Source organism: Lissotriton vulgaris, chromosome 10 (genome assembly GCF_964263255.1).
Source record: "Lissotriton vulgaris chromosome 10, aLisVul1.2, whole genome shotgun sequence".
Taxonomy (NCBI): Eukaryota; Metazoa; Chordata; class Amphibia; order Caudata; family Salamandridae; genus Lissotriton; species Lissotriton vulgaris.
This window is the reverse complement of record NC_141698.1, coordinates 643,658,533-643,802,711: the sequence shown is the minus strand read 5'-3', so window position 1 is coordinate 643,802,711 and position 144,179 is coordinate 643,658,533.

The window sequence follows — 144,179 nt, the reverse complement described above, 5'->3', positions numbered from 1 at the left end:
AGACGCAACCCTGCCTTACCCCCCTAGGACAGGGAACCTCTTTGACAAAACTCCACCCATCCCACACCTAACCTGAGCAAAATTACCTTCATGGAGTCTAATTATAGCCTGTAAGAGATGGGTAGGAACTCCCATCTCATTTAGAACCTCCCAGAGTTTTTTTCGGGGTACCAGGTCAAATGCTGTCTTCAGGTCCACGAACACCATATACAACCTCCCACCCTCAATCCTCACAGATTTCCAGTAGAGGAGTACAAGGCGGAAGATCTGGTCCATGGTGGATGTGTTTTTCCTGAAGCCAGCCTGAAGGGGGCTTAGAATGTCTTTATCCTCCATCCAGTCCAGGAGATGGTCCAGTATGAGGCGGGAAAAATGTTTTTGAGGCACATCTATAAGGCTGATCGGCCTATAGTTGGCTGGGAGGAGAGGACAGCCCTTCTTGAAGATGGGAACTATCTCTGCCCCCAACCAAGTACAGGGGATCTCCATGCCTCGTGCAATAGAATTGAAAAGAATGTGAAGGTATGGGGCCCAGATCTCAGGATGGGACCTAAAAAGGTCACCAGGCAGTTTGTCGAGTCCCGTTACTTTACCCAGCGCCAGTCTATCTATAGCACTGACCACCTCCCCGAGACTAAACTCGAATCTGCCACCAGAAAGGTATAAAAGAGCAGCGGCCACATCATTGGTATCATCAAAACTGTCTTTATAGAGTTTACCAAAGTGGGCTTCCCACAGGGAAGCTGCAATATTAGGCTTTACTGCAGCTTTTGGTTCTCCTGAGCCAATATTTACTAATGACCAGAATCTCCTAGAGTCCTTAGTTCCAAGGGCAGAAGAGAGTTCCTGCCATCTGTCCCAGTCCCAGTCTGACCTAGCCTGGGCCATTACACCCTTATACTGACGCCTAAGCTCGGCCACCCTAGTCCTATCTATGCCTGCTTTTACTGCTGCAATTAATTCAGACTTAGCCTTTTTACAGGCTGAGTTGTACCAGGAGGAGGTTTGGATCTTTTGCTTGCACTTCACTACCTCCGGTTAGAGGACCTCACCCAGAACTCCCACTAGCTCTTTGTGTATTAGGGCTAAAATCTTATTAAAGTCTTGAGGTCTGGGTTGATTAATTAGATTGTCCAGATCCTCAAATTTGGGCAGTACTAGCTCATACATTTTCCTGGTGCTTTCTTTCGAGTTTGACAGTTTCTCCCATCTTACCCTACGCCTGTTAGAAGTAAGTACCAGATTGCCTGAATCATCCCTAGTCTCAGAAGGCTGAGGGCCAGGTACTAATGCAGAATGCACCAGATGAAGTAAAAGTGCATTATGGTCGCTATCTGTGCGCACGACTACTTTGAAATCCTGGACCTTAGGCCACAAACTAATATCTACAAAAATGTAGTCTAAACGCGACTCGTGGTCCTTCCTATTGAAAGTGCATTGTGAGGGGGTATCTGAGATAGTTCGTCCATTGCATGCCCTTAACGCAAAATTGAGGGTCAGGGACATGATTTGTACCACGAGTGGGGACCAAGATTTGGGGTGGGGCGATTGACACACCGGAACACCCCAGAAATCATCTTCGGCAGTGAGTGCCCCTTCCCTTAGCCCCTCCAATGGTTTGAAATGACAATTGAAGTCCCCACCCATCACTATCTTGCAGTCATTCGGTAACTGACCCAAGAAGGATGAAAGATCTTCAGTGTAGGTGACTCCATGGTTGGGCCAACAGGACGGGAATAGACATTTATGATTGCTAACTTGGGAGCGTTAGGCCACTTCAGTATAACACACTGTATGTCCTGGGAGAGCGTGGCTATGTTCTACGCGGTGCATCCAATGTGGCTAGCTACCCACACCGCCAAACCCCCCAAAGGCCTCCCCTTACCACTCCAACTGGCCTTAATTTCGAAAATTGCGTATCCCGTTCTTGACAGGGGTTCCCTAGCCCAAGTCTCTTGGAAGAGAAAGACATCGCTATTTGTTACTATGGAGTCCCAGTCATCTGTATATAGTTTGTTGACTATACCTGCAACGTTCCATGATATGACCTTCAAGGCTTCGGGTGGAGCTTTAGATTTAAAGCCCGATGTCCCAGTTTTAACGTGAGCAGTGCCCGTATGCGGAGCAGGGGACCCGAGTAAATATGATGGATCCTGGTTAAGTAGGACTAAGAAAGTTGAGGACATGTCAGGCAGATCATGGGAAGTCTGTGCATAAAGATATGCGCTATCAGGGAGGATATTATCTTGGGCCCGCATGCTACACAGAATTGGATTATCTATCTGCAGCATGTTATTTTCACCAGTGGTACTAGCTACATTATCTCCCGCATTCCCTTTACCTCCCTGCACATTAATAGCTGGACAGGTCTGTTTGCAACAACTGAGCTTGTTAATAATGCCCCTCGGAGAAGGCGGAGGGTTACAGCAAGTACCCAACCGTCAGTCGCAATTATCCAGGCCTGAAAAGGCTTCAAATCTATTTTTAACTTCCAGAGGAGTAAAGGGGAGCAGATGTTCCATCCCCCTTGTTTCAAATGTATGATCCAGCCTCCCAGAGTTGCTGCCATAGCCCCTTTGGGGAACAGTTTTCCACCCAAATACGTTCTTTGGGGCCGTGGAGCCAGACAACGAGGCCAAGTATTGATTGTTAAATTTAGAACCTAGATTGCTCAACTGGGCAGGGTGTGGCCATGGACGTGACATGGGAGCCACTAGGGCTCTTGGATAAAAGTAAGTAAGGTCACAGGGCATGATTGATTTGCCTAAGTTCCCAGGCATCCAACACAGAATGTGTCTAACCGCTTCAGGGTCTCTAAAGTTATCCACAATGAGATCACCCTCGATGTCTTTTTCTCGGCCCCCCAGCCATGGGAGTCGACGTACATGCACAATCTCCCCATTGATATTACCGGGGAGCGGTCTATTCCGAGTCAGCCAGTGCATGGTTTTATTTTTGAGCTGTAGGGGTCCTTCTCTCTTATCAGGCTCAAGAGTAGGAACACCCGTAAGCACCACCACATAGGGATCTGCTTCCGGGGGAAGTTCAACCTGGCGGCCCCTTCGATGTTCAGCTCTATTTGGGGACGCCCTCCCTCTCACCGGCCGCAAACTTCTTGCAGCCGAGCTATTTCTCCCCTTCGGGATGGCACCTGTAGTATGCATGGCTAGTCGGGGTGCAGTGGTGAGGGATTTGGCCCCTTGTGGATTTCGACTCGGTATTTTGCTAGGTGTATTTGGCTCTTTAATTGTATCAGATGTATTAGTAGAAGATGCAACTACAGCGGCCGGAGCTGGAGTTGGATTAACAGGAGCTTTCTGTTGATCCACTTTATTGGAAATTGCCGTTTCCAGTTTCCCCAGTCACTGCTCTATACTCAGTAATCTTTCTAAAATTGGAAAGGTATACGTCCTAAATAGATGCTCAAGAAAGTCATGAGTGGGGACTGACGACTGAGGGTCCGTCAATCTGCCGCTCAAGGATTCTATGCCAATTGTTGGGGCAGACGACAAGGGGGATGGTATTATTTCTTGAGGGATCGTTAGAATTATTTCAGATCTTGAATCCTCCTTTGGTTTGGGAACAGAAACTGAATTCCCCCCTTTCCCCTTGCCAAAATCAGAATGACTGATCCTACCTTTTTGAAGTGAGCCCACTCTCCTCCTTCTTTTGTTAGGGGGAGGACCATGAACTTTTGGGACCTCCGTTTTTCTAGGTTTATTTCTTGCTGTCAATTTGGCTGTACGCAGGGCAGCTGATGAAACTTCCAGCCCTGCGCCGGGATTACGTGAAGGTGTGGTAGTGATTATGGGGGTGCTATTTAAGGCCACTATTAAGGAGGGTGAAGGTGAGGTATCCCGTAAGAGTATCGGAATACCCTGAGTAGCAAAAGGATCCTCACTTAAAGGAGCCACCCCTGGGCCGGGGGTTAAGGTATGCGGAGCTGATGTTAAAGAAAGTCTGGCTTTGTAACCTTCAATGGAGCGACGACGCTCCACCCTTCTTTCAGGCAGTGCCTCTTCCCTATCTATTTCAGAAGTGGACTTTTTAAAGTAATTGTCTAAGGTGCCCTTACTAGAGTTTCCCCCTGCGCTGCTTAACAGAGATGAGTCCATGGTAGTGACTCTAACGCAAGTAATCAAATACCAGAACAGGTAAAATCCTAATAAAATGTGTCTAAAAAAAACTATAATAAATTAACACATTAACCCTAGCATGAAGAGTAATAAACTGATAAAAACACAAAAAGAAAATAAATCCTAGTTTAGCAGCACTACTTCATAGGGGTATAAGTATGAGAAAGGGTTCTATAGCCAAGCAGTATGAGGGTCCAGCAGCGATGTAGCCGCAACAGTCAATAACAGCTAAATGAGGTAGAAGAAAAAGAAAAGGGGAGGGCCCCAGCCCAGCCTCCCACAGCCACCTAACGGCCACACAACGGCCCGCTCTTTGCCCGGGCTTCGCCCCGTGCTCCGTCCCGCGTGCGTCCCGCGTTCGCGGGAAGGAGGGGGGTAAAGTACAGAAGGGCTGTGATGTCAGAGGGAGGAGTGGGGCGGGAAGAGACGCAGGTGCGCTGGTGCCTGTGGCGCGATTCCTGCTGGTACTCGCAGTCCCACCCTCACAATCCAAGATGTTCAAAGGCTCTGCCCAAGGTCCACGCTGTGGAATTCGATCTCCGGCAAGGGCTTTAAACAGCAAACAAATATCCGGCACTACGGCTGCGAGCGGCACCCCATAGCGCGAATATCTCCAAAAGTTGGTAATAGGAGATAGCGATGTTAGCGACTGTTTTCAGTCGCTAACATCTTGGCACGCCCACTTTGCATGTCATTAGTGATAACTATCACTGACATGCAAAGTGGGGTCCAAGATGGTCGCTATCTCCTACTAGCTGTCGCTAAAGCAAAGTCACCAATGATTAGACAACCCAGAACATGCGACTTAGGATACCTCAGGTAAGGTGGGAAACATGAGCACTCTTTCATTATACTCTCATACCAGTCCAGAACAGGGAGTAAAGGGAGACACGAGAAAGTTTAAAATGTTTATTTTAACACCGTGATCTCAGGTGCAGCATCTTCGCTAAAACAAGCAGACATATGATAAGAAATAAGATTGTCAGCATAGTTACTATTCCCTAAAATACAAAGGGAGTAAGCATGTTATAATGCTAAATGGAAACAGGTCAAATATATACCTATATTTCACCCTCCCTTGCTAGTAGGTTATTTTATAACTAAAGAAGGTCTCTTAGGCTTGCATAGGTGACCCCATACCTCAGAGTTTAGCAGGAGTGAATCACATTGAGTTCAGCACAAGCTCTCAGCATACGAATATTCTCCAAGTGTGTTCAATCATGCCTACACAGTGTATTATTAGAGGCGCCAGTATCTGAGCTGTCCACAGCTGTATATATGTCTAGAACCTACGCTGATCAGTTCGAACAAAAGCAACAGTGTTGATATAACCTTGAAGGCCTCTGCACTCACTGTTCAGACTAAGCTTAGAAAGCAAGCCTAGCAATGTGGAAAAACAAGTTATTCTCATGTGAAGCAAAACTCCCAGCCTAACGAAAACAATAACTAACGTGTGCCGTGTGCAAAAGAAAGCAAAAGGAAAAATGGCGTTTAAACTTCCAATAAGCTCATGCTAACTTAACACTGTAGAAATGCAAGACTCAGCCCCATTACAGAACAGACCACATGTCGAACCATGCCACTCTGAATGGTCTAGGGTTTGAACTCCTTTAGACTTACTGTAGCTCAGGATGCCTGTTGATTATGGTGTGACTGAGAGAGTGCTGTGTACATTATTGGTTGGGTCTGCCCATATAATTTACACACATTACCACTCATAATGCACATTATTCCATGTAGTAATATCAGTGCTCAATATATGAAACAAGGCATTGGGGTGAGGTAAAGGAAGGGAATGGGGCATCTTTGTGAGTGCATATTGTGTAAAAGTGCTCCGCGATATATTTCATGCGTTGTGGTTTGACGTTTATTGCCGCAGGGGCATCCTTGTCTCTGGCACAATGTACAGATTTATAATTCTAAATTCTATATCCATATACCTTAAAGAATATATATATAACCACTTGATTAACTACTAACCTTCGATTCCGGAGTAGCATACTATTCACCATAAAGCACTTCAATGTCTTGTCAGGGGTGGTAAGCACGATATAAATGCATTTCTATCTATCTATCTATCTATCTATCTATCTATCTATCTATCTATCTATCTATCTATCTATCTATCTATCTCTCTAACAAATATCTATGTATGTATCTATCTATCTATCTATCTATCTATCTATCTATCTATCTATCTATCTATCTATCTATCTATCTATCTATCTATCTATCTATCTATCTATCTATCTGTCTGTCTGTATGTCTGTCTGTCTGTCTGTCTTTCTGTTTGTCTATCTATCTATCCATCTATCCCTCTGTCTGTCCGTCTGACTCTCCGTCCATCTGTCTGTCTTGCCTGTCTGTCTATGTGTAATACTTAACAATGTACTTTTCTGAAATAAGTCTGAAAAACATGTATTAGTGAATGGAAGTTACTGCTGATGTATGAAAAGGACAATTTATATTCTTAATTATACTCCTAGGACACATTATATTAATGGTGCCTTAAACTAAAAGTTAAAGTTTTTTTTCATAAGATCCTGCTCAGCACGATTTTACAACCTTGTGCATTTGCATGTTTATCAGCTGAATTATATGTATGAGCAGGAACAGCCTAATGGCACAAATGTGTCAATTTCTGCTCGCAAACCAAGGAAGAGTGACACTGGCGTCCTTTAAAAACATATGAAAATGGAACCTGAAAGAAATGATTATGTCAGAGCTCGAGAGTGGAACATTCAAGACGGCAAATATTAGCTGCAATTTTGGAGACAGTGGGAGGGAATTTGATGTGAATACGATAAGAGGTAAACCATCAAATGAAATATTTTTTACACATTTTGTACCTAATAAAAAAGTGGTCGATTTTTATGTCTTACTAGAGACATCTTTAGCTGTGTTTAAGAGCAACCGTATATATATTTTAAAAAAAGGAGAATAACATGCAGGGCTTTTGTTCTACCTGTATGTTGACTTGCATATCTGTATGGTAGTTCAGGAATTGGTCAGGCAACAGTTGAATTACTCCACCTAAAGACTACTTTGTTTGTAGCATATGGACATGTGAACTGTGCTTACACTACAACGAAGGTGTCATATCTCCCCATTAACATATATGTTTCCTCCAGAAGAAGAGTTGCCCCTAGGAGAACCCCTTTCTGTTTCCAATGTCCTAGTTTTGAAATACAAATGTGTGTGTCCCAGTAGGAGCAGGGTAGCATGCTGACAGAACAGGACATTAGGGATTTCCTTCACTGAAAATGGCCATGGAGATCCCAGTGAGGTGCGTGAGCTTTGGATTATTTACCACCCCATACCCTCTAGAAGTATCAAATGAAGATTCTAAAAAGCACCTTGGAGCTCTGTTCTTACAAAGGCACTAACCATGCGGCCTCCTTGTCTCTGCGGCACAAATGTTCTCCACATATTTTTATATGCCCATGCTAAAGCAGGAATGGTTCAAAACAGGGTCTCTTTTTTCTCTATCATCAGCTAACCCCCGCTCATCTTAATTTGCTCTCATCTCAGGTTAATGGATCTTTGCTGTTGTTTTAGAGAAGATCAAGAGCTGAGCATCACATTAAATTATGACCATTTCTATCTATATTCAGGCAATAAGGAGAGTTGTTTACAATTTAAAGGGAGTTATTATTCAAAGAAAGTTTTTAGTAAGTCATTTTTATTTTGCCACAAGTTAAATCCATCAACCTCAGTCATTAAAATCTTATTAGATGTCAATTATTCAATAAGTAATCGATAAATTGCAAAAACATGCATTAAGCGTGTTCCATAAAGGAAAATACATCCCTATTAAGTATGAGAAGGAAAAGGTTGTCAGCCTCGAGATCAATAGAGATCTGATATCGAGAGAAATCATAAAGCCAAAAACTTCAGCACTAAAATCAGCTCAATAAATGAATAATCAATCAAAGCAGAACGTCTCATAAAGATAGGTTCAAGAAACTCAGTAGAGTCTCAGAGCAGTGCAGCTCGAGGTATGAAGGGATATAGGGAGAGCCCTGGGGTCAGTGATCAGCAGCAGTTCGGACACCAGATTAGCTGCAAACCAGCAATAGGTGTCCTACTCTAGGAAAGTTCACTGCATTATAGACAAACCAAATATGTTTTCAATCCTCATGTAGCTTCTTCTTTTTCTCTTCTGTTGACCAATCAAGTCAAGTCAAGTCAGAATTTATATAGCGCACTACATACCCAGAGGGTCTCAAGGCGCTTGAGGAAGGGGGGGGAGGAGGTTTACTTATCGAATATCCAGGTTTTAAGCTGTTTTCTGAAGGCTAGGTGGTTTTGACTAAGGCGGAGGTGGATGGGAAGGGAATTCCAGGTTTTGGCCGCTAAGTAGGAGAAGGATCTTCTCAGCTTCCGATACGTGCATGTCATGTGTTCACTCCCCATCTTTTCACAGGAGCACAGTATTCTAGACCGTAATTGCTAAAACTGCAACTTTGTATTATTGTGTCTACATTTCTAATTATTTATTTTGCCATTCAAGTCTACATTCCATTTAGTTAAACTTAATTTCAAATTTTCTAAATAACAAGTTTATTCACTAGCTAACAATGGTGTTTTTGAAAGTTGCAACATCTAGATAAGTCTAAGGAAATCATTTTTAACAACAAGCATTTACTGGAACAAAGTCTGTTTAAAATCTCAAGCTCAATTTTAAATACTGAATTAACAATTGCTTATTTCTGTTAACTTTAATATGGCTGTGGCTCGGCGTGTTTAGGTCTAGATTTGTATTAGTATGATTGCCTAGTGCAATTTTGCATTAAAGTTGTGTTTTAAGTTTCAATAGTTTTGCACATTATTTTACATTATTTCTCAATATTTTTAAAATGTTTCTACATCCACAAATCACCTAAGTGTATGCTATTCTTAATAGGATGCATACATTTGAATGCAAAATACATGTTTCAAATGCATTTAGCAAGTTCCTCACCACGAACCGGAGCATAAGCACTCAGTTACAATATGTGACATACTGTGTACTAAAAGTCCTCACTGGCAAAATGAGCTTCTTAGCACGTAAAAAGCATAGCAAAGGCTACACTAAATGTATGGGTTAACCCCTAAATTGAGTGCTTGCTTTTTAATAAATGCTGCATGTCAAATATACGTATAGAAATGTTTTCTGCTTCATAATTATTCAGACAGCAGTCAATTATTTAAAGCTGGTGGCTCCATTTTTCAATTTGATGTCACATAATCAGTGGTAAATAGAGATGCAGGTCCCATTTATTTGCATAATAAAACCAGAGATGAGAAAGTGAGGCTGAACCATAAAATATTATAGGCTAAAGAAAATGTGTGAAGCAGTAATCAATCTCGACAGTGCATCTGGAAATCCGTTTTTTCTCCACTAGTTAGCTGGAAAAACATTTGCATTATAAATAGGAAAAGCTTTCTTTTAAGCACAGCAAATATCACTTAGGAGATGAAATGCAGAATCTCAGATGTACTTGTCATGGGATCAGCCTATCAAGTATTCAAGTCTGAAGGGGATATGTTACGAGATACTTTAAGCGAACAATATCATTTGTTCTGCAGCCCATGTGGAACCAAAAGGAGCCGTAAATAATTTACATGATTAAGTGACAAAAGTTCCTATTTACAAAGGTTATAAAGTACGATAATTTTCCATAAAGTATTATGTGGTAACCAGATGGCTCCATGTATCCTGAGACACCAATTTTCCACCAAACCTCAAAACATCTGCTCACAGGCAGCATTCGTTTGTAAAGCCCAAGACTGAAAACCTGGGGCCACATTTATCATTATTCTACCCAATACACCAATCACCTTGCTGTGCTGCTCTGCGTGAAAGGAAGAAGGCAGGAATGTGGCATTTCTATTAAGATACCATGGTGCAAGGGTGCCTGCATTACAACAAAATTGTTTTGAGTGGGAAAGGACACCTCCTGCAAAGATAATCCTTTAAGGCTTTTCCCTCTTTCTATGTGTGCTGCAGAATACTGCACATCTAGATAGAGATGTAAACAAAGATATTTCCCCTTGTTACGCCTCCCCTGAGAAGGTGTAGCAATCTGAAAAATTCCCATGTGTACCACTAATGGTAAATCTGGGAATTCTTCAGAACCCATTGGTTGATATGTGGGAACACTCATGAAACGCTTTCCTTGGGCACAATAATGCAAGGCAGCGACTTGCACTGCCTTACATTACTCCAGATTTACCAAGCCATGCAGGGCCAATCAAGGTGGCCTTGCATGGCTTGATAAATCATATCCAGGTTTTTTGTCACCCTTGTATTACCTTGCGTGGGGCAAGGGTGATGCAAAACTTTGATAAATATGGCCCCTCGAGTCCCTTTTATTTTATATGGAGAAGCTTCAGGGCAGAATATTCTCTTTGCTCTGCAGGTTCACATTATTTTAGAGTTGGGCAAGCCAACAAACTAACTGGGAAAGCCAAGCCAGAGCCGTGCCAAGAGGCGGCTCTAAGAGTCTGTGCACAAGCCACAACTTGAAAATATTTGGCACATAAATCATGCCTCTGTTAGAATAGAACATGATGCCTGCAAAATTCAAAAGCCCATATGTCCTTAATAAGCAAACGCATTTTACCTTAGTACATCAGATTGTATCCCTGCATTAAGAAATATTTATTAAACGTGACAATTACTTTAAAACATTCCCTCTTCCACCATAATGCCAATGCTATTTAGTGAACTAAGAGACAAGTAAGTTATCATTTGTACTCTATATGTGTCCTAGGTTCGTATTGTACACAGAACAACATTATATTTAATTGAATCAGCCACAAGGGACGTTTTTGTATACTTTACATCATGAATTCTCATATTTGAAGGTTCTCTGAGATGTGATAACGAACAAAAAGGTTGCTCAGTGACAAAGTAGGTACCTCCAGAAGCAGCAGCTGTGAGCAATGCATTTAAAATACTTTGCAGGCTGCTGAGGGTTCTTGGTAAGTCAGGAAGCATCAATTTGCCCTTTCATATGGTCATTTTCGGCCCAAGATACTCTGTCCTCGGGACCCTCCTCATTTTTTAGAGAGCTATCATCAGACACAGTTGTGGCCCATGCCTCAGTTACAGGAGTATTGCCACTTTAATCAGAGAGATCTCAAGTTGTCCTGTGCTATCTGATAGTCACCGATCCATCCATTGTTTTTGTTGATTCTGGCATTTGTAGTCCCAAATGTATAATCGGATACACAGGACTGCAAGTACCAGAATGCACAGGAAAAACATGGGGCCTGATTCACAAAGGTAAACTTTCTTTTTTGTGTAAGTTTATTATTGTTTGGTATTGCCAAATGTATTTTCTAGTAGTATTGTTAAAGCTGCGGAGTCTCCACACATAAAAAGATAGGACTCTCCTATCTTTTTATGAGCGGAAACTCAGCAGTCATAAAGATACTACTACTAAAATACATTTGTGGGTGACAAACAATCGTACACTTACACAACATTGTAAGTTTATCGTTGTGAATCAGGCCATGGACCGGATCTGCTACTCATGCATGACAATGGAAATGTAAGTATCAAGGAGACCCCCCCCCCCACACTGATCATGGGAAAAGGTCATTTTCTTCAGGAACTGGTACTTGTAGATGGTTATGTTTGTAAGGCTCATGCCACCGTAGACACATCTGTTACTCACAGAGCTTGATTCTTTTAGAGGTGGCTTTTCAATAGCGCCCACATGCATGAATGACTGTTCTGCCCGGCGTTTAACAAGGGCCATATTGTGGGGTTTGTCACCCTCGAAATACATGCATTCTTGTCTTGATAGATGGGTCTGGCACTCTTGAGTCCGTTCTGATTCTCGTCGTCCTGATTCCTCTAAGCCGTTTTCACTTGTTGATTTTTGGAATCAGGAACTTAAATACATATAGTGATGGGTTTACCAAAAATGTAAGTAATACATCTTCACCATTTGAAAAACGGAGTGGATGGATGCAAATTCACCAGTTTTTGGAATTCACAAGCATTTCAAATAGAAGGCTTGGAAAGCTGCGCTAGGCTCATATTTTCAAACCTGCTCCTGGCATTCAAACACAGAAGGTGATTAGACTAATGCTTGTGACTCACTGGCAATCACTTGGCTTAGCTTTCCAAGCGAGCGATTTTTTCGCCCACTCTGACATTCTAAGCAGAAGGCCTGATTTAGGGTTATTCGGACAGAATAAAAGCAAACTGGGTGATGCAGGACTTTACCACCCTGCCTTTACTGCACCCACCAACTCCATAGATGTCAATCAGCTCTGTGGACATCTCTCTATACGTTGAGAGAAACATCCATTCCTGCAATTCCTGTCAGTCTTGGAAACATTTCCGTCGAACATGATGTCTGGCTGGTTGTCAAACTTTTCAACCATAAACTCCTACCATGGGAGTTTCAAGTTGAAAATAAGGGACTAATGACCCCACATGTTCAGGGTTTTCCACACGGCATGGTGGCCGCTTTTCATAGGCACTTTTTAAAAAGCCATCGACCGCCTACTATAAATGGGGTAGATAGTCAGATGGCTTACCTCAGATGGCCTCAACTCGACCTGCTCGTCGAAGGTAGTTTCACACTGACAACCAATGGGAAGGGAAGGGAGTGATCTGCCAATATGTGACTCAGAGTGACCTGTCCAGATATGATTAGGCCGCTTTAAAGTCTTCTACAGTACACATGCCAAATTAAATACAATATGATCAATATTTCTTCAATGGTTTCCTCTGGTTTACTTGCCCTCATGCTTAACATTCAAATTATAATCCTTCATGTTGAGGCACAGTATTATAACTTTCTTTTTTTGCTGGCCGGGTTTCTAGGCAGTGCTAGATGTTTCTCCTGATCCACCCTGTAATGCCGAATGTTTTCAGAGAGGTTGGGACGCTAAACAATAAAATAACATATTTCCATCTGATTCTTGCTCCTCGCCAGTGGAATGAAGATATAAAAGTACACATAAAGATGAGGTTTATGTAAACTTCATTTATTCTTCATTAAAGGGTCTCATTCATCTTTTGTCTCCATGAGCTTCTAGTTAGTACTGATTTTTACGGTGATGGATTAAACCCAGATCTGTTGACTGGGTGTGAGTGTTTGATTGGTTCAGATGCTCCGTTCATCATCACCCCTTTTGTACTGATTTTTACGGTGATGGATTAAACCCAGATCTGTTGACTGGGTGTGAGTGTTTGATTGGTTCAGATGCTCCGTTCATCACCACCCCTTTTGTACTGATTTTTTTTTACAGCTGCATCAGTTGAAAGCCGTCCAAACGTGTTATATTCCACTTTACTAGCAATCTTTTGCTACACCACAGACATTTAAACATTCCAAACAATGTATATGAAGTGCCCGTTTCAACTCTTGTCAGATTAGTATATTTAAAGATACCATTACATAGAATGGCAATTGTTAGATGTTATTCTAATCATGAGCTTAAAAATATTCATGCCCCCATCACCACTGACCTGACAGCAATGTTAACAGAGAATCAAGAGGAAAGAGAGTTCTCTTTTGTCCACATGTGCCTGCTTACGAGTGGGTTAGGTAATTCCAACCCATGCGTAAACCCTGTTTTGCATGAGTCATATTTACAAATTTAAAGGTATTTAATACACCTGATGATCGAATGCGTAAACACTTGCCAAAATGTAATGGGGAAAGCATAAAGGGGCATATTATCAAGGACCGGTGTTAAAATTATCGCCATAATGGGCTTGATAATACACCCTTGTTAATTCCCATAGAAGCCCATGTTCTGATGTTAACATGGGCTTCTATGGGAATTAACAAGGGCGTATTATCAAGCCCATTATCGCCGTTTTATCGGCAGTTTCCTGCCGATAAACCGGCGATCATGTTAACACCGGCCCTCGATAATATGCCCCATAGTATTTACCGTATCATGTGGATTTTGGTGCCTTAAATACCAAAATCGACATGTTATTCCCCACAAACTCGTAATATTTTTTATTTATTGCACCTGATAAATGACATACGACGTGGTATCATTATTTGTCAGGGTTGTTAAATAAATAGAATTTTTGATGTTTTTAACCTTGGGGTTCTGAGTGATATCAAATCGGCAACAAGAGCAAAGCTCGAGCTGTATATGATATCACTCATAACCCGGAGGTGGAACGCATCCAGTAATTCACTTTCCAGTCATCCATAATTTTCTGTTATGTATGGCCCCAAAAATCACCTGCCCCTGCTTTCAACTACTTCTCAGAAACAGAGTAAGAAGGGAACAATAGATGTTGACCTTTCCTCCCTGATCCTATGGTTGAAAAATAAACACCTCACCTTCCATCCTTAGTCCACGCCCACAACCTTCCCTGCTTTTTCCACCTCCTGCAGCTGTGCTTTCTGCTTTATATCAAAGCAGACAAGCAGCGCTAGGCTGACAGGCTCTCAGAGGCCTCTGTTAGCCTGACCTGGAGGGCCTTTATGGCGTAGCAGCTGTGGGTAACAAGTTTTGTTATAATCCATTGCTGCATCATAGCAGTGAGTTGTGAGCTATAGAAAACACAATAAATGATAGACTCTCTATGAGAGCCATACATAACATCACTTAAACTCAGATGAAGTAACATTACAGTTATACAGAGCGCTCCCCAAACTGATTTAAAGTTGTTGTCATGTGATGATGTAACAAAAAGGCACTGTAAAATATGAAAATGCCTAGGATCACAACAATCACACAATGCTGCCAAGTGGAAGCTGAGATTGACGCAGGCTTTCCTGGTTTCAGGATGTACAATTTGGTTGCCACATGGGTATTTATTTCTGTCTTCTACTTTAGATCAAATCTCAATGCTTTGTGATTGTCATCCATTCTTAATGAATACTCCCATCCAACTCTTCACTTACTCACTGAGCCATGCAGCCCTCTCTTTAAAATCCATACATCCATTAAATAAGAGGACAAGGTCGTAGAATAAAAGATGTTTTGTAAAATGCCCTAAAGTTCCAAATTGTTTTGAAAAACAGTTGGTGGAGACCACCCCCCAGCACAGAAATACTTCCTTTGGCATGTCCAGGCTTGCTTGCTATGTGCAGGATGAGGACTGGTTTGACAAACTTTGCCAGGAATGCCTTTTGTTCCGAAATGGGGGAAGGGGTAATAATGGAATGGAGCAATCAGACTGTGACAACGTTGTGACTGGTTTCCTTCTAAAAGGATACCAACTTGAGACTATGAATTACTTTGTTACAGATGAAAGAGGTCTGACACTGGTAGCCACAATGTACAGAGAGAGAAAAAAGCAGTGTACGAAGCGACAGGGGGACATTTGTCCATTTACTGGGGTTAGTAGCACCTCCCAGAGGCACAGTGATGATATATTTCCCACCCCACCAAGAGTGTGAAGTGAAGCCAGTGCCCGCTGCTAGAGTACAGCCAACTGTCCATAATTAGGGAACTAGGGGCACGTCAACAGAGCAGCAGGGTGAAGCGAAAGGCGAGCAGTTGGTGGGGGAGATCAGTTGGCTGTAGTAAAGGGATGGACAACAACTAGTAGTAATTTGAAGTAAAGGGATATGCGCATGATGACAGAGCAGCATAATGGACTAGTGGGATGAGAACATGGTGAAAAGAAGAGGGAGTGGACACTTGGTGCCAGCATCAGAAGGAAGTACAGGGATGAGCACAGGCTGAAAGTAGCAATAAGAATATAAGAATGAACACAAGGTGACAGAAGCAGGGAATATAAGCAGGATGAGAGTGGTTGTGACAGAGAGCAGCTGAAAGGAGTAGAGGGGTAGCTACCTACTGACAGCGGCTGAAGGAGCATAGTATAAGTGGAGGAACTAAAGACATGAGCACATGATGGCAATAACATGGGATAGATACATGGTGACAGAGCACAGGGTTACAGCAGCAGGACAAGACAGCATGAGGGGGAAACAGACGTGAATATGCTGAGAACTGCAGGGTTGAGTGAAGGGACAGTTGCATAGTGACAGAGCAGCTGATGGGGGAAGAGGGGTGGATGTTTGGTGACACATTAGCTGAATGGAGTAAGAGGATGAGCACATCCTGATAGACAATAGCAAAAGGGAGCACAGGGAGAAGCCCACAGTGGCAGCACAGTCACATGCCAAACCCTCTTTCTAAGATGGAACAGCAATAGTGGAATGACAGATATCTCATCTGTGAAGGAAGTGCAGTTTGTCTACAAGCTGGTGCTCAAGCAATGCAGCACCTACAGCTATGTCCTACAGGAACATTCTTTAGTTCTGCCCATGCTCTCTGTGCTGCAGCTTGCATAGGCCAGTCTGTCTGCAGACCAGCTCTCTGTAGCAGGAAGTTCAGAGGTGACCAAAAGGAAGTGTGTGGGAAAGCCACAGCCATGATGTCATCTTGTGTAGTGTTACTAGATCCTGCGATGTCATGTCTTGTGTTACTCACTGTTAAAGTCCACATACCATCACTTCATGTGATGTTAATCAAGTTAGCAGTCACGTGATTTCACTTTTTCAGATGTCATCTGTGGCTAAAAGGCAAGGGATTTCATGTCCGCTTCCCCAGGCAATTTGTTAAATCAACCTCCATGTCTATGGCAATCCCAAAAAGAACACCTTTCTTATTTAAGTTGATATAACTGTGGAAGGAAAAAGAAGTGCATCTACATAATAAAGAATATTTGTGAGGCACATGTTCACTCTTTGGTGAAGTTTGACAATAAATAGGAGATTTTTATTATTATTATGCAACAAAACATAGTCAACATTAGAAGGATGAAACACTGAGTGGACCGCCCTTTTTCAACCTGTGACCACGAGATGAAACATAGATCCACCAGACCCAGGTAAGTATGAAGTACTTGCTTGCAGGACTGTACACATATATTAAGGGGAGAGAATGTAGCCTAACGGCTAGGGCGGTCGACCTCCGAACTGGGGAACCGATTCGAGTCTCGGCAGGGATGCTCAACATTCTGTGATTCTAGGCAAATAATTTAATCTTCCAGGGTGGCGACACTCTAGTTGTTTTAGAGAGCGTGCGCTAAGGACGCTGGGAGCGTGAGGCGGCCATTTTGTGGTGCCTTGAGCGCTAATGAGAAACGGAGCTTTCCCGGCGCTCAGAATAAATAAAGTTGATTAACTTAAGCACCTGTGTCGTGCAAGTTTGGGATGCTGCATGACTAATTGATCAGGGATCGGATCATAATGCACACCTCCAACACAGCAATCCAAGAGAAATTGTGGGTCAACGGAGATGCTCCCCTCAAGGAAGTAGTGGCACTAGCAAAGAAGGCGGAACTGTCTAAGAGGTGGGCGGAAGAAGCGGGAAAGGAAACAATCAGCAAAACAGCAGTATGCAAGGTGACAGACAGAAACAGACAAGCAACAACCCAACAATCAACACCGTCCCACGCAAGGTATCAGAAGAAAACCCTGCAGAGAACCACAGGAACACAAAGACCTCAAGGGGACAACAAGTATAATTGTTACCGGTGTGGAAGCCAAACTCATGCCAGCAGAAACAGGATCTGCCCAGCCGTCAGAGCCAAGTGCTCTTACTGCGGGATAATGGGACACTACGAAAAGGTGTGCAAGCGCAAGCTCAGGAGGATGGAAGTAAAATATGTAGCTCAAGACGGCAAGCTGTACATTGCTGAGAAGGGACCTTCTGTTCTGGGATGGATAGATCAAGGCGCCTTGGGAATCCAACTTAACCCAGCAGGGATTAACCAAGTCCTACTAACGAATACGGAACAAGAGTACAAAGAAGAAACGTGGAGAAGAGAATACCCAGAGGTCTTCAAAGTAACCATAGGGCGGATGACCAAATTCACATGCAAAATACGATTAAAGGAGGGCGCACATTTGGTAAGCCACAAAGTTCGCAACATTCCCTTCAGAAGCAGGGAAGCGGTGCAGGAAGAACTACTACGTCTAGAAAGGGATGGAATTATAGAAGCAATCAAGAGTGCCGAATGGCTTGTGCCCCTCGTCGTCGCTCAAAAACCCAATGGGAAGGTACGTCTGTGTGTAGACCTAAGGGAACTTAACAAGAACATATATGTGGACAAGTTCCCACTACCCCGCATAAATGAAATGCTATCCAAGACGAAAGGGATAAAGTGGTTCTCCACAGTGGATCTCTCATCTGAATACCACCAAATTGCCCTACATCCTTTGTGCAATCACCTGACATCATTCATAACACCGTTCAGGTGTTACAAATTCCTTAGAATGCCATTTGGATTAGCATCCACTGCAGCGGTGTTTCAAAAACTCATGCATAGACTGTTTCAAAAAGTGGAAGAGGTGCAATACTTCCAAGACGATATTCTCCTAATGGGAAAGTCAAAAAGCGACCATGACACAAAGCTACACACCGTATTAACCATTCTGGCGCAAAACGGGCTCACTGCGGAATGGACTAAGTAGAAGTTCGGTATAAGGTCTGTGACATACCTGGGTCATGAGATCAGTGAAAGGGGAATAGAACCGAAGAGAGCAATTGTGTCAGCCATCGGAGACGCACCCACACCTACGAAGAAAAAAGATATTCGCTCGTTTTTAGCCATGGCAGAATTCTACAGTAAATTAGTCCCGCACTTTGCGTCCAAGACCTATCACCTGAGACAACTATTGAAGGAAAGGAACACATTCAAATGGTACAGCGAGGAGCAAACAGCGTTTGAGACACTGAAACAAGACATTTGCAATATCATACCCCTGAAAGGATTTGACCAAGCCGCTTTGTCCATACTGACCACCGATGCCAGCGACAAAGGACTGGGCGCAGTGTTGATGCAGAGGTCACAGGAGGGAGAAGTCACCACTGTCAGCTTTGCTTCAAGATCATTGGCGCCCACCGAAGAAAAGTTCAGTGTGATATAAAAGGAAATGCTAGCAACGGTATTGGCTATGGAGCGGTTCAGACAGTTTTTATGGGGTTCCAGCTTCCTGCTTCGCACAGATCACAAACCACTAGTGAAAGTCCTCAACTCCAGTGGACAAGCCCACGCGACCCCCTGGATAACAAAAATGACCCTGAGGTTGTTGGATTATGTATATGAAGTGGAGTACATTCCCTGAAACAGAAACAAGGTGGCAGATTTTTTAAGCAGAGCGGCAGCCATGAAGCCGGCGGCAGATCAAGAGCCCGCCGGATGGTAGGAATACATGGTGGCGTCCACACAAGAACATGAAACAGTAATCAGTGCAAGAGAATGGCAGGAAGTGTACAACCAAGACGAGACCTTGAAGGCGAAGAAGAGCTACGTGACACACGGTTGGCTGGACAAGAAACACCTAGATAGCCAACTGAGGAAGGAAGTTCTGGGAAGTTCGAGAGGAACTGTCGATTGGAGACAATCCAATGTTCTTACTAAGAGGAGACAAAGTGATACCTCCACAAGCCTTAGTTGAACACCTCCTAACCATTTTACATGAGGGACACCTCGGAATAATGAAGACCAAAGCCAGAGCAAAGCAGGCATATTGGTGGCCTGCCATCGACAGTCAAGTGGAGAGACATGTCCGGATGTGTGAACCATGCAGTAGGGCGGACAAAACACAGGTCTTGCTGCGGCCACCGCCGGGAAAGTTTGTGTGTCCCTCTAGTCCTTGGGAGATGCTATAGGTGGACATATTGGGCCCCATTCTGGATGCCAACGGAGTGCCCAAGCACGTTATAGTTCTGGTGGACAGATATTCCAAATGGCCGGAAGTGAAAGTATGTGAAGCTGCAGACACGGAAGCCGTGCTTTCATTCCTCACACCCGCTTTTGTGAGAGAAGGGATCCCTAATGTGATCACCTGCGACAATGGACCACAGTTCGTGTCCGCTAAATGGGATGCCTTCATGGTCCGCAATGGGATTGAAGTAAAACACACCCCAGTCTACCACCCAGCGGTGAACGGATTGGCAGGGAGGTTTATTAGATTGATAATGAGGTCAGTGCAAGCAGCGATAAGTGTGGGGCAAGATTGGGAGAAAGAGCTCCAAAAGATGGTATGGGTGTACCGCATCACCCCTGCCAGCACTGGATATAGCCCTTTCAGAATACTGCATGGACGAGACCCGTTTACGAAGGACAATCTGACGTGGAAACATCTAATAGTCCAAAGCAAGTGGTCAAAAGCAGTCGTGAGGTGGAATATTGAGAAGGCACAGGCCTTGTACACAGAACATTACAACAAACAACGGAATGTCAGGGAAGTAACCCTAGAAAAAGGCGAGTGGGTGAGAGTGAAACAGGCGGTATTAAAGAAGAAGGGAGACAGCAAGTTCACACCCCCTCTAAAAGTGATAGAGCCGTATGCCAGATCGGCTATACTCAGTGATGGGAAGGTGTGGTCGCAAGACAGGATGGCGAAGTGTAGCAAAATCATGAAGTGGGAAGTTCCAGACGAATGGAGTCCGCTCTCTCTCTCTCAAGGGATGTGAAGAAACATAACCAATAAAACCAACAGAGGAGGACACGCCCGGGAACCAACCCCAACGTTGAAGCAACGAGGACCAGTAGACTCAGGAGGAAGGTGAAGAAGGGGAAAGATCCAATCTGCCAATGCCACGGAGCCCCGGAGGCGAGGGACTAGGCAGAGGACTTCGTACTAAAGCGAGAACGGGAGAGGGTAATACAGACTGTGGTCATGGCGCAATCTCCAGTCCGGTACAAGTGAGAACAAAGTCGGGCAGAGTGATTAAAGCGCCTAAGAAATTCGAGGACTTTAGCATGGAAACCAAGTAAGAGTGTTCCATTCAGTACCCAGATTATATGTTTACCTATTGGGACTTTGTGTATTGTAAACCATGTTCCACCTTTGCGAGAGTGTTAAAGGGGGAAGATATGTGGCGACGCTCTAGTTGTTTTAGAGAGCATGCGCTAAGGACGCTGGAAGCGTGAGGCGGCCATTTTGTGGTACTGCGAGCGCTAACGAGAAACTGAGCTTTCCCGGCACTCCGGATAAATAAAGTTAAATAACTTAAGCACCTGTGTCGGTACTTGTTTTAAGGCATAAGCAGCCTCTTACACCCCGTGCCTAACAAAAATGAATGTGTCATTCTGTAACGTAACTATTGCTCATGTAAAGTGCTCTGATAACTCAGGATCTAGTTCGTGCTGTAAAAAACTCCACAAAAATTAAAAGTATACATGCCTATATGTAGGGTGGCTTTATACCTTCATCGTCAGTATTTTAATGTTCCTGCTGATAATTTTATTTTGTATTCACTAGAGCCATATTTTCCACTTATCAGTACATACTTTAAACAGTAAACGTAAGAATACAGGTGCCTCAAATGCCACTGACTAATAATTAAAGTAATAAAATGCAGAAAGGCCAAGCTAATAATCAATACAAACGATTTCATATACACTTCTACCTTTGAAAAGTTTTAAAACATGAATAGATGGCTAGACATTTTCTCCAGGAAATGTGGCAACCCTGAGAAAGCACTTGAATGTCAAACATATTAGGATATCAAATTAAAATTCCCGGTTTAGATTTTTTGTTACACCCGGGTAAGCCTTCTCTTAGAACAGTAAGACTTATACCTGCAGAAGCGATAATGTTTTTTCAGGAAACGGGTGCACTGCAATAATGAAATCTTGCGCAAGACAAACACCCTAGTCTGTGACCTCGGTGTTTATTTTCTGACCCGATGAAATTACAATTATCTTGTACGCCTTTCCAACAGCTTATCGTCGCTATAGCAACGATTCAGAGGGCTGTAAAGTTTAGCATGAATCGCGTTTGTACGAGATGAAGCCAGATCACGAAGAAGGGTTCCTTGGCAGCTGAGGAAAGGATGTCATTGTCAAAGCCCTTCTAATGTCATAATCATTATTTGCCGCATCCAAAATGGTGGCGCTTGGGCTAACAAAAGCAAGCCAAAAAGAGGAAATAGGCTGTTGAAAGACTACATGCCTGTTGTTAAAAATCACTAGTTCCTCGTATACCTTAATATTTTCCCCTCTTTGCAGACAACAGTTGAGGAATACAATTCCAGCTGCTAAGTAGATATTTGTGAATTTGAGATATGACAGCAAAGAAGAGCGCATAAGACTATTATCTTCAGAGAACCCACAAATAAGTACGATGTCATGCAGTGGAAAAGGCCACGTGTAATGCTAGAATCATGTGTAGAATTGAAGCGTATACAATGAGAGCTCGCATTTTCTTTCTAGATACATTCCTTTTCATAACCTTGATTGGCAGGCTAACAGGCAGCTAAGTGGCCGAATCACCTAAGCGAGCACTTGAAATACTAATTCATATTGTCTGCCACAGATTTGAGCAGACTACTGTCTTAAATGGTTGAATAGCTAAAGTTGTAATATTTTACCATTTTAGCCAATGGCATTTTTTACTGGAACTTTAAAGGAATGTGCTACAATTGCATGGAAAAATAGATGTTTTTGTCAAAATATCTACAGAGCTCAATACAAAGCAACACTGTAATGTGAACAACGAAACATAACAACACAACAAAGGACAACCTGATCATAGCTCTCAAGAACACCAAACTACAATAACTGAATACAAAAATGCTATGCAATTGTAAATGTGTGCTTTGTGTTGCTTTTTATTTTTGGGTTGTTGTGTTGCTCTGTGTATGTGTTATGTTCGTATGCGGTTTTAAATTGGTGTAATGTATTGTTTTTGTGGTCATCGTGTTGTTGTCTTGTTGATCATTTGTTGGGTTATGTTTATGTACTGTATTATCTTGTGCTGTCTGCTATTTTTTCTTTATTGTGTTTTATTGTTTTGCTGTTTTAATATAATTGTGATGTGTGTATTATTCTAATATGTTCCTGTGTTCCCACATCTTTAGTCTGTTCAAAAGTGCACAAATATTCTTTCACACTTTTCCTCCTCCAGATATCTGCTTTCACACTATTGCACCTCACATTTCCCTGCTTATTATTATTATTATTATTATTAATATTATTATTATTATTATTATAGGGACTTATAAAGCGCATGGCTACCTGGAGGCTTCCCAGCGCAAGCGGTCGAATGCTAAGTACAGGCAAGCCAGGCCTTAAAGATATTGCTTATACAGCCAGGTCTTAATCTCTTTGCGGAACTGAAGTTCCCTGTCAATCCTTCTGTATTCCAGAGGTAGCCCGTTCCACAATTTAAGGGGCCAGATGAGAAAAAGATCGTCCTCCCCATTTTTCTCTTTTTCCCTTTGTCTGTTTTAAACGGTCTTCCGTGCTGGACCGCAGCTGCCTTTTAGGGATATAGGGTGAGAGTAAGTTCTTAATTCTTTTAGGGCCTTTAATATGCTGAGCTCTGTGAGTAATGACCAGTGTCTTAAATTTTATTCTGGTCTCTTTTGGGAGCCAGTGTAATTTAAGTAAATACTTTCCAACTGATTCCCGTACCAGAATGTTTCACAGCAGTCTTGCAGCTGCATTCTGGGGCACCTGGAGTTTTTTAATGACATATTTGGGTGCTCCCAAGAACAATGAGTTCCCATAATCCAGACGAAGTAATGATAGAGTGCACCACTGTCTTCCTTAATTGTATGAAAATTCTGTCTAGGTTTTTACGTAGAATTTTAAGAAGTCTGAAACACATTTCAGAGATCTTTTTGGCTTGAGTTGCCATAGAAAGATCTGTTTCAAGCCAGAAGCCTAGATTCTTTACTGTTTCTGCAGGAATAGGTGATTTCCCTAGACATGCAGGCCAGTGTATGATTGGTCTGGGTATTGCTTTATTCCCAAGGAGTAATTGCTCTGCTTTTTCGCCATTTAACTTTAAACAGCTTGCTGTCATCCAGTCTTTCACTTTTACCAGACAAGAGGAAAATCTGTCCCCATCTTTACAGTTATTTGGATCAAGGGACATAATCAGCTGTGTATCATTAGCATATGAAGTCATGGATATATCAACTTCCAATCCGATTTTAGCAAGTGGCTCCACATAGACATTAAAAAGTGTAGGGCTTAATGACGAGCCCTGTGGGGCGCCACATTTCAGGGACAGGGTTTTGGAAAATATATTATTTTCGTGTACCTGAAATGTTCGATAACTGAGAAATGGTGTCACCCACTTAAGTGCCGTCCCCCTAATCCCAATGTCTGCGAGCCTTTTGCACAGTATCCGATGATCCACTGTATCCAAAGCCGCGCTCAGATCTAGTAAGAGCAATGCGGCTGGTTTCCCCTGATCCAATGATTGCCTTAACTCCTCTACCACTACTAGCAGGGCAGTTTCTGTGCTTTGCTGTGCCCTGAATCCCATCTGTGAGTGGTGTAAGCATTGATTAAGCTCTAAAAATTCTGACAGATGTCTGTTAACGTGTTTCTCCAACAGCTTACCAGCAAGTGGTAGTAGGGAGATGGGGCGGAAGTTCCCTGGTTGTGATGGATCCGCATTGACTTTTTTCAATAGGGGTTTTATCACTGCATGCTTCCATGCTGTTGGGACTATGCCTGTTTCCAATGACAGATTCATAGCCTCCATTAAGGTGGGTCCAATGATGGGCACTACTTTTTTAAGAATATGCGGAGGTGCTGGATCCAACGGCGATCTAGACTTCACTGTCTCTAATAAGGTGTCTAACTCCTTCTGTTCCATACACGGGATGTCAGTGACTACCTGTTGCAAGGGGGCTGGATCAAGGATAATTTCCCGTTCTATTGGATAGTCTCCCTCCGTTTTGAAACAGCCATAAATATCTGTGGCTTTTGAAAGAAAATATGAGGCCAACTCATTGCATCTTTCCTCTGAAGTATCGGAGGGGCTGCTCTGAATGTGTGAATTGTTCAGGGTCTTGATAACTGTGTACAATTCCCTTGCAAAATTCTGTGCCCCCTTAATCTTTTGTTCAAACAATGTTGCCTGACTCAATTTAATACTGTTATGATAATTTTTGATAGCTAATTTATACTTCAGGTTGAGTGCAGAATCATACTTTTTCCACCATTCCCTTTCAATTTTTTAAAAATATTTCATTTAGCCCTAATAATTGAGGATTAAACCATCATTCTGCTCGTGTTCTGGTCTTAGGTTTACGGGCAACTTTAGTAGCCACTATATCTAGGGATTGCATAATCCAAGATTCCTGTTGTGAATAACATTTATCCACCAGATTCACCTTCTTTGAGTTTGAGCCTTCCGATTTTTTAAGATCTCTTCCCAAACTTCCAGATTGATCTTATCCCACCACCTTTTCATTATTATAGTTTTAGAGGTGGTGTCTCTATATCCATTCTCTGATTTTCGTATATTGAAAGGGATAAAGTAATGATCTGACCATGGTACCGGTATGGGAGTGGCTACTACCAGGTCAGGGTCATTAGAGATTACCACATCCAACGTGTGACCTTTAGCATGTGTGGCTGTTACTACAATCTGAGTCAGTTGTAAGCTTTCTAAGTCTGTTAGAAGTCTTTTTACGCCTGGGTGATTTTTGTCTTCCATATGAAGATTTAGGTCTCCCAGTACCATAATATACGACTTCTTGAGTAACAGACTGGCCATCAGTTCGGGTAATTCTTCTAAAAACTCCCTGTATGGACCTGGCGGTCGATAGATTGAAAGGCCTGAAAGAGTACATGTAGGGTATAGTTGTAATGAAAAGAGAAGACATTCGCAGACTTTCAAAACTAGTGGTTCCGTAGTAAATTTATACTCTTTTTTTAGAAGAATGGCTAGTCCACCTCCCGCCTGGCCGATCTATCCAACCTGTATATTTCATAGTCTGGTGGTAATACAATGGCTATATCAGGGGACGAGTGTTCCTTAAGCCAACTTTCCGTTAGGAACAGGACATCTAATTCAGATTTCTCTATCAATAGACCGAGTTCCGTTGTGTGTTTTGGTAATGATCTACTATTGATCAATCCCAAATTCCAATTCTGAGAGGATTCCAGGCTATTACCCTCCTTGTTTGTCCTCCCTGTAGCGAGTGGAATAATCAATTTTTCTTTGCAATGATCGCGTTCAGTTATGCTCGGTATTCCCTTCATAAAATCCCAACCTATTTCACAAGTCCCTCTTTTAAATAGGTTAAGTGCAAGCAATTCCTCCTTAGTATACTTAAGTCTAAAGATTTGTGCAGGGTTCCTGACCCCTGGACACGGATGGGCGTGGACGGGCGCTCACCCACTGTGTGTCCTGGTCATCATTGCCTTTATATCCGGTATCACCAGAAGTACAGATCAACTAAAGCGCTAACCCTTCTACCAGCAAAATGGTGTCCGCGCTAGTAAGTCGTGAATGTAGCCCAGCTCTCCCTCTGCACAATCGGGAACCCCCACGGCGGACCGGGGAGAAAGGGACAGGTAAGATACTAGAATAATACAGGCGAGTGAGTAGATATGTTTTAAAAAAGATTTAAGAACCATTAAAAGTAGTTCAATCAGCACCAAAGAGGAGTAATAGCGGCAGCCAAAACGGTGTAGTGATCTATGCCCTCTCAGTGCTACCTCTTAAATACTGAGAATGACAGAAATGTTTCCCAGTTTTTGTGCTAACTTTAGGAATATGCAAGATCCCTCATCTTTTAGTTTTACTCAACTGCACATCCAATTTGAACTTTGAGACCTTGCTACCCACGTCTGTATGAGCCCCGCCCTCAATCCTCTACAAGATTGAGGCCTTGCTATTACCCATGAAGTACTAGTGATAATGTCTTGCATTGGCTGCTTAAAGGGTCAAGACATTGACTCACTCAATTCCTCAATAAAAAACTTTGTAAAGCCACATCTATATGATGATCATTATATATGTATGTAATTTCTGTAATTTTTGTAATAACATTTCTCTCCTTCTCAGCTCTTATAATAAATACATTATTTTCTGTATTGCGATAATGGTAGTTCAAAACTAAAGAACAGTGCCTTATTGGCTGAAACCAAATTAGACTTCATGACAACTTTATGTGAAATTTAGATTAAACAGTTCAAGCAAAAAATATGCTTGCGAATCATTTGCACTATAGAATATTGCACAACATAGAAATGCGTGGGTTGAGGACGAGGAGGAAAAAGGTGAGAGCCCTAAAATGGAACATGTGCATGATGGTGATGAAGGCATAGAGGGATGTACCTGGAGAAATTAAATCACACAAAACTATTTAAGAGGCAAGTAAAGCACAAGTTAACGATGACGATTATATATGATATTTACAGGGTCTGCCTAATTTCTAGTGGAAGTGCTGTACAAATGAAATGATGAGAACAAATGAAAAGCAATCAAATTAGATGTGTCAAGCAGAAGTATTAAACAGAAATAACAGATTCATCAAAAAATTAAAGTGTGCGACGAATGAGAAAATAAACATAGCAAACATTAACAATATGAATACATGGTCAATGCCATGATCGTTTTCTATAACGTTAGCTTGGCCTCAAGTAACTCTCTTGTCTTTGCTGTGCCCCGGGCAGTGCATACTGGTTGTTCAGCGACTGGATGTCAGCACAGGTATTACACCAGATGAATCCCTGTCGATGGCTGTATGGATGTGCACATAGCAAGTTGTGAGCCATTTGACAAAGGCATAAATGCTATGTAGATACATTCGGTGTTCTGTTGATTTACATTTATGTTGAACTACATGCACCAGAATGTATTTCAGATATTGCAATACGTAAGTCTCACTTAATTTGAATATTTCATCGAGTTGTAGACACTATGGGGCTGATTACGATGTCGGTGGAAAACCTCCGACCGCTAGTCGGAAGCTTTTCAGACCGTGGTCGGAGGCTTTCGGACCAATATGGTTGTTTTACGGTCCTACAGCCGAATTGATGTCAGAGGTCGGAGCAGAACCGGCCGGTCATTCCAAAGTGGTTCCAATCGGCTCTCGGAGTCTTCCAGCCGGTTGGAACCGCACCGTAATCCCCTATAGATGACGTTTCCACCGTCGGGATTATGATGTCAGTTTTCCACAGCCTTTCTGTGCCAGCCTTTCTGAAACGGAAAGTCTGTTGGAAAGCAACTTTGGAGGCCCTGACCTCTAGCAAGATCCCCTTGCCTCCGTGGTCTACGGTTGTTGGCCGAGGGGGTACCTAGGGTGCCACCCTGTAAATCCATGCACTGTGTGGCAGGCACCATAGGGTGCCTGCCACAGGGTGTGAGTTTTTACACACACACCCATTTCTTTATGGGAGCCTGCATTATGGATGTTTTATGGTTGTAACACAGGCTCCCATAGAGAAATGTAAGTATCCGACTGAACGTGCTCGGTCGCATCATAAACAGGTGGTCGGAATAGGCGACTGAAGGTCAGTCGGTCCCGAGAGGGTGTCGGTCGGAAGCAATGCAGACCGACATCGTAATTAGCCCCATTGAGTTCATTTTACCTAATATATTTGTGGATTTCTGTCTGTCCAATGCTATGACATTGATAGTGACATTGGTTCCATACTCATCTCTCAAAAAAGCTATACCCTCAACAAATTTAGTGTAGTGGTGGGCAGAATGTTTCATTCTGCCCGAAGAATTGGTGGAATTTTGGTTACTTCATGTTACTTTTTAACGCAGAGTTCAGGCCAAATTCCACCAATTACTGTGTGGCATATGTTTCACCTGCGAGGCTTCAGAAAATGTAAGCTAGTGTGTGACAGGATGATTTAGTGTCCCCAGGGCAATTTTCTAATGCAGGAGGTCATGAGCGGTCTTGGTCAGAGCGCTGCCTCCTGAGTAGATTGCTGCAGCTCAAGTAGATTTTCTATTTAAGTGACTGCAATATCACCTCGAATGCCCATGCACTCTTACGCAATGCATGGTGCCAGTTGCACTGCTTTTTCAGAACTGCTCGTGCTGCATGTGCGAAATTGCAGCCCAAGCGGCATACTTTCTGCCCAGAATCTCGCATAGTTTTTAGGTAACTCTGTGGAATTGCACGGAGTAAAACTCCATGAGTTCTCCCCACCCCTAGTTCAGAGATAGATGTGCTGATGCCAAGCAGACCAAGTACTGTCTCTAGAATCAGGGATTCCTCCGTTACCGTCCCTGTAGGTGTTAGAGAGCCTTCCAGCTTCACTGACTTAACTCACATTACTGAGAACATCTATTTTTGGTGAAGCGTTTGAGGTCGGGCCAGCTTTTGTGGAATTCCTCAACCTTGTGGTGTGTCATACTGAAGGCAATAGCTGTTGACTATATCCTGGAGAAATAATGTTCGTACTCTGTTGCACCTTTTACCCCAAAAACTATTTTGCTGACTTTCTCTTCAAAAATATTTAATTCTACCTCTGTAAAACATCGTTTTGCTCTTGCTGAGCTCTCCTTAAGTTATTATAGTGGAAGAGTGGTGTGGATTATTAATACACAGCACTTTCTGGCTTATTTTCCTCTTTTCTTTCAGTCCACAAAGGTGCTGCAATATCGTCATTGCCCAGTGTGCGACTTTTCTAAATAGCAATTTGTACCGATTTCTTTAGTGGGGATATCTCGTGCCATTCGCTCATCACCCCTGGCTCACCCCTCCCCAGTAAAAGACTTAGAAATGATTGATGTCGCAATCTAAGAAACAAAGGGTTGGAGCAAGATGCCTGCACCTGTCATAGTCAGTGACACTTGAATAATGTGATGGTGCTTGAGAAACCTAGGAACACAACCCTATAAGTTCCTTTTAAGGACAAAGTCCAAAACATACAACAAAAGCTGTGGAATCAGCACCCATCTACAAAGTGTAATTTCAAATAAAATTCACATTCGCTACTTTGAATCCGTGCTGTTCGATCCAGCGGGTCACCATGCCGTCTCTAAGTCATTTCTGAATACTCGTGTAACATGACAGATTTCCCACAAGTTTTCAAGTATACTAAGAACTCGCCAGCTCATATTGCATACCATAAGACAGATATTTGAGCCCTGAAGAAGTCTCATTTGTAAGAGACGAAACGCGTTGGCTAGAAAAAAAGAAAAAAAGAAAATCCATTGTGACTTGGATCAATTTTTCTACTGTGAAATCAAAATAAAGGATTGAAAATATACGATTGCCAAGTTCGGACCTGTTCATTTGAAACGGATGCTTACTACTGTTCTAAAGGACATTATTTGAAATTACACTTTGTAGATGGGTGCTGATTCCACAGCTTTTGTTAAAGGATTGATGTCCTCTGCGTAGCTTTATTATTATACCAAACACCATTTTCCGTTGTGGGTAAAACTTCCCACATTGACCATTTATTAATTCACACATAAATGCTGCGTCCATACATATGCGCCACAGTTTACCATATATATATCCGAATTGGCATCTCTAGAGGCGTGTTGTACCAGCAGGACACAACACCACCCCTTTTTCCAAGCCACCAGCTACTAGGGTAGAGCCAGAGAGTCCAGGACCACCAGCAGGACGGCCCCCTCTCCCGCCTGCCTAGAGCCGCCATAATTGCCTTCCCTGCTCCAGGGTTGACCGTTTTTCCATCCAAAAGGAGTCCCCCAGCCTTTCTCTTAGAAGGGACCCCGCCACAGGGCAAAGGCGCCCCACTGGCGCCCTTGCCCTCCCCCCATGCTAACGCCCTGCCACTCTTCCAAGGTGTAAGGCAATGGCCCCCAGGGTTGCACCAAACTTCCAAACCCGACCCTGGTCATGTGCACACCCCCCGTCTGATATATATCTGAAGTCAACCTCTGCAGCAAGCTATGTCCAGTAACCAGGATCTGTGAACCCCCCCTCAGCTTCTCCACCTCTCTATTCATTTTTCTCACTGATATATTCATGGCTGCTGCCGGCACATCACCCCCCGTCTCTCCGGGTGGGAACCTCTGACCAAATAATGGTTGTGCCTGGTAATACTCTTCTGATCCAAGTAAGGAGAGAGATTAATGCCTCCTTGGGACCAGGTTTTTGGCCCCCACATGAATAACCAGCACGTCTGAGATAGGCATACCTGTATTGAGCGCACTCCGCAAATGAGCTGAAACGACCTCAGCCCGCAGACCTTTTAACCTAACCCATTGTGTATAACCCCCAAAGCCCTTCGCGTCTTGTCCACCCCGGACCATGATGGACTGTCACCCCCCCGGACTCTCCGAGTGACCACCTCCGACCAAATTATAGTAGCATCCGGTAATACTCTCCTGATCCATGTAAGTAATTCCTCTACCTCTCTATTCATCTTCTTCTTTTATTCATTTATTTATTTTTATTTTTACCAACATGTTCACTCTGCTGCTGATGGAATGTCATGTTCACTCTGCTGCTGATGGAATGTCACCACTCCAGACTCTCCGAGTTACTACCTCCGACCAAAATGTAGTAGCGTCCTGTAATACTCTCCTAATCAATGGAAGTAGACAGAATAAGCCCTCCTTCATTTCTCTTTCTGTCCTCCAGGATCATGTTTTGTGCCCCAGAGTTAATCACCAGCACGTCTGTCCTAGCCAATGTGACCAGAGCCCAACACAACACCGGAAGAACATCCACTGAGCACCACTAGCACGACCTGCGCCCAGCCAGCTCTAAAGTGTCCCTTCTGCAGGGATTCCTCACTCACACCCTGCCATTCCTTTGATGTACAGCTTCCTCCTGCTGATGGAGGCTGCTCCCTATGTGGAAGTTGATGCTTTTCTATACACAGATAAGATCAAATGGCTAGATGTTCACGCGATGGTATCCCAGGCTGGCTTAATTATGATAATATTACACTTGATATGCAATTACCCGTACCAGAAATGAAGCCTATGACTACGGTACCTTAACGGCACCCCCGTCAAACCGCCTCTAGATAGGCTGACGAGTTGTCTAATCCAACTGATACCCCTCCTTCCGCTACTTTGTCCCCATGTAAGAGAGTCAGCATAGGTCTCGCTAAATACTTCCCTCTGCCTGCTAATACCACTGTATTACATTGGACTGGTGACACTAATCCAGTCTCTTAAGCTTAGTACTACCATTTAACCCAAGTACTTATTACTGTTATCGAACCTAAGGGCTCGGCAAGAAGAACATTGCGCTGCCTTTGTCCCTGGCAAGCAGTAGCTGTAGCAATTATTATTATTATTATTATTATTTTACCTGACGACTGACCTTATCATGTACCCACTAAAAATAGTAATCACTGGTGCAACCAAACAATATACTACCAGATGTTTCTCATGTCACCAATTCTGCTCCGCATGGTCCCGGACTGATTATCCCAACTTCGGGTGGAAGGAAGACCTCTTGCGCAAATCGCCTTTGAAAAGGATCCTGCGCTGGCTATTTAGACTCAGTAATAGGACTATGAGAACCCAATGAGAAACGACCTATTTAAAATTCAGGAATTACTTAACCCCTTTTGCTATCACCTCGGCCATGTTGTTAGATGTAAGCATAGGTATGTAGGCTGGTTCCAAACTGACCCATACGACACTGGCGTGACCTACTACCCTGTAACAATTTAACCACCATTGCCACTGGCAGCAGCTTTAGGACCGAATACCTGAAAACGTCAGTGACCAACGGCTGATCTTATTACCACCAGGGGGCACGCAACCATGCAAGCCATATCTACCTCCCCAGCCTTGTCTGATGGTGTCACTGAAAGTGGCAAACCAACCATCCCAGTCCTTTTTGTCCATGGGGACCCGAACTTTGATATACTAGAATGAACACCTTTGTTTTGACCCCTCATTAGTGTACCTGGAAAGAGACTGCATGGCTCAGCACAGGCCAGGCTATAACTAGCCCCGTTTTATTTATTTATTTACTTATTTATTTATTTATTTATTTATTAATTTTTATTTTATTTTATTTTTTTATTTATTTTTTATCCCAATTTTCTATACCATACGAACCAGATACCCCACTGGGGAAGGAATCCTTCCTATCTCTGCTGGTAGCAATGTCTCGGCCATCCTGAAGTTCCCGCTAGGCTCCATCTTGAAAGCATGTTGCCGCCATGCGCGCGTGTTGCGCTTCCCAAGTTCATATAGGGGAATAGGGGAAGAGAATAACAAGACATTAATGTTCGGTGCAGCGCTGCCTTAGTTACACAACATAAGATGCATTCATTCACCCCCAATGAGGAGGCTAGGCCTTATGACTGCACACATACAATATGTACACTAAGCCTCCTAAATGTAGCTCTGTTCCCGATCTGAGACTGAAAACCTTGTACTCCCATATGCTAACTCAGCAGGTCTGGCTGTAATGCCACTTATAGTTACTTGTTTGCAAATCATTTCCTTACTGAGTTCAAGTCTCCTAAGCCCCCCGAGCTGTTATGCCCCCTTCTGCATGCATACATTTGCACTGCCTGAATCTACGTAATTCTCTGCCTAATCTCAGGCTACGACCTCACGGTCGCGAATACAACCTACCTAAAAATGCTAACTAGCATTACCACAGGAATCACCAACCTCAATGCACCTTCATTTTAATTTGTTATTTGTAATGTCATACATTCAACTTAGTGTGCCAGAATTGTAATATTTCTTATAACGAATTATTGCACTTAAGCCCACATTCCACTTTAAAAATGGGCCATAATGTAGAAGCTCCATACACATCAAACAAGGCTCCCTAATTAACTTATTATAAAACTACCTTTGCTATCTCACAGTGAATTATTTACCTCTGTGGCCTAGACCACTGCATTACTCTATATCACCCTTCTTAAAGTGTGCCGCAGTGCCGTTGCGCAGTTCCGCTCTCCGTGGAAATAGCCCAAAACCATAAATACAAAGAAACACTAATTTTGTAGGACTACCACTTCCAATACATGTTTACGTCGAGCATTTCTATGCTCGCTTCCAGAAATGTCCAATGAATGTGTAACCCACTGTGCTGTTTCACGTGCCTCCAGAGAGACCTAAATAGGCTTTTTTGCACTTAACCCATACCACCGAATTTATTCAAATGGCCTGTACAGTTGTAAAATAGTAGCCTAACACAGCATTGACATTGGTAAATATTACCAAAGGTTAGTACAAAGAAATTATATTAAGTATTTTACACGGCCGCCAAGCCCCTACAGGAAGGGGACATTGCCTTGGACAGTAGAAATTTCATTTCTTTTATTCAACTTAACTGCGGAAAACTGCTTCGTGTAAATAGAGGGCCAAGACAGACGACCTCAATAGTTAATTGTATTGTTACTATGGTAGACGGGTTTGGATAACCTTTGCCAGCTGCATAACTGCCGAGAAGACCAAATGGATGTTACCCCCTGGCCCCACGTAAGATGTCGTTACTTCTGGCAATTGGGAGAGCATCGCCAAAGCGAGTTTCAGCTGCTGACTTTTATTGTATCTAAAACACGCACCTTTAATATCGAATCTTGCCCAAGACGACTGAAAGATAGGCTATTACATGTGTCACTTAATTGTTACGTGTAAATAACAGAGCATTTTACCAGCACATTGTACAGCTATTTTATGTGTCCCCCTATGTATAAGAAATATATTCAATTGTCTTTGTATACACGTAACTGAATAAACCAGCATAAATAATCGCTGTACCCTTCGCCTTCCTGGAAAATCTTTTAATGCATGTTTTGAACTGTTTACTTCTTGCTAACATGACATAAATGCTTACATTATTAACAATAAAACCAACCCTGGGGAGTTCTGTTGCATCTAATGCACTGCATTAAATTATCCTGGTTGATGTGTGCATATGAGTTCAATGAAGAACATGCGCTGCCGTGGCTATACCTGTATCTGATACAGTCTGTAATGCATCACCACACCCCCGCTGTACACCTCTGCACACAGCTCCTAATCCATTCTAAACCTTTACAAACAACCACAGATCCATCTGTCAGGCGCACCATCATGGCGAGCGCCCGACGTGCCAAAATATGCCCTATTACCGGACTTGTTGTGACCGACACTGCCCCATTGCAGACAAAGTCTAAAACGAAAAACATCCCCAGAGCAGTAGATCCTGAGCATTCAGGCCGGGCTCCGTGACTCTCTGCCCCCAATTGCTTCTGACATGCCTTCCTCGGCTTGGGCCAGTGTTACAAGAACTAGTGCTATTAACTGAGCTGTGTTCCTGATAACGTGCCACTCGCCGTAAAGAAAGCGCTTTGACGCCTGGCCAGCGGCAGCAAGCGCTACATTATTCCAATTACAATATATATATATATATTTTTTTTTTATTTTTTATTTACATCGGTATGACTTGCTCGTGAATTTACCACGCTGTCCGGCCCAGGTCACGGGTTGTCTGGGGCTGTATACGTTATGTCCTTTCAGTTTTAGCAAGTAGGAGCCCCGGGTCGTTAATGTAAAACCTGCCAGGCCGAAGTGACCCTCGCGACCTCTAGGAGCTGGCACCGGCAGTGTAGCACGCTTAATATCCTCTGTTGCTAAATTACACAATGAACATAGTTTGCCCGTTTTAGAATAAAAGTATAGTAGTGCTTTCTCTCATTTACTCAAAGTCTAATTTTAAGCATAATCCTTTCGGAATCTGGGGAAATATATACACGTGTTGCGCTGCCCTTTGGCGTGAACCCAGGTCTCCCAGCCCACAGTCAACCGCTCGGCCAACTACGCTGATTCATCTAATGCAAACTCGACCCAGTGTCCCAGAGCGCTTTACCGAGTGCCAGTTACATTACGCCCGAACACAATAATTTCGGTAGAGGAGATTAAGGTAATTGCCCAGAATCACGAGATATTGCCGAGGATCGATCCTTCTTCCCCTAGTCTGGCGGTATCATACCCCGGGCTTCTCGCTACCGCGCATCCTCTTTTTTTTTTTTATATCGCTAAATACTCGAACACCGCTTTCTTATTGCCCGTAGGCCAGCTCGCACCCCATCCCGCCACGCGGGTCGGAACAAAAAGCCCCTCCCTCCACCTACCGAATGACGCTGCCCTCGCTCTGCCCGCGATATCGCTGCTCATTTTTTCACCCATGACTCAGAAAACAGCAAGCGCCTATCATCTTCTTACTCTGGATAATTAACCTTGCTTTTGCATATATTTTGATTCTTGCTGAAAATAGGCAAAATATCTCTAACAATTATAAAGCGCTTCAGATTCTTGCTGAAAATAGGCAAAATATCTCTACAATTATAAAGCGCTTCACCGGGGCCCGAACCCGAGGCTCCCGGCACCATAAACATATGCTCCAAACGCTACGCTACGGCCTCCCACCCATTTGCACTCCAAAGCCGCCAGGCCTAATTCCACCGCACAATAACTATTTCCCAGCTAGCCTTCTCGTACAAAAGGCAAGAGACAAAGAGGGCTACTCCCAGAGGTGCTGCCCTCTTATTGCCTTGGGAGGAGGGTCCGCAGACGCCCACCAAACATCTCACATTACGGTGAGACCCTCCCCATGACATCTGGCTGCAGAATCGAAACTCAACTTCTGAGCTGGGCATGGAATGCCCACTAGAGGCCCCCCCTCCCCTAGTCGTGGGGGTGGCCTCTCAAAATAGTGATTTGTGGCCAGTATTTGCATAGTTTAGTGAACACCATGTCTCTGTTCATACGTTGCAAAACTACCATGTTTGCAAATTGCAAAGAGAGCACCAATATTGTATTTTTACAATATTATTTCTGCATGAGGACCCTGATATCCCTTTAGAGATGTGAAACTTTGTGGTATGCTGCACTATCATTACACATACTGGGGTGTTCGCTTTCCTACAGACAACCCATTGCTGCAACTGCAGCACAAGTATTACACAAACTCCCAATATTCCTAGGAACATTTGCCAATAATGTGGTGGGATTTCGTAATCATGGCCTGAAAGTAAAGTTCCAGAATCATCCAACTACTGTTGTTATCATGCAATCACCAGTCCCTATTAAAGAAAGAGGATGGGCATTAGTTGTTCGTCTTAATAGTACCAATAACAATTCTGGAAATGTATTTGGGCTCAGGAATCTGGTGACTTTAATACAGTATATATTCACTGAAACAATCGTAGTTGAAACTGAGTTATGGTTCTGGCTCAAATGTGCAAATTACTGAAATTCAACAGTTACATTTAGAAAAACACACAACGCACACTAATCATGTTATTCTCATGATGTAGCTCCTTTGTTTGTTCGAGCCTGGGCAGGGCATGATCTGCTCTACCAGGCATGCTGCATTCAGCTACGGACTTGAAGCTCTCCCACTCTACGCCCATACTTTTCATTGGCTTGTGTCATTGTCCACTGTAAACTGTGGCTGTTCATTGGTCAATAGGCTTAGTAGTTCTCCTTAGTACCGCCTTGTCTCATTTTGTAACCTTTTATGGCGACACCCCCTGTTACATGTGCTGTTACACAGTAGGCTTTAATTAGAGCCTGCAAAAGCAGGCAGGACACGCTCTTTCCTAATGCTGTTTTACATTTTGTATAGCACGGACACAAAACGCATTTGCAATGCAATAGGTCTTGCATTTGCAAGAGTTTAAGCTATTGACATTATAAATGATAATGCCTTTTACTTATCTGTTTTAAAAACAACACATAAATAAAAGGTATTGCCATGTACAATGCCAATATCTCAAGCTCTAGTAAATACGAGACCTATAACATTGCAAATGCTTGTTTGTTTCTGTTGGAAAATTCGCGTTTTTGAGCATGGCAGTAAGCATGAGGTATGGCAGATGCTGTCTTCTTTGCTAAACATAACTGTCAAATGGTTTTAGGACTTTCAAGACGGAGCCATAACTCTGTTTTTAAGTGTGGCTTTTTCTGTGACTTTCATGTTTTGTAATGATGTTCTTAAATTTCCAAAGGCCACTGCATTTGGCCTGCCACCAAGCCCTGAGCTCAATCCACCAGTGGCTGCCAACCCCTTATGTACACAGCCTTTGTGCATACACAGCAGGGGTTGGCTGCAAGATGTGGTCTTTGGCCAGGCATCACTCTGAACCTGCAATGGGCAGCCGGCACCCACTGGGCACAGCTTTTGACCATGTGCAGCAGGTGTTGACTGTAGGGTCCCCTGCATTTCACCAACCCCTGCAGAACTAAGGGGTTGGTCCATTATCTCTAGGCTTTGATTGATTTATTTTTTAATTGGAATCGCATATGATGCCCTGGGGGCTAAGTTCTTGATGCCCTTGGGGGCTAAGTTCTTTTTGCGCGATATACATATTCCATTCATTCATTCATTCATTCATATGGTGATTTGGGATTTCAAACCCCGAGCAAGAGTCTCTGACCCATGCTTCTCCCTCAGAGGAATTGCAGTTTCAAATCCATGACTGCGAATCCCCAAATTTAGATGCATGGATTGGTGAAGATTGTTCTGAGTTTGTGGTACTCTTCTTGGACATAAAGTATTCCCTGTTTGCAAACCCTTTTTGGGATTCTAGGTACCCTAACACCTAAAATGGTGGCTAGGATCTATGTTGCCTGTCTCCATGCCCCTAGCCCTGACTGCCATTTTATGTCAGTGTTAGAAATGGGGATTCTGGTTGGCTAGGGTTGACGCCTAAGCCAAGTAGAACCCACCAGTCAAGTTAGGGTAAGGGAGTTACAAACCCAAACCAACGCGTTCTCTCCCTTGGTGGCTTGGCAGAACAGTCAGGCTTAACCCAGAGGCAATGTGTAAAGCGTTTATGCAACACACAACACACCAGTGACACACTAGGCACACCACAAAAAGAGACTTCACTCAAGGTTATATAAAAATTTCCTTTGTATTGTACATAAAACACATTAAACCATAATCACATAAATCACTGTGCCACTAGACACTTGTCATGACATCCCGTAGATCGTATAAATCACCTTGCAAACCAGGCAATTGTCATAACATTACAAGCTAGTGCAATCCAGTGAATACTTGTAGGTTGCACCCATTATAAAAATAACACAGTCACTGCACATATAATGTATACGCTGAAATAATACTCATTGTCATTTCATGATAAGGTATAAAGCAACCTATACGTGGAAACTTGAAATGTAGCATAAAAGGGAACATGAACATGAAGCATCCCTACAATATGCAATATTACATCAGGGCTTGTAGTGAAGTGGATGCAAACATAGGCGTCGCCAAAGGATTAGGGCCCAACCCTCCTGGGCTCCTATTACCTATTTTCTGGTAATTATGCACAGCACATAGGTTGCAGGCTCACCTGCACACCTACTGCCTGAGTTATGGAAATTATTGAGTGCTTTACAAGGGAAGAGGGGGCCTCCGTTGAGGTCTTGCCCCATCCCTGTGGCCAACTTCAGTACTCCCAAAGGAAGGTGTCTAGCCCCGGTTGTAGTCCCGACTGTGCGAAGCAGCTGCCGAACCCAAAGCAGCGTTTTTTTCCAAATGCTACGCAGGGTAATAGACCTTCCAACAGTTCTTCCCCTCAGGGCCAGCACCTTGCTAGCCAATCACCAAGGAAGTGCTGGGCCGCTGTGCACTCCCAAACAAAATTTGGCTTCATCAGGGAATGTCTCTGCTCATTAGGAGGTCTTGGGAGCCAGGTACAGTACCACGCTTGGTCCCTCCTAGTCCGTAAACACGAGTCCACACTGGTCTCCTCCTCTCAAATGGAGAAGTGGGCCCTATCAGTGGGATCCCTGAAGTACAGTGTTATTGCTCCTGGTATCTAGGTGATGCTGCGGGACAGCACCAATACCTCACCTGTGTGTAGGTCGCAGCCCCCTTTGCCAAGGAGGGTGCATATGGGGAAATCAAGCCAATGCCCTCTAGTTGTGGTCACGGAGCACCCACCACGTGCCCCCTTCGACCAGGCAGAGCGCTCCTCTCGGGCTGTTCATGGCACAGCAGCACCTTGGACACAAAGAGTGGGTTGGTTCCTGCTCTTCAGCTTGCAACATGAATTCTGCTGAAATGGGACTGCTCTCTGCACCCAAGAGAACTCTGCCTAAAAATGTGCAGTGAAGGGAATTCCCCATGCGCTCAGTGCCACAAAGGAAGCACTCACAAGCCCAGATGCACCTGAGCTGGAGAACACACGCACACTGTCTCCAACAGTCATAAGCGCTACACACACTTAGGTACAGGGACAAGTGGCCACAGGAATCAAGTGCTCTCCAGGCACTAAGCTGGCAAGGACAAAGGTCATAATAGCACTCCTTGGAGACCACTGGGGGGCACCAAAACAGGAGTGCAGGCAGTAGTCCAGCACACAGGTTCCCTCATAGCAGGTCAGCATAACACAGCAAAGTCCCATGGAGGTTCCTTCTGGCAACCTGACAGATACCTCCTGGCAATGTTTAGCATGTAGAGCCAACACAGTGTGTCTAGAAACATGGGGTCACAGCTCCTTTACTTATAGTCCAAAACTCTTTGTTCTGGGGGCACTTCAACCAACTTTCAGATGTGCACACACCCCCATTCTATCCCAAGCCCTGGCTCCAGACACACTACAGGGGGGCAGAGACATCATTGTGAAAGTCAGGCGCAGCCCTATTCAGGTGCAGGCGCAACTCCTCCCACCACTCTAAATGCAGACCAGGCCAAATCAGGTGCAAGGGAAACACCTTCCACCATTCTAAATGTGACCAAGGTCTATTCAGTCCAGCACTGAGTCACCAGGAAAGGAAGGACACATCGCAAATCCCCTTTTGACTGTCTAGAGTGAATGCACATTCCCTTCTCCTGTCTGTCTAAACCAGACGGTAAATACACAACCAGGCTGGGGACAAAGAGTCATAAGAACACAGAAATGCCAACTTCTAAAAGTGATATTTCTAAAATTGCAGGATTTATTACTTCTATTCAAAAAATACCAAACATGGCCACGCTACCCCTTTCATAGCGGAAATTACCCATGAAGCACATATGAGAGAATTCCCCATGTAAACCAATGAAAGGGCAGCCTCACAGCAGTGAGGAACCAAATAGGCTGTTTTTCACTACCAGGACATGCCACAAAACTAAGGCACATGTCCTACCTTTTACCTACAGAGAGCCCTGCCCATGGGCTACCTAGGGACTACCTTAAGGGTGAAATATATGTAGTAAAAGGGGAGTTTCAGATATGGCAAACACAATAAATGCCATCTCACTGCAGTAGAAAATTGCGCAGGCAGTCCTTGCAGTGGCCTGAGACAGGTTTAAAAGGCTACTTCTGCAAGTGGCACAAGCACTACTTCAGGCCCAGTAGCATCATTTAATTTACAGGCCCTGGTTATTTGGGTATGTAGGATACCCTTGTACAAGGGACTTACAGGTAAACTAAATATGTCAAACAGGTGTAGACCAAACTTACCAAGTCTTCAACAGAGGGAACTTGCACTTTAGCACTCCTTAGCAGTGGTAAAGTGCCCAGAATCATAAAACCAACACAAATTAGTCAGAAAAAATACAGAAGGAAGGGAAAATGTTTGGGGATAACCCTACAAAAAGGCCTGTTTCAACAGTCCGGGTACTACAAGTACCAAAAATCTTCAGCGGACCTCACAACTCTTTTTAATTTTGTTTAATTAAGGCATAGGGGAAGCCTTTATAAGGTGGACCCACTTTGGCCTAATGTTCAGGGTGTGCTCTGCCTTCCCTTGAATCCTTGCTTGAATCCTATATGATTTAAATGGGCAAGAGTTGCATACATGTTAAACTGTTTAAAGCCTGTTCAGCAACATTTTTAAAGGATTATGTATTTCAAACAACTGAATGAATTCATGCAAAACCAATAAATAACACTTGAGTAAAGTGTACTTAAATGGCAAGTTTGGTAAAGACCTGTTCAGCAGTTTTGGATGTAAGTGCAAGCAAAATTTCCCATAAGAGCTTAAGTGGTAGAACACCTTTTTTTTCACCCCCCCCCTTAACTTTTCCCGTTGTTTGTATCTAAAAGAAAATTGCAATGCTGGAGCTTAGCTGACTGCTCCAAGCAACTGCTTAATTTAGTACAGATCTGTCCATGAAGTTTAAAGGGATTGGCATATCAAGAAATGTATTTTCCAATTTAAATTGCAGTGTTTATGAGATATATCTACACAGCAACAGAGCACACTAAAACTACTGGTTGCGATAGTCAGTCTAACTCTCATTACTAAAAAGTAGGCCTCCGTGTAGCTGAGAAAATTGCATTGCTAGTAAACGGCTATATATTAGAGCAGCATATACTTGATTGGAACTTCTGATGAATTATTCATAAGCTGGATAGAGGATGCTCCAATCTAAAAATACTCTGACTTCATTTGTTGACAAGATACACAAAGCAACACATGATTTGCAGAGGCAAATCGGTGCGAATTGACGTATGCTTAGATGCACAGATGCCCTACAGTTTATCTGAAATTAGTGGCAGGAAAGATATATCCAGTAATTACTGAGACTTGCCACATTTCTTTAGGGAATTGGACTTTCCCCTGAAGGTGGGAAAAGGCATTAATTAGACTATTGTTTGAAAAACATGACTGCAGACCCCTTAGTATTATCCAGTTATACACCTATTTACTTGTTTCCCTTAATTGCAAAAATCTTGGGCGGAAAAGTTAACCTTTAGGTCCCCAATTACCTAGAAGTTAATGCACTGCTACATTCCTCAGAGTCAAGCTTCAGAGTTTATTAAAGTATTGAGACTGCCTTGGTGGCAGTAGTCAGTGAGCCAAGAGAGATCTTGGACTAGGGAGTAAAGGTCTCCCTGGAAAGTTCTTATTTGAGAAGTATCAAGACTGATTTGCATATAGCTGGGTCCAAACTGAGGTGGCATGGTGAGTGAGAAAATGAACAATGGATTGGGATGCAGCCCCAAGTAATTACCAGTGGCTGAGATTAATTCAAGCTTTTCATCCATCAAGTTTTTTGTATACTTTAGTGTATCAGCCTAAGTAGGATAGGTATGCCTATATTTGGGTCCCCTGCATACTGTGTCACTGAAATCTTTCTGTTCTTGGCTAATGAGCTAATAGGTAGAGCAAAACTAGTCTTGGGTTGCTTGTGTTCTAGTTCAGGGAGGACCTGACTTGTCTGTTGGGGCTGGGCTGTTCCGATTAGAGCAGGGTCAAGAATGATTTGCCTATAACTTGTCCAAACTGAGGTGACTTGGTGGGCAAAAACTCACAATGGGGTGGAATGCGGCCCAAGTAATTATCAGTGGCTGAGATTAATGCAAACCTTCTTTCCATCACTTTTTTAATACTTTATTGTGTCGCCCTAAGTGGGACAGGTATGCCTAGACATGGGTCCCATGAATGCTGTGTCACTGGAACCAAGCTATACCCGGCTGATGAACCCATAAGTAGGGCAAAACCGATCCTGGATTCCTTGTGATCTGGTTTAGGGAATACTTGGCTTGGCAGTTTGGGCTGGACTGTTCCCATGAGGGGCAGCATCAAGACTGATTTACCTAGGGCTGGGTCCAAAGGGAGGTGACATGGTGTGTAAAATAATCATGGATTGAGATGCGGCCTGAGCAATTGCCAGTGGGTGACAATAATTCATGCATTCCATCCATTACATTTTTGTATACTAAACAAGGAGGTAGAGCATTTTCTTGCATGGTACCCTTTCTATGAATGAGCTTCTGCTGTTGTTGAAACTTATGGCCAAGCTCCTATCCATTAGGAAATCTTTAAAGACATGGGGCCATATGTATCAAGATACGACTTAGCGATTCTGTAATAGCGATTTTTAAGAAATCGCTATTTCAGAATTGCTAAATGGTATGTATGAAAACAATGGCAAAAAAAATAGCGATTACTTAAAAATCGCAAAAATATGTGCGATTTCTAAAAGTGCAATTTTTTTCCATAATTTTCGCAATGTAGCGATACCTTAACGGAAAAAATCGCAATATTGCGATTTTTTAACGCAAAAAAACGCAAAATTGCGAATTTTAGAATCGGCGAATCAGAAACACAGGTGCAGTTTGATGGCATCACAACCAGGAAGTGAGTCTACCCATGCTGCACCTGTGTTACTGTTTGCCAGAGTGAAGGAGTGTTGGAGACAGGAGACTGCAGTGCACTGTGAACATGCAGGACACAGGAGACATGTCCAGCCAGGACACCCCCCAGCAGCAGCAGCAGGAACAGCAGAGAAGGAGAAAACAAAAATTCTCTGAGGCAGAGCTTGAAGTCCTCATAGAACAAATGGCAACAAGCCATGAACTTCTTTTTAGGAAGAAGTCACTGAGGGTCCCTGAAACAAGAAAACGCCCACTATGGGCAGACATTCAGGATAAGGTGAATGCAGTAGCAGTCACACATTGGAGTGTGGAAGACATCCGCAAAAGATGGTATGACATGCGGCAGCGCTCCAAAGAAAAGGTGGCTACCAGAATGGAGGAAGCAAGGAGGACCGGTGCAAGGACTTTGACTGCCACAGATTCAACACCATTGGAGGAACTTGTGGAGGCAACACTGCTGCCAGAGAGCATCATAGGAGTGTCAGACCTGGACAGCTCAGACTCCCGAGGAGCAGGACAAGGTAAGAGGCATGCCTTCACACCACTGATCCATCCCCCCATCCCCAAATACCCCCACACACACAGCAGCGACCCTTGGGCAGTGAGAAAGTAGTAATCCAGTGCAGGTATACAAACACACACTGCAAAGCATTATGGGAGATGTAGTCACGTGCACATTATATAGGTAGTCTGACACCCAGCCACACCCCAAAAGCAGATGTGCATCATGAAACTGAGACTCAACAATAGTGTAATACTCAAAAGGTGAATTTATTTATTTACAAGGGCAAAACAAAACAGAAATTAATTTTATGCCTTTATGTCCACAGCATCTAATACTAATCAGGCAACAGGCAGTGGGAGACAGGGCAAGTCCCCTACCAGAACTGCAGCAGCGCAGGACCAAGAAAGTGAGGACGGGGCTAGTTCAGTCAACACCCTCAAGCGCCGCAGGAGGATTAAAGTGAGACTTCTAACCCCTTTGGAGGACGAGGGCCAGGACACTGATGGGGATGGCCAAGCAATGACACACAGCCTGCAACACAACAGCACCCCAATGCAGAGCCAATGCAGGAAGTCAGGAACAGGCGCAGGTCCCGTGCTGCAACAAGTGCTGTAGATCCTGGTGATGGGTCGGTGTTTGCCGATCTTGAGCTCAATATGTTGCAGGTCCAGCGCCTGCAAGCCAAAAACATAAAGTTACACCAAAGGGAAGTCAGGGCAGGCTTCAGGAGCTTTACATGTGCCATGGAGGAACTCTGTGGTGAACTCAGGGCTGACCGTGCAGCCAGGAGTAGGGAGATGCAGCATCTGGACCTCTACACATGTGCTGTGAACCGCCTGGCCTCCTCAAACAACATACTAGCTAAACGCTGCATCAGTATGCAGCGCGAGTTTACGCACAATAATCAGGACGTTGGAAGGGCCCTGCTACAAATATCTACGGCTGTAGATGAACTGCGCGCAATCTGCACTACAGTGCCAGGAGTCCTACCTCCAATTGATGATGATGCCCTATCAGTAAGGAGCAGCGCAACCCCACCACCAACCATGGATAGGCGCCGTAGTGGACGCAACTGTAGAGCAACTGATATGAGTGAAGTCAAGTCAAGTCAAGTCAAGGAATTTGTATAGCGCACTACATACCCAGAGGGTTTCAAGGCGCTTAGGAAGGGGAGGAGGATTACTTGTCAAATATCCATGTTTTAAGTTGCTTTCTGAATGCTAGGTGGTTCTGGGTAAGGCGAAGGTACGCGGGGAGTGAGTTCCATGTTTTAGCAGCCAGGTATGAAAAGGATCTGCCTCCCATGGTGGTCTTGTTGATGCGAGGTACAGTGGCGAGGGCTTGGCTGGAAGAACGTAGTTGGCGGGAGGGGGTGTAGAAGGACAGTCGTGAGTTGAGGCAATCAGGTCCGATGTTGTAGAGTGATTTGTGTGCGTGGGTAAGCAGACGGAAAGTGATCCTCTTATTGACGGGTAGCCAGTGGAGGTCTTTAAGGTGACCAGAGATGTGTTTGTTGCGTGGGATGTCTAATATGAGCCTGGCTGAGGCGTTTTGGATTCGTTGGAGCTTCTTCTGGAGTTTTGCGGTAGTACCTGCGTAGAGGGTGTTTCCGTAGTCCAGTCGGCTCGTGACCAGAGCGTGGGTGACTGTTTTCTTTGTTTCGGGGGGGATCCAGCGAAATGTTTTTCTGAGCATGCGAAGAATGTTGAAGCAGGAAGAGGATACGGCGCTGACTTGTCTGTTCATTGAGAGTGAAGAATCCAGGATGACGCCTAGGTTCCGTGCGTGGTCTGTCGGGATGGGTGCTTTTCCAAGGGCTTCTGGCCACCAGGAGTCGTCCCATGCAGAGGGGGATGTACCTAAGATGAGGACTTCTGTTTTGTCCGAGTTCAGTTTCAGACGGCTTTGTTTCATCCATTCGGCAACTTCTTTCATTCCTTCGTGTAGGTTAGTTTTGGCGGTGCTGGGGTCATTGGTGAGGGAGAGGATCAGTTGAGTGTCGTCCGCGTAAGAGATGATGTTGAGGTTGTGTTGGCGTGCGATGGCCGCGAGGGGGCTCATGTATACGTTGAAGAGGGTGGGACTGAGTGAGGATCCTTGTGGTACGCCGCAGATGACTTCAGAGGCCTCGGACTTGAATAGAGGAAGGCGGACTCTCTGGGTTCTTCCGGTGAGGAACGAGGTGATCCATTCAAGTGCTTTTCCTTGGATTCCGATGTTATTGAGGCGTTGTAAAAGGGTGCTGTGGCAGACTGTGTCGAATGCTGCAGAGAGGTCAAGGAGGATGAGGGCGACTGTGTCTCCATTGTCCAGTAGAGTTCGAATGTCGTCTGTTGCTGCGATGAGGGCGGTCTCAGTGCTGTGTTTTGCTCGGAAGCCAGATTGTGAGGGGTCGAGGGATTTGTTGGCTTCGAGGAAGGCGGCGAGCTGGTTGTTGACAGCCTTCTCGATGACTTTGGCCGGGAATGGAAGAAGCGAGATGGGGCGGTAATTTTTGAGTTCGGTGGGGGCTGCTGTTGGTTTTTTCAGGAGGGCGGTGAGTTCAGCGTGTTTCCAGTCTTCCGGGAAGGTGGCGGAGTTGAGGGAGCAGTTGATGACGTCTCGGAGGTGTGGTGCTATGACGGAGTCAGCTTTGTTGAATATGTGGTGAGGACATGGGTCTGTGGGGGATCCTGAGTGGATGGAATTCATCAGCCGGATGGTGTCCTCAGTGGAGATTGGGTTCCAGTTGTTAAGGGTGTTCACGGGGGGAAGATGATCAGCAAATGGAAGGGTGGGTTGGTTTCCGGGTTGGTTGTCAAAGCTGTTGTGGATGTCTGCAATCTTGTTGTGGAAAAATGAGGCTAGGGAGTCGCAGAGGGCTTGAGATGGGGTGATGTCGTTGGAGTTGGCCGAGGGATTGGAAAATTCCTTGACGATGTTGAAAAGTTCCTTGTTGTAGTGAAGGAGGCAATGTGCATCCCCAGACACGAGCTTCCTCCCGCACCCGCCACTAATAAGGACACTTCAATGTGGACACTGCATTGGTGCAGTTAACCAGTGTGCAGGGACACTTCACCATGAATGGATACATGCACTGTGCATCAACATGTGCTGGACATAATAAAGAACATTTTTCCCAGTCAGCCTGTGTGTCTTTTACATTCCTGATGTTAAGGAATAAACACAGTATGTCAATTGGAAATTTGCATTGTGTCATTCTTCTTACCTAAAAATAGTTGCGCGTAATCTCATCCTGCCTCTGACGGCCAGCAGCTGCACCTGCTACTCCGGCAGGCATGCGTCCTTGAGCTGGGCCCTCCACATCAGATTTGTCAGATTCACTGACCTCCACCGGTGTGCCTTTCCTGCTTGCAATGTTGTGCAGGATGGCACATGCGACGAATATTTTGCAGCACGTTTCTGGGCTGTATTGCAATGCCCCTCCACTTTTGTGGATGTGCCTCAATCTGCTTTTGAGAATACCAAAGGTCCTCTCTAAGGTGCCTCTTGTTGCAATGTGTGCCCTGTTGTACCGTCGCTCTGCTTCATTTCCAGATTGAGGTAGGGCGTCAGAATTAAGTCACATACTGCATATGCACTGTCACCTGAGGGCGGGAAAGGTATATGGTTAGCCACTGTCCAGCTCATGCAATCCTTGACAAGTGTGTATACAGTGCAAATGCTTTCACCTAGCAAATAGCCATCGCCAAAGTCCCCATTGAGAAGCCTACGGTGTATCCCACTGTGGCGGAAGATGTAGGAGTCCTGCGTGCTGCCAGGGTATTTTGCAACAATGTATGTTATGATGTGTTTTGCATCACACACCACCTGTATGTTCAGAGAATGGTAGGATTTACGATTCCTAAACCTTACTCATTTTGGGAACGGGGGATATTGCAATGTGCGTACCATCTATGCACCCGATGACATGGGGAAATTGGGCCATTTGGTAAAAATCCTGTTTGGTCTGATGCAGTTCCTGTGGGGTTCTGGGAAGGTAAATGTGGTGTGGCATCCTCTGTACCATGGTGTCAAGGAATGCATGGAAAAAACGCGAAAGGGCACTTTGTGACACCCCTCCTGCTGTGGCTATCACCCCCTGAAAACTACCTGAGGCCAATAGGTGTAGTGAACAAAGGACCTGGATGTGAGTGGGGATGGCTTGTGTCCTGCGTGTGAGGTGTTCTAGATAGGGTCTGAGTTCCTCTATTAAGTCATCAATACTGTCTTCATCCAGTCTGTAATGGGTAAAGATATCCTCATCAGTGCGCTGGTCCATGGTGACGTGCAAACGGAATGTCCTCTCCTGGCGTCTCCTCCTCTGGCTAGCAGCTCTCAGTCGCATCCTCCTGGCTATCAGGTAAAGCCCCGCCATTGTGGTAAGAAGTCTGTTGCATTCTGTTGCTGCTTAAATAGGTTGCACCTGGTTACCACCTGCTCCTACTTGGTGGTAATTGTAATTCTTTCAATTGCGAAATTTCATCAAATCGCAAAATGCGATTTTTTCATACAAACCATTGCGATTTCTAGTTTAGTGATTTTTTAATTGTGATTTTCGCTAAGTAAGGAATCGCAAATCTCGGTATTTTTTAGGTAAATCGCAGATTTTTCATTTTCGCACTATAAGGAATCACATTTTTTGCGATTCCTTATTTTAGTACGGTTTTTCCTTCATACATCCCTTTTTGCTACTTCGCATTCGCAAAGGCCGAAATTCTGCGATTTTCGGCCTTTGCGATTGCGAATTTCAATGATACATATGGCCCATGGCTCTTCCCTAAATGATATGGGCAAGCAACCTTAAATGTGCTACAAATGTATTAACGTTTCCTTTTAATTCATGGTTTCCCGAACTGTTTCCTGGAAAATATTAGAGGTTGATGGATATAAGCAAAACGACAATGTTCTCTGATGTGTTTGAAAGTTGTAAACACTTTTAAGAAATCTCAGGAACCTTGAATACAGATCCACTCCTTATTGCCATTTCAAAGGAACACTCTATTAAAATCACCTGCCCAAAGTCGCTTTGATTTAAGACAATTGATTTCAAAACATTAATCATGCAACTGTAAATAAAGCACACAGTCCTATTTTAAAGATTTTCAATTAATCCTTTAAGACCTGATATGCATTGGTGTAAACTTGTCACTGGACTGAGACAGGGAACTGTTCAACCCTCACAAAGGACATGACTGCATGTCACCATGATCCACTCTCACAATTTAGTCATTGGCATCAGTAAGATGAAGCAGTGTACTGACATACACCTTGAGTGAAAGGGCCATTTTTAGATATTCTTAAGATGTATACTGTGATTTAGGAATGTTTACGATTGTGAGCATTGTTCAACAATATCTTTTTGGTTAGGGATTGGGTCATGTAGTTTGTAGACAGTTGAAAGGTGGACGTGTCTATTACGAGTCATATCTGTTTGTTAGGAGGACAAGACAACCAGTGTACTGCGATTTATTACTGAGCCAAATGCTGCATTTTCAGTGAAGGGATGGCAACCCTATACATTATGTCTAGTCACAAGGCTGTCTCGGATGTCTCCCACAGCTCTGAGGGTTACTGCAGACACCATCTAAATTAGAAATTGCAGTGGATTGCTTTCTACTTGCTTTCATCCGCAACTACTGGCTACTATGTAACTTGCTAAAAAAAAAGTGCAGAGGCCTCAAGTTTTAAGGGCATATTTAGAAACCCTGTGCCCCGCCGGAAAGTTTCTTTTTGTGATGTTCCGGAGGCGCACATGGCTTAGCCATATCTACAGAGCCACATAAAGCCAAGCTGTGTGGCTTTTCATGGCCTTGCAGATATGGAGTGAGGCAAAGCAGTGCAAGTCGCTGCCTTGTCTTACTCTGCATCAAAGAGGTTTTCCATCTGTGTTGTTGTGGTGGTATACAACGGTTACCACGCATATTTTACAACGCGGTACCATTACCACGCTACTTTTAGCACGCAGGTCGTTACAACCAAATGCGCTGGGGGGCGCTCCAGGATAGTAAATACTTTAATTTACTATCCAACTCCTTTCCCTAGAGTCCACGGGGACTGGAGTTGGAATAGTAAATTAAATAGTTTACTATCCAGCGCCCCTCACAACGACTTGCGTGGTAAAAGTAGCGTGGTAACGGTACGCGTTGTAAAAGTACGCGTGGTACCGTCATACATCCGTTGTGGTTGTTCCAATGCAACACCCATGGACTTTGATGCTGCCCCAGATTTACAATATCTCCTCATCCTGGGGCAGTGCCAAAATCTTGCGACTCCCTGGAGCAGGTGTAATGAGGAGAAATGTTTTCATTTCACTTCATTTTTTCCATGTGTGCTGCATTCTGCAGTACACATCAAACATGAAAAATGCCTCTTGTGACTGTTTTTGTGCAGGAAGGTGTCCCTTCCTGCAAAGAAACAATCATGCCAACAAATCAGACACCCTTGTACCAAGGTGCAAGGGTGCCTGCGTTGGCACACGGCTACAAATTGTGCACCAGCCCAGGTAGAAAAGACTGGAATGCACCGTATCTTGTAAATACAGTGCATTCCTGCAAGTTCAAATTGGTGTAGGGCAGCACAGCACCCCGGTATTTCATAAAGCACTGGCTTTATGAAATACCGGGGTGGCCGAAAATCACATAAGTATAGATTGATTCAACCAAAACCTCTTTCTTCCACAACCCAACACTTCCTGTTGCTTTATCACTCTTCTAGTTTTATATCATTCCTGATTTCTTCATTTGCCACTCCTATCTCTCTCTTTCTTTCTCCCTTTTCTGGCTTTCTCTGCCATGGGTTAAATCCTAAATATGAAAATTAAGATAATGGCAGGAACAGTGACTAAACAGGACTTTGGCAGCAGTTCAGCTGAAAAAAGGCTGTTAAGTTGCTCAGGATGGTATAAAATCTCAATCCAACATTATTATTGGGTGTCAAATGGACAAATATTGCAATTTATTTTATTGGGTGTTTTATTTGCAATACGCAATACAATGATATTTGTACTGTCTGAAATGCACCGTTAGTTAGAACAATCACAATCTTTTGAACCTGACACAGTAGTGATGAATAACAGCAGCCTGAACCAAATAGGCATTTCAAAAGCCTTATATGTTAAAAGCCTACAGCTTCCTAAGTAGTGACTATGGGCCTGATTCACAAAGGGCCTCCACACTCATGACGGAGGTTCCGCAGTCGTGGAGGGGGGCCACACTCATGACAGGACCTTCGCAATTGGTAATGCTTTACCTATGTCCAGTAATGAGTGCTGGACCCCACCACTTCTGTGGGGCCTCCAGCTTAAGTGCTGAGGTCCTTTGTGAATCAGGCCCTATGTTAGTAATCATTTGACAAACATCTGCCCAAAATGGGTGAACCTGGGGTCAATGCCAGGCCAAATGGATAAACTCTGCTGGGTCAGTGGAGTAGTGGGCACAACTGGAAGGGCAAGTATGGTCAATGGCATGTAAAAATGTGGGCTTGATTGAACCCTCCGACAGTTACTGGGCTAACCTAGTAGTACTGGTCATCACACCTCACTTAAAAGGTGGAAAACCAGAGAAGAGATTTTGTGTGGATTATATGGGTTTAAATGAAATCACCTAAACTGATGCACACCCCATTCCAAGAGCAGATGTGATCAGTGACAAGCTGGGTGCATCCAAATTCATGAGTACTTTTGATTTAACATCAGGGTACTGGCAGATTGAACTCATCTGGGGAGCAAAGGAAAGGTCAGCATTTTCAACCCCAAAAGGCCACTTTCAATATAAGGTGATGACTTTTGGTCTGGAAAATGCACCTGCCACTTTCCAAAGGTTGATAAATCGGGGTATTTCAGGCCTGGCCGATTGTAATGTGATAATTTATCTGTCTGTGGTTCCACCTGAGAGGATCTCCTTGTACACCTGTGAGAGGTTTTACAGACCCTGCAGCTGGCAGGCCTAACTATCAAGGCCAGTAAGAGCTAAATAGTGCAGAGTTCTGTTCTGTGTTTAGGCCTCCTATTAGGTGAAGGCCATTTCCAACCCAACATCCAAATCATTATGGGGTGGGAGGCTCCTACAACCCACTTCAGGAACTTTCCTTGGGTTTACTGGGTGGTACAGGAGGTTTGTGAAGGGGGATGGGACCATTGTGACCCCACTCACTGAACATAACTCCAGAATGCAGCCTAAGAAAGTTATCAGGATGACAGGACACCAACAGGACTTTGACACCCTGAAGGAGCACCTGTCCTGAAAGCACAAGACTATGGGAAGGAGTTAATGGTCCAAACAGGCACTTCTGAGCATGAGATTGGGGCAGTGTTGTCACAAACAAATGATGAGGACCAAGATAAACCAGTGCCTATAACAGCAGGCGACACTTCCTCCCTAGAAAGCAGCACCGGAGTGCCATTGAGAGGGAAGCCTTTGCTGTTGTTTGGCCCCTGAATATGCTAAGACCATACTTGTTTGGGACACACTTCAATGCTCAAATTGACCACAGACCTCTCAGGTGCCTGATGGAGATGAGATGAGAGAAGATAACCAAAAATTGTTGACGTGGTCCATTTCCCTACAGGGTATGGGCATTTCAGTGGAACACAGACCAGAGTTTGACCATGCCAATGCAGATGGCCTTTACATGTTTTTCTGTTTAGACAATCGCAACTACAGGGGGATAGGTTAGTTTCTCATCACCTTTCATCTGGGGGGTGGGGGGGCATAAAAGAACGTGCCCTTTTTGTGTGGTCATCCCTCCCCTGCACTTTTTCCTCCAATGCTGATGGTTTTGACTCTAAAGGAGCACTGGGGTCTTCTGCTCAAGCCCCAGTGCCAGTGTTCTCTCCCTAAAACTGATACATTTGAATTGGTAAACCAAATTAGAAAGTACTTTAGCCCTCATATAAGTCCCTATTATGAGGTACCATTGGTATGCAGGGCATGGGTGTTAATAGGATCATCAGGGCCTAAAGCACTGTTTGTACCACCTTGAGTGACCCAAGCAAAATGATAACAGCAGTCCTGTGACTGCAGACTGCAGGAGCACTGCAAACCTCTTGAATGTGACTTTGCCCCCACCATGTGTGGAAAAGTCAATGCACTATTTTTAACATATGTCAGTCACTCCTAAGTAAGGCCGCCTGAGCCCAGGTGGTAGGGTGCATTATTTTAAAGGTGTGGACATATATGCAGTTTTATATGTCTATATAGTGGCATTTACCATTCAAGGTGACTATTTGTAATAAGCGGTTTCTAGAAATGGGGTTCTCTAGTTGGCAGTTTGTTACCCTGTCCAAGTAGGGGTCCTTCTTCCTAGTCAGATGAAGGGGGGTTCATTAATGTAATAACCCCTGCTCACCCCGTTGGTAGCTTGGCATAAGGAGTCAGGGATACCTGAGAGGCAGTGTGTTAAGCATTTGCACATAACATACAGTAATAGAGTGAAAACACTACAAAAAGAATTCACACCAGTTTAGAAAAATATCCAATATTTATCTGTGAAAAATAAGACCAAAACAATAAAAATCCTACTTACAATCGTCAAAATATGCACTTTGCAAGAAAAACCTTTAAAATGCAGTTCCTTGAAGTCGGTAGCTCCGTCTGGTGCTACTGCGATGCTGAAAACAACCAAATACAACACTTTCAGTCCACAGCGTAGGTACATACTAGCGTCGGTGTCAGCAGACTTGTAAACAGTACCTTTTGTTCCAGACAACCACGGCTGTGTTACCCAGTAGCGGTGGTCGTCAAGGCTGCGGTGTGAAGCAAAGCCGTGCAGCGTGCTGTGCCGTCAGGTCAAAGTGCAGGCAGTGGCGGTCATCCAGCGGTGTTGGTGAGCCCTGGGCTTTGGTGTGAAGAGAGGCGGTGCTTGTCGCGGTGCTGAGGGTCATGGTGCAAGCTGCAGCGGCCGTCAAAGATCGGCGATCGATAGGGCTAGTGTCGGTGGGCCGTGGCTTCTGTGTGGGATGAGGCAGCACTTCATGTAGCTTATGAGCGGTGTCCACAGACCACAGTGCAGACCACAGCGGTGATGTCAGCTGGCAATGCCATTGTTGGTGAGACCAGGGTAGTGGAGTGACGAAAGCAGCGACTCAGTGGCAGTGGTGGTGGTGGTTGTCGGTGAGACCAGGGCTGTAGTGCGAAGTGCGGGGCGCCCTGTGCGGTGCCTTCAGGTCACAGAACTGCTGGCTGCCTTAGTAGTGGCATCAGGTTGCAGTTTCCTCTGTGGTCACTGAGACACACAGTCCCAGAGTGGGTACACAGAGGAAGGTGAAGTATTTGCTGGTCCAGAGATTTCTTGAAAAGGGGGCAAGCTCTAACTCAAGCCCTTGGAGAAACTCAAACAAAGCCGTTGTAGAAATTTCAGTCCAGCCCTTTCTGTGCCCAAAACAGAAGCAGTGATGGCAGGGCAACACAGCAAAGCACACAACAACTGGGTTGTTCCTCCGGACAGCTTCTCAAGCTCTTCTTCTTGGCAGGTTTCTGAGTCCAAAAGACTTCTATAATTCTGGGTCGGGCACCAATATTTATATCACATTTCCCTTTGTTCTCTTGTGGCAGATAGTGTCTGCGCAGAGTCCAAAACAGTTCTGTCCTCTCTGGCCCAGCTTCCTGGCAGTGTGTGGAAGCTGCATTGTCCAAAGGCCGGCAAGGCCTATTCAGGTGCAAGAGGTGCAAGGAAATCTCCTCCCACTAGTCTAAACGCAGCCCAAGTCTATTCTGCACAGCACAGATTCATCCAGGAGAGGCAGGACACACCTCAACCCCCCCTCCCAGTGGCTGTCTGAAGAGAATACATATCCTCAACCCCTGTCCCTCCAAAGCCAGACAGTCATCCTATAACTCTTCAGAGGCACATAGGATGACAAAGCAAGAAAATACCCACTTTCTAAAAGTGGTATTTTCAAATGCACAACATCCAAATCATCTTTACTAAAAGATGCATTTTTACATTCTGAATTCAGGCATACTTAACTCCATTTCTGTAGCTTGTCTCAATGGGAGGTTATACTTGTAAGATGTTACAAAGTATCTCCCATTCTATCCTACAGGACAGATAACCTTTCAATAGTGAAAAAATGCACTGTATTTCACTATCAGAACATGTCACACACGCCAGTGCATGTCTTACCTTTCACTTACACTGCAACCTGCCCATAGGAGTACCTTGGGCCTACCTTAGGAGTACCTTGGGCCTACCTTAGGAGTACCTTGGGCCTACCTTAGGGGTGACTTTCATGTAATAAAAAAGGAAAGGTTAGGGCTTGGCAAGTGGGCCAAATCAACATGGCAGTAAAAACTGAGTGCAGACACGGAAGTGGCAGGTCTTATATACCTTTAAATGGCTACTTCTGTGGATGGCTGTTAGACTTGGCATCTTTTGGGGTGTTTCCCCTGAGTTTTAGCATTCTGACCTCCCAGTTTTGACTCGGTTTGTGCTGGCTTAGTGTTTCTGTGCACTGTTCCCATTGCTTATCAGTAGTAAAGTGCAAGTGCTCCTGTGTAAAATGTGTTATGGATTGGTGTTTCCATGATTGTCCTGTTTGATTTATGTGTCAGTCCCTAGTAAAGTGCACTGAGTGTGCCAGGGCCTGTAAATCAAACACTATTAGTGGTCTGCAGCACTGGATTGTGCCACCCACACAAACCGCCCCCAAATGTGATTCTGGCCTGCCATTGCAGAGTCTGTGTGCAGTCTCGTACTGCCATGTCACATTGGCAAGTGCACCCTTTTGCCAGGCCCTAACCTTCCCTTTTCTTACGTCAGTCACCCTTAAGGTGAGCCCAAGGTACCCCTGTGGGCAGGAGGTAGTGTATGTGAAAGGTAGTCCTTCCCCTGGTGTGTGTGGCATGTCCTGATAGTGAATTACTGCTAATTTTGTTTTTTACTATCTCAAGACTACCTGTTCTCCATAGGACAGAATTGGGGGTATTGTTCAGAACATCTTATACATATAACTGGCCCTGGGAACTAGCTAGGAAAATAAAGTTTAGTATGCCTGAACTCAGAATCTAAAGATGCATCTTTTAGTGAAGGTGATTTTTACACGCTTGGGTTTGAAAATACCACTTTTAGAAAGTAGGTATTTTCTTGCTCAGCCATCCAGCAGGCCTCTGCTGAGTTTGTGGATTGACTGTCTAGGTTTTGGATGACAGTGGCTGGGGAGCAGCAGTTGCTCCTGGTAGTCTAGGTGGGTCAGGAAAGGGCTGGAAAGACCTTGGCTGCATTCAGAGTAGGGGGTGGAGATTTCTTTGCACCTGAATGGGCCTGGTCTGCCTCTGACAATACCATCTCCACCTCCTGCCAGCAAGCCACACCAGAGAAGGCAGAACTGGTTCTGGCTGGGCACAGACACTCTCTGCCTGGGAGGACAAAGGATTTTGGACTATAAAAAGTGGAGCACAAACCCATCAACTTTAGAACTCTTTTGGAACTTGAAGACTGCCAAGAAGAAGAGCTTTGCTGAGTGCTTTGCTGTGTTGGCATGCAGTTGCTGCTTCTGTCTTGAGCAGAGAAAGGACTGGACCGAATTTTCTGCAATCTACTTTTGTGACTTTCTCCAAGGGCTTGAGGTATAGCTTGCTCCCTGTTCAAAAAGTCCCAGGAACAGCAATGACTTCAAGTTCTTCTGCCCTCAGCACTGGGGACTGTGTGTTTTGTGCTGCAACAGAAGAAAAAGCAACCCGACGCCATCTACGACGCCGCTGCCGACTCTGTGTCCTGAAGGCAGAGGGCACTGCCATAATGCCGCACTACGACCCTCGTCTCACCGATGCTGTCTGCTGATGCTGCCACCTAGCCGCTGCTAGCACCGCACATGTGGGCACCGCACTCCGCATTGCCTTCCTTCACGATGCCTCCTTGGTATCCCTGATGACGACGCTCCACGCCGAAAACAACGCCGCTGCTTACACCATGGTTCGAGGGCACCGCTCGTAAAGCTACACGGCACACCACCCTCATCCCGCACCGCAGCCTTGGCCTACCGACACCGGGGCCATTGACTCCAGTTCGTCAGCCGATGACAGCACTTCAGCAATGACGCTGCCTGCACCGTGACCTGTCAGCATCGCAACAAGCACCGCATCACTTTGCACCGCGACCCTGGTCTCACCGACAATGCCATCTGATGCCACCACTGAGCCGCTAGTCGCACAGCGACCTAGGGCTTCATACCCCGCACCGCTGCACTTCGCACCTGACAATGCCAGCGCTCCTGACTTAAACCGCGAGGAGTTTAATCTGCAACTCGTGTGACTTAGAGGGCCCGACAACTTCTGCACTGACCTCCGGAAGCGATGTCTGTGAACGCCGTGCTTTCGGAAATTCAACAAGAGGTCGCTGATGCTTTGCATGCCCAAAGGTACTGTTTTGCGGATCTTCCAGACACCGTAGATGGCTCGCAACACTGCAGTCAGCCAGAACTGTTTGGATTTGTTTGTTCACGACACCATGATAGCCCCAGGGAGAGCTGTTGACTTCAAGGAACTGTTTTTCCAGATTATTTTGATGACTGAAGATTTCTAAGTACTGTATTGTGGATTTGTATAGTTTTTAGTCTTGTCTTGAGTATATAAAAATATTGGATATTTTTACAAACTGGTGTGGTGTCCTTTTGTAGTGCTTACACTGTATTGCTGTTGGTTATGTGCAAATGATTTACACACTGCCTTTAGAATAAGCCTGACTGCTCGTGCCAAGCTACCAAGGGAGTGAGCAGGGGATTTTTTAGGAGTGTAAATCCCTTATCCTGACTAGGAAGAAGGGTCCCAATTTGTACAAAGGTACCTACCTGGGCCAACTAGAGACCCCCATTTCTAACAGTGGCACAAACAATGCTGCATGCCCACTAGTGGCATTTGATCTACAGGCCCTGGCACTCTCCGTCCACCTTACAAGGGACTAACTAGTAAATCAAACATGCCAATCGTAGAAACACCAACCCATTACATAATTTACAGTGGGAGCGCTTGCACTTTAATGCTGATCAACATTGAATAAGTGCACAGAGACACTAAACCAGAAAAAACTGAGCCAAAACCAGGAGGTAAGAAAGCAAAAAAGCCAGCGAAAACATGCTAAAAGATGCCAGGTCTAACAGCAGTCTAGAGGATAACATGGGCTGGCACGCTGGCAAGCTCAGGGTCGACAGCTCTATTATTGTACCTCCATAATATATCATATTTGTTATCAAACAACGTACCTCATCACCCCGGACACAAATCTTGTATTGAGGACGATGTAGCATGCACCCAGGTAGCTACCTTAGAGGTTGCCCACTTGTTTGCCCCAGACTTTCCTGTGCTCTTGCTGCCAACCAGCAGCTGCTGCCTCCAAAACAGGAATCTGACTCCCTGCCAGGAGCTGTGAACACTCCCAATAGTCAGAAACACCTTTGCTCCTGGACAGGTGGGAAATTCAGGAGGTGTACACCCCAAATGCTAAGTACAACTTTAGGGTGGGCTACCAGTCTGTACAGCTAAGGAAGGTTTCTTCCATTTGTAAAGGTGGCTGAATAGAGGATTCTTGGTAGAAAGTGTGACCCACACCCCCCGGATATGGTCACCACAGGGGTGGATTAGCGACTGGGGTTAGCCCATTGGCCACTTGCACCTACATCCGTAACACCCCTAAAATCTAGGATTCAGTTCTGAAATGTTTTGCAACAAAGGACACAGAAGAGACCTGAGTCTGCGACAACAGGATCTGCCCAAACCAAAGATGTTATACTCTGCACCTGTGGGTGACTCGTCTGGAACCAAAGACTGGTTCCCCAGACAGAAGAACCCCTTGGAGAGCAATAGGCAACTCCAGACTCCCTTGGACAAGTGACACTTGTCCCTTGAGCATCGCAGGTAAAAACCATGCACTGGAACCAAAGAATCACTGCCAAACGGGCCCTCCAAAGGGATCACCAAAACGTAAATGGTCCAATCAGTGGCATAACAAGGGGGAGGCTAGTGGGACGGTTCAAACTGTGATGTATCAGTTTTGGGGGCGGTAGCTTCCTACCCCCCCTGCTCTTACCTGCAGACACGTGGGATGGCAAACACAGGATTTGTTTGTCAGCACCCCCTACCCTGCCCTGCTCTCATGCGTGCCACGGGGCAGCAAAGGCTTGGACCGCCTCTGTCGGCAAAAGGTCTAGCTAAGACACTGGGTCCAGTACCTTGAAGGAAACATAGACTTGACCTCCAGCAAGTTTCAGGTGGCTACTGTTTTACCTCGGGCCTCTGGACATACAAAATTCTTTCTGCTGTGCTTACCTCCGCCAAGTCTTGTTGGTGGCCAATCTGGCAACTACCATCTTTACCGGATGCTGCCAATCAAAGGAACACAGCAACACCTACATCTGACATCAGCAGTAGCTTTGTTGTCGACTTTTTGTACACCAGCAATGTGTAAGCAGTTAAACAAGCTCCTCCACCTTTCCTACTTCATCATAAAGAACAACCAGGGAAACTCTTTGCCCCAGGCTTCTCAAGCCAGGGAAAATCTAAGGAACTCTCATGGCTTGGTCCTGGGACCCACAATATCTTTACCCTCCTTGGGTTCCATGCAACTTAACCTGCAAGTGACCTATTATCACTAGTGCTTTTTACCGTTGAGCGCAATGATACAGTTTTATAGTATTGTTTTGCACTGATTTAATTTTGATTCTGAAATCCATAACTCCAGTTATACTTATCCTATTGACTTTATTTTGATGTCTACATTTATATGAAATCTGCTTTATTTTTCTAAATTGGTGTCTTTCAAGTCACGTCAATTACTGGTCGTCCATGTTGGTTGTCTGAAATGCTTAACACATGTTCCTCTAGTAAAACCTGACTACTCTTTGCACCTCTACCAGGACTGAGCCAAGGATTTATTATTGTGAATCCAAGGACCATCTGTAGCGTATTGTGAGTGTATTGAATATTGAAGTCTTACTAAGAGCACTACATGATTCTCCAGCTTCATACACCCAGGTCAGCCCCTATTGGTTAATCTGGGAATATGTCAAAATCCATGGGTGGATACATGGGAACACTCATGCTCCACCCATGGAACACCACTCTGGGGCAGAGTAACACAAGGCAGTGATTTGTGCTGACTTAAATTTCAAAAAATGTATCAACCCATACAGGTCCACGCAAGTTAGCCTTGCATGGGTTAATAAATCTCACTTAGGTTTTGCATCGCCCTTTTGCCCCCATGTGTGGCACAAGGGTGATGCAAAACCTTGATAAATATGGGCCCAAGTGTATTTGCATCACCGCAGGCACAAAATTGCTCTAGGGAAAGGAAAGAACCTGCAAAGAAGAGCTGCCCAGATGATTAAGTATAAGCTGTACCAGTCTTCCAGTTGATGGTGGTAGTTCTTGGCTATCAGCAATAGGCATTTCAGGGGGTGACCAGAGGCTTGCTGTGCTTTTTGGCCACAGTCCCAATCACCCAGTGAGAGCATCAGACTGAAGTGTAGCTCTGAGCCATAGCAATTCAATGTGATCCATCTCTGTTGGTGAGTGTGGAGTAAAGCACAGTGCGTCAACCTGGTAAGTGGCATACCCAGATTCTGCTGCTAAGAAATATCTTGCAAAATTGGGTACTGGAAGGCACCCGGGTTCAAAGGGTCAAACAAGCCTTTCCCATTGTAGTAGCGGGTTGTCCCCCCCACCAATCTGGTAAATAGACCCATAACCTATTAAACACATTTCCTGCGTATTCCGAATGATAAGGGAAAAGCAGGGAAACCTGGGAAAGACCAGCTTTTTAAGAAGTGAAATTCATCACCATAGACAGAGGTAGAGGAATGCAGTACTACGCGTGCTGACAATTTCACTATGGCAGGCTGTAATAATTTCTGTGGTTAGTTCACAGTCTTTGCTGACTTGTCTAGATACTCGACTGAGCTCTTTCTCCAGTTCAGTGGAGTTTCCAGATCTGGGCACTTAGTGCTAGGGTGTCAAATATCACTACCACTACCACTACCACTGACATTTGATAAATTGACGTCCATGCCTATGAGACTCATAATCTATATTCATAATGTAACCATGCAATGTATGCGTGGGACTTAGACAAATGTTTCAGTGTGAACTGCACTGCAGAGACAGATTCAATTCTAACGAAATGATGAAAAACTACATGTGAATGAATTTAGTCCAATTCTATGCGCACAATTAATAACTTTATCAAAGTAAAATATCTCCTCAAGTGCTTATATTGGCTCGTTTGCCTCTCTTATAGTATAACTTCATGATGTGAATCATCTCTGTGCATATCTTACCTCGCAATCAGTTTTACATTTTGGAACATTTATTTCAGCGTTACTAGCTTCTCCAATGTAGTTACATCGAGAACAGTAGGGTAATTACCGCTGACGTAAATCTATGCTGTAGTTACAAATAAATATACATTCAATATTTTACTTTATATACTTGGCCGTTGCAGATTTATTTAGGAGAATCCCCTACACAGCCTTCAATGTGCCACTTTAAAGCAAAGTCAAATCGGAAACTGTGAAGCAGATTGCAGAAATAAGCACAGAAATTGTGATAAAATGTCTTTTTGAAGGGCAATGCCTACGAAATGTTTTAGGAGAATTTACTTAACGTCATTGGGATATCTCAGTTAGAGGTGAGTCACTCAAATAGCCCAAATATATTCATTAAAGAGGTAATTCAAATGGAATATTCAGTCCAGACACGACGGCATTATCTGTAATCTGCCTCTCCAGGGACAGTTCTAATTCCCTTTAACATCTTGAAAAGGGCTACTTTCCTTTTTGCAATCACTTTCTCCGCAGGGAGACGATATCACTTGATCTGTCTGAGGCGCTATGTTAGAACGACTTTGGACTAACACCCCATTCCTGATATCGTGAGGTAGGCAAAGGAAAAATTCAATTTTTGATACAGCTTCACCGTTTTGCATTCTTGTGGTGATTTAAAAAAAACACATCAACTGGACTGAGATGAGCAACATATTACTAGAAAAGAGGTCCTACTGGCACTTTTGCGCCACCAGAACGTCACTTTTTCGACGTTCCGGTGGCGCAATGTGTCATTGGCAAATTTAGAAAGCCATGTAAATCCTACTTGGCTTTTCATGGCCTTATAAATTTGTGACCCTTTCACGCAGAAACTGTGTGAAAGGGGTGTTCCAATGGTGTTATTTGGGGCATTCCCAGCCCCATCCATGACTTTTTGGCACTGCCACTGATTTACGAGAAATATTAAGTCTGAGGCAGCCCCAAAAACTTGCGCCTCCCCCACTTACAAGGCGTTAAGGAGGCACAATGAGGAGAAATATCTTTATTTCGCTTAGTTTTTCTGCTTTCTATGTGTGCTGCACATAGCATGTTTATAAAGAGGAAAAAGCCTCTTGTGGTTCATTTTGTGCAATGTTAAAACTGACACACTGGCAGCGCAAGGGCCTTGTAAATAAACCCCCAAAGTGCCTGCGTTGGCGTAAGGCAGTCCATTGTGTGCAGGGGAAAAAGACAGAAATGCACCGTATCTAATAGATACAGCACATTCCTCACCTTTTCTTTTGCCGTGGGACAGCGCAGCACTGTCCCACGGCAAAAAATCTTAAATGAGGCCCCCTGTATTGTTTTTTTATCATTAATAGTGAAGGAATGGAAAGGGGGACACAATGCCTTTATTTTACAAAGTTTTGTAAACTAACACTTTGATTAAATGTTATTATGTTCACATAGGCTGGAGGTGCAGATGTCTTATACATCTTTAGAGAAAGCCTTGAATATGGTGGGAACATCCTTAACTAATATATTAAAAGCACTAGCTATTTTCTTACAGGATACATTTCTCCCTTGGAACCCATTTTATAAAAAGGAGTGCACAAACAAACTGATTTTGTGGTCACAAAACATTAATTCTAGAAATAAGGACTTGTGACTGCAAAATAAGGACTCTGAATTTAATATACGTTTTCTGTGAGTGAGACAAGTCTTTTCGACCTTAGAAGTGCCTGTTGTGGACCATTCCAATTTGAAAAGAGGAGGGACATTGATAGAACATGGGCTCACCTGCTCATTTTACCATACTCACCTGGGCCCTCATACAACATACACACTTTGAACAGGTAAACCTACGCTTAATCAGAATATTATTTTAACCATTTAGGACCTATACTATTGAGCTTACCAATCCTTGTCACCGGTACCTATAGTCCTAAGGGATCAAGGGAGTTAGAATATTAGGTAATAAATAAACATTTGCACTCATTAAAATAACCACAGACTTGGGAAAGATTTGAACACTTTATCTAAGTAAATTCTTAAATGTCAGAGTCCATGCTAAATTAGTCACAACTTGTACAATTAGGAAGAATATAAGCAAAACTAGATGATGCGAAAATATTATGAGACTTTCTTTAAGCATTGAAACATAGGAAAGGTAAGAAAAGGGAAACAGTAAAATGACATATCCATGCAACTTTATATTTGCCTAGAATGTTGTGAAGACCAACCCTGGCCACGGGTTGGGATAAAGAACAGGAATTCTAGTAATTCAGATGTCAGTAAGACAGCACAGGTGTAGATCAGGACCACTGATGACCAAATTAGGATGGATTCAGGTTGGAAACAGGTACCCTCAGCTAAGTGCGACACCAGCGTCACACCCGTCACTGCGGCTAATAGTTGGACCCCGACTGGGTTAGCGAATCTTCTCCCTCAGGACCCCCGATTTGGTTATCAAATCTCCTTCCCAGAACCCCGATTGGGTTATCGATTCTTCTGACAGAGTGCTCGACCAGCACCTTTGCTCTGGATCGCCTATTGAGTACGTTGGGTCAGTGACAGGTCAGCTATTGGGACAAGTCGGACAAACTAACTAGCTAAGCCTACCTTAATCATACCATTTTCCAGGGCAGTGTACCACTCCCCAATATTGCAGATGTGTGTATTCCCTCAATTTGATTGGTCAAAAGACGATGAGAGTCCATCACACCATACCAGTTATGAGCTCAATTGATTCAATTATGCAAATTATCTTCCCGCCCATAACTTTATTTTCCCATGCATTTTATTCCACCCAACAATTAATGTTCTAATAGTAAATACATGTTAAACAATTTATCAAAGTTTCTTCCTCGAGAGAGGTTGCGAGGTGAATTTCCCAGGCGCATCTTCAACCAAGACAGTCGTTGGCATAGATTCAATGCCATGGCTTGTGGACTTTTGAGAACGCAGCACATGCGCAGTCGTGGGACCCAAGATGGAGCAACATTGTACTTGATTGGTCCAAACACGAGCTAATAGCAAAGTCAAAGATAAACAATTTTAGAACAAAGAATAAATGAATGCACTGTATACCACTTATCTCTACTCTATTCCCATTACTTTATTTTAACTACAGCGTTAGGAACAGTAATGCAAGCGTTAGCACATGAAATCATAGAGCAGCCATCTTTAGTTCTAGTGCTCAGAAGCAGAGATTTCCCACCAAGCTAAGAATACATCACGTCACATGAGTGTGACGGACGCATGCGCAGAAACGTTCTCACGTTGCGGCGGCCATTTTAAGATACTGGAGTTACAGTTAGTAGAAATCACATTGAAAAGCTTCCCCTAGATACTACAAATGTTGTGTGGTGCATAGTTAGTAAGACAAAACATGTTGATTAAAGTATTATATATTATTTCGAGAGTGTTGAATCCAAGCCAGGCTCTTTATTATTATTATTATTATTGCATTTATTGAGCGCACAGCTACCCGGAGGTTTCCCGGAGGTTTCCTGGCGCTTGCCTTGGGAACCCGTCCTGGCTTTTCCCTGTGAGATAGCCCCTACAGGGCATCCCCAAGGTGAAAGCCAGGCATCCCGCCGCAGGGGGCCGTTGTGGAGATTAAGCAAGCTTAATGCCCAGAGTTGCAGAGTGAGAACCCATGATTAGAGCAGGCACCGAAGCGAGAATTATCGAGTCCGTGGACATTTGAGCTCAAGACCCTGCAGCGTCGGGAATTGAACCCTGGTCCCGGGTCTGACCTCAGCTTCCGGGTCTGCCTGCTCTACACCGTGAGCCACACTTCTCCACGAGTGAAACCTTGCTCCATCAACATGAAAAGGGTTTCCACTGCTCTTCGTGGTTCAGAATTTCACCTATCAATAGTTTAAACTCGATAGCAGATGAAGCCATTGAACAGATACAGACTCAGGACCAGGGGCAGCTCCTCCATGTGGGTGGAGGAGCGTTGCCCCACTGCTTTCTCACAGTGCGAGAAGCAGAAACATAAAATGTCATTATAAATACCATTTTATGTTTCTGCTTCTCGCATTGCGATAAAGCAGACAGGTTTGGTTGGAGGCGGGCGGGTGGGTGGGCTGGTCTGCTCGAGGGCAGGGGTGGAGTGACTAGTCCAATGCTACAGGCCCTGACTGTTTGGTCAGCCCTCTGGTGCCAACCAAACCAATCATGTGCACTCTCCCTTTTCTTTTTGTAGGCTCCATGCAGCCTACATGGAGAAAATATCCTCCGTATCGACGCCTGTGTGTACAAAGTCCCAACCAATCACAACGCTGTCATTGCAGCATTGTGATTGGCTTAGGGGAGGGAGGCTGCCTGCTTCCTGTTCCTGCTGAGTCGGGAACGCAGGAACAGACCCAGCAGTGAAGATGCAGGACCCGGGAGATGTACGTTTAAAATAAAATAAATATTATTTAAACTCCCCCACTCCATGCGCTACCCCCCCTTCCCTCACGGCCACTCACCTGTCCCCCCTACCTCACGCCCACCCGTGAGCTATGCCGGCCGCAACTGCAAAGGACTTGGTTTGACGTGGTACCCAAAGTGTAATCTTTCCTGAAGTAAACTGTTAAGGATGGCAAATGGCTTCAGGGGGGTGGAAGTCTTCTATCCCTTGCTGGCCTCCTCCTTGGCATTTGTAGAGAATTGCTAATGCCTCCTGCATCACAAATATTAATGAAGCAATAGCTTTTGCTAACTACCATGAATATCTGTTTTGCCATGTGACTGCTTGGTACAGTAGTCAAATCGCAAAATGAAATCCAGGTCGCAAACTAGTCACTATGCAAAAATCATCGACTTGTGCGTGGCCTGTGCGTAGTAAACCGGACCGATTGTGCTGTGCACATCCTTTAAATCAAGTGGGCCGGCTAGTTTTTACACAGAGCCAATGTCCCATTTGTATGTTGATTTGTTTAAAAGGTAGTAACTGTCTAGCAAAGGGTGATTTGATTTTCTGAGGGACTTTCAATACTTTGAACAACGAAGCACTATTGCGATTCCTCTATGGGATTGCAGGCTTATCAGGTAAAGCATCACCATGGTTAACACTCTTTTCTGATATCACTCAGCTCAATGGATCACACTCCACCGTGATATAGTCTGAGTTTCAGGCCAGTGAAGAAAGAAATGCAGGAAGAAGAAAATGTATGCTAGAAGTGGTTAAAGTCAAAACAGAGCCCCTTGTTTATCCAAGTTTGAGCAGGAGATGGGTAGGTTTCTGATTTCGCAAAGGTTTAAAGGAAGGCACTTAGAAGAAGAAAAAACAAAAAATGAAGACAAATTAACAGTTAGAGGAGACACTACCATTACCCAGCATTGGAAAAGAGTAACTACACCCACAGAAAGACTATCTATGGGATAACTAACTTTCTGTCCTATCACCAAAGGGCGCACGGTAAAAGACACCTACCTGTAGGAAAGACTAAAAAAAAAGCAATTCCGACTTGCGTTATAAAGTAAAATAACAATCTGATTGGGGCTTTTAAACATGACACATATAGGCATTTGTTGCAGAAAATGAAAACACGAGGCTACACAGGCCCTTAATCAGACGCATTTTACTATACTAAACAATACTCTTTAAAAATGTTAAAATATGTGTGTGACAGGTACGAAGGAGCAGGGGGCTCTATACCCTGGCCCTTCACCTTTGCACATGCATCACAAGATTTGTTTTTTCTATTTTTACAGATTCCCTGGGACATCTGTCCCAAGGGTATTGCAATACTCCAGGAAGAGGGTGGGCGTGACCTATGTCCTGTGCAGACAGAGTACTTTTTTTTGCTCTGCCCTCCAGTGAGAGTGACGAGATGATCCAGAAAGGGAACCCTCAAACTGACATTGGAACAACACCGCTGTCATCAGAGGAGACGGATGCAACAGTGGAAACGAGCGGCGAGCGGCATCGAGGTACACAAGCCACTCTATTTTCACGAGTCCCGTGACGGAAGAGTCCTGAGAAGCAGGCAGAAGAGGCAAGAAAAAAGCCAGGAGGCAACTCCTGTCGTCCCACCACATTCCAGGAGGAGTGTGGGTAGCCCGGGTGCGTGGGCTTTTATTGGGGAAATGTGCAGTTTTGGGGAAGGGTTGACGGGAAGAGGGGAAGGGCCATAGCTTCAGAGGGCTCACCAGTGTAATTCAGTTTGACCCTTGTAAAAAAATGGTATACCAGCTATAGTAGCTCAAGGTGGTAGAGCAACTCCCCATTTGAAACCTTAAACCGCGCTTTCTTTTTTTTTTGCAACATATTTTTTTTTGCAACATAAGTTGGGTGACGCTTTTGTGTATGCTGAACCTAGCGAGAGAAAACTAGGATAATTAAGAGTGCTGCTAGAGCCTGAGTGACACACGGTGGTGTGATAGGAACAAGAAGCAACATTCCGTGATTCACTTCATGAGCCCTCACCGCTTATACCCATTATTAAACTAACCGCCTGATTCATCAACGGGCCGTTTTGCGAGCCCCTAATAGCGAATCATAGCGATTCGCTATTAAGGACTCGCAAAACGGTAATCATGTAGGAATCGCATAATAAAATGCAATTCCTACTGATTCCTTATTTGCGATTAGCAAATTGCTAATCGCAAATAAGGAATAACTTGCCATTCATTCCTATGGGCCAAAAGGCCCATAGGAATGAATGGGGAGTATTCCTTATTTGCGATTAGCAATTAGCTAATCGCAAATAAGATCGCAATTTGAAGGGTGCCAGGGGTGTCCACAGGACACCCTGTAGCACCCCTCAAATGAAATTTCACACAGGTGTTGCACACACACACATGTCCAGAGGACATGTGTGTGTGTAACATGCAACTCAGAAAAATGCATTTAAATGCATTTTTCTGAGTTTTCGCAATTTACCACTAGAAATTGCGAATTCGCAAATTTAAATTGGATTTTGAATTGCATTTAAGGAATCTCTAATAGAGATTCCTTAAATGTAATTCCTCGCACATTTGCGACATCGCAATTAACGATTTTTGCATTTGGATTGCTGAATCCCAAATGCAAAATCGCTCTCGCAAAGGGCCGGATTCTCAGAATACGGCCCCTTGCGAGCGCAATTTAGGTACATGAATCGGGCGGTAAGACACTAACCTGTGCCATTTCCTCTTCCATGTAAGGACGCACTAAATCTACAGGGGATCCTGGTCTTCCTGAAAAGAAGAGGAGAAGAAACATTACCACGATTGACAATATGTGAATCTATACCAGAATAAAGAGAACAATATATGAAAAGGTCATAGTGTTCAGGCTGATTTATTTGAGTATATCTACCAATCACATCACCCCTATATGTGAAATGGGGTGGAGAATGCAGGCACAGGCCTTCGGAACAAAGATGGAACATATTGTGCATCAATTACAACATCAATCAGCAGAAGCTAAAATATGCATTGGAAACATATATGAAGCAGGCTGGAATTGATTGGACAGTGTTTGCCAATACCATTTGTTCCCAGGGAGAGAACAAGAACAAAATGGCGGAAGGACAAACCAAAATGGTTGCAGGAATGGGTCAAGGAAGAGGACGTGCTATGGCTGCTGCTATTGTTCCCTTACAAAAGTATTTTTCTGGAGGAGATCAAGTTGCCTTCATTCTTACTTTTGAGTGGGCTGCTTGTGCCAGTGCTATGGCCTACTTACTAACTGGGGAGGGACAATCCCCCCACGAAATTCCAACAGGGATGGCACATCAACCTATGCTGAAGTAAAGAAAATCATCCTGCACTGTTTAGGAGTAGATGACGAAACCCACTTTCGGAAAAAAAGAAGGGCACCAGGAGATGCCCGAAAACTTTGTTTTATAAATTGAATGATAGTGCAGACCAGTGGCTGAAGCCCCTAGAATCTACAAAGGAAGAAATTATGGAGAAATATCTACCTTGAGCTATATCTGGAAGCATTATCATTCCAAACTCAGAAGTGTCCAAGACTTCATGCAGGACTGACCTTAGAACATGCAGTAGAAATGGCTTTTACATTTGCACTGGCTCAATCCAGAGGATATACCACAGACTTTGAGAAAATAGCTACATCTTTATTGTCTTTCAGTCATACATTTGAAAGAAAACATAATAAAGTCCACATGGAACCTCCAAAGATCAAAATGGGGAAACCAGAGCCAATTATGATTCCCAGTCCCCAATGTCACGAATGTGGGGACTGGGGACATATCACCAGATTCTGTAGACATAAAAAGGAGAAGTGGAAAGGAGAAAAAATAGATATCACATACATAGCCCGATCCATCCTTTATGCCCAAGAAACAGGGCCTACATATTATGTGAGTTTAAAGCTTCATGGTGTACCTGTCACAACTTTATTAGATTTAGGGTGCAGATAATCATTGGTCAAAATTGAGTTGGTACGTCCCTCACAAGTAGTCCCTTACTAAAGATTCAGGGTAAAAAAGTACAGTTGAAGTTGGGGGCCCTCCCTTATTTACCACAAAAAAGTATTCTCGGGGCAAACAACTCTTATTTATGCATTTATTTCTGCAAAATTTTCCAAACGTGACCCAGTCCTCAAATAACCCAGAGAGATCCCCATGTCCACAATATTCTTCCTAAACCCACACCTTGGGTGCTGGATTAGCGATTGAGAGTCGCCCAACTGAACAATAGTATCCTCCAAAATATGTCACAAATTGACTAAGACCAATCAGGAATCCACAAACCTAGTTTACCCTTGCTTTGTTATCCAGAAAGGCCTCCACTATCATCTTGGCAAAGCTGGGGACACTCCTCAATTGTTAGTTCCTCTTACGTTTCGAGATCAAGTTCTGTTGCTTGTGCATTCACATTTCTGGGGTAGTGAAGACTAGTCTAGCAATTTTGCAGATTTTCTTTTGGCCCAGAATATATGCACAAATCAAGCAGTATTTCCAAGAGTGTGCCATATGTCAAAGGAAAAAAACTTACTAACGCTTACAACACTTACCTATAAAAGGGAAACCCTTTAATAGAATAGGAATGGATTTAATAGGGCCTTTGCCTCACTCCACCAAAGGTTTCCAATATGTGTTAATCATAGTTGATTATACTCCACAAACCCTGAATACATCCCCTTTAGTGTTATTTCTTCTAAAGTCATTGCCCAACACGTTAAAGAGGTGTTTTCCTGTATGAGATTTCTCTGTGAAATCCTTACAGATCAGGGCACACCCTGTGTGTCCAAGATGATAAAGCAAATATGCAAGCAGTTGGACAATAAACACCTGACCACTTCTATGTACCATCCCCAGACAGATGGTCTCGATGTGAGATATAATGAAAGTCTCAAACTGATTCTAGAGAAAATGCTATCTGGAGATGGGAAAACATGGGTCCATCTGCTTCCTCTGGTAAGCTATTGTGAGCCAAGTCCAGAGTAGCTTAGGTGTTTCTTCTTTGGAAATACTTTTTGGACGATGGTCGCATACACTCTTAGAAATTACAAAGGAGGCTGATTCCCTTTTAGATTAAACAAATCAACTTAAGTCCCGAATAGGAAACCTGAGAATTTTGGCTCATAAAAACCTCAAGAAGAGTCAACAGATACAAAAGTTTTTCTATGATAAAGGAAAATGGTGGAAGGAACTTGCAGTTGGAGTTCGGGCCTTGGTTTTTCTGTCTGCCTCTCCTAGAAAAATGAAGAAAGAGTGGCCAAGTCCTTTCAAACTTATTAAAAAGGTGGGACCAGTTACATATCAACTCTGTCTGTCTCCAAAGAAGGAACAATTCTACCACATCAACCTTATTAAAATAGTGTTCAGACCTCCCCCCAAGAATGTTCAAACTGTGATAACTGTAGGAGAGACAGGATCCACTATAAGTGATACTGATATAAGCAGTGCTCTTTCTGAAGACAAAAAAAGAACTCCTCACAGTATTGCCATCCTTTTCAGACGTATTTGCTGGCTTACCTGGGAAAACAAGTCTGGCCATGCATTCCATACCAACACAAGAGGGAGTTGTTATTAAACAACTTCCCTATCGCCTCCCTGAAGCAAATGCTTGAAATACATGACCCCGCCCATAAAGGTAGGTCAAATGTTTGTCCACTTTATCTACAATACCTTGTGTCACGTTACCTCCCCAAATAACTCACTTTGTTTGAGCAGCCGCCACCTCTGTAAGGTCCCCAGAGTCAAGAAAGCCCATATGGGTGGTACCTCATTCTTTTGTTTGGGGCCCAAGCTTTGGAACACGCTGCCCGACTCACTGAGAAGCTGCCAATCTTTTACTATCTTTCATAAGAACCTCAAAACCTGGTTGTTCTGAATCTCCCTTCTTTTTTTGGCTTGTTACCTACCTTTGTCTAGTGCTAGGAAACCCTTTAAGGCAGCTATGCGCTATATAAGACTTTATAATAATATAACTGTGGTTCACAAACAATTAATATCATTTAATAAACAATAGTAATAAATTCAATTAATATATCAACTAAAGCACACTGAAATAACAAAAAAAATGATATTATTTGCCACTGTATTATTTTAAACAATAATAAAACATCTTTATTATTCAAAACAATATTATTCACCTAAAAAATCTCATGTCAACTATATTTGTGCATCACAATATTTGTGTTTTGCCACATTTAATTTTCAATATTTCTGTCCCTCCATATTTTATAATAAATATTTTGTCTAAATACCACATTCCTTGCTACCCACAAGGTAGGGTACATAATATTTCGAAGTAGAACATGCGTGAGATTAAAAATGTCATCTTCCCCTAACTGGCACATATGGAACATGTAAGTATAGATTATATATTAACCCCTTCGAAGCTAATGACGAGCTGGGCTCGTCATGGTGCTTACCTGCCGTGCGCGGATGACAAGGCCAGCTTGTCATGAAACAATGGTATAGCTTGGGTTGCAGCACAGGAGAAAAATATCCCTAGCAGCCAAGGTGTTAAAATCCTTAAACGATTTACCTGTACCAGTTACAGAATCCTTTCAAAAAACGTATTTTTATATTTAGTAAATATTCAATCTAATGGATAAGTCTGATTTCTATTAAATATACTGGAAATGTAACTTTTAGAAAGTTACCTTTGTCCTGCCTGAAGCTGCTAGAGGCTATTTTGCATTAGCTTTAAATCCTCTGCCCAGTCGAATCTTGGCCTGAATGACGTATGAAGAGGTGTGAAAATGGCTCCATGAGTAGGGGAAATCTTGGGCGTGGAGAGGTGTTTTCTTCCTATTGCACAGGGTGGGCTCAGGAACTTAAATTACTTCAAAGGGGTCATTCATGTTACAAGTTAAGTACCAGCTGCAGACTCCATTTCATGCATGGAGTTGGAGGAATTTGGTACCTCCGCGCTACACGTGTAACACAAAGTTCCTTCCGAATCTTACCTTGTGGCATGTGGCAGAATTATATTCCAGCTGGTGTGTGTGAGACTTGTGTTAGCACATGCAAGCAAGCACAATGAGATTTGCTGGCTGTTAGTGAGTGCACGTGAGATTTGCCGCCCACTAGCGTGGCTTCCAGTCACCACTGACCCTTTCGGAGCCATTTTTGTGATGCTGGCGAGTACGCCCATGGCTGCTTCTTGAGCAGATACTCTACCGAACAAGTAGGTAAATCAACTTGAATTTTCTTCAAAAAAAATTCAGTTTGTTTTGTTAGTGGGAAAAGCATTTTTTAAAAATTTCCTTTTTTTTCAAAAAGAAGGGTTTGCCCCAGAGACTCTAATTTCCTCTTCCTGTCCAGCAGTCTCTAATCAGTGCTTTGTCCATCTCTTGGTCACTTTTCAATTGGAATTCAAGGTAGAAGAATCACTCTCTTTGTCTGCGATTCCTGCTGTATATTTATCATTGGATTTGTTTTGTGATATCACAAGTAAGTTTAATAACCTTTGTACACAGATGTTAGATGGAGGGCATGTACCAGTAGTTATTTTTACTTTAATTTGATTTTTAAATTTGATTATGGTTGTGGTGAGTGGCCTGGAGTTGCAGTATGGGCCTAGGAAATTTTTTGCATAACTTTTTATCTTTTGTAATGGAAAAAGGTAACACTGTTGAGCACATGTTCTCTGTGTTTGTTAAATTTGCACTATTCATTCATTTTACTATGTTACCTAGTCTGCCCTGGGTCATCCAGCCAGGACTAATATTGGGTACAACTGTTTCTGTGGTATATGTTGTTCATGTTGTTTTAAGATATCCTTTAAGCCAGGGATGGTATTGAATTAAATTAAAACTGTGGGTTTTCTTTTTTTTATATTTCAAATTATTTTCTGCAAAAAATGTGTTTTGGTGGTGTAATATTTGATGCCTTGGGAAGATGTGTGTTGTTATAAATTTTTTATAGCTCACTTAATTTTCATTTTAGCGTTTTCTTCATTGTTTACCATGACTCCTTTGTCTGACCTGTGTGTGTGTGTGTGTGTTTGTCATATGTTGTCATTTACCTTTCTTCTCCATTCAATGTGAACGGGGGCCATTTTGTGTAGTTAGAGTCCCTCAGACTGAATGTGTTCTTTGAGTCCATGCCTTCTTGCTTGTTGATTGACCATGTAGCCAGTAGTCATTTTGATTAGTGAGACAGTGTTTTTTGCCATAGGCCTGCATGTGTTCTTTGTTGTGTTTATGCTCCTTGCTTGTTGTGGCTGACGCCAATTATGTGAAGCCAGTCAGTGCGTTAAGTAAAATCCTTTTTTTCCAGTTTTCAAAGCTATTTTGTTGGGAGATTGATAGGAGAGGGTAATGTCTTTTGGTTTGTGTTCATTTTTGTTTTACTTTTCACTGATATCAGTTTAATGTGATTAGGAATCATTGTTGCATATGTATAAATGAACAGTATTTAATAATATAATGCATTTATTTCATGTTTTCCCTGCATCCTATGCATCTCAATGGGTTTCTCATAGTCCCCTAGTACATCAACACTTTTGTTATATTTAATATTTGTTTTTTTAATGCATTTATTTTTTATTTTTTGTATTTTGTATTTATTTATTTATTTATTGTAATTTTGTTGTATTTCTTTCTTTTTTTTTAACATTTTCTCTCAACCTCCTGCCCACCATTGGCACCTGCTGCACACCAGCATTTATTGTTTAGGGTTTACTTATTTTCCCCTGGACCCCTTGACTCCCATAGGCGCACAGCAGCATTCATGTTTTTATGAATATTAATTTTCCCCTCGATACCCCTGCTTGCCATAGGCTCACACTAGCATTAATTTTTTTTTAATTATTCCATGTTCCCCTGCACCTGCCTGCCTGCCACAGGTCTCTCCCCTTGAATGCACCTACATCATACAGGAAACTGAGCAGCATGGACAACAGAACTAGCAGCCAGCAATAGTAGATCTTGCTGAAGTAGGAATAGAACAGGAGGTTGAACTTTCTGCCGGGCAAGATTTATCTCTCCTTGAACCATTGACCTCCCGATCTCCTGCAAGAAAAAGAAAGGGTACTCAACCATCTTCTCCAAGCCCCCATTCTGATGATCTCTACATGGATAGGACCCCAGCTGAGTCAGAGACCCAGTATGAGAGACAAGGAAAAAGGAAAACCATATAATTAATTTAAAGGGATTATGAGAACTAGTCATTGTCATGGAAGCTGGCTTAGAGGGCACTGACCTAACCCGTCCTGTTCAACCTGCTCCAAAGGATGTGGCACTAGTACCACCACCTCCAGCTTCCATATTCGTATGGCCCATGCTGAAACCTGCATACACCACTACCTAACCTCAGTTAAAGTACACAATGCAGAGAGGTAATCTTTGACACATCCACCTACCTCCAGTTCTTCGGGCATTGACAGTGATGCCAGTGGTCTACTCAAAATGTTCTCTGTAGTTTGGGACTTCTTTATGATTAGCAAACAGAAGAATAATGTTGCAATATGCTCCATTTGCCACGCAAGTATTTTTCGAAGTAAGCCTGGTTCACACTATGACGCTGGAGGCCAAACGACCCATATAAAAAAAATCATGTATTCTGGAGGGAGAAGCACCTTAAAAATATTGCTGCAGGTGGTGGTGGTGCTGAGAGAAGGGAATCAGCTCTGCTCACAGTGGGAGGAGATGAAGAAGAAGAGGGTGACAGCTTTATGCAAAGCAGCCCAGTCCCTAGCATTGCACCAGCATTGATGGAGCAAGGACTTGTGAATAAGAGACCTGCTCAGATGAGATCCTCTCATATAATCTCGTAATAAAGTACAAATAATGTTTTTAATACTATTTTACGTGACATTTCATATTTCTAGAAAAGGGGGAAGCTTGCCTATGTGTTTTACTAACAAGTAACCCAAGTGTAAATAAAGATGGCTGCTAACACGGGAAAATATACTGAGCATGCGTCAGCTGCATGACGTCTTAACTCTTGGAGAGAAAAGTTTGCTTCTGCGCAATAGCATTTAAAATGGCCGCTTGAGAACTCACGTGCTAAGCATCTGCTTTGCTGAAACTAATTTGTGTTATATACTAAATGCTAATGCATGTATAGGTTTTATAAGTAAATGAGATTAGAGTAGAGATAGGTGGTATACAGTGAAATCATTTTATTTGAATCTAATCTTTGTATTTTTCACCTCTCTATTAGTTTGTATTTGGGCCTCCTAGAATGCTAAGGTTTGATAACCATGTGAATGGCAGGGCATGTGCAACAGAGACCGCTCTGGAGCAATGAGCTCATGTCTTGGGACTCGTCCAAGGACATCTAGTAGACGTACCCTGGAAACAACTGTGAAATCGTATACATTGTTATAAAATAAAGTTTTCAAATATATATGTGGGAAATAAAGCTTGGGAGAACAAGACGTCCTCAGGTTGGTGTCCCGCTGGATCAGTATCACTCTCATCAGCAACCGCAAAATGGCACATGAGTCGGAAGGAGACACCAGAACAACAGCATACAGGGACTGCCCAAGATGCACACTGAGTCTACCAACTCCTGGTTCTTTCTGGAAGTTGCCTGCATCAGGGGCACCACAAAAAAAAATAATCCAGGTTACTATTATAGGCATGTTTTGGCAGGAGGGGCCCTATGAAAGCAACCATCCAATAGCACAGTCGTACATTGGGAAGCTGGCTAAAATGTTAGCACTGGACCTCCTCCCTTTTTCTTTTGTGGATGGAGTGCGATTTTTAGGATTTGTGGCGGCCATCTACCTAAAATGGAATACTCCCAGCCAGGCCTATTTTTCCAGAGTTGCTGTTCCAGCGCTCCATCACAATGTGCTGCAATTGGTTGGGCTAGCTATGCAGCAGACTGCTGTTCACACAACCCACCTGGTGACAGACATCAACCAGTTGTCAAGCAACTGATTACATGTGTATCACTGCACACTGAATCTCTTTTGCGGGGCTTAGGCAACAGCTATCTACAGGTCTGAGTGCTGAAGAAACTTTTACGGTCTTTCAGAGGCATGCAACAGTAGTGATGTTCTCAATGGAGAAATCCCATAAGGCTTCAAACATCTTGGAATACTTTGACAGCAAGGTGTTTGAATGGCTGTGAACCAGAGGTCTCATAATGAGATTTAGTTCCACGGACAATGGCGGTAATATAGTTAAGACTAACCCTGGGTGTAAAACTCCGCTCTGCTCACAGAGCTTGTGTCTGTGTGTTCAAAATGTGCTTTCGCGTGCGCGGTAGCAAATTAATAGGATGCCTGAAACGCCAATGAGATTTCCCATCCATTCGCGAGCTTAACGAGATTTGGAAGCCAACCGCGCGGTCCCGCGACAGTGATCGATTGCGAACACGTCATTTGGACCCGCCATCGTACTTCGGGCAGAAGTTTTGGGAAGATTGCAATCCTGAACATGCAGAATTTGCAATCTGAAAAAGAATTTCTCTCGAGCAGCATCAAAACCTTCTCGAAATGATTTGGATGAAAAAAACTCCTCAGATTGACATTTGGCTGTACTTTTTTGTGCAAGGAGCCCTTTTTCTTTTTTTAATTTTTTTGAGAGGAAGGAAGTGCGCCAGTGTCTCCAACTTCCTGTTCATGTCCAACAGGCTCCTCCCAGTGCTTTGTCCATCTCCTGTTCACTTTTCATTTGGACTTGGAAAAGGAAGGATCCCTCTTTGTGTCTGCTGCATCATATATCATTGGATTTGAATGTTCAAAAGTAAGTTGGAAAATTGGTGTTGTTTGTTTTGTACTATTTTTTTGTTTTTTTAAAATGTATTGTGGTGGGTGGCCTGTGGTTTCTGTAGGGGCCTAGTTGTTTTTTTGTATGTCATTTTTCTTCTAATTGTCTTCTATAAAGGAAACAGGTTGCAAAGTTCACTACATTTTCTCCAACTTTTGAAATCAATTTGCAATATATATTTAATTCACTTGCCCAGAAGTCTGCCAAAAGGCTTTTCTGCCAGTGGGCCTAGTGCTACTCATGGGTGCATGAAACAACCATTTATGTGGTGTCTGTTGAATTTAAACATCATTTAGGGCATGAATGGCATTGGATTGAAATGCAAAATGTGTTTTTTGGGGTTTGTCACTTTTTTTCATGTGTGTTAGATAAATACCTTTGTTGGATGTGTGTGGTTGTTGTGTAACTTGCAAACCTTTTTAGCCCTGTGGATCTTCCTTCTTGGCATAGCTGTGTTGTTTAGCATGCCTCCCTTGTCTGGCCAGTGTGTGAGTGTGTTTGTAATAGTGAACCAGCAGTTGCCTTGACTGAGCCTCCTCTCTGTGTGGCCAGAGGCCATTTTGTAAAGTATGTGTCCATAATAGGCCTGCTTAGGTTCATTGTTTTATAGGCCTCCTGCTTGTTGTTGGTGTTGTGAGTGACCATGTGGCTGGTGGCCATTTTGTGGTGGTGGTAGTTCTTTTGCCATAGACCTACATGTCTTCTTTCCTTTTTTCCTCTTAGCTGATTGCTTCTTGTTGTGGCCTGCCTGGCCATGTGGCTAACAGCCATTTTGTTAAGGCAGCCAGTGTGCACTGCTTTTGCCACAGGCCTGTACTGTCTGTCTTCCCTTTCTTGTTGTTGTCACCTGCCTGGCCATGTGGGTGGAGGCCATTTTGTGAAAGCAACCTGGGTGCTTTTGCCATAGGACTGCATTGTCTGTCTTCACTTTTTTGTTGTTGTGGCCTGCCTGGCCATGTGGGTGGTGGCCATTTTGTTAAGGCAGCCAGTGTAATTTTACCCTAGGCCTGCTTTGTCTGTGTTCCCTTTCTTGTTGTTGTGGCCTGGCCTTGTGGCCATTTTGTGAAGGGGCAGCCAGTGTGCTTCTGCATTAAGCCTGTAAACCTTCTTTGTGGTGGCATGCCTTCTTGCTGGTTGTTGTTTTGCAAAATGTGCATGCAATTTTTTCTTCTTTTATGTTGTATCCAGCAAAAAATGTAGCACAGTTCACTACATTTTCTAATAAATGTGCAATATTATTGATTTGAATTGATTTGTTTCACTATGTTGCCTAGTCTGCCAATGGTTTTTCCAACTAATAGGCCCAGGCCAGAGCTACTCATGGGTGCATGAAAGAACTGTTTCTAGTGTGTCTGTTGAATATAAACATCATTTAGGGCATGGATGGTATTGTATTGAAATGCAAAATGTTTTTGCGGGGGTTTCCACTTTTGTTCATGTGTGTTAAATAAATGCCTTTGTTGGATGTGTGTGGTTGTTGTGTAACTTGCAAACCTTTTTTATCCCTGTAGATTTTCATTTTTGGCATTGTTGGATCAACACCTAGCAGGTCCAGCCGGTCCTGCTCCCGGCCCAAGATGTTGGGCCACCGGTGAGTCAGCTGGTTGTGGGTGCACTGGACCTCAGAGCAGCGAAATACTGCTCGGCGCACCCTGCCTGCCTACCGGCAGTGATACTCCTCATAGCGTAACCAGAGCCAGGCCTGCCTCCTGCTGCCAAGGTTATGGGGAGATGGCGCTGTACAAAAAAAACAAGGGCGGACACCTCTCACCTCTGAGAATAGGGCCGGGGCTGCACCCGTTCCGGGCGCTGTCTTATGCAAGGAAGGCAGTTCTTCGCTGCAGTAGCCTTGCCTTCCCCTTCTTGCTTGCCTTAGCCATGGTTCTGGGGGGCGGGCAGAAAAGAAAATGTAGAAGTAAAAAATAAAGTCAGGAGAAAAAGTAGGAAAGTAAAAAAAAAAAACTAAAAAGCAAGTAATGGAAAAACAGTACAAAAACAGTTAAAGTAGAAATAAAACACAAAATATGCACTTAGGGAGAGAGAGGGATAGATAATAAATAAAAAAGATCAGAAAAACAGTGTAAGAAATAAAGGATTGAAAAGATTGGAGAGGAATGAAAAACAGGCCCCAGAACCATGCAAAAGTAGAAAAACAAGATGGCCGTGCCCATTGGTGACTGCTTGGTGAAGTTTGCGCAATTTCTCCCCCGAACACGCAATCCGCGTTGCCAAACATCAGAAATGTCTTGCGAGCATGCACGAGCATGCAGAGCAAGCAACTGCACATGCTAGTGGAACTCCGTGTAGCGTTGCGGAGTTTTCTTACCGCTTCGCGTAGGTTTGCATAATGCTGCTACTTGACCTCTGCCTGGGCTTAGTTAAGACCATTGAAGATGCTGGCTATTTCAGATTCCTGTTTTTGGCGCATTGCATCAACCTGATTGTGCTGGCCTTGCTAAAAAAAGAAGCCATATTCAGCAACATACAGACCACCTGCAGAAGTATCGGTACTCTGGTCAGTCACTTTTCTAAAGCCCGGAAGCAGTTGAGGATCATTATGTGCACTAATAAAGTACAAGTTAAAGCCCTCATACAGGAGGTGCCCACATGTTGGAACCCAACCTATTACATGTTTCAACGAATGTTGAGCAGTACAAACCAATTAATTACTACATCATTCAAAGAAGAGGGTTTGCAACTGAGAAAAGCACAAATGCTACTCACTTTTGAGGTTTTTACATGGGAAGTCAGCAAGAAGGATAGCATGATGAGCCAAGTTATCCTGTTGTTGCATCTGCTACAGGACCAGTTTAAAAAGGTGTCACAAAGGTTTGGTGGTTTTGAACCTAGAAGCACATGAGCCGGTTGAGAGCTTAAACCTTTGCTTGGTGGTTAAACCCAGGATGCAAAAAGACATTGCGCTGTCCACAGAGTACATATGTGTAACACTCCACTTTACAAAAAACTGCTGGCAACTTTAATTCCTTTTTCAGAAGTGTATGTTCCACTATATAAGACATGGTTTGTTGAGCAAATGAAAGACCTCGAAGAAGAATTGTTGTAAATTAGAGTCCCTGGCAGAAAATCTGCCATGCAACCTTCAACCTTCAGGAAGGGCAGTAGTGTTCTCTCACAGCCGCCAACACCAGCAAAAACTACAACAGCAACAGAAGAATGGTACCCAACCTCTGCAATGGCTTGATTTCAAGTGGGATGGCTTAAGTCAATCGCAGAAGTGTAGGTAAAAGAGGTTGAGCAAGTGGCAGCCCGATGACCCCGATGACCATTCAGTGGTTGTTCCATGACTATCTGGATTACCCAAAAGAGGTCTACAAGGATCAAAACCCTTTGGTCTATTGGTATGAAAAGCTGCGCCAAAGGCCGGGGCTCAGTAGGCATGCAATAAGGTATCTGGCTTTTACGGTCACCAGTGTGTCTGCTGACCGTGTGATTAGTGCAGCTGACACAGTTGTCACAGTTAGGAAGTGCAAATAAATCTTTCCACCCCAATTTGTGCCCTTAAAACCTCTCTTCACAAACGACAATCATTTTTCCATGCCACAGTCATAAAGTGGACTGAGGTTTATTCGCAAGGTACTTTTGATCCTGTGCCTGCAATATTTCATTCCTCATCGTCCTAAGTACCTTCGCATTACAATTAATCAGGTAAGTAATGGGGCATATTTTAACTTTCATCGTGCAACACAGCTTTGTCATGATAGCTCTAGTATCTTTTGCCCATTTTAATTCGCTGTTCTGAATTTCGTTTTTACACCATTGTGATATTTTGGTGTTCTCTCCTACTCCTAGGCATTGCCAAAAAAGTATAAGGGGCATACTGGCTAGAATGCCCCATGAGGTCAGTCCTAATTCAAGTCTTGTGTCCTGTACCATTGCCGACAAGGGGAGTGAGAATAGATTTTTTATATTTTTGCCTTCCTCAATATCCCAGCCTTTTTGGCGCTCAGGTATAAATGTTCTGCGCCATACAGAAACTGTGGATGTACCATGGCAGAATAAGCTTTTAACACTGGTCTATCTGACATCGCACCGTAGGTTTTGTTAAACAATTTCAATCTGCTAATCGATGCTGATGTTCTTAATTTTAGGCATCTAGATGGGTATGCCATTTCAAACTTCTTTCAATCCACATTCCCAAATACCTATATTCTGTTACTGTTTCTACTTTCTCAGTCCCCAAAAACCATGCAAACCCAACGTTCCTCCGGCCAAAGATCAGGGCTTTAGTCTTGTCCATATTAACCACAAGTTTTTTCTTGGAGCAATATTCGTTAAATATATTTAGTTTCCTTTGCAGGCCGATTTCGGTCTTTTCCATGATCACCAGGTCGTGCGCATAGAGCAAACATGCAATATGCTTACCATCTTGTTTTGGGCTTGCCCCGTTGGCGTTCCCTAAGGTCAATGGCAAATCTGCCAAGAACAAGGAAGACACAGGGGGGGCAATACGCATCCCTGACGCAACCCACTTCCAATCTCAATCTTCCTATTTAAACTTCCATCTACATCTAAAATTATCTGAGCCCAGTTCTTTGTGTGAAGCATTTGAATCAGACTTAGGAAATCTTTTGGGATACCATAGCTGATTAGGGCCTCCCCCAATGGCTCCCGGTCCACCTGATTGAAAGCTGCCTGGAAGTCCATAAAACAACAAAATAAATGTCCCCACTGTTCGATCGAATTCCGTGCTATGGACCAGAGAACAAAGCAATGGTCAATTGTGGAATGTCCCGCTTCCAAACCCCCTGTTCTCAGGGTATATTCTGATTTTCCTCCGCCCACTCTTTAAGTAATCCCAAAATGACTTTTGCAAAGACTTTCTCCCCTATATCTAGAAGATTTATTTACCTATATTTATTTGGTTATTTCCGATCACCCTTCTTTTGAATTGGTCTTATAATTGCACCCCTCCAACTTTCTGGTACAATTTCTGTTTCCAACATCACTTGGTACATCTTTGCGAAAAACTCTGCCCACAATTCTGGTCTAGTCTTTATTATTAATGCTGGAAGGTTGTCTGGGCCTGTAGCACAAGTGAAGTTCAAATTTGCTATAATTTTCTTTATATAACTGGAGGAAAAATTTTCTTTTAGGTCGTCCCTCACCAGTGACCAAACTGGCAGCCCAGCCTTATCTTGTATTGGCCAGTTCCCATATATCTCTCCCAGGTAACCCACCCAGTCATCCTCAGGGACCATACAGTCTAGCGATCCTACTTTTCTACCTGCACTTTCTTGGACCAATTTCCAAAAACCTTTTACATCTCTGGTTTCAATTACCTCCAACATATTTGCCCAGCAGTTATCTTCATATGTAATTTTTTTATTCCTGATTAATGTTTTATATCTTACCCTGAATGACTGGAGGGACTGAGATAATTCCAAATTAAACCTACCCCTTAGCCTTCTTTCCTTCTGCCTGATCTGTGCCTTTGCTACCCGGCATTCATCGTCAAACCAGGCATGCACAATTTTATTCACTCTCTGGCTTTCAGGCCCTGACTTTCTTGATTTAAAATGTATCTTTAGGGTGTCCGCTAGCGTACTTATGGTGGTTTTGAACCAGATGCTTCCATTTCTTGAATGGATTTCTTCTACCGGGATCACCAGCTGGGTTTGTTTTAATTTCTCAATGTGTTCCTCTGTTATCCCGAGTGTCAGCCGTTTAGGGTAGACCACATGTACCTGTAGAACTCTTTCTCTCTTTTTACTGCTTAATAAATATATTTCTGTCCTCAAAGGGTAATAGTCGCTGCCTTTCATTTTCACCAGCTCATCATTTTTGATTAGCCCAAAATACCATGCATGGGCAAACACATATTCTATTGGGCAGAGTTGCTGGCCCTTCATAAAAGTGCGACCTGCTTGCCGATCCAACTGCATTCTCCCATTTAGACATACCATGCCTAATAAACCCATCAACTGAGAACATTTTGTATCCTGTGGTGATGTCTCTCCTCTAGGGAATTTGGCCACTTCAATATTATAAGATGTTAGTAGTTCCTTGTGCCAGCTATCCACCCTTCGGGGCTCTAATCTATGATTAAAATCACCTGACACCAATAATATATCCTTCTGATAATTTTCACTTACAGACGCTATATCTTCTTTCAGCTTTTCCAGGTTCTCCTTATATTCATCGTCCTTTCCCTTCTGTATATATACATTTATAATGCATATTCCATCATAACAGGGATCCGACTTCTGCATAACCCTGGGCGAAGAACTACGCTCCGTTCGCGGAGTTTGCGGAGTTTTGGCAACTCCGCGTTCCGCGGAGTACGCGTAGCTGTCGATTACTCCGCTATCCGGTGCGTAGCGTAGTTGTCGCGCGCTGAATAACATTATCGCGTGCGCGGCAATGGCTTACCTTGGTTCTGCGTTCGCTTTTTCCCGGTCGCGTCTGCCACCATGTTTGTAAACCCTCCCGTGCGACTGTGCGAACGCGATAACGTCATTGGATGCGCGATAAAGCCATAAGGACGCGCGAGGATGTTTATTGGTAAGATCGAGTTGCCGAACATGCAGAACCTGCAATCTTGCACAGAATAACTCGCGAGCATGTTAAAAGTTAAACCATAATAATAAATTACCATTTTGGTTAGCAAAAAAGTGAGAAACCCCTCAAAGTTGTACCTTTGGCTGTATTTTTTGGGGGGAAGGAGTCCTCTTTCTGTTTCTACTCTATTTTTGAATATTAAGGAGGAAGGGCTCTGGAGTTTACAACTTCCTGTTCCTGTCCACCAGGCTCCTCCCAGTGCTTTGTCCATGAGGTGGTCACTTTCATTTGGATTTTGAGCTGGCAGGATCACTTTCTGTGTGTGCTGGCTGCATTACTGCTTTTTTTTGATTTTACTGAGGACTTTTGGATTTTGAATTCTCTTTTTCAAGTAAGTTTCAGTAATGTATGAGTGAGTATGATGTTGTAGATTTGTGTTTGTTTGATTTTAAATTTTTTAACTACAGTATTCATTCCTTGATTTAAATTATTGATGGGTGCCTGTACTTTTATGAGGTCCCAACTTGTATTTCTTTTTAAATTTCATCCAGGCTACATAGAGAGGTACCCATGTGTAAAATCATAATTCTGTGTTTAAATTTTTATTCAAGTTTGTAAACAAACATCATGGCTGGCATTGGATTATGGTCATCATTATGCAATAGCAATGTCTGCTGTGGAATTTCTGTTTGTGTAATTTAAATGTTTTTTATTTTTTTTAAGCCAATAGCTTACCCTAGTACTCCATGTAGTTAGTGTGTAGGCATGTTTGAGTTCATTGTATTAACTTTCTGTGGTTGGCCTGGCCATGTGTTGTTGGCGGCCATTTTATGTTTCCCAGCCACTTTGCTCTTGCCATAGGCCTCCAAACTTGTGGCCTACTCTGCCAGTAGGCCAGAGGTACTAGTCATAGGGTCATGAAAGTTAATCAACTGTTTTTCTGGTGTACCTTTAATTAGAAAATCATGGATGGACTGGTTTGAATTAGAAAATCTTATGTTTATGTGTGGGGTATGTCAGGTTTTCGGTGTCTGGCAATTTCTGCCATTAGGTAACCCTAGGAATACAGCTCGGGTAGTTTTGGTAACGTCGCACTGTGTGAGAACGCAACCTTACCTTTTTTGTCTTGTTCGCGCGCTCAATGTACTGGCTCGGGAACGCGATAACAACGTTTCATTCGATTCGCGCTGCCGAACACGCCGATTTTGCAATCTTGCGAACAATATGTCCCGAGTTGCATAAAAGTTCCTCGAAAAGGTTTAATGTGTTCCTTGTGCTACAAAAAGTCCTCATTTATGTGTTAATTGGTTGTAGTTTTGTCTTCCTGGAGCATGGGCCACTTCCCGTTCCTTTCTGTCCTCTATGTAATGATTTCTTGTTTATGGTTGGGGTGACCAATTTGGGCGGTGGTGTGTCCATTTTGTGAAGCTAAGCATTGTCCCTTTGCCATAGGCATTTATTGTCAGTCTTCTCTTTCTTTTCATGTAGTGGTGGGGGCCATTTTGTGTGTACTTACTTCCTTTGTGATGATTCTGCTATGTTGTTGTTGGTGGACAGGCCATGTGGTGGCGGCCATTTTGTGTATGCTTCCTTTGTGACTGATTTTGCCATGTTGTTGGTGGCCATGCCATGTGGTGGAGGCCATTTTGGGTGCATCCTTTTTCCATGTTGTTTTTTGGTGTCCCTGTCCTGGCCCTATGGAGGCGGCCATTTTCTGTGTCCTTCCTTGGTTCTTTTTGCCATAGCCATCCAAGGCTTTTGTAGGTACTACTACTCACAGCCATAGGTGCATTCAAGTTAATCAACTATTTTTGTGGGGTATCTTTAATTACACCGTGTATGGCTTTGGATTGCTTCACATTTTTTTTATGTTGGCACTTTCAGCTTTTGGTTGCTTGTGTGTAACTAATATGGCACTCCCTGCCAGTAGGTAACCCTAGGAATACAGCTCGGGTAGTTTTGGTAACATCGCACTGTGTGAGAACGCGACCTTACCTTTTTTGTCTTGTTCGCGCGCTCAATGTACTGGCTCGGGAACGTGATAACGACGTTTCATTCGATTCGCGCTGCCGAACACGCCGATTTTGCAATCTCGCGAACAATATGTCCCGAGTTGCATAAAAGTTCCTCGAAAATGTTTAATGTGTTCCTTGTGCTACAAAAAGTCCTCATTTATGTGTTAATTGGTTGTAGTTTTGTCTTCCTGGAGCATGGGCCACTTCCAGTTCCTTTCTGTCCTCTATGTAATGATTTCTTGTTTATGGTTGGGGTGACCAATTTGGGCGGTGGTGTGTCCATTTTGTGAAGCTAAGCATTGTCCCTTTGCCATAGGCATTTATTGTCAGTCTTCTCTTTCTTTTCATGTAGTGGTGGGGGCCATTTTGTGTGTACTTACTTCCTTTATGATGATTCTGCTATGTTGTTGTTGGTGGACAGGCCATGTGGTGTCGGCCATTTTGTGTATGCTTCCTTTGTGACTGATTTTGCCATGTTGTTGGTGGCCATGCCATGTGGTAGAGGCCATTTTGGGTGAATCCTTTTTCCATGTTGTTTTTTGGTGTCCCTGTCGTGGCCTATGGAGGCGGCCATTTTCTGTGTCCTTCCTTGGTTCTTTTTGCCATAGCCATCCAAGGCTTTTGTAGGTACTACTACTCACAGCCATAGGTGCATTCAAGTTAATCAACTATTTTTGTGGGGTATCTTTAATTACACCGTGTATGGCTTTGAATTGCTTCACATTTTTTTTATGTTGGTACTTTCAACTTTTGGTTGCTTGTGTGTAACTAATATGGCACTCCCTGCCAGTAGGTAACCCTAGGAATACAGCTCGGGTAGTTTTGGTAACGTCGCACTGTGTGAGAACGCGACCTTACCTTTTTTGTCTTGTTCGCGTGTTCAATGTACTGGCTCGGGAACGCGATAACGACGTTTCATTCGATTCGCGCTGCCGAACACGCCGATTTTGCAATCTTGCGAACAATATGTCCCGAGTTGCATAAAAGTTCCTCGAAAATGTTTAATGTGTTCCTTGTGCTACAAAAAGTCCTCATTTATGTGTTAATTGGTTGTAGTTTTGTCTTCCTGGAGCATGGGCCACTTCCAGTTCCTTTCTGTCCTCTATGTAATGATTTCTTGTTTATGGTTGGGGTGACCAATTTGGGCGGTGGTGTGTCCATTTTGTGAAGCTAAGCATTGTCCCTTTGCCATAGGCATTTATTGTCAGTCTTCTCTTTCTTTTCATGTAGTGGTGGGGGCCATTTTGTGTGTACTTACTTCCTTTGTGATGATTCTGCTATGTTGTTGTTGGTGGACAGGCCATGTGGTGTCGGCCATTTTGTGTATGCTTCCTTTGTGACTGATTTTGCCATGTTGTTGGTGGCCATGCCATGTGGTAGAGGCCATTTTGGGTGAATCCTTTTTCCATGTTGTTTTTTGGTGTCCCTGTCGTGGCCTATGGAGGCGGCCATTTTCTGTGTCCTTCCTTGGTTCTTTTTGCCATAGCCATCCAAGGCTTTTGTAGGTACTACTACTCACAGCCATAGGTGCATTCAAGTTAATCAACTATTTTTGTGGGGTATCTTTAATTACACCGTGTATGGCTTTGAATTGCTTCACATTTTTTTTATGTTGGTACTTTCAGCTTTTGGTTGCTTGTGTGTAACTAATATGGCACTCCCTGCCAGTAGGTAACCCTAGGAATACAGCTCGGGTAGTTTTGGTAACGTCGCACTGTGTGAGAACGCAACCTTACCTTTTTTGTCTTGTTCGCGTGCTCAATGTACTGGCTCGGGAACGCGATAACGACGTTTCATTCGATTCGCGCTGCCGAACACGCCGATTTTGCAATCTTGCGAACAATATGTCCCGAGTTGCATAAAAGTTCCTCGAAAATGTTTAATGTGTTCCTTGTGCTACAAAAAGTCCTCATTTATGTGTTAATTGGTTGTAGTTTTGTCTTCCTGGAGCATGGGCCACTTCCAGTTCCTTTCTGTCCTCTATGTAATGATTTCTTGTTTATGGTTGGGGTGACCAATTTGGGCGGTGGTGTGTCCATTTTGTGAAGCTAAGCATTGTCCCTTTGCCATAGGCATTTATTGTCAGTCTTCTCTTTCTTTTCATGTAGTGGTGGGGGCCATTTTGTGTGTACTTACTTCCTTTGTGATGATTCTGCTATGTTGTTGTTGGTGGACAGGCCATGTGGTGGCGGCCATTTTGTGTATGCTTCCTTTGTGACTGATTTTGCCATGTTGTTGGTGGCCATGCCATGTGGTGGAGGCCATTTTGGGTGCATCCTTTTTCCATGTTGTTTTTTGGTGTCCCTGTCCTGGCCCTATGGAGGCGGCCATTTTCTGTGTCCTTCCTTGGTTCTTTTTGCCATAGCCATCCAAGGCTTTTGTAGGTACTACTACTCACAGCCATAGGTGCATTCAAGTTAATCAACTATTTTTGTGGGGTATCTTTAATTACACCGTGTATGGCTTTGGATTGCTTCACATTTTTTTTATGTTGGTACTTTCAGCTTTTGGTTGCTTGTGTGTAACTAATATGGCACTCCCTGCCAGTAGGTTACCTTAGGAATACTGCTCGCGTACTTTTGGTAACGTCGCACTGTGTGAGAACGCGACCTTACCTTTTTTGTCTTGTTCGCGCGCTCAATGTACTGGCTCGGGAACGCGATAACGACGTTTCATTCGATTCGCGCTGCCGAACACGCCGATTTTGCAATCTCGCGAACAATATGTCCCGAGTTGCATAAAAGTTCCTCGAAAATGTTTAATGTGTTCCTTGTGCTACAAAAAGTCCTCATTTATGTGTTATTTGGTTGTAGTTTTGTCTTCCTGGACAGGCCATGTGGTGGCGGCCATTTTGTAGGTACTTCCTTTGTGCATTTATCATTGGCCTCCCTGCTTTTGGTCTGATCTGATAGTAGGCCAGAGTCCCAGAGGTGGTAGTTAGCGGGGCTGCTTTATGTAGCTGTTTCTATTTGGTCTATTTATTTACCATCATTAGGGCATGTGTGTATGCCATTGCATTTCCAAGTTTGTTGTCTGGGCAGGGGGGTAGGTAACTTTTTTGTGTGTGTAATAATTTTATGACTTGTATGTGTTTTTGCAGTGAAGTTTTCCAAACTCTTAGCCATGGGGTATTTTGATTTTCCTTGCATTAACCTGTCATGACTCATGTGTAGCAGGCATCCTCCTTTTTCTGTCCATATTGGTATATTATAGGCCTGCTTGACTTTATTATTGGTTCTTTCTGGACTTCATGTGGCTGGGAGCTGTGGTGCTGGTAGTATTAGTCTTCTTTTTTGTGTTTTATACATTGGCCTGTGTGTCTTTCAATTGTTCATGTGTTGGCTTACTGCTTGTTTGACTGATGTTGTTCTGTCTTCTTTGCTTGTAGGTGCACAGAAAAAGACTGAGGAGGTGCTGGTTGTTTTCATCCATCGCGCGTTCAACTGCCAGACGGACGTCCTTCAGTTGTACGCCACGTGTGGTGTGTGACTCATCTGACCACACATCTCTGCAATTTGTGCTACTGAGTGCTGCTGTGTGCTGACATCAGAAGAAGATGGGCCCTAAGAAAGCAGGTACCAGGTCCTCCACCACCAAGAAAGTTGCTGAGAAGAAGGTACTGAAGAAGGAAGTGTCACTTAAGGCTGGTATGGACCCCCAAACCTTTTTTGGGCCCCCAAAACGTACGCCTGCAGCAGCGGTGTCCGTGGTGCAAGCTTGGGCCAGCACATCTGCATTAGCGGGGGCAAGCCACCAACCCAGGGCCAAGCACATGAGGGTCGAAGAGGTAGCCAGCCTAGTGTTACAAAGCAGTGATACTGAGCCTGAACTTAACTTATCGCTGTCTCAAAGTAGTACACAATCCACGCAAGATGAAAGTGCTCAACAACCGCCGCCAGCAGTAGATGTTCAACAACCACAACCACTTCCCGCAATAGTTGTTGAAAAACCACAACCACCGCCCGCAATAGTTGGTCAACAACAACAACCAAATCCCACAATAGTAGTTGTTGAAGAACCACAGCACGCTATAGTTCTTCCTCCAGAACAACAACCACCGTCTCCGCACGCAATAGTAGAAGTTGTTCCTCCCGATGTCGGGGCAGTTCAGGAAGTAGAGCCTCACTCCGAGCAAGAAGAAGAGGAAGCCACTTCTGGAGGTGATCTACTGTCTTTAAATTTACGAAAGGAAAAGAGGGTTAGTGGCAGTGCATCGAGTTCTTCGCATAGCATCCCTTCAGATGACCTTGATAAGGAATGGCATCCACCACGAGTAACTGAGCATTCAAAGGAGAGACAACCTAAGACCAGGCTGGGAAAAAGGAAGGATCCGTCAAGGCTTGAACTTATGGAGTTCGATGTAGGTGAGCAGGATACTGATGGTGATAAAGACGGGTCTGACACTGACAATGTCATCATCACGAGCGTTATTCCTGGTGCAGAGGATGTAGAGACCAGCATTTTCACCCTATCCAGAAGGGCTGCGATTAGTGATGAGCAGGTAGCACGTGTAACTCCTACACACTCAGCACCCAAAGTAACACCAGCTCCCATTTTTGCATCAGCGAAGGCCCGGCAGCGTGCGACATCCAGCGCAAGCGCCACCTCAACAGAAGGAGGTAGTGGCAGTACTAGTACTGAACTGTCACATAGGGAAATTCCACAAAAAGCCTCCAGTTCATCCGGCATTGGAAGTGGGTCCTCCTCTTCCTATGGCAGGAGACAAAAGTTTAGCTCCCCAGTCTGGGATTTTTTTACCGTTCACCCACATCAGGAGAACATTGCTATATGCACCATTTGTCATACCAATGTTAGTCGTGGTAAGATTCGTACAAACTATGGTACTGGAGGCCCAACGACCCATATGAAAAAAACACACGCAATTCAATGGGAGAACCACCTTGCAAGCTTAAAAAATGTAAGCACTGGTGTTGGTGGGGAGGATACAGTACTACAAGGTCCACTCATGGAAGAAGAGGGAGACGATGACCTTCTATCTGGGAGTGCTACACAAATGAGCCCTCTCGCCAGCACTGGAGTGGTGCAGTCCAAATCCTCAGCATCAGCAACTTCTCAGTGGCACCAGAGTCAGCCGGAGACACCAAGGAGTGCAAAGTCTGCGTTGAAAGGTGGTCCATCTAGCAGAACAGAAAGAATTACCAAGCAGCTTACCATTACTGGCATGTTTAGGCAGGAGGGAAAGTACGAGCGGAACCACCCAATAGCACGTTTGTACAATGCAAAACTTGCAAAAATGTTGGCACTCGACCTTCTCCCATTTTCATTTGTTGAGGCAGTGGGATTTCGGGAATTAGTGGCAACACTCGCCCCAAAATGGGACGTTCCCAGTCGCTACTATTTTGCAAGAGTTGCTTTTCCAGCACTACACCACGACGTGCTGGAATTGATTGGGAAAGCCTTACAACAGAGTGTTGTCCATTGTATCCACCTGACAACAGACATGTGGAGCAGTCGCGAAGCCACAGCAGATTACATGTGCATCACCGCACACTGGATCTCTTTTGCAGGTGTGAAAGACAAGTTAACTTCAGGCCTTCTTGACGTTGCTGGAATTTTCAATGATACTCGCAAACATGCAACTGTAGCCATGTTTGGTATGGAGAAAAATCATACTGCTGAAAACATTTTGTCTGACTTTAACAGCAAGGTCTTTGAATGGCTGAAACCAAGAGGCCTTAAGATTGGTTTTGTTGCCACCGACAATGGCAGTAATGTAGTGAAGACAATGAGAGATGGACAGTATTTCAGGGTACCCTGTTTGGCACACTGCATTAACTTAGTCATGCAAGACTTTCTGAAAACTGAAGCCAAAGTCAGCAACATACTGACCATCTGCAGAAGAATATGCACGCATTTTACCCATTCTTTTAAAGCGCGGAAGCTGCTATGCGTCATTCAGCGGGAGCATAATTTGCCAGTCAAAGCACTGATCCAGGAGGTCCCAACACGTTGGAACTCTACTTATTTCATGCTTGAGCGTCTCTTTGAGCAGTACATACCACTGAATGCTTATGTAATGTCAAGAAGATTAGTGGATCCTACTGTTAATCTTAAAACCCTGACCGTTGAGATGTGGCAGTGGGACATCATTAAATGCTTGACAGAGATGCTACAACCTTTTGAGGTCTTCACACGTGCAGTTAGCAGGGAGGACTGTACTATGGGCCAAGCCATCCCATTGTTGTACATGCTCGAGCAACAGCTGAAGGAGGTCTGTGAAACATCGAAGGTGACGAAGAAAAAGTTGATGCATATACCTTGGCCAAGGCCTTAGCCAACCGCTTATCTGGAAATGCAAGGCTTCAAATGATTGTGTAAGATCCAAATTACATAACTGCAACAATCTTGGATCCACGGTACAAATTGTTTGTCAGCAGTAGCGCAGTCATTCCTTTTTCAGATGGGGATGTTGCCAATTACAAAAGTTCCATAGCTGTGGAAGCTAATGATTTAGAAACTGAACAGCTGTTACTTAAAGGCCTGCCAGTGCCAGCCCAGGACAGTCAAAGTACTCCAGGCCATACTCCTGAGGCAAGTTCATCAGAGCATAAGAGCAGTGCGTCCGCTTCCCAGCAGGCACCAACAGTACCAAAAGCAGCACCTACACGATCTGATTCAGCAGACACAACCAAAAGCATAACTGCTTTTTTTCTACAGAAGGGGATGGGTAAGTCCGTTGCTGTTGCAAAGGGGAAAGAGGAGCAGCAAAGCCGAGCACCAATGAACACTGAGCGGATGGTTCAGGCCTATCTGGATGACACAACAGAGGTGTTCATGGAGCAAAGCCCATTGGTCTATTGGTATGAAAGAAGGAGACAGTGGCCAGTGCTGAGCAGGCTGGCGATAAAGTATTTGGCTTGTCCTGTAGCCAGTGTCGCCTCTGAGCGGGTTTTCAGTGCTGCTGGTGCCATTATGACATCGAAAAGGACCAGTCTCTCCCCCAAAAGCGTTGAGAGGCTGACAATGATAAAAATGAATCAACACTTCATACCACCAGACTATACTGTACGTGAATCAGAGCAGGATGAAGAAAGCGAGCGCGAAGATATCATCACTGCTGGGTTACATGACCTACTGCTGTCCGGACCCACAGAGTTTGAGGACGAGCACCTCTTCCCTGACCAACAGGCTTTTAAATTGTTACTTTCTCCCTTCCTTTATTTGTGTTATTTATTTTCTTATTAAAAATGACTTTCTGGTGCAAAACTGCTAATCTTAAAATAAAAAGCTCAACCAAATCCATCCCCACCACTCATTCTTTTAATGTACCTACTGGAGTTGCACACCTGTGCATTTATTTTTGCTGTATCTTTTTTATTTACCTCCTGGAGTTGCACGCCTGTGCATTTATGTTCCATGTTGACTGCACTCCTCAGAGTCTTGCTCCATCTTCTTGACTCCCACTCAAGTCAATACTATTCCATCTTGGCAGCCATACATTTGATGTTGTAGATGGAGTATAGTACAATAACAATAATGTAGCCTCTAACAGTCCCTCCATAACAAGTGAACCGTACATGACTACAGCCATCCTCTATTTCATTTGAAATCTGCAACTCATAACTGCCTTGCTGAGTCTTACTCTTAAGGCTACCACCTCTGTCTGCAGCCATTCATAGACGACTCTTCAGTGTCAAAAGAAACTTGAGCAGGCATCCACAACTGAAGTCAACTTGTTGTGACTCGCATTACAAAGGCTCGGCAGCATCTGTGATCAATCATCTGACAGTGAAAGAGAAGAGCAAAACAGGTATATTAAAAAATGAATGATGCCATGCATTGCATTGGATGTATTTTTTTGCTGACTCTGAGCAAATGTGCATGGAGTTGAAGTATACTAGTAACTATCAGTTCAGACTCACGTGATAGCCAATTTTTCCATGTTATTTACTAATAATAGAAATTATTTACGCACTTGTGTTCCTACTACTACAGATGCAGTCAGGACTTAATTTATCGTAGTCACTCACTACAGACTGAGTTGCTGATAATGATGGTGACCACCATATCTTTGCTGTCAGGCAGTTGGATCTGAGCTGATTGATGCACGATGTTTCTTGGAGTGGAATACAAGGTAATAAATAAATACAAATAAGAGGCACAGCACAGTAGACCCAGGCTAACACATGTTTGTGCACTGTGCTGTGGTAGTGTACAATAGTGGTATGATTGATGACTGAGAATGACGCATTGATTTTGTTGATTAATTTTGTAAATGCTAGGTTGCTTTTTCAATTTCATTCACCTTTCTGTGGCTCTGTGAAACTTTTAGGGAAATGCAGTTTGTATAACGGGCGACCCTGTGTCGTCGTGGGCCTGTTGTTGTGTGCTGGGTCCTGTCTTTTTTTGTACTTTTAGATTAATAATGATGTGCAACTAGTACACTTATACATATTGTATCCAAGCCGCCTCAGTCTGAAAGTCCTCTCATACTACTACTCCTCTTATATTATTTTTTTTATCTTCACTGTATTACAATTTGTTTAGGTCATTCACATTCTTTTGTATTTGCCTTTTCTTTTTCAGGCTGGACGTTTTTCACCCACTGCTTCATTATACTATGAGCATCAACTCTCACCCTTACCACAAATCCTCATCATCAAGCAATTGGATTGCGGGAAACCAAGAATGATATTCAGCGTGTCCTTTTCTTACGTTTATTGCTTACATTCATTGGCTAGCGGATCAACATCATAAATCATCATCTTCATTGTTTTGCTTTTGTTGTCTCCAATCTCCATGCGTACTGTTTTTCTTTCTCAAACCTTTCCCAAAACCCCCGTACCCATCCATTCAACAAACCCTAACCCTCTTCCCCTGGGCTGCGTGGTTACATTGAGGTGTGATGTTTCTTACATTAAATATACACCAACAATTTGATCACGCGCTTGCTGGGGCAGATGTGGTGAAAGCAACAATAGTGAAATGTCAACAAGGCATGGCCAGGATCTTCTGCGGCTTCCCAACTCAAGCTCTGTGTATAACGCCAAATAATTTACCATTAACATCAAACAACGAATGCATCTAATGAATTGGCGTAATTTTTTGGGTTTACGTTTAAAGCATTATGATTTAGAAAACTTTGACGTTGCCGTGAGTACTACAACTACAGTTGAACTTCTTATCTTCTCTTGCACTTAGTTTCCAGTCCCCAAAACCATTGTTTTGTTTCAGTTTAGCAGTTGCAATATTGGGTCACCCATGCAATATACTGTACTTACTTATACTACCCCCACATTGTCTGTCACGCAAATGACTGCCTCTTTCTTTTTGTCTCTAAATGCTACTGGCAGGGTCTGTCTACTACTACTATCAGAGAAGTTCTGATTCTGAACCACAGATTCTTTGCCATTGTCTTGGGAATCAAATGCAGCCCTTGCAGTGCCACACTTCATCATAAATCATCATCATCTCATCAGCAATCACAGGTAAGATAAGTTTGCAGTGAGGTATAACGCAGGACAGACTGGTCGTTCTTCTAATACTACAAATATAACTCGGTGAGGGTTTACCGCATCTATCTGTTTGCATGTTAAAGATGTGGGCAATATATTTTTTTATTAAAAAGGCCTGTCCGCCGACCTGCATGGCCAATTAAACCTTGCGAGGTTGCACAACGTACATTATTTGGTGAAACAGTCCCCCCTCCAACCCCCCAAGAAACGCAAATGAACTTCAAATGTTTTCTTTTGAACATAACTTTGTGTCTTGTTTATTTTTAACATAAAATAATATATTTAAATAAAGATGATACAAAAATAAAATCTATATAAATCTTACACCACAGCTGTCCCTACCCGCCTCCCCTAACCCCAACCAAATTCCCACGTTCAATGTAATGTGAAAAAAAACCCAACACCCAATTCCCACCCACCAACAAAAGGATTGAAAAAGGGGCAAACAACAAACAGGGTCCATCTCAAAGCCGGCGGGCTTTTAAGTGTTGATCCACCAGGATCTTTACACGCTCCTCTATTTGACTTTTTGTCTGACTAGTTTGAGCCTCCAGCCTGGCTACCCGGAGGAGAATCTTTCTCTGGAACTGGCGGCACCTACATTGGCAGCCATGTTGTGGGGGAAAAATCTGGCTGCCTGACCACGCCGACGTACTCCTGCAGGCTTGGGGGCCGGGGCATTGGAAGAGGCAGCAGCTGCTGCCGCCGCCTCCTCCTCCTCCTCCTCGGCCTGAGCCACCAGCCGGCGGTAGGCCTCAACAATGGCCTGCAGTTTCCGCTGCCGGGCCCGGACTGCCAACTCCTTCCTCGTTGGTTTTGAAGGAGTAACTATAAAGAAAGAGACAGAATTGTTGTAATCCCAAATCCCAGCAAATCAAGAACACAAAATGTATCCAACACATAGTGGGCTGCACAGTACAGTAGCAATAGCAAGCAAGCTGAGTACAAAAAATGTTGTTTTATCTATCTTGAACATTCTACGCCTTATATACTTAATATGTTTGATTTTTTGGCACGGCATTATGCCTGCCCTAGTAACATTGCATGGGTGTACTTCAACGGTCACATACGAACACCTGTCTTTTTCATATCTCGTTTTTTTATATCATATACTCTGTGCTTCCGGGAAAAGTGACAGACTCAAACTAACATTAATTAACAGGGGCCAGCTAGTACTAGTAAATGTCTACTATAGAGACTATCATTCTTTATATCGCGCAACAAACGTTAGGTGGTTTGTGTTTCGCCAGCAACGACCCAGAATGCATCCAGTCGTCCCCTCCTTCCCTTGCCTTTGGGTTTAACCAAAACACCGCTGCCGACACTAGTATCCACTAGCCACTAACCACCGATATTGGATGTGTCTCCCACCCACGCAGGCAGCTGTGTTTTCCCCTTTCTATGCTTCCACAACAACCCACGCATCTGACTGCTCTCAAACACCTGCATTGCTGATTCCAAAGTATCCTTCTATATTATATGATTGATGCTTTTTCCTTGCTCCTTTCATCATACTTAAAATCAATCTCCTGTTAATCCATCGCGGTCATGTAATGTTGTGGATAAGACTTTTTTAGTATGCCACCAACCTTTCACAGCTGAGTTGTAGTCACATAGAAGAGGCCTGTATAACTTATTTTATCAATTCTCGCCGGTGGTAATGCTATTGCTAAGCTTGGTAATGACAAAGGTGGCGTCATATATTGTCCAGTAGAACTTCAAGTTCATTATAAATATCAGAGTACAGTGAGGAAGTTTTCCCCACCCACCAAGTAATGCGGATCACTATTGAATGTAACTTACCATTGCCCACCGTTGTTGGCTCCTCCCCCGCTGCTGCCGGTGCTGCTGTAGGTGCCTCTGGTCCTCCATTCCCCTCCGGGATCGCCTCTGCTGACGCCGTGGCAGCGCCGCTGCCCCCGTCGGCACTGGTGGATGGTACCGGTTCTGCACAAATAAAAATAAGTACACCTTTTTAGATGGATGCACAGCCCCCATTGTACTTGTTCACCAAGAATGGAGTTCTGCAAAACAGTTAAGTACAACGTAATCAGTAGTAGTCCACATTGCCTAGTACAGCAGAGTAACTAACACACTACACATATTAGCATTTATTTGGTATGGTATGGTACCCAAGCTCATCTCATCTATACTGCTACTCTAGTCCTTGGAAAGTTAGACTGAACCATGTAACCTAACCAGTTTGTACATCAATGACATGTCTACAGTTTTGCGCATGCTACCTCACAGCTTGTTGCGCATTACGAGAAGACGCCTTTGAGGCCACATGATTGTTCAAAGCATACACCTGAAGAGTTTGGAAAATAGAAAGGCCCATATTTACTTTTTGAATGTGGATTGTGGAATCGAGTTTGCTTACAGCCTCAGGTTACACCTTTTTTTTAGCATGACAGCTAAAAAGTTGCATAAATGTATGTAATGTTTTCATACTGTCTAACGTGCACCACTTTTGTCATTATCTTTCGGCAGATGAGAAGATTTCCTTCTACGAAGCAAAGATTTCCAGAACTTACCAAAAAGAGGCATATGCAACCAGTATACGTTCAATGGTGAGGGGTCTCCGACATTTCCCACATTTCCCTATCGTGCACTGGTAGCTGTACAAATGTAGATTACTTTTTATTCAGCCTTTTTTAACTCTGGATTTTTTCTGGTGGCCCTTGACGTATTTCACGGAACAACTTAAAAACATTGATGTTACTTACTTAGTTACTTCTAACAAAATAAAGGTTTTGAAGTACCACATTGACTCGGAAGTATATTTTCAGTGTCTGTTGTCTTGTAGACTTACACGAAAGAGTGAGCAAAAGGGGGTTACTTAGGTTATGGATTGTGTAATAAAAGCATTTGGCATCTTCATATTGGGGTTCAGGAAAGGGGTAATTGAATAATTGACCAATGACTGAGCCCATATAGGTTGTCGTTCATTGAATTGTGGACAGATAGTAATACCCAAAATTTTGAAAACATAATCAAAATCAAACAAGCATTTGTCAAAATTTAGTTAGGTGAAATGTCATTAATCGGTTGGAAAAAAAAGCTCCGTTAGAAAGTTAGGGAAATATCATTGTTCCAAAAGAAAGCACTGTAGGACTTACTGGGGACAGCAGCAGGATCCTCAGTAGAGGAGCTCTGTGCCTGTGGTTCTTCATGTTCACCCGCCGACTCGGTCCCAGTCTTCTGCTTGCCCCTGGGTTCTGTGGTTCATGTAAGAAATAATAATAAAGAAAGAGGAAAACATTGAGTGCTGTGAAACATAGACAGCATTTCAAAAACCACTGCTACAACATTAAAAGAAACAAACATTGGTCTACCAAATGACTACTGCCTTGCATGATTCACTGACTAGTGTATATATACTTGGAGAAAACAAATCAAATGTTCCATAAACATTCTGATTGCAGATTACTAAGTAACACAGAGGCAGTAACACCTGAACAACACCACCGATTCAAGAATGGGGTAATCAATCAAGTATCTGTAAGTAGCCATTTCTTTTTAATTTTTTGCCAGCAAAATGCATAGATCACAAGGAGGAGACATGCTCAACTTTGTGCATACTAACACGAAATTCTACGTTCATTGCATCATATTTTGTTTTGCTACTGACTGAATGCTACTGCTGCCCTACCCACTCAATAAACAAACTACATCAGTTCTATGGAGGGCTGAGGCAGGGGCGGCTCTAGGCTCATGGTGGTCCTGGACTCCTGGCCAGGGAGCGTAGGTGGGGGGCCCAGGAGAGGAGGTCGGGGCGGAGCACGGAGGCCAGTGAAGAGGGGGGAGTCAGGGTGTTTGGAAGTGGAACAGAGCCGGAGGCACCAAATCCCTGCCAGGGGCCGCCACGCAAATATGTATCTATCCTCTGAGGATTATTAAATTAAGGATATATATTGGTGGGGTGGCCCCTGGCGTTTGGTGGCCCTGTGCAGTTGCACAGCTTGCACATGCCTAAATCCGGCCCTGGCTGAGGTAAGAAGAACAAAGTAACTTTTGCATTCATTGCCAGAGGAGGATTCATGCAGAAGAGAAGGCCGTGAAAAAAAAATGATACAATATGCAAACACGTACAATTATCCATCAACGGCTATTTCACTGACGGACAAAGGAAGGACAAGACTCTATTAATAGCATTAACTAACTTCAGTTCTCCACAATAAAGAAAATCTCACACCAATAAACAGCAAAAGCTAGCGCCAAATTGAACACGCAAGAGTCAGTGAAGATGAAGAAGCGCAGCACAGACCAGTGTCATACAATTACAGTAGATATAATAACGGAATACATCGGAAATGTAACTAGGAGCACCAGTCATCGCGTTACTTATTCAGCCAAGATTTACAAAGATACAATAACAATACTTATACTACTATAGAGATATATATTATACACACACTTTTTTTTTTTTGGGTAGCCACTCACCAAGACCCACGACCTTGACGCCAAGCAGGTCCAACAGGTCCTGCTCCCGGTTCAAAATGTCTGCCCAACGGTGGGTTAGCTGATGGTGGGTACGCCGGATACCGGAGCAGCGGAAGACTGCCCGGCGCACCTTCACCCACCGCCGGAGACGCTCCTCAATATGGTGGTAGCCGGAGCCGGGCCTGCCACCTGCTGCCAACATCAAGGGGAGGTAGCGCTGGATAAAAAACACCAGGGCAGCCACCTCCTCCTCCCCAAAAAGTTGGCGGGGCCTCACCCCTAGGGTGCGCATTCTGCCGCAAGGCAGCCGGGTTTTTTGGGGCACAGGCGCCTTGCCCTTTGAGCCGCCGCTGCTGCTGGCGCCCTTGACCATGGTTCTGGGTGGAGGGGAGAAGAAAAGTTCAAGACAAAAAGGTAGGGGAAAGAAGAAGCAAGGTAAAAGAAGGAAGTAAAATAAAGCAATAGAAAAGTTGTAAAAGTAGAAATAAAATGAAAAATATAAACCTAGGCACAGAGAGAGATAGGTAATAACTAAAGAAAGTTTGAAAAAGTGGGTAAAAAGACAAGGATTGAAAAGATTTCAACAAGATGCAAAAGTAGGCCCAAAACCATAGCCAGAGTGTGTGATCCAAGATGGCTGCGCCCATCGCGACCGCGTGGGTAGGTCCGCGCGATATTTAGCGCGATCACGCACTTTTGTAGTGCGAACGAGAAGATGAGTTCCCGAACATGTCTTGCACAACGCGACCACGTTACTTGTGACCCGGAACAGGAAATTAGGGAACGCAAGCAGGCGGGACAAACCTCTGGGGTAATTTAGCGCGCTAGCCATCCCGAGCATGCAGGCAACGCCCCGAACACGCGCACCGCGCTCCCGAAGACGAAAAACGGCACGCGAACGGGCCTAGCAAGCAACTCCGCATGGCTGCGGAGCTACGCGTAGTTCGAGGAGTGCAACTACGTCTTCGCGGAGCTCCGCGGAGTCCGACTCCGCGAACTACGCCCAGGGTTACTGCAGCAGAACTCTACAGCCTAGTGCCCAAACACAGTGTAACTTCACATTTTCGACCTTCCTAGCTATCTGTATAGAGATCAGCATTAGTTAGTTGCCCCCCCCCAATGGCCTCCCCAAGGAGTTTTTCTTTGCTGCTTTAGAGTGTTGGGCGAATCCTTCTATAACTGGGGTTGCTAGGGTATCATCACACAGCCATGTCTCCTGCAAGCACACAATATCGTTACTTTTAATGTATTTGTCAACATTATCTTGAGTCGATATTTTCTTGTATCCGTTTATTTTCCACGATAGGATTGATAGGCTGTGTGACGACCCATGCTCCTAGTCGATTTCGCTCAGGAACCCCTCCTCATCGTACTCCCTAAATTCTGGGGTTGCTGGGATGTTATACCTGTTTCCAGCAAGTATATCTCTTTCATATCTTGCAATTTCATTATCAGTTATAGTTATTGCAAGATCCTCAGCTTTTCCAGGTTCTCCTTATATTCATGGTCCTTTCCCTTCTGTATATATACATTTATAATGAATATTCCATCATAACAGGGATCCCACTTCTGCATCCGAACTCTACAGCCTAGTGCGCAAACACAGTGCAACTTCACATTTTCGACCTTCCTAGCATTCTGTATAGAGATCAGCATTAGTTAGTTTCCCCCCCCCCAATGGCCTCCCCAAGGAGTTTTTCTTTGCTGCTTTAGAGTGTTGGGTGAATCCTTTTATAACTAGGGTTGCTAGTGTATCGTCACACAGCCATGTCTCCTGCAAGCACACAATATAATTACTTTTAATGAATTTGTCGGGCCCGTCTCACAGAACTAACTTAAGACAAAATCCTAAACTTACCACTTTTGGTAGTCACAAAAGTTAGGATTTTGTCTTAAGACAGACTTAAGACAGACTTAAGTTAGGATTCTGTCTTAAGTCTGTCTTAAGTCTGTCTTAAGACAAAATCCTAAATTCTGTGAATACCAAAAGTAGTAAGTTTAGGATTTTGTCTTAAGTTAGTTCTGTGAATCAGCCCCGACAACATTATCTTGAGTCGATATTTTCTTGTATCCGTTTATATTCCACGATACGATTGATAGGCTGTGTGACGACCCATGCTCCTAGTCGATTTCGCTCAGGAACCCCTCCTCATCGTACTCCCTAAATTCTGGGGTTGCTGGGATGTTATACCTGTTTCCAGCAAGTATATCTCTTTCATATCTTGCAATTTCATTATCAGTTATAGTTATTGCAAGATCCTCCTTCTTATTCCAACTTGAGTTGATTAACCTTACCTGCCATAACCCGAATCCAGCATGGCTCGTAATGAAGTGCTGCACCTGGATTTCCTCCCTTCTTGCCAGTCTAATCCCCTCCTTTTGCAGCTCATTTTTTGCTTTTTCCACCGCTGCTTTAACCGAGGCAGAGTAAAAGAGAACCTTGGTTACTTCACCCCCATTTACTACTCATAACGAACCCTACTTCTCTAGGGTCCTCTGTGCCAATGCTGCAGAGGCTTGCACATTTTGACAGGGAGAATAGGAGCTGTGATTGATTTAATGGGTTTGATTTCCTAGCTTTCTTCCCCACCTTTACACTGTCCAGAAGGTTCCCAAGAAAACCCATAGGTCAGGGGTACGTTCTTGCCTTGCACCATAGGGGCCTCCTGTTAATCCAGCTTCTCTTCTCTTTGATAGGACGTCTCCTTTATCTTTTTCCATAAGGGCCTTGCTGCACTTAGGGCTTCCAGGTCCCAACTGGGCAATTATCCTCTTTTTTGTGTATTTCCCCTCCTTTCCATTCGATGTGGGCATCAGATTACTTTTACTATTCTTTGGTTTTTCTAGCATATTCCAGTATTCTTTTCGTTCGGCTAGGGGCTTTACCTTTTTCTCCTTTGCTCTTTGCGTCACTTTCCTCTCTTGGTCTTCTTTTCTATTCTTTTTTCTTTTCCCTCTTCTCCCCTTCCTTTCTGGTTGTTTTAACGGTTGTCTATTTCTAGGGGCGACCACCTACCCCTTAGACCTCGGGAAGCCCCTCATATTATATCCTCTTTCACCCCATTTCCTTACAATCATCGGCTGTTGAGATATATAAACACTCGGGTCCTCTTTCTGTAGGTTGGGAGCCCATAACACAACATCCTCTACCTCTTTGCTACCTATCCCGTCCTGTTCTTCACCAACAGGTCTAAACAATGCCGGCATTAATCCTTTAATTTGTGTCAACTCTCCCAACATAGTTTTAAACTGCTCCCCTTGTGTTTTTAAAATGTCATTATTTACTACAGATACCTCTAAAAAGTCTTGCCGGGTTTTTTGGAGGAACCACATTACCTCAAGCATGGAAGTACTCAAGGCTCCTGTGACCTCCAGCCCATGCAGTGGAGAGTGCAATAATTCACTCCCCATACCAAAAGAGCACCAGCGTTCTCCCTGGTTTTGGCACTTGTCCCATCTTTGCCTTTTATACTCAGTTCCTTGCTCCTTGGTATTTCATCTTCGTCTTCGCTATCAGTTTCGTGCTCAAGTGACTGCTGAAACATTCTTGGTGAAGAGGACAGCCGTGGGTTAAAGGAAACTCCAGAAATATTAAAGATGGTCTGAATTGAAGAGCCTAACTCCACCTCGCCTATGGACTCCAAAGTTGGATGTACCACAGCACTTACCTTCTTGTCGGTCATATCCTTCCCCTTAAAATGTCTTCCCCAAAAATCTTTAATTAAGTTAGACATTGATGAACCACCATTTGTTATTTTTGATTTTGCTGATTTTGCTGACTGCGGTATTAGGGTCAAGGATTGGGTATTTCTAGATACTGTTTTTATCTTTCCGGTTGGCTCGCTTGTCGCCCCTTTTGGCTTACAAACACTGCTCACTTCACCTACCGCTTGGGCGTTCATTTAATTCTTTTTCCCATTTTTTGGAAACGTATTGGCTCTTGCATTGGCTGGTGCCATCTTTTAGTTCCTTTCTTTGTTACTCGCTCTCAGTTGCCCAATCCAGTAGCCTGTTCAAAGCTTCCTACCTGTTATAACCTTCAGAAGGGGTTTCTGAGCTCCCTTTACCAACTCAGTAGCTTATAGCTGCCACAGTCACTTTTAGATTTGATGACCTTGACCTTGATTGAGGCAGTAGGTGTCTGAAGGGGGGTCCTGGAGTAACACAGTTAGGGGAGTAGGGTACAACAGAACAGCGTCTGTATGATTGGAACCTTTGGAGAGACGGGTAGGGGACATTTTTCAATTTGTCCACGATGTGCTGAGTTTGTGTAGAGGTTATTTTCCTGAATGGGGTACTTCCACAAATCCGCTGTGCTCCAGGGGAAACCAAAATGAAGAAGGGGATCAAGTAACTGCACCCGCGTTTATCGGGATAACAGGCAAAAGGAGTATGCCTCTTGCCTATGGGGACAAATAAGAAGAACAGACCGTCATGCGGTCTAGTTGCTCATACGGTGCTCCCGACTCCTGTTGTGCACCATGGGGGAACTTGCAATGGATAATACACTGTCACTGCGGTCTAGGTCCGAAGAGTGTTTTCACAGCTCCAGTCGTGCACCCTGGGAAATGTAGTCAGTGATTTGTGGGAACCGCCTCAGCGGTACGAGAAACAAATGGTGCTCACAGCTCCGGCGGCACACCTGGGGAAAGGTGAAATGAGAATGAGACAGTCACCACGGTCTAGGTGCAATATGGGTGCTCACGGCTCCCCTCGTGCACCTGTGACAATGTCAAAGTTTATTTTAGAACTGCGTCCGCGGTGTTACAAACAAGTGGTGCCCATGGCTCTGCCGCACGCCACGGGCACAAGGAATCCAAAAGACCGCAACCGTGGTCGGGCGATGAAGGGAAATCAACGGCTCCAGCGGCACTCCACGGGCAGTTTTAGAACAAGGATTATAACCGCGCCCGCGGTTATGGAGTGTCAGGGGATGAAATCGGCTCCAGCTGTGCAGCGGGAGGTGTTCCAGAGCCAGAGACTGCATACGCAGTTCCTAGAAGGTGAAGGGTGCTCGCCAAACTGCTTTGCCCCCCAAAAAAGGTATGGCCAGAGGAATGTTATAATTTTGCTTGTGTCTGATTATGTAGCCCCACCATTTACACACATGTATGTCCAGATTAGAGTTGGACCAGTGTGCAGTGAAAAAAATCTCTATCCCCTTCAAGGACATTGAAGACAATACCTGGCTTCATTCATGCCTATCCTTTTTTTACATTCCTTAGCAGGGCTGCCCAATAGAGATCATTTAATTGATTAGACTGCCAATGTGTTACTTCCATGGGAAAAGAGGAGATAAAATACAACAATTGTGTACCACCATGCTTGGCTTGGAACAGACAACTATTGCACCAATGGGAAATATAATATTGAGTGAGTGTGAGTGACGATTGATGATTCATTTGGTGGCAGACAGTGAGGGAGAATATTAAACTAATATTAAAACTTGATTTTGACACTTCGCAATGTATGGGGGTTGATTGGTAATTTTGCCTGAAGGTGATTGGCCCTTACACAGAGAGCAGACCATTCTGTTTAGTTAACAAAGAGTGTATCCATTTAGTAACGTTGCTGCCCCATGAGCTGGCACGGAAGGTGAGAGGCGCATGTATTCAGGCTGCTCATTCACCCAGGAATTACTGCATTGTCTGAATACAGGCGCCTCTCGCCTTCAGTGCCAGCTCATGGGGCAACAACGTTACTAAACGGATAGACTTGTCAAGAATACAAATTGTATTCACTTGAATGCCACATTAAGGCATATTGGATTAGTACAAAAGACCAGCAGGCATATATATTACTACATAATATTTCACTGACAACAGAGATGTAGGGATCGTCGTTGGTCCTGAGGAAGTAAGCCAGGGGTACGGCTTCTGAAACACTTCGACCTTGTAGAAAGTGACTCATTAAAGTGCACCATCTACACCTCCCCATTTTTACTACTTCCAGCTAGGGAAGGCAATAAAGTTATTTTTTCCACTAGCCAGAGAATTTTTAATTGTATTACTATTTTGTTGTGGCCCTACTTCCCTATGCACTACACATAATTTCCATCATGAATATAAGTGCTCCCGCCTCTATGTAGGTCGTAGTACACCCCACCCCGTAGAGGGATGGGAAGACCCCAATGATGAAGCATGACACTGAATCAGGTTTTAGTGTGTGAAGGGTATTTTACAATTTCAATAGGACTGCCCTTCTAACATCAACGAGAAGGAGCTTTGAATTTTTCCACACCATCGGTATGATTAAAAGTAGTAAGGTCCTAGAGGGATCAAGAAATATAACAGTAGAATTGTTGTGTTCTAAAACAGTATTAAGAGGAGGATGATTCTACCATTTTCCTCTTCACTCCAGATTCGATTTCTAGAGTATCTCGGAGCCCCACGGAGGTCGTGTGCAGTGTTGGTTTACACAACTGCGTTCTCCTTACAAATCAATGTGTAAGTCGCAGTTGCAATTTAAAAGATAGAGGACCCTTCACAGTAGACCCTGAAGAAACCCAATGGAAGACAAGAGGTTTGAGAGCCACCCAACCCGTGGATACCCTTGGAACCAGGTTACGTGCACCAGGGAAGCCGGGTACGTAGGTGTGAGGTGGGACCAGCAGCCATTCACAAGCTGTCTCATATCGGATGTCGAGAGTTGAGGGGTCGGTGTCCACCGGAAGCACCAACAAGCCTTGGCAACTGCAAACAACATGGAAAGGGAAGAAGGAGCAGTGTCAGGACCAGCAAGGTCCAGGTGACTCACCACAAGCAAGGTACTCAGGGCAGGCCAAGAGCAATCAGTGGAGCTCACAGAAGGGGGGCCTCAACAGGACCCACAGGCCAGAGGCACTGAAGTCATAAGAAGACTTGGGCAGCTCACCAAAGATAAAGCCCACGGTGCGAGTGATGTGGTGAGGACAAAACACTTGGTTACAGGAGATGCTTGAGGTAGGGGCTACTTGGAGCCAAATATTTTGATGGAAGGAAGCCAGCAAGCCTTTGCAACAGCAAGTTGATGTGGTCAACAGGTGTTTGATTCCTGCGCTTTCGGATTAGGGATAGTGGCCACAAACTCAGTGAGACAACATAACAGGCCTCGTGGGATGTGAAGAAACAGAACCTGTGCTGCTGAGCCTTTTGGAGTCCGTGGGAGCCTAGGATCAGCAGACCAGGAAGCCTATTGCAGTGCTTGCAGATACAGGGAAGTGACTCCTTCACTTTAACGGAGATTCCTTCAGGTGTCTTGGATGCCCACTGGCCTTGGAAGAATTCTAGTATGGAGCACAGGCACAGATGTTGTAGCAGACAAGCAGGGCGAAGAGATCAGGACCAGCGAGGTTAGCACTAGCTTACACAGGCTGAAATGTCAGGCCTGTAGTGAAAGTTTGAATGGTCACTCTTGGGTAGCATAATACATGCTTCAGCCTATGGAGGACCCCTGGGGTACCTATGCCCAGGTTATCTTAGTACCATATACCAGGAACTTATAATTATACCCCAGTATTCAATCTGGGATGTACCTAAGTACTTATAACAATTTAGGGGAGAAAGCAGAGGGACTGGGGTCCTGATGAGCAGGATCCCAGTTAGACTGGTCAGAAACAGCATAGAATCAGGCACAAATTGGGGGTAAACATTAAAGCAGATCCTAGTTTCTTACATTAGTCATATTAAATTATTGCAGCAGCCTTTGCTCTTGCTCTGCCGCTTTGTCCTTCTCCTTGGCTGTACAATATCATTTCCGGTTTACTATCCGATGACCTTATCTTCTCCTGCACAAAAGGCGAAAGCTCTATAATACTCCTGCTCTCCTTAACGGACCTGTTCGGACAGGCACCGACAGAATGCTGCTAGCTGTCGTGAGCATTTCTTTTCTTGTAAATATCTCGCTACTTGACCTTTGCCCACATTAGTGTTTTAAAACTGTTTTCTTTTAATAAATTGCACTTACCTACTGTTACTATCACCCAGCCCCGGTCCGACGCGGCAAGTGCCATTTGATCAGAGGGCCCAGGAAGCATCGCGCACCATTTCCGGCCAGGTCAGCGATCTAGCTGTCCCGCCACCACCACTACCTAGGTGGGCCCAAATGAGCCCGCACAGCGGGCGTGCCGGTGGCAGGCCAAAGTCAAGCCCGTCTGCGCCCATCTGCGCCCGTCCATGCCTGGACCGGGACCAGGGCCCCCCCTTGGCCCTTTGCCCCTAGACCTTAGGAAAATCCACTATTCATGACAAGAACTACTAATGCTACGCCCACCACCTAAAAAGAAATGTATGTGCTTGTTACTGGATACCCCCTTCCAGTGCATCCCTCAAAGCTTGTCCCCATTGCCATTTCATACCTCACAACTGCTCTAACCCTGACCCTAACAACGCACAACGTCTCCACAATACAACAACTATCACAGCAGCCCTCATAAATGCTCGATCACTGTGTAAACACAAACACGAAATAGCAGATCTGTTAGTTGACCACAATCTCGATTTGCTTTTCATAAAAGAAACATGGACAGATCCCTCCTCAGGACCTGATCTTACAGCAGCCACCAATGAGGGCTACACTGCCATAAGAGAGGACAGACAACACAAAAAAGGAAGTGGGCTGGCGATAATATATCGTTAAATTTACAACTAAAATTGACCCAATTCCATCACTGACATGGGAAGAAATTTATTTTACCAATCAACTTACCCATGCCCATACTTTCAAAGGCACTCTTCCTTACCGTCCTCCTGGTTATAGAACTGAGTTCCTATCTACGCTAAACAGCCTGGTAGAACCTATAGCAGTTGAACAAACTTATACAATTTTAGGGGATTTTATTTTCACCTTGAAAATCAGTCTGATAAAGATCCTAATACACTACTGTCTGACCTGGAAGAACTGGGCCTATCACAACGAGTTCACAGTGCTACACATAAAGCAGGTCATATACTGGATGGCCTTTTTTCCAACTGAAAATGAAATCCACCTAAAAGTCATCCTTCCGGTGATTTGGACTGACCATCACATAATCACATTCGATATCCTTATTAAAAATTAGTCCCCCAGGAGTGAGCCCAATAATCTACCTGTAGTATTCAAAGCCTGGAAAAGCATTGATAATCAACTCCTTAAAGACCAACTGTCTCGCACCCAACCAGAGGTTCCTTCGAACCCTAACACAGCGTCAGCAACTTATGAAAAGTGGCAAAAAGTGGCTGCACGAGGCTTTCAATAAGCTGGTACCCAATAAAAAATTCTCTAAAAATCGGCAATCTCCATCCACCCCGTCTTTCTCTGAATTACTTAGGGAACAAAAGAAACTTGCAGAAAAAGGGAAAGACAATAGCGTAAATCGTACACTAAGCAAAAGAAACTCCTCTATAAAGAAGCTCTTGCCAAATATAAAACACCAATTGCACAGGAAAAAAGGAATTACTATGTCACACAGATTGATGCTGCTAAAAATTCCAAAGAGCAACTTTTCCAAGTAGTCACTGAACTATCTGGCTCCGCATCTACAGTTGCCCCTACACCGTCGCAGCCACTGTGCGACCCCCCAGCGAACTACTTTTTTGAAAAAGTAAATAACATCTATTCAAAGTTTGCATCCCAGACCAAACCCATAGACCTGCACTCACAAAAGAAGACCCTGACTATACGCTAGCACAATTCGATAACACAACACCAGACCGGAATATTAACATTATGTCCTCAGTGACATCAGGTTCAGCCAATGATCCTTGCCCTCCTGCTGTGCTTAACCAATTCTCTGAACAAGTGGCCCCAATCCTGGCCAACATTTTCAATGCCATGTTTTCTTCAGGCATCTACCCAACCTCCTGGAAGAAAACCATCCTGAAACCTTTATTAAAAAAAACGAATTTGGACCCGGAAAACAATAACAACTATAGGCCCATAGCCAGCCTATGGTTTCCGGGTAAAATAGTAGAGAAGATAATGAATACACAACTCTCAGAATTCTTAGAATATCATTATCTTCTAGCCAATACCCAATTTGGTTTCGGCAGAGGGCATGGAACTGAAACCGGACTTATTAAGGCGTCGGAAGACATAAGAATCATCTTGGATCAAGTCGGGACTGCAGTTCTCATCTTGTTAGACCTCTCAGACACTTTTGACACAGTCGATCACTCCATCTTGATCGACCATTGGGGGTGGGGTGGGTCCATGAGCATGATCACTCTCTTGTTTTGACTGTTTGAGCATGACCATGAAAGCCTTCTCAACAAACGTGTGGTGAATGTATTCACATATTAGGGAGTGCCAAGGAGTCATCCGCACACACTAGCTGGAGCCGGGTATAAATGTGTCAACCCCAGGCACCATACTTAGAACACTTACTGGACCTGCAGAAAATCAGAAGAGGACTGGAGCTGCTGTATGTGGCCTGAGAAAAGTCCTGAAGGACTGGGCCTGCTCTCTCTTGTACCCAAGAAATGGAGTAGACTCAAATAATTAGTTGGTTGGCTTCCTGTCTGGCTACAGAGACATAATAAGCTACATAAAGTGCAATGCTGATCATTTGCAACTGAACTTGGACTGAAGTTTTCTGCTGGCCTCTGCCTAACATCCTGAGATTTTTGTGTGCCTTCCCCTAATATCAATGGTGCCTCAGAACTGTACTTCCATAGTTGCTTGACCTCATGAAGAAACTTTGGAAAGTTTTGAAAACTCTTCCTCCAGAATTCCAGCTGGAACTGCAGAAAAAGTATATGACCAGCAGTTTCACTGCATTGGATTGAATTTCAGCTATGTCCCACTCAAAGCCCTCAGCATCTCTAAAAAAGTCCTATTCTGTGATGGAATGTAAAACATTTTCAGTGAGAAATCTGCAAACCTCCTGTGATCCAGTGGAACCAAAACACTTCAAGTATCTAGCCTTCAGTTCCACAGTGGTAGTTACAGTTTCAGAGGCGGCTCGCTGAAGGAAAATTCATTTTCTTAAAAATTGACAAAGAACCTTTCTGCATTGGGACTCGGGAGACATTTCAACTGATTTCTGAAAACAAGTAACACTGTCTCCGTCTTAAGTGGAACTTTTTCAAACTTGAGTTTCAGACTTTTTAACAGGATATATTCTCTTGGTGTATCAGACCAGGGTTCCATCATGGTCATCCTCAAATCATGCCTAGGTTCCGGTCTACCGCTTCCTTAGATCATCTTTGGTACTTTGTGCTTCTGCTCCTCTTGAAACTTTAAAAATATATCTTTGGTTCTGAACTTCTGATAGCCCCTATGGGACAAGTTCAAGTTTTCATGCCTTGGAGGTCATCAGTGACATCTGCTATACGGAGATGAAGTGGCCTTAAACTCAAGCTTTTACCATCAAGTGGAGGATCTAGTGCGAGCCATGGCGAAGCCAGGCCTACTGGTGATGCACCCATGGTAGATTGGCTGGCAGGTTGTTCCTAATCCTGTGGCGGTTCCCCAGGCAAAATGTTTGTAGAAAGTATCTAAGCCCCAGTTTCTATTATTAGGCAGGAAGAATACAGCCGAATGCCAGCCAAGGGCTTCAGGGCATCCAGAGCAGTACTTGGGTGTCAGGACTCACTCCTTCAGGGTCCAGAGCAGGTCCAGTCGAAACTTGTCAGCTGGGGGTTTCCAGGATAGTGTGCTTCTAGCAACTTTTGTATCCATGTAGCTTTACACAAATGGTCAGCCAGCTGTCCTTCAGAGTCCACTTGTTAGTCCTGAGCACAAGTGGGAACAGGTGCATCCCTGATGGTTCTCCTTACCAGCATCATAGAAGAAGTTTTCTAGGCCTAGGCAGAGTTTGCAGAGTTCTGCTGTATGAAATACCAAGGAGTGCCCCAAAAATTCAGCAAGACTCCACAGATTTCAGCGAGGGTTGGAACTGCTCAACGTACACTTTTGTACTACGTGAATGTTTTGCAATGCTCTCTGTGTTCTCTGGCTGTAAATTGCACTCAGACTGCACCACAAGGAGAAAATCTGCTCCAGGAAGCAGACAAGGTTACTGGCACTCTCTCGTGCTTGCTGTCTTTAAAAAAAAGGTGCCAGATGTTGCAGGCATTGCCTAACGTAACTCGCGAGCACTCGCAGGTGGTCAGCAAGTCTTACTGACGCCTGTGTCTGGCCACCAAATATCGCCAGTTCTCACGAATGCTCGGCAAGACTCATCACACTCTGCAGTGCATGCAGAAAACCAGCTTGAGTGCACCAACCAAAAATACATTCTGCCATGAAACAGAATTCAGACTTTATTGGGTACTCAGTCAAGTTCCTAAATTCCGCTAACTCCAGTAGCAGAGCATAATTTTATTCCCAGGGCTAGTTCCTTTCCTTCTTCTGTCTTCCACAGATCCAGTAGTGTTCTCAGAAAAGGTCAGGGTTGTTACATATATGCCTGGCATTAACCTGTGGGTGCGGGTGACTCCTAGCCCCTCCCTGACTAATAGGGTAAAAGTTTTCAGGGGTAACCTAGCCACGTTTTCAATATTTCAAGCTCGTCATCAGCAAACAATTCCACAAACAATTCGACATTGTCCCTCTCTTCTTAAAACCAAGATGGGAGTACCTTTTGTCCTCTGTAGAGAGTTTGTATGCCCAACCTAGAGGAGTAGACATGGAAATGAGCAACTCCTTCCATTGGTCACTCAAAACCACTTCTGTGGGCAGCTCCTCTCCCACTGAGAGTGGTGCACAACTGACTAGAAGGACAAAAAAGGGGGCAGGGTCACATGTTACCTATGCATCTGCTTGTGACAGGCATGCCCATTTGAAGTTAATTATGTTACTGGGTTCTTCCAATGTGGTCATCCTTTCAGAAAAAGAGAACACCTTCCCACACCCAAGGCCTTTCCCTAAACTCTTGGGGCAAGGTCCCACAACATCAAGGTGCTATTCAGCTCATGTATAACGTGGACGCTCATGCAAATGAGCTTCTGGAGGCTTCAAGCAGGTAATAAGCAACTCTCTTTAAAGTATATATTCTGAAATATGTATTGGGAATCTGACTCTACTAATGAATCAGGGTCGTGAAAAATATTTTCAAGAGTCCAAGAATTAGCTGGTTCCTGAGCAGAGATAACATTATTTAATTTTAGTACTACCTTTTAATGCTGTGCTATGGAACAGCTACCTCTGCTACTGTCACAAAATATTTAAGGGTTATTTCACCAGAAGAACATGTTATATATATACATTTACATGTCCTTCTTTTACATACTATGCACACTGCCCTTTGGGCACTTAGGCTTACTTAGGTGTGACTTATTAATGTATAAAAGGAGGGTTTGAGCCTGTCAAACCATGTGATTATTTTAGCAGGTTGAATTTGTAGTTTAAATTTGCAAAGCAAGGTTACCGGTGGCATACCTGCAGTCATGGTTTGCACTGTCAATCTAGTGGTGACATATTGGGGCTGATTACGACGTCAGAAGGACTGCAACCAACCGATCATCGGTTGCGGTCCTTCCGACATCTGCCCCTGCGGTCCTCCCACTAAGTTATGATGCGGTGGGAGGAGGGACCATCCGACATGCTTCTCTTCCATACATCAGAAGACACCATAATCCCCTAATGATGACAGAGCCAGGCTCAGATCGGCCATCGGGATTATGATGCCACTTTCCTAAAGCATTTTCATGTCAGCTTGTCAGAAAGTGTCTTAGGGGGACTCTAGCAGGGCCCCCTTCCCTCCTGGCCCTGCGCTATGGGGCCTGGGGGACACCTATGATGCTCCCCTAAACATCACTGAACCATGTGGCAGGCACCGTAAGGTGCAAGGATAATTCAAAACATTCATTTTACAATGGAAGCTTGTGCTGCAGGCTTTTTTTGCCTGTCACACAAGCTTCCATTATAAAATGCTTGTTTGTGACCACCCTGTGGGTGGTGACATTGTAATCCTGCAGTCCAAACCGCCAACCTAAGGTCGGGCGGTTCCAGACAAATACGACATTGTAATTAAGCCCAATGTGTGCGGCAGTCCACTGGTAACATTTAACTTACAGGCCCTGGGTACACTTTGCACTGGGGACTTTCGATACATATGAAAATTAGGAGTGCAGCTAATTTTGGCATGTCATGTTTTAGGGATCAGAGCACATGGAATGAGGCCTGTTCAGCAGCAGGTTCACAGTTCGCAGAATAAAAAGAAACCAGCACTATCAGTCCAAAAAAGAGGTACTCATGCAAAAAGGAGGCATTTTCTTAAGGTGGCATTTATTTTGTTTATTAAATTTTACTAATATGGATTGCGATTTTTATTGTTTGGTGTTTGATATTTTATTTTGATTGATTAATTACAATAATTACAAAATCATAGAAGTTTCCAAAGCATTTTAGGCAATGTCAGTAACATGAATCCTTCAATGTAATAATATACAAAAACCTAGAATATCCTGAATCAATCTAATTATTTAACCCACGTATAAGGAACCAGTTCATTTTTCTGTTAAACATATGACTTTGCAAACAATACCCTATGATATGCATGCCATGTACATAAAAATGACACTAAAACTATCCTATGGTTGTCCTAAAGCAAACATACTAATGTGCAAATTAAATCAACCACTGCTGCTTAATACTTATAAAATACACACAGGTGGGATATGTATTCACTAACAACAAATGCTTTAGATAAAATGATGATTACAAAAATTCCAGACAAATAAAATATAAAGTGCAAGGAAACTAACAATTAGCACATTGGCCACTGCTTATGGGCTTAGTCACCTGGCATTCTTAGAATGCAACTAACTTTGTCTTTTGTCCAGCCGTCTGATTGCCAGATCTAGATATTATTCATTAATTGACAATTTGAGCCCTGCATTCACTTAATGACTGCAAAATTAATAGTTCTAACACCTAGTTGAAGAAACCAGGATCATAAAACATTTCTTTCGAAGCTCAAGCAAATATGGTCATAGACATATTATATGGTCTAGTGTCTCACTGTAGCAACCACAACGTCTACAATATTTACAGTTCCTATTCATGATCATACTTTAGCTGAGTTAATATTGTCTGAAAGGTAAGGACTCTATTCTTCGAAGGTATTTTGCTATTGGCCATTAATGCCTTCCAAATGTAAATCTTTAAGGAGCCTCTCTCACATGCCTTTGGCCTTTAACAGTACGACAATAACTGTACCTCTGTTATTGAGTTCAGGTATATCATACCTAATTCTTGTGTTTTGTCGTTATTAATGTTTTGCTACTGCATAAATAATTTACTCATTGCCCTAAGTTAAGTCTATCTGCTCTGTGCCATAACTACTAAGGGCCCGATTCCGATCTGGGTCGCAAAGCGTTCTGACCGACACGGACTCGTACAGGCGCCGTCCGACCTTACAAGAACGATGCGTCCCAGTCAAAATTCGACTGACTCGCACAGAATCAATATGGACTGACCGAAAAGTATGGAAAACAGTGCCCCCACTCGTAAACGTAACCAAAACCTTCCGTCCAACACGGGACGGCTACACTTCCGACCGACACAAACCGTACAACCATCCAAGTATGATGCAATGCGTCGCAGACAAAAGCGAGTCGTACGGAGTCCAAGCTGTACAACCGATTTGAACGGAATAGAGGGATTGGCAAGTAAAAGAGCCCGTCATGACCGGCTCATACGTGAAACATGCAACACAGCACGTCAGTGTGACTGACTCAGATCACCCCGCAAGTGATGGCATAGGTGTACGACCGGACACCTGAACATCCTCGTCAGGCTGAAAGAAATCATGGAATTGACACAGAAAAAAGACTAACAGGCAGTTTGAAAACAAACAAAATACAATTTTTAAACCAAGACATACCTACAACTCCACCAATAAAAAGGCCAAAAATCCAGACCATGATCCCTTGCAAATCTCACAGACCTGCAAACAGACAACAACAACACACTGAGACATATACCACTACCTACACACTACACAACACTAGCACCACACAATAGGCACACTCACACACTCCCAGCCATACACATACAAACCTCACTACCACACATACACACCCATCCATCTCCACCACCACCCATCACTATGCCCCCAAAGAAGAATCCAAAGTTCACAGACAGTGAGTTGGAAGTCATAGTAGATAATTCATCAGGGTCAAGCCACAGTTATTTGGCTCCTTGGTCTAACAGACACCTCTATCCCAAAAAAAACAGATGTAAGCAAGGATTTTCGACAAGGTGAATGCGCTAGCACCTACCATGGGCACAATGGACGACATCAGGAACCGGTGGTATGACATACGCAGGAGGGTCAAGAAACTCATCAGCAAAGACCATGCCCTGACCCAGCCCACTGGTGGTGGTCCTCCTGCAAAACCGGTGCATTTCACTCCCTGGGAGGAGAAGGTGAGGGCCATGTTCCCACCAGTTGGCCTTCATGGATTGCCTGGAATACCAGAGCCTAATCTCATGACTCCCAGCTGGCGCTCCTCCCATCACAACTTCCAATCCACCAGACCAAAAAGAACGACCCTTGATATGTCTCCGAGTGAGGCTTTGTCACTTGCTAAGACCTATGACCACAGAAAAACCACAGAAAAACCATAGCCCCCGTTCTCACATCCAAGTAATTACCGGTATAGATAGAGACAACCCCCAACCTAAGCCCATAAAACGTCCATCCCAACGCACAACTATCCCCCAAGCCCCCCCCCTCAAGCCCACTCCGCCAGCGACATGGTAAACAGCATGCTTATAAACTGCAGATCCGCAGCCAAACACTCTATAGAGCTGGCTGATGCCATACTGTGTAACAACACTGACATTGCGTTCCTCAACAAAACCTGGCTCAAAGAAACATCTTACCCGCTCCTTGACCTCCTAGTCCCCCCTGGCTTCTCCATCGTTAAAAAAGACAAAATTGACCAATGTGGTGGCGGCATTGCCATTATCCACAAGAACAACATCAACATAACTGAACTCAAAACTCACACCTTCTCAACCTTCAAATACCTTAACACCATCATGACATGCCCAAATAACAAAACAACAAATTGCCATCTCATCTACCACCCCCCAGGAAACTCTCTGGCATTCAGTGACCAAATCTCAGACCTACTAACTCAGTGCTCCCTAGCAAACTCTGACAACATCTTCCTAGGTGACTTTAACCCCCCTTAGAACAATGATAAAGACACTGTTATACAGTCCCTAAATGAACTCCTTCTCACAAATGAGCTCACCCAACACTGCAAGGGTCAAACCCACAACAAGGGCTCTACCCTAGATGCTATATTAGCCAGAAGCGAAACTATAACCATAAATAACATTCTCCCAGTCGACTGGTCAGATCGCCACGTCATCCTTTTCAGTATCAACCAAACAGTAGCTCCTCCAATCAAGTCTCAAACCACCCACCAATGGTCCAGAAATTTCAAAGACATCCCCCTCCCTGTCCTTCAAGAAACCATAACATCTCTGCTCCCAACCTGTTCAGACAACCCCAACACGGTCGAGCTCACCACTCTGTACAACAAAACATTGATAACTGCCCATTGACCAACTAGCCTCCCTAAAAATCAAAAGACTTAGAGACATCCCCTCCCGAATAACGACCTTAACTCCGAACGAAGGAAAGTAAGAGCCGCTGAGAGACTCTGGATAGGGAACCCATCCACAATCAACCTCTCCCAACTCAGGAAAGAACGTAACAACTACAAAAAACACATATTCAAGGCGAAAGCCTCCTTCTTCCGAACGCACTAGACAAAGCCAAAAACCGCCCCAAAGAACTTTTCAACATCATCCAGACCTCCAAGCCCACCAAAGCTAACCCCCCTGCCTGCAAACTGCAGTGTAACAACCTGGCTAAATTCTTCGCTGACAGAATCTCCAATATTGAGCTCTCCCTAGACCACCACCCTCAATCCCAACACAGTAAATCCACACCCTTTATGAAACCTCTCCCATCACCAGCCCACAACACGCTCACGGAAGCCGAGATCACTCCTCCTTTGACCCCCAAACTCACCCCACATCCTTGCCCCCCCTCATCTCCCAAGCAGTGGAAAGACTTCAACCCTCTCTCCGAAGAGGACATTTCTAATGAGATTGCTAACTCCAAACCCTCCAACCATTGTGCAGACCCTCTACCCGCCTCCGTAGCCAAGAACCTCAACCTCACCCTAACCCCAACGTGGACAAAGATTATCAACAGCTCTCTAAACAACGATTTGTTCTCTCCCAACTGAACCAACACCTGGAATCTAATAACCTCTTCTACTCAATCTGGGTTCAGAAAAGGATGCAGCACAGAAACCGCTATACTGAGCATTACAGACGACATTCACAACTCCCTTGACTCCAACAAATGCTGCCTACTTGTCCTCCTTGACCTATCAGCTGCTTTTGACACGGTTGATCACAACCTACTCTTAGACGCCCTTCAAAAACGCATAGGAGCTGATGGCAATGTCCTAAAATGGTTCTCCTCATTTTTACATAACTGCTCACAACTCATAAAAATCAAAAAATCAATGTCCTACACCTCCCCCTCAACTCGAGGTGTTCCTCAAGGCTCAGTCCTCTCCCCCACACTCTGCAACATATACATGGAACCACTCACTGCCATTCTAAAACAAGCAAGCATCGACTACCATCTCTATGCTGAAGACACCCAGCTGTACCTCGATGTCTTCCATCAATGACATCCTCCGCCTAAACTCCACTCTCTCAAAAGTAGAACATTGGCTAACTCTCAACCACCTCAAACTCAACCAAGAAAAAAACAAAATCCTTGTCTTCTCAAATCACGAGCAACCTGCTCAGATCCAAGAATGGCTAAACCACCTTACCGCTCTAAACTGCAAACTCACTCCAGCAGACTCAGTCAAATCACTAGGGATCTCTCTAGACCCAAGCCTCAACATGAGCTTCCACATCAAATCCACTGCAAAAGGCGCACTCTACAACCTAAAACTCCTCAACAAAATCAAACCCTTCATACCCCCCAAAGACCTAAAAACTGCAACCCAATCTCTAGTTCTTTCCAGACTTGACTATGGTAATGCCACTCTAACCGGGACAGCAAGAACACACACAGCCCCCTTGAGAGCCACCCTAAACGCTGCAGCAAGAATGGCCTCAGGGACCAGGAAATTTGACCACATCACCCCTACTCTATAGGCCCTAAAATGGCTACCCATTGAAGCACGCTACGCCTACAAAATGGCCTGCCTCACACATAAAGCCTTGCAAACAGGCAAACCGGATTACCTCGCTGCCAAACTCACAAAAGTTGGTCATACAAGAAACCTAAGAAGCTCCAACTCACTCCTCTTAATCCCCCCAAAAAGACATAAACAAAAAGCCCTCTCCTGCTCTTTCTCTGGGAATGCCCCAAAAATCTGGAACTCTCGCCCTACTCACATCAAGACGAATCCCTCTTTCACGATCTTTAAGAGACAACTAAAAGAATTTCTCCTCAACCGCCACCTCCATGCTTCCGGACAATGACTTTGTTACTCTTGGTACCCAATATCCTCGTGATTCTCACTGTACTTTATTGCTTATGTTTTCACTTTTATGTTTGCATTAAAGCGCTTTGATACCCCCGGGTCTTGCAAGCACTATATAAAACTCCAAATAAATATGAATAAATAAATAAGTACACAAACAACTATTCCAAACTGTGATGTAATAGCAAACCAAACACACAGACAAAAATGTCAGGGGAACAGAAAAAAACATTCACTGTCATCAAGCCACAGCAACCTAAACATAACTATCCTCTCATGTGTATGACACCTAGAGAAACACAATACCTGCTATGTTTCAGTAACATGTACCTAGGGCAATACATGTACAAACCCACTGACAAATAGCACAGGAATTTGGCCCCATACACTACCAAACACCCTCAGCCATCAAGCTCCCACAGTTATACACACTCCCAGGGAAGCATAGACACAGGAAGGAAGGTTTGGTGTGCCAGTTAGGTGGGTGTAGATGAAAGCAGGATGATATTTGTAGTCCCAGCCATAATCCCCATCCCACACGTCCCAGGAATAGGCCCATGCACCATGCTCACCCCACAGGGAGTGTGAAAGTACAGGCAAGAATACAGACACAGGGCTGCGGTGTGGGGAGCACAAGGCCTTCCTGGGTCTTGGGCATCAGCAAACACCATGACACCACTGTCAGGCAACTTAAACATGTACTCAGATTTACTGCCATGGAAGCATGGCCCATGGGGTCCTATCTGGTCCATGGGGGAGAGGAAGTGCAACCTCAGACCACATCTCACAGCAGGTCCCGTCACACACACACCCCTCCCACCAACAAGAAACTACACTCCTGGTACAAAGCACAACCTGAGACTCAAGGTAAATCGACTTTCAAGAGGCCTGACATTGGGCCCTGGGGGGAGGAGCTGCGACCCATGGTGGTATTTGTGTGCCAATGCAGATTGTAACTACAAACATACCTGCAATGTCACTGGAAAGATCCCCATTCACAAAAGTCATGAAACTGAAAACAAACTCACAGCAAGGCAATGGGATTTAAACACCAAACACACGCAGCAGCCATCTTGTCTGCACACATCCCATACCAGCAAAGCTGGGACACAGGAAGGAAGCATGGTTTTGCTGGGAAGGGGGTGGAGTCAAATGCATGATGGGAGTTGGAGTCCCAGGTCACTGTCCCCATCCCACATGTCCCAGGAATAGGCCCATGCACCATGCTCTACCCACAGGGAGTGTGAAAGTACAGGTAAGAATGCAGACACAGGGCTGCGGTGTAGGGAGCACAAGACCTTGCTGGGTCTTGGGCACCAACAAACACCATGACACCAATGTCAGGCAACTTGAACATGTACTCAGACTCACTGCCATGAAAGCATGGCCCTTGTGGTCCTATCTGCTCCATGGGGAGAAGAAGTGGAACCTCAGACTACATTTCCCAGCAGGCCCTGTCACACACAACCCTCCCACCAACAACAAACAACACTCCTTGTACAAAATACAACCCTAGACTCAAGGTATATCGACTTTCAAGATGCCTGACATTGGGCCCTGGGGGGATGTGCTGCAATCCATGGTGGTATTTGTGTGCTAATGCAGATTGCAACTACAAACATACCTGCAATGTCACTGGAAAGATCCACATTCACAAAAGTCATGAAACTGAGATCAAACTCACAGCAAGGCAATGGGATTTAAACATCAGGAACATGCAGCAGCCATCTTTTCTGCACACATCCCATACCAGCAAAGCTGTGACACAGGAAGGAAGCATGGTTTTGCTGGGAAGGGGGAGTCGAATGCATGATGGGTGTTGGAGTCCCAGGCCATAGTCCCCATCCCACATGTCTCAGGAATAGGCCTATGCACCATGCTCTACCAACAGGGAGTGTGAAAGTGCAAGCAAGATTGCAGACACTGGGCTGCGGTGTGGGGAGCCAAGGCCTTGCTGGGTCTTGGGCACCAACAAACACCATGACACCACTGTCAGGCAACTTGAACATGTACTCAGACTCACTGTCATGGAAGCATGCCCCCTGGGGTCCTATCTGGTCCATGGGGGAGAAGGAGTGCAACCTCAGATTACATCTCCCAGCAAGCCCTGTCACACACACCCCTCTCACCAACAACAAACAACACAGCTGTGTGAGGAGAGGGAGTGCACGTTTTGCTATGTACATGTAAGTCACTTAAACTATGCATGAGCTGTCCATGCACACAGCGCTACATGCACATAAAACACATCAGGAAATTGTTCCAAACATACATCGGCATCTGCCTGTGATAATTGAGGACAATGCTATGCATATACATTCATCATGAAGCATTGTACAGAATTGAATGTGTGTGATACATTTATGTGTGCTGCACCAAAACATACATTGTGTGTCTCTTCCACCCGCAGGTGCAGCTGGGGAAACTGCAAGAACAGACAAGGAAGATCCCCAGTTCCAGACTCTGGTTGACACAGAGCTGGCCGGTGTGGATGCCTCTCACTCCTCTGACGACGACCATGAACAACCTGGCCCCTCCAGTGTCGATCAACGTGCAGCAGCAATAACATCTGCACATCCTGCCACCATTCCTGCTCCATCTGACAACACCCAGATGACCCCCTACTAACACGGACAGACAAAACCAACCCAACACCGAGGGCACAGCAGCACAGGAAACCCTGTAGGTGGCTGCCAATTCCACCAGTGCCATCGCCAGAGGAGACCCAGTGTCGTCTGTGACTGCAACAGCAGGAACTGCTTGTGGGTGTTAGGGTGGTGGGAGTGGGGGCAGGCTGAGGCCACCTCATGGCCTTGCTGCTGTACCCCAAGCTGATCCCCAATTAGGAAGCATCATAAATGCGTACCAGCAATGCACCGGAGACTTTGGCCAGATTGTGGGGCACCTCAGGGACATCAAAGATCAGCAGGCTGAACATCATGCCAGATTTGACGCACACATGTTGCAGGTGGAGACACACATAGCCTGCATGGAGTCCAAGATGGACAAGTTGGATGATTTTACGGCGGTGCACGGAGACATACTTTGAGGCCTACGTCAGATTGCAAACAACATGGCCCCACCTCCCTGTGTGTCCACTACATCAATATCGAGCTCAGCATGCAAGGCAGAACATCGAGGTTCATTCAGCATGTTTGTTTCAAACGAGTCAGCGAAAAATGTGATAACATATATACTATTGTGGACACTCGATCAACTTATTGTGGACATTTTTCTGCTTATTGGTTAATATCCATCCTGTTTCATTGTGTACAGATAATTAAAATTCGAGTGCAGTGACGTTACTCTATCATGATCGCTCATATAGAGACCAAACGGATTATGGGAAAGGTAGTCATTTTAAGATTGTTTGTTCACCTAGGCGTTAGGTGTTTACTGTGGGTTTAAGAGAAGGGGCGGGTCTTAGTCATGAAGGCGGAAGTTCACAATTAAAAACGTCAACGAGTAAGTTAGACAGGATAGTCTTCATTCCCACCGAGGAGAGGTACATGTCGGTAGTTAAGCAGGTACATTGAATGAAAAGAGATTGGTGAAATGAGGATGGGGGTGGTTAAAGAGCAGGAGGGAACCGGCATAGATGGTGGGAAACGCCATGTTTTGTTAATAGAAACGCTATGTTAGGTTAATAGAAGCAAGAAAACTAGTCGGGGGAAGAGGGTGGGGAGAACGAGGATGGAAAGAGAGCGGTGAGGATATTGTGAAGACCCGCAGGGAGAGTTAAGAAGCCCAGGTTTTATTGATTAATTTTTAAACAATCTAAAGGAGCACCGGGCAGTAGATGGTTTTTTTAACAACAGGGCACTTGAGACAGTGTAACAGGAAGGATGTTTTGTAATACGTATGGTTAACATGTTGCACACAATAAGAATGCTTTCTTATAGAATATAAGAGTTTGTGGTTGAGAATAAGGGTTGCTAATATATGTATTATCATCATTTACAGTATGTTCCCTGACGAAGGACCCAGAAAGGGTCCGAAATGCATTGGAAAAATAAACTGCTTAAAATGGAACCATGCATCAGTACGTGTTTTTGGTTGAGAGGTTCGGATGGCCCGCCATTACATGAGAAAATTTGGAAATTGGCAGTTACCTTGCATGAGAAGGAGTTTTTGAAAAAGATGACTATAAGAAAAATGATCGCGCAGCGTAATATACAAGGATTAAATATGATATGAGAACAAGGACTATGAAAAAAATATTGGAAGCATTGGCATCATTAAAAATGAGGCTGTCGCCACTGCGGTGGGGTCTAAATGACACCCTGCCATCTTTTGTGTTTATGTATTACACGTGCTACGTGGGCTTGGCACGAATCAGTGAGCACGCCATACACTTGAATAATGGTTGAAAAAAGTAACGACAAAAATGGTTTTGGAAAAAACGGTGTGCAACCTGTCTCTTTATGTGATATTGTCGAATCTAGCCCTAACGGGTTAGCACCCAGCGAAGAAATGAGCTTTTCTGACAAGAAAAAGGAGTAAATATCGAGCTCAGCATGCAAGGCAGAACATCGAGGTTCATTCAGCATGTTTGTTTCAAACGAGTCAGCGAAAAATGTGATAACATATATACTATTGTGGACACTCGATCAACTTATTGTGGACATTTTTCTGCTTATTGGTTAATATCCATCCTGTTTCATTGTGTACAGATAATTAAAATTCGAGTGCAGTGACGTTACTCTATCATGATCGCTCATATAGAGACCAGACGGATTATGGGAAAGGTAGTCATTTTAAGATTGTTTGTTCACCTAGGCGTTAGGTGTTTACTGTGGGTTTAAGAGAAGGGGCGGGTCTTAGTCATGAAGGCGGAAGTTCACAATTAAAAACGTCAACGAGTAAGTTAGACAGGATAGTCTTCATTCCCACCGAGGAGAGGTACATGTCGGTAGTTAAGCAGGTACGTTGAATGAAAAGAGATTGGTGAAATGAGGATGGGGGTGGTTAAAGAGCAGGAGGGAACCGGCATAGATGGTGGGAAACGCCATGTTTTGTTAATAGAAACGCTATGTTAGGTTAATAGAAGCAAGAAAACTAGTCGGGGGAAGAGGGTGGGGAGAACGAGGATGGAAAGAGAGCGGTGAGGATATTGTGAAGACCCGCAGGGAGAGTTAAGAAGCCCAGGTTTTATTGATTAATTTTTAAACAATCTAAAGGAGCACCGGGCAGTAGATGGTTTTTTTAACAACAGGGCACTTGAGACAGTGTAACAGGAAGGATGTTTTGTAATACGTATGGTTAACATGTTGCACACAATAAGAATGCTTTCTTATAGAATATAAGAGTTTGTGGTTGAGAATAAGGGTTGCTAATATATGTATTATCATCATTTACAGTATGTTCCCTGACGAAGGACCCAGAAAGGGTCCGAAATGCATTGGAAAAATAAACTGCTTAAAATGGAACCATGCATCAGTACGTGTTTTTGGTTGAGAGGTTCGGATGGCCCGCCATTACATGAGAAAATTTGGAAATTGGCAGTTACCTTGCATGAGAAGGAGTTTTTGAAAAAGATGACTATAAGAAAAATGATCGCGCAGCGTAATATACAAGGATTAAATATGATATGAGAACAAGGACTATGAAAAAAATATTGGAAGCATTGGCATCATTAAAAATGAGGCTGTCGCCACTGCGGTGGGGTCTAAATGACACCCTGCCATCTTTTGTGTTTATGCACTACATCAATAGCCACAACAACTGCAAATGTCTCAGGGAGGGAGGTGGACTCTGACGTAGACTCCAGCGCATCACCACAGCCTTCACCTGAGGGATCCCCGCCCTAGAAGACGCAGGGTCACTTGTCCAAAGAAGGACAAGTGAGAGGCAGCTGGCCCTGCACATCCCCCAGGAAGTGAGCACCTGTTCCTGATGTCTACCATTGCGTGTAAACACGTCACCTTGTCGACTGTCCTCAACCCTCCCACATATGATGGAGGGTTTGATTTGAACAAATGGATCTATTGACTGTTGACTTTACTCTGCTAATTTCATCTACCAACCCTAACAACTCCCCTGTGAACTTTGGATTCCGATTGCACTGTAGAGCACTTCATGTCACCTATACCATCTACACAAATGTATGTATATAAACACTTTAAATCACGATTGTAGCCACTGTGGTAAATTTGACAGGGTATGACACATAAAGGTGACGAAATGCTAAAGTAAGAATGTGCAGGAGAACCACTAGAGCAATCCTAATACTTAAATTAGATTCATGTTGATGTAACATATGTAAGAGATACACACTCCTAGTTCAACACAATTCAAAACCACCATGCCCATCATATTTCTTGCCTCAGACATTGTGAACTGCAAGTACACCCAAATGCTGAATCAGAGCCAATCAACCCACAGGTACAGCATGCCAGAGTTTCTGATGTGCGGACACAGAGGAAGCACACCACAAACTGGTTCACACCTTTATTACACATACACAACAAGTAAACTTAACACCTGATGCAAGGTACCCTCACATAACAATGACCAAATATTCACCACAAATGTCAGACATGACATCACCAGGGTGTGTGGGATGATGCTTCTGGGAAACATGAGGGATTGCACCCGTGACCGTTTTGTGCGTTTCAGAGGTTACATATCACCAGACAACAGCCAATGAACCCTGTGAACGACACACATCAAACAGTATTGTAATCACTATATCACTGCATACATCTGCAATACACATTACATACACAATTTCAAAGAGATGTGAAAAAATCTGTAGAATCATGGCAACACTGTTTGTGAGGACATAGTAACTCAAGGGACACATAAATGCAACAATCATGAGATGTAGCATGCAGAAACACATGCTCACACAGTGCACAACACAGACACATATCAGGTGAAGCAAGACTTCTGAACAACGCATCACTGTATACTCACAATTAGGAGAAGAAGTTGATGATGAGCTGAGTCCGGACATTCCCCTCACCCTCATCGTCACTCGCAACATGTCCAAGGCCCGGATCCTCCCATGCTGGTGGTTGAGGTCCGCCATCATCTTCGATGAGAGACACCTCCTCCCTCACTGCCATGTTGTGTAGCATGCAACACACAATAAATATCTTGCACACCTTTTCAGGTGCATATTGGAGGGCCCCTCCTGTCTGGTCCACGCAGAGCAATCGGTTTTTTAGGAGTCCAAATGTCTGCTCTATCACTCGCCTGGTGCCTTATTGAAATGTATCTGCACAGGTGTGACAGGGTTCCTAACAGGTGTCAGCAACCAAGGCATGTTGGGGTACCCAGAGCTACCTGCACACAAACAAACAAACATGTCATCAGGAATGAGCGTGTAATCCAAAGATACCTAAGACACATAAGGTAACGCTCAATTAATCACCGACAAGCCAGGCACACTGGCTCTGCAGCTGTTTCATCAAATGTGGTATCCTGCTGTTTTGCATGATGTAGGTGCTGAACCAAGGAAACGGACACAGAGATGTGAAATTGACATGTCCGCAAGACATACCACTAGGGCATTAATAGAGTGAAAATGTTTACGGTTGCGGTAAATCTGTCCTGTGCCTGTGGTTGTACCAAAGCCACATGTGCCCCATCAATTGAGCTAATTACATGATTTGGCATCCCTCCCAAGGCATAGAAATCGCCCTTAATGCCTGGCATTTGTTGTTGTGATGGAAATCCGATGTATCGGTCCAGATACAACAACATTCCCTCCAAAACATCACAGAGAACATGACTGAACATAGTCTGGAAAAAAAACACCACTGGGTCAAGGCTCCCAACTGCAAGGCTTAGCCACAAGCAATAAATAACAAAAGAAGTGCCAATACTGTGAATGATTTGAAGCTAATTAATCTAAACACATCCGAACTAAACAAGATGTTTTGGTCTCACATGTGTGAGCAGAATTAATCCTTTATTTTTTTAAACAAATAGTTTTTTCATAAGTTTGGTTTATGATTTCACCAACTTTAGAAGTTATAAGACCTTATGTACACAACAATTACATAAATACAACCATAATAATTCACGAAAGATTCAATACATTTATAATCAACATTCATTCATACCTCAATCTCCCTATATCTAAAGCAAACACAGACACACATACACATTTACACTGGAATATCAATATTCACAGAAAGCCATATATACATTTTTCATTTTTCATGGCAAACGTGGATGTCTGTGACACACAAGCACAACACCAAATCACAAGAGCGAACCTGATGGAGGTTGGGGGGAATACCAACTCCCAGATACAAATATGTCAATATCCCTAGCATGGTACGCAAATACCCATGATGTACCACACACAGCAAGCCCAGAGACACACATTACTTTTCATATGCTATGTAGGGTTCATGTGTCATGACAATACACAATGTGCCACAGTAACTGTGCACAGGCCACGTGTGTTGACCAACAAAATCCTCACACACAGTAGGGAGGTGCATCAGATATTGTGACATGGCACATCCTGGTAGTGGGTACCACATTGTGCACATCAAACATGACATGTGTACACATGTATACACACATGTAATGAAGCATGAATAGTGACTGTGTGACTGTCACTGTGTTGTCCAGCCCGTCAGTACATGTCAAAACATTTTGGTTGGCAGCCTCTGACCATCTAATGCAACGGTCTTGCTGACATGTGCGATTCTGAAAGATGCGTCATACACTCAGGCTGTAATGGCTCCATATGTGTGTGAGATTCGATGAGACGCGATGGACACTCAGGGACCGAGGTATGTGCACTCCTTGGACATTGGCTGTAATGGCTTTATATGCGTGTGCAATTCGATGAGACGAGACAGGCACTCAGGGACCGAGGCGTGTGCACGCCTTGGACATATGCAGTAATGGCTCTACATGCGTGTGAGATTTAATGAGACGCGACTGACACTCAGGGACCGAGGCGTGCGCACGCCCTGGACATAGGCTGTAATGGCACTATATGCATGTGCGATTCTGTAAGACGTGTCGGACACCTAGGATCCAAGGAGTACGCACCCATTGGCAATTGGCTGTCATGGAGATGAGCCTTGTGTTTTGCTACATGTACGACTCGAGTGCTGCCAGATTTAGTTGGGCCACTACAACAATGTTGCAAATTCAATGGTGTCATGATGCTGAGAGTTTGAACGACGTGGAAGGCGTATCCGATGCATTAAAAGACATGGATTGGGCTAATTCGGATGATGCGAACGAGTCTGACCTATCTCTTTGGCCGCATCGAACAGATATGTTATGTTATGTTAAAAATTTGGTATAGCGCAAAACAGCTGCCCCAGCAACGGGGCGTCCCGGCGCTGAACCATAAAAGACAACCTGAGTGGAGGGGGTGAAACAACAGGAAGATTAGATCATGGAAAACATGTTTTGATTGCCTTGCGAAAGGCCAACAGGTTGGTCACGGAGCGAATGTGAAGTGGCAGGGAGTTCCAAAGTTTCGCCCCCAAAACCTTGAAAGAGCGGCCACCCATTCTGCTGAGCCTGGTTCGAGGGACAACCACAAGGTGCTGTCCTAAGATGCGCAGGGCGCGCTGGGGAGTGTAGGGTACCAGGAGTGGGCGTAGGAGTCCAGGACATTCTGATCTGAGAATTTTAAAGGCAGTGTTGAGAGTCTTGAATTGAATTCGAGACTCAATTGGCAGCCAATGTAGTTTCCGGATGGTAGCTCTAGCAGAGCACCTACGGGGAAGGCCCACCACTGCCCTTGCTGCTGAGTTTTGTACCCGTTGCAGCCGTGCCATCTCTGCTTTATTGGCGCCTAGGAATAGAATATTGGCATAATCCAATCGAGCAAGGATGATGGATTGAATGATCAGTTGGCGCGTTTTGGAGTCGAAGAAGCCAAGTATCGGATATAGGCTCCTCAGCAGACCCACACAAGTAGGTGCCACTTTCTTTATGTGGGTCTGAAAATTAAGCGAGGAGTCCAGCCAGACACCCAGATTCTTCACCACAGTTTTAGGCGATGGAATGGGGCCAAGCAAGGATGGCCACCAGTGATCGCTCTAATAGCAGGGGTTTTTTCCAAGGAGCAGCCCCTCTGTTTTCCCAGCGTTCAGTTGTAAGCAGTTACGTGTCATCCATTGCGCAACTGCCGCTAGGCCATGCCTAAATTTCACAGCTGAAATTGAGGGGCCCTCAGTCAGAGTGATGACCAGCTGCGTGTCGTCAGCGTACAACACCAGCGTGAGGCCCCACTGCCTCTGTAGCACTGATTTAAGGATGTGTGTTCCCCAGAGACTGCACTTGCTGGTCCTCTGCATCCTGCAATGGCACGTGCTGTGGAGAGGGCCCCATCATTCACTGAGGAGAAGAACCAGGCCCTGCTGGACAGCCTCCTCACACAGTACTGCAGGCTGTATGGAACATCAGGGGAGCAGGTGAGTGTGGAGTCTACTGCCTTGGCATTTGTACATGTAATCTGATAGGCACTACTAGCATTGTGCCCATAAAGGGCAAGCATGCACACTGAGTAAGTTTAAGTTTCAGAGTTTGCTGATGTATGTACACAGCTGGCAATGTTTCTGATTGACTTACTGTCCTTTTTCCCTTATTTAAATGTGTTGATGTGTGACATACAATTGACTAATAGTGACACTTCCTGACATGCATAAGCTAGCATTGATGAAGAATGGAATGTGACAAGGTCTGCCATTCCAGCCATCTCAGCAACCATAAACTGTGAAGGCAACTAAGAACTTCTGCAATACACCAGACATGTAAGGGCAGCAATCTGCAGGAGGGCCTCATGGTGGTTTGGGAAAGAGAAATTGCCAATTCATTGCAGTGAGATAGTTGATGGAGAGTTGCACCGCAGCTGCAGGACCATAGACCCCAGCTCTCCTCATCAGTTGTGTTGCAGATACAGAGCAGTATGGTTATTTGCAAAAGTTAAGCTAACACCTGTAAACCTCCACCCCCCGGTAGCAAATATGCTGACTCAATTGATAAGTTGTTGTTGGCAGTGTTTATTAATCAATCTAGCTCATGCAATCTAGGGAGAGGCTGGTGGAGGGATGTAAGTGGAGTGGGCCATGTGATTGGTCTACCCGTGCTGGTAAAACATCCATTGCAACTCTGTGCCTCACAGTGTCCGGTCTGAGCAGTGAGTGGATGTCCACCCTGAGACCATCGGTCTTCTGGCACTGCCATGTCGTTGACTTGGGCTTGCACACAGGACAAGAGCCCTTACCATAGTTGCAATACCTGTATACATGATATGCACTGCAAAGTAAAACATGTGTACAACTGTGTGTTTGTTAACATGGGGCATGTGTAGTGATGCTGTTTCACATTGTCATCCACACAGGTCACTGTCCATGACAATAATGAAATTTGGCTGACCATTGCCCGGGCAGTTAGGTCGGTGGGGGTCTACAAACGCTGCATCCGCAACTGCCAGAAGAGGTGGCAGGACTTTTGTGGCTCAACCCAGAGGATAGCAAGGGTTCAGCTGAAGCTGTTGCCTCCTCGCTGGAGGGGTGGATGCTGGAACCTGCCCCCCACATGCTAAGGATCCTGGCAGTCGTCTTTCCAGACCTGGATGGGCAATTGAAGGCCAGACAGCAGCAAGGAGGGGGTAGGTCCATGCCTTGTAGGTGGATTTGGTTTAACCATCATTTTGCACTCCTTTAGCCAAGTTACACTCACACAGTTAGTCTGTCAGCTCAGGCAAGTCCCATGTGGCTATATCTGGTGATGCCCCATTCACATCTTATGCCCAGCCTTCCACTCTTTCGCATATGTCACTTGGGTTGTGTGTATTTATTATTGTCCAAGGGAATGTTGACACCAACATCAGCAAAGTATTGATTGACTTAATCTACATGGGTGAGGCTAATCTTGGACTTGTGTCAGATAATTTATGGCTCATAAACATGTGCTATGTGTGGGGTCAACATCTCTGCACTAATTGGTGTTGTGGGTCAGAATAGGAGTGTGAGGTATTGACCACACACCCATGCAGCAGGCATGCAGAATCGTGACACCTCACACATCTGACATGCATGAGTTCCAGCAAATGCATGGCCACCTGCATTGTACTCCTGATAATCTCATGAAGCACATGGGCCATGGACAGGTCTGCCTCTCTGGTCTCATGAGACACTATGGCCTCCTATTTTTGTGTGTCAGCCAACACTTCGACCAATGTGAACATTTATCAATATGTGTCTGATTCTGTGTCAAGTTGGCCTGCCATAGCTTTTTGTATTTAAGAGGTTTGCTATATGTTTGACATGGACAGACATCTGACATGTGACTATTGGTTATGCACACAGGGCAATACATATGTGTGTAGTCACAATAATGTGCTTTTTGGTGTATTCAAAAGATTTGTGTGATCTCCTTTACTATGAACTTGTGATGTCCTCTATGATAAGGTATACAGAGTTGTAGACCCACAAACTGTGATGTGTCATGTTGCTTCTGTGGCTTTATCATATTCTATCAAATGTGTGTATCATGTGGTGACCATGTATACATGACCACTACTAGAGTTCCATTCACAGTGCAAAATTGGTGTGACACGTTGCTGAATGTGGCGTAGCCATGCACTGAGCCTTTGACAGTAGTCAGTACTGACTGTTGGGCCAGACCGGCCTGTGGTATCATGTTACACACTAATATGTGGGGGCATGCTGTATTGTGACATGTGTCTTGTGCTGCAGCCACAGTGTGCTAGCTTTACATTTAAAGTAATGGGCCGTAATGGTGTCCGGTAATGGAAGTATGTTCATCATATCAACAATGGGGTCATGCCATCACAAATACTGCTCCAAAACCTGAGTCAGTAACCATGAAGGTGACATGTGTGTCAGGACACATGACAGTTATATTCAGAGCAGATCAGAGTACTGGATAGTTTGGCAATGCCTGCACATGTGCTGTCCGACATCATACATACTATGGGCTGATGGGTCCATTGTCATCATAGGTACGGAGGGCATGGTTTCTTAGCAGGATCATTGGTGGCAGGTTCACCTATGTGTGTTACATTATGGTTTGCTATTTAAATGATGCCAGGGATTGCTCAGTGATGTGTTGCATTTAAGGTCATTTGTCCAGTGAATACAGGTGACTGATATGAATCTGTTTCTCCTCCTTGTTCATCAGCATCATCTGTAGACACTAAAGGGGACAGCTCCACGGACCGTGAGGAGCGCTACAGCCAGACTGGATCCGCTGTTGAGGAGTCTGAGGGAGCAAGTGGCGCGGAGGGTGAGGGAAGCCACACTAAGGGTGAGTAATGTAAATGTAAATGTAATGTAATGTAAATTGATACTTGTATAGCGTTCTACTCACCCGCAATGGTCTCAAGGCGCTTGTATGAATGGTTCCACGATGAAATATCGATAACAAAAACACCGACCTACTAAAATATCGTCACAAAAATATCGTCTACAAAAATATCGTCACCATATACTTAAACAAGGATTTACACACATATCGATAATTTTTTATCTACTACATTAATATCGTTTACTATAATATCTACTACATAAATCTCGACAACTACATTATCGACAAACCTTTAAAATAACATTACCTTCTACTCTAATATCGATAACACAAATATCGAGTAACTTTGTGCTACTTTTATTATACAAAAAATATCGCCATCTTCTCTATAACCTTAAATACACAAAACATACACATATTTTTTTTTAATTATTTAAATTATAAAAAAGCGTTTCTAACATATATCTATGCACTACAATATTTACATATTTATATATTTTTTAAATATACATTAGTAATATAAACGTTACCAAACAATATAATACACTCTTTTTCAATCTCTTTACATAACATGTAACACATTTTAACATTTTAAAATGTATTAACTATTATATTAAAACACCTAGAAAACATTTTATAATATAAAGTCGAACTAAATCAGTATTTCTACAGGCTCATTAACAAAATACCGGTTTTCTAATTTAAACTAAGGATGTCATCCAATGATTTTAAAATACATGTAATTGAACCAATCAAAATGCACAATTAATTAAGTCAGTACTATAAATACAATTATAATTTTTTCTAAAACTACCATTTTTGGCCCAAACTTGGAGAAAAACGGTTACTTTGCTGAAGTAAAGAGAATACACACCTACAACAACGACTACAACACAGTTTACTACAACTCAAGTAAGTGAAATCCAATTTTATGTATCATACAAACCTCTCTAAAAGTAGCTGAACTACCAGAACTGAAGAAATGCTCTCTAAATGTTTTTAAATATCACTAAAACATCCTGTCAACAACAGCCACACGAAAACAATTAATGACAATATGAACTGCCTTATCAAAGTCTACTTACAAATGTTTTAAATAACTAAAAATTTAGAAAACAGAAGTTTTTAAAAACGTGATATGTTATTAGCTACAAATATATCCTATTATTATAAATGACAAATATAAACATTTTTTTCAGATTATATAAACATCATCTACATATCTACAACTCCACAAACAACATCTTCTACTACATTAAGTAAGTAGTCAAGTCAAGTCAAGTCAAATAATTTGTATAGCGCGCTACATACCCAGAGGGTCTCAAGGCGCTTGGAGAAGGGTGGGGAATTACTTGTCGAATATCCAGGTTTTAAGTTGCTTTCTGAATGCTAGGTGGTTCTGAGTGAGGCGAAGGTGAGTGGGAAGTGTGTTCCAGGTTTTAGCCGCTGGGTAGGAGAACGATCTTCCCCCCATGGTGGTTTTGCTGATGCGAGGTACATCTTGGTTGGAAGAGCGAAGTTGGCGGGAGGGGGTGTAGAAGGAGAGTCATGTGTTGAGGCATTCTGGTCCAAGTTCGTAAAGTGCTTTGTGTGCGTGGGTAAGGAGGCGGAATGTTATCCTCTTATTGACGGGGAGCCAGTGGAGGTCTTTCAGGTGACCAGAAATGTGGTCTTTACGCGGGATGTCTAGTATGAGTCTGGCTGATGCATTCTGGATGCGTTGGAGTTTTTTCTGAAGTTTTGCGGTGGTACTGGCGTATAGGGTGTTTCCGTAGTCCAGGCGGCTTGTAACCATTGCGTGGGTGACCGTTTTTCTAGTTTCGGTGGGGATCCAGCGAAATGTTTTTTTGAGCATGCGAAGAATGTTGAAGCAAGATGATGAAACGGCGTTGACTTGTCTAGTCATCGAGAGTGAGGAGTCCAGGATGACGCCCAGGTTCCGTGTGTGGTCCGTCGGGATGGGTGCTTTCCCAAGGGCCTCTGGCCACCAGGAGTCGTCCCAGGCCGAGGGGGAGGTACCTAAGATAAGGACTTCTGTTTTGTCTGAATTCAGTTTCAGACGGCTGTGCTTCATCCACTCGGCTACTTCTTTCATTCCTTCATGTAGATTGGTTTTGGCGGTGTTAGGGTCTTTGGTGAGTGAGAGGATCAGTTGGGTGTCATCAGCGTAGGAGATGATGTTGAGGTTGTGTTGTCGAGCGAAGGCTGCAAGGGGGCTCATGTATACGTTGAAGAGGGTGGGGCTGAGTGAAGATCCTTGTGGCACGCCACAAATGACTTCAGTGGCCTCTGACTTGAATGGCGGGAGGCGGACTCTCTGAGTTCTTCCTGTGAGGAACGAGGTGATCCATTCCAGTTCTTTTCCTTGGATACCGATGTTTCTGAGGCGTTCTAATAGGGTGCTATGACAGACTGCGTCGAAGGCTGCGGAGAGGTCGAGGAGGATGAGGGAGACTGTGTCTCCATTGTCCAGTAGAGTTCGAATGTCGTCTGTTGCAGCGATGAGTGCGGTCTCAGTGCTGTGTTTGGCTCGGAAGCCGGACTGTGAGGAGTCGAGGGATTTGTTGGTTTCGAGGAAGGCGGCGAGCTGGTTGTTGACAGCTTTCTCGATGACTTTGGCCGGGAATGGTAGGAGCGAGATGGGGCGGTAGTTTTTGAGTTCGGTGGGGTCTGGAGTTTCCAATTATATCATTAATGTGTACTATTCTCTACCACAACTACAGAACATTAAACAGTGAAATTTTACATATAAGAACAGAAAACATCTGATTAGCAGGAAAACATCATTGTAAGTATATTTAGAAATCTCTCCTTTTGGCCTACACATTTAAATAAATGTTTATCACTTTTACTAAAAACACATATATATGTCTTCACAGATCTACCTTAGACATGGCAGAAGGAGCTACTTTTATTACTTCTCAAAAGGGGAAAATAATGCTGAGCTACATGGGTTATACCTATACCCAAGAAAGAGTCAAAGAGAATAAAGCCCATTGGAAATGTAGTAAATATTACTCAACTGCATGCTATGGTAGATTAACTACTGTTGATAACAATGTTGTAAATGTACGTGAGCATAACCACCCACCCAATGTAACAGAAGTGAAAGTAAGACACGCACTAGAGACATTGAGAGAAGCTAGTACAGGCTCACAAGAAACAAGCACAACTATTTTGAAAAATGTTTTAAGCAAAGTGCCAGAACATGTTACAGGACAGTTACCTTCAATCCCCAACTTGAAAAGATTAATAGCTCAAACAAAACGTGCTTCTGATCCAACTCCAACAGCACCTGAAACTTTTCAAGACATTAGAATATATCCTGAATAGACTATTACACACAAAGAAGATAAATTCTTAATGTATGATAACCAAAGTCATGATAAAAGAATTTTACTTTTTGCAACAAATAGCAATTTGCAAAAACTAAAATCTTGTGAAACATGGATGACGGACGGAACTTTTAAAGTTTGTCCCAAACCTTTCTATCAACTTTACACCATCCATGGTGAATACCAGGAAACTAACATCCCTTTAATTTATACACTGCTGCCAAATAAAACAAATGCAACCTACGTAGAAATTTTAACAACTATCAAAGATTTTACAGATAATTACTATCCACAAAGAATAATTATAGACTTTGAAATAGCCCTGATTCAAGCTATACTTAAAATATATCCCCACACTTCAATACAAGGGTGTTATTATCACTACAACCAAAGTATATGGAGGCATTTACAAAAATCTACTTTAAGCATTGAATATTCAACAAACAGTAACTTTGCTTACCAGATTAAAAAGTTAATTGCACTGGCATATGTGCCAACAACAGAAGTTGCTAATTATTACAATTTACTACTTGACAGCCCTTTCTACCGCAACAATGAGAAAAAATTAACGCCCTTCTTAGACTATTTTGAAGACACCTGGGTGGGAAGATTACATTGTTCTGGTCACCGTAGACAACCTAAATTCCAAATTCCTTGGTGGAATGTGTATGCTAGCACTATAGCACAGAAAGCCAAAACCAACAACGCAGTAGAAGGATGGCATAATGCCTTTCAAGCCACAATAGGAAGAACACAACCAACACTCTATAAACTAATCCAAAGCATCAAAAAAGAGCAAATCTACTAAGAACTAAGAATAGAGCAATCTCTATCAAAAATCGGCCCTAAACTAAGTAAACAAACATTAAATGTGTACGAATACCTACAACAAAAAACAAGAATGTACCCAAGAATCCAAGGTCTAGAATATTTAGACCTAATTGCAAAATCTATCCTTTAACAAAAGACAATTCAAAACGCATCAAACAATAAATGAAACAGGCCTTTTTTAAAAAAAACATTTAAATTATGCCATGTAAAAATAAATGTAATGAATTATTACAAGACATAATGGAACTAACTAAAAAATTTTTTACACTTAGGCAAAATCCACCCCAAATAAATGTAAATTCTAACTTACGGTTCTGCAGCTGTAGAATGTGTTGCAAGTAGATAGTTTCAACACGAATAGAACCAAAAGCAATCCACAGGTAAAAAAATATCTCCACAAAATGCAAAAAATACAACTGTGTAATCAGGGTCCAACGTATCAATCCTCTGGATAACGGAACCATAGAAAACCCGAAAATAAATCACTATAAAAAACGCACCAAAATCCCAAAAAAGCAGGAAATGTATTTAAACATTACCCTGTATGTTTAAAAAAATCGAGAGGAAATCCATCTGCTCACAAAAACGAACACCTGTAAATAAAGTAAAAACAAAACTCACCCGCAATAAATACGAAACCCAGAAAGCCTAAAAATAACATATAAAAAACAGTATGGCACATAAACTAATGCTTTAATACTATACATTAACATTACTTCCATATTAACTATCAAACAAAGTACGTTATCACTAACGTCCCAAAATAACACGTACTTTTCACATAAACTGTAAAATACAACACATATCAACACGTACACACGAAAACTATCTCAATTATGTCTTATAATATACTTAAAAGTAATTAAAATCAAACTTACTTTCACCAACATGAAGCAGCTCTCAACCGCGAGGTTCCGTTTTCTGAAATGACCCAAACAACGATGTAGATAGAGTAAAAAGTGAAGTACAGAAAACAAAATGGCAGAATAATAAAAACAAAAATATGACTTAATCCCCATTATAGAAAAAAAAATATGTGTTATAAATTGCAATTTTTTTTCCATGATTAGTAATAATGTTTTAATAATTTTTATAAACATATGATGTATGTAAAATATACAATACTGTACTAAATATAATTATATATTAAATATTTATTGTATATTAAAATATGTTTTTGATTGTAAAAAAATATTTTTATGTTTATAAAAATGAGCACTATGTTTTGTTTATAATTTAGCAAATGACAATTGTAAAATAATTAACATATTAAATGTTAATAAAAAATTAACATTTTTATGCTAATTAATATAATATTACAATGTATATATGACAGAAATTTGAATGTAAAATTTTATGATACAATTGCAAATTGTGTATAAAAATTACGTACATCTTTGCATCTACAAATAAAAGTATTAATACATGTTTTTTTGGCACAAAACTATATTACTATTGTACTTAAAAAATGTTGTTACTTGTAATCTAACTGTTAAAATATTTAAAATATTTATATGTGTTTCTTTATAAAAAGAATAATTGGAAAAAATAAAATAATAATTGCACCCAAAAATAAAATTAAGTATTAATATATTTTTAATACTGTAACTACAAATCAAACATAAGTCATGCAAAATGTTTAACAGTAATCAACAATAACTTAGTATTCAAACTCCAAATACAACATAAGTCATGGAAAGTGCTGGACAGTGAACATAATAATTTACTATTCTAACTCCAAATCTAACATAACTCAGGGAAAGTGCTGGACAGTAAACCATAATAATTTACTATTCTAACTCCTAATGTTACATAAGTCAGGGAAAGTGCTGGAGAGTAAACCATAATAATTTACTATTCTAACTCCAATCAAACATAAGTCAGGGAAAGTGCTGGACAGTAAACCATAATAATTTACTATTCTAACTCCAATCCAACATAAGTCAGGGAAAGTGCTGGACAGTAAACCATAATATTTTACTATTCTAACTCCAATCCAACATAACTCAGGGAAAGTGCTGGCCAATAAACCATAATTATTTACTATTCTAACTCCAAATCTAACATAATTCAGGGAAAGTGCTGTACAGTAAACCATAATAATTTACTATTCTAACTCCAATCCAACATAATTCAGGGAAAGTGCTGGACAGTAAACCATAATATTTTACTATTCTAACTCCAATCCAACATAACTCAGGGAAAGTGCTGGCCAATAAACCATAATTATTTACTATTCTAACTCCAAATCTAACATAATTCAGGGAAAGTGCTGTACAGTAAACCATAATAATTTACTATTCTAACTCCAATCCAACATAATTCAGGGAAAGTGCTGGACAGTGAATCATAATAATTGACGATTCTAACTTCAATCCAACATAAGTCAGGGAAAGTGCTTGACAGTAAACCATAATAATTTACTATTCTAACTCCAATCCAACATAAGTCAGGGAAAGTGCTGGACAGTAAACCATAATAATTTACTATTCTAACTCCACTCCAACATAACTCAGGGAAAATGCTGGCCAATAAACCATAATAATTTACTATTCTAACTCCAAATCTGACATAATTCAGGGAAAGTGCTGGACAGTAAACCATAATAATTTACTATTCTAACTCCAATCCAGCATAAGTCAGGGAAAGTGCTGGACAGTACACCATAATAATTTACTATTCTAACTCCAATCCAACGTAACTCAGAGAAAGTGCTGGGCAATAAACCATTATAATGTACTATTGTAACTCCTAATGTTACATAAGTCAGGGAAAGTGCTGGACAGTAAACCATAATAATTTACTATTCTAACTCCAATCCAACATACGTCAAGGAAAGTGCTGGACAGTAAACCATAATAATCTACTATTCTAACTCCAATCCAACATAAGTCTGGGAAAGTGCTGGACAGTAAACCATAATAATATACTATTCTAACTCCTATCCAACATTACTCAGAGAAAGTGCTGGCCAATAAATCATAATAATTTACTATTCTAACTCCAAATCTAACATAATTCAAGGAAAGTGCTGGACAGTAAACCATAATAATTGACTATTCTAACTCCAATCCAACATAAGTCAGGGAAAGTGCTGGACAGTAAACCATAATTATTTACTATTCTAACTCCAATCCAACATAAGTCAGGGAAAGTGCTGGACAGTAAACCATAATAATTTACTATTCTAACTCCAATCCAACATAATTCAGGGAAAGTGCTGGACAGTGAACCATAATAATTGACGATTCTAACTTCAATCCAACATAAGTCAGGGAAAGTGCTGGACAGTAAACCATAATAATTTACTATTCTAACTCCAATCCAACATAAGTCAGGGAAAGTGATGGACAGTAAACCATAATTATTTAGCATTCTAACTCCAATCCAACATAACTCTAGGAAAGTGCTGGCCAATAAACCATAATAATTTACTATTCTAACTCCAAATCTAACATAATTCTGGGAAAGTGCTGGACAGTAAACTATAATAATGTACTATTCTAATTCCAATCCAACATAAGTCTTTGAAAGTGCTGGACAGTAAACCATAATAATTTACTATTCTAACTCCAATCCAACATAGGTCCAGGAAAGTGCTGGACAGTAAACCATCAAAAATTACTATTCTAATTCCAATCCAACATAACTCTGGGAAAGTGCTGGACAGTAAACAATAATAATTTACTATTCTAACTCCAAATTTAACATAACTCATGAAAAGTGGTGAACAGTAAACCATAAAACATAACAAAAAATAATATTTCTTTACAATTATTGTTTGTATTAATATTTTTTAATTTTGATTCAAATACCCTTATTTTTATAATATGATTGTAAATATTTTAGCTTCACATTTCGTAATTATGATACATTTACACACATTTTTTTATATTACTACCCACTCCTATCTACTATAATGTCAAAATTTTTATAAAAATGTATTTTTAAATTTTAAATTTAATTTGTGAAATTAATTTCTATTTCCAATTTTTTTTCCACAAACACACATTACTATTATTTAGTACACAATCTTAGCATGTATAAAAAAAACAACACAGTAATAAAATATCACACACTTTACTTCAGATAAAGGTATTGGAATTTTTTCCAAATTTCAAATTTCTAATTTCTAATTTCGATTTCAGATTTTCAAATTTCAATTTTTATTGTGATTTTTTTCTACTTTAAACACTAGAAATAAAGATTGACACACTTAATTTCACATTTACAATATGATAAAATAAATATAATATTTATATTTCGAATTTCGAATTTCTAAAATATTTTTTTTAAATGTTAAACATTTTTAATGTACACATTTTAATATACTACCCACCCTTATCGCCTATATAACCAACAACCCGCTACTAAATCTTTTACATTATTTAAAAAATATTTTGTTTTTTAATTGTAAAAATTTTTTACATTTCGCAATTCTAAATAAACTTTTATTTTGCAAAATTCTTTATTTTTCTCTTATAATTTTTACACAACTTTTTAAAATTACTACCCACCCTTATCCCCTATAAAAACCAATAACCCGCTCCTAAAATATGTACTATTATTTATTAATTTTGTATTACTTGTTTACTATAATAATTGCATTAGATATTTATTTACTATAATTTTAACTTAAAACATACATATTTTAACTTTTAAAATACACATTATATTATTGTTGCGATATTATATACAACGATATTTCTCTCTACTATATTCTATACAACAATATATTTACTTGGCGATATTTATGTCATTCTACAAAATCGATATTTACAACAACAATATTTTCTTTGACGATATTTTATTATCTCGATATTCTTACCACGATATTTTTGCTAGTCGATATTCTCCCATCGATATTCCTGCTTTATACCTGTATGAATACCGCTGTGGAACCCATCCTGGCTATCCCTGTGAGGCGTTCACTCCTGGGCAACCCAGAGGTGGAGGCCAGGCATCCTTAGCGCTGTGGGGGCCGTTGTGGAGATTAGGCAAGCTATTGCCCAGAGTTGCAGAGTGGGACTCCATGATTGGAATAGGCACTGAGGCGAGAATTATCAGGTCCATGGAATTTTGAGCTCAAGACCCGCCGAGGCGGGGAATTGAACCCTGGTCCCGGGCTAGACCTCTGCATCAGGGTCTGCCGCTCTAATCATTGAACCACACTTCTCCACACTTCTCCGAGTCAATAGCTACTACATCTGCTGCATATGACGAGGGCTCAAGTGATGATTCCCGGGAGGGTGTTGGTGTCTCAATGCCAGACAACACTGACAGTGAGTCTGTCCCCGCCACCTCCACCATCTCCACCCTCCCAGTTGCTCTCTTACCAGATGTCCGTGGAGCCCCCGTGTTAGGGCAAGAGTCTCCTTCAGTCCAGGCTCCACACCCCCTGCACCAGTCTTCCCCACTGCCCTGAGTGTGGAGTCTGTGGACCTGCTAAAGAAGATCCATGTGGGGCAGACATCAATGCTGAGTGTCGTACATGCTCACACTCATCTATTGACACAATTAGTGTCACTCGTGGAAGGCATGTCAGCAACCATGTCTGCCCAACAACGGATCCGTCAGTCCATGGCCTCCTCACTGACGGCAGCAGTGTCCCTCCTCTAGCTGTCCCTCATCCCACCTACCTCAGCCCTATCCACGGTGACCACTATCCTCCCAGAACCGACCACACTCACACCTGCACCATCACGCACAACAACAGACCTGAGCAGCACACTCACAGGGAAATCAAAGTCTAAACGCACAAGCACGCACACACAGGGGACTGAAGGCACACACACAGGGGATAGGGTACAGACACACAGCCAAGCATCTACAACAACTCCACAGTCCTCAGACACCTCTCCTGGCAAGACCTTTTCCCGTGACTCCCCTGCAAAGCCCCCTTCCCAGAAGCTCTTCCTCTGCCAACTTGAAAGGGGAAGAGGAAGTCACCATCCCTGGAGGGTATACCCCCAAACCCTGCACACCCTCACCCAGGAGCGGGGACGCTGAGGCCCCCATACGGAAATCACCAAGTACCAGGAAGACCACACGACAGTCTCATACTCCCACCACACACTCTCCGTCCTCAAGCCACTACTCCTTTTGTTCCCCCAACACACCCTGCCAGGTTTACCCACCCACCGGTGGCGCATCCCCAAAGTCATTAGACCCTCCCCCCTTCTACAGACACTTCCATACCACCCGGCCCTCAGCCTGTTCCAGCAAATGCAGTGGGGCCTGTGTCCCCCCAACTGTCCTGGACACTGCAGCGGAGCCCCAGCACACTCCATCTGACATGCTCACTGCAGTGGAGACATCACACACTGATCCTGATCCATCCACTGCAGTAGCTCCTGTGACCCCTGTACCCGCCACCACTCCCCTGCCCCATTCTTGTGCACCCTGATCCTCTCCCTACGATGCCTGGCCTGACACCATAGATGCCCTGCCAAAGGGTGATATCCCCTACTGTGTGTCAGTGCAGGCATGCTATGGTTGACATGTTGTCAGCTGTCCCCCATCATGGACTAATTTTATGGACTCGCTATTGGCCTTTTTGCATTTGGGGGTGGACATTTCCCCTTTACGTTGATGAATAAAGTTATGTTTTGTTATTGCTTTGATTTGTATCTCATGTACCCAATGTTACAAAGGAGTGTAATTAAGTTGCTGATGTGCTACTGTCATTTGGCAATGTGTGATATGATGTTGTGATGTGACTCATCTGTGCCATGGTACGAGTCATATTGCAGTATGTCTCCAAATCATCATTGGGTGTCAATTCTGATTCTCATGATCACAACTGCTTTTGCACTGGGATTGGGTCAGCCTTTTAAGTATTTCACATCTTTGTTTTCAACTGTTGCGCAGGTTTTGTGCTGACATGTGTGCACATCTTACTTCTTACTGAATCAGTCGGTCAGCACCCGACATGCATTTTAATGCATGGGTGATGAACAAGCCATCTGTGTCATCAGTGTAAATTGGTAAGGATATATGTTTGGAGCATGTGATGGTAAAGGGACACAGCAGGACACAGGCTGATGTGACCAGAACCTTTAGGCAGAATTAATATGTGGCTCACTGGCAGACTCATACTCTAACATGACATGACCCTGCAAAGACGACTGTTGGCACAGCTGAGGTTACACAATAGTG